General features: G+C 41.7%; 12 protein-coding genes across 32 annotated transcripts in view; 3 read left to right on the top strand and 9 right to left on the bottom strand.

Moving 5' to 3' along the window:
* The window catches only part of npas3 (neuronal PAS domain protein 3), a 220,275-nt gene extending 214,884 nt beyond the window's left edge, over positions 1-5,391 (top strand). For 4 of the 6 annotated variants that reach the window (XM_027013213.3, XM_027013212.3, XM_027013214.3 and 1 more), the window contains one exon: positions 779-5,391. In XM_027013213.3, coding sequence (XP_026869014.2) covers positions 779-2,214 — 1,436 coding nt within the window. In that variant the 3' untranslated portion in view covers positions 2,215-5,391. The remainder of the gene's footprint in view (positions 1-778) is intronic. The other 2 variants (XM_081721169.1, XM_081721167.1) reach the window with 1 other exon arrangement.
* A 3,915-nt stretch (positions 5,392-9,306) lies between these two features.
* On the bottom strand, positions 9,307-21,610 carry egln3 (egl-9 family hypoxia-inducible factor 3). Of its 3 annotated transcripts, none has more exons than XM_027013208.3 (5): positions 20,785-21,603; positions 12,174-12,293; positions 11,329-11,465; positions 11,152-11,225; positions 9,307-11,045 (listed from the first exon to the last, which is right to left on the bottom strand). In XM_027013208.3, the coding sequence occupies exons 1-5, from the start codon at positions 21,358-21,360 to the stop codon at positions 11,017-11,019; spliced, it is 936 nt and encodes a 311-aa protein (XP_026869009.2). In that variant the 5' UTR covers positions 21,361-21,603; the 3' UTR covers positions 9,307-11,016. The 3 variants fall into 3 exon arrangements, with proteins under 3 accessions (XP_026869009.2, XP_026869011.1, XP_026869010.2); XM_027013210.3 differs by lacking the exon at positions 20,785-21,603 and adding an exon at positions 19,377-20,698; XM_027013209.3 differs by lacking the exon at positions 12,174-12,293 and having other exon boundaries at positions 20,785-21,610.
* Positions 21,611-23,887: 2,277 nt separating this feature from the next.
* On the bottom strand, positions 23,888-26,481 carry sptssa (serine palmitoyltransferase, small subunit A). Its single transcript, XM_027013166.3, has 2 exons — positions 26,077-26,481; positions 23,888-24,559 (listed from the first exon to the last, which is right to left on the bottom strand). The coding sequence occupies exons 1-2, from the start codon at positions 26,177-26,179 to the stop codon at positions 24,459-24,461; spliced, it is 204 nt and encodes a 67-aa protein (XP_026868967.1). The 5' UTR covers positions 26,180-26,481; the 3' UTR covers positions 23,888-24,458.
* Positions 26,482-30,344: 3,863 nt separating this feature from the next.
* Positions 30,345-33,818, bottom strand: LOC113579348 (galectin-5-like). The gene is made up of 6 exons (XM_081721408.1): positions 33,625-33,818; positions 32,451-32,461; positions 31,604-31,939; positions 31,336-31,424; positions 30,978-31,146; positions 30,345-30,758 (listed from the first exon to the last, which is right to left on the bottom strand). The coding sequence occupies exons 2-6, from the start codon at positions 32,454-32,456 to the stop codon at positions 30,600-30,602; spliced, it is 759 nt and encodes a 252-aa protein (XP_081577534.1). The 5' UTR covers positions 32,457-32,461; positions 33,625-33,818; the 3' UTR covers positions 30,345-30,599.
* A 1,666-nt stretch (positions 33,819-35,484) lies between these two features.
* eapp (e2f-associated phosphoprotein) lies at positions 35,485-37,738 on the bottom strand. Its single transcript, XM_027013199.3, has 6 exons — positions 37,421-37,738; positions 36,798-36,982; positions 36,586-36,702; positions 36,364-36,478; positions 36,099-36,230; positions 35,485-35,961 (listed from the first exon to the last, which is right to left on the bottom strand). Exons 1-6 carry the CDS (start codon positions 37,489-37,491, stop codon positions 35,667-35,669), a joined length of 915 nt encoding a protein of 304 aa, XP_026869000.2. The 5' UTR covers positions 37,492-37,738; the 3' UTR covers positions 35,485-35,666.
* Positions 37,739-37,878: 140 nt separating this feature from the next.
* Positions 37,879-44,400, bottom strand: snx6 (sorting nexin 6). Of its 2 annotated transcripts, none has more exons than XM_027013194.3 (14): positions 44,310-44,400; positions 44,086-44,136; positions 43,168-43,293; positions 42,760-42,870; positions 41,783-41,904; positions 41,538-41,661; positions 41,320-41,415; positions 40,973-41,078; positions 40,095-40,170; positions 39,902-39,941; positions 39,514-39,600; positions 39,167-39,326; positions 38,893-38,978; positions 37,879-38,738 (listed from the first exon to the last, which is right to left on the bottom strand). In XM_027013194.3, exons 1-14 carry the CDS (start codon positions 44,313-44,315, stop codon positions 38,685-38,687), a joined length of 1,245 nt encoding a protein of 414 aa, XP_026868995.1. In that variant the 5' UTR covers positions 44,316-44,400; the 3' UTR covers positions 37,879-38,684. The 2 variants fall into 2 exon arrangements, with proteins under 2 accessions (XP_026868995.1, XP_026868996.1); XM_027013195.3 differs by having other exon boundaries at positions 43,168-43,272.
* A 5,276-nt stretch (positions 44,401-49,676) lies between these two features.
* cfl2 (cofilin 2 (muscle)) lies at positions 49,677-52,812 on the bottom strand. Of its 2 annotated transcripts, XM_081721406.1 has the most exons (5): positions 52,674-52,787; positions 51,888-52,033; positions 51,014-51,321; positions 50,784-50,860; positions 49,677-50,630 (listed from the first exon to the last, which is right to left on the bottom strand). In XM_081721406.1, exons 3-5 carry the CDS (start codon positions 51,271-51,273, stop codon positions 50,518-50,520), a joined length of 450 nt encoding a protein of 149 aa, XP_081577532.1. In that variant the 5' UTR covers positions 51,274-51,321; positions 51,888-52,033; positions 52,674-52,787; the 3' UTR covers positions 49,677-50,517. The 2 variants fall into 2 exon arrangements, with proteins under 2 accessions (XP_081577532.1, XP_026869006.1); XM_027013205.3 differs by lacking the exon at positions 51,888-52,033 and having other exon boundaries at positions 52,674-52,812.
* Positions 52,813-53,177: 365 nt separating this feature from the next.
* Positions 53,178-69,339, bottom strand: baz1a (bromodomain adjacent to zinc finger domain, 1A). Of its 9 annotated transcripts, none has more exons than XM_081721390.1 (28): positions 69,239-69,339; positions 68,753-68,903; positions 67,394-67,672; positions 65,518-65,676; positions 65,322-65,420; positions 65,074-65,161; positions 64,835-64,969; positions 63,909-63,996; positions 63,601-63,767; positions 63,363-63,458; positions 63,137-63,275; positions 62,821-62,967; positions 62,082-62,177; positions 61,656-61,880; positions 60,908-61,115; positions 60,487-60,600; positions 60,287-60,384; positions 59,207-59,746; positions 57,611-57,774; positions 57,206-57,348; positions 56,464-56,612; positions 56,246-56,326; positions 55,744-55,991; positions 55,466-55,662; positions 55,027-55,355; positions 54,638-54,813; positions 54,253-54,340; positions 53,178-54,126 (listed from the first exon to the last, which is right to left on the bottom strand). In XM_081721390.1, exons 2-28 carry the CDS (start codon positions 68,863-68,865, stop codon positions 53,954-53,956), a joined length of 4,539 nt encoding a protein of 1,512 aa, XP_081577516.1. In that variant the 5' UTR covers positions 68,866-68,903; positions 69,239-69,339; the 3' UTR covers positions 53,178-53,953. The 9 variants fall into 9 exon arrangements, with proteins under 9 accessions (XP_081577516.1, XP_081577515.1, XP_081577517.1 ...); XM_081721389.1 differs by having other exon boundaries at positions 69,124-69,311; XM_081721391.1 differs by having other exon boundaries at positions 54,638-54,810; positions 68,753-69,310.
* Positions 69,340-69,959: 620 nt separating this feature from the next.
* zgc:109986 (uncharacterized) lies at positions 69,960-72,227 on the bottom strand. 2 transcript variants are annotated; one of them, XM_035532614.2, is made up of 8 exons: positions 72,064-72,227; positions 71,650-71,771; positions 71,428-71,566; positions 71,208-71,329; positions 70,904-71,014; positions 70,679-70,785; positions 70,414-70,513; positions 69,960-70,211 (listed from the first exon to the last, which is right to left on the bottom strand). In XM_035532614.2, the coding sequence occupies exons 1-8, from the start codon at positions 72,158-72,160 to the stop codon at positions 70,095-70,097; spliced, it is 915 nt and encodes a 304-aa protein (XP_035388507.1). In that variant the 5' UTR covers positions 72,161-72,227; the 3' UTR covers positions 69,960-70,094. The 2 variants fall into 2 exon arrangements, with proteins under 2 accessions (XP_035388507.1, XP_081577528.1); XM_081721402.1 differs by having other exon boundaries at positions 69,960-70,207.
* A 381-nt stretch (positions 72,228-72,608) lies between these two features.
* Positions 72,609-78,169, top strand: srp54 (signal recognition particle 54). Of its 2 annotated transcripts, none has more exons than XM_081721400.1 (17): positions 72,609-72,826; positions 73,290-73,393; positions 73,505-73,606; positions 73,718-73,809; positions 73,916-74,000; positions 74,329-74,433; positions 74,642-74,708; positions 74,785-74,842; positions 74,948-75,098; positions 75,202-75,350; positions 75,437-75,537; positions 75,625-75,711; positions 75,941-76,014; positions 76,165-76,273; positions 76,420-76,590; positions 76,732-76,827; positions 77,030-78,169. In XM_081721400.1, exons 3-17 carry the CDS (start codon positions 73,529-73,531, stop codon positions 77,119-77,121), a joined length of 1,515 nt encoding a protein of 504 aa, XP_081577526.1. In that variant the 5' UTR covers positions 72,609-72,826; positions 73,290-73,393; positions 73,505-73,528; the 3' UTR covers positions 77,122-78,169. The 2 variants fall into 2 exon arrangements, with proteins under 2 accessions (XP_081577526.1, XP_026868991.1); XM_027013190.3 differs by having other exon boundaries at positions 73,285-73,393.
* A 252-nt stretch (positions 78,170-78,421) lies between these two features.
* sec23a (Sec23 homolog A, coat complex II component) lies at positions 78,422-93,212 on the top strand. 2 transcript variants are annotated; one of them, XM_027013184.3, is made up of 20 exons: positions 78,422-78,573; positions 79,477-79,712; positions 79,919-79,976; positions 80,103-80,189; positions 80,375-80,611; positions 81,073-81,158; positions 82,084-82,228; positions 82,423-82,581; positions 83,602-83,717; positions 83,884-84,007; positions 84,099-84,179; positions 84,317-84,406; positions 88,100-88,206; positions 88,696-88,849; positions 89,010-89,087; positions 89,216-89,377; positions 91,411-91,497; positions 91,730-91,885; positions 92,195-92,260; positions 92,416-93,212. In XM_027013184.3, exons 2-20 carry the CDS (start codon positions 79,492-79,494, stop codon positions 92,503-92,505), a joined length of 2,304 nt encoding a protein of 767 aa, XP_026868985.1. In that variant the 5' UTR covers positions 78,422-78,573; positions 79,477-79,491; the 3' UTR covers positions 92,506-93,212. The 2 variants fall into 2 exon arrangements, with proteins under 2 accessions (XP_026868985.1, XP_026868983.1); XM_027013182.3 differs by having other exon boundaries at positions 78,433-78,569.
* LOC113579347 (adenosine receptor A3) lies at positions 85,275-87,451 on the bottom strand. The gene is made up of 3 exons (XM_081721409.1): positions 86,523-87,451; positions 85,817-85,970; positions 85,275-85,603 (listed from the first exon to the last, which is right to left on the bottom strand). Exons 1-3 carry the CDS (start codon positions 87,262-87,264, stop codon positions 85,408-85,410), a joined length of 1,092 nt encoding a protein of 363 aa, XP_081577535.1. The 5' UTR covers positions 87,265-87,451; the 3' UTR covers positions 85,275-85,407.
* Positions 93,213-108,723: the final 15,511 nt, after the last annotated feature.

Below are 108,723 nucleotides of genomic sequence, written 5' to 3'. Positions count from 1 at the left end.
CCAGCCCTCAGCACAAAGAGTGCAGACAGTGTCAGCCACAGCTGGACTGCACTGGGCCTCTTGCTCCCTTTCTCTCTATCACATTCTTCTCTCTCTCTCTGGCTAGCTCACGCATCCTGTCAGCGTCTAACAATGTCTTCCTCTTATTACTAATGTAACTAAAACACTGATGAGGGTGTGCACCAGATCCATGAGGGGAAAAAAAAGAAACAGATGAAAACAGAAGATAAAAGCTATTACTTTGGGGGATAATTAATCCTCTTGTAACAGTAATGGAGGTGACATGTTTTCAATAAGTCAGTGTGGGATAACAATCTAGTCATTTGTAAACTTCTGTGTACTGCTGTGGTTATGCATGGACCAAGGAACCTGACCTAAATTAGAGTAGAGCAATTTGCACAACTCCCTTGTCTATAGCGGTGTTAGACGATTAGTCACCGAGTGATGACTGCAACTTCTGCTAAAAGTACTGCACCACAGAGCTGACAGCCTGTGTTTCCCAAACCATCTGCAAATATAACATCTGTGATGAAGATTCCTCCCTCATCAACAGATCTATAACCATCTGCATCTGTGCCGTATCATTTAAAAAAAAATTACCCTATTGATATCCACAGTGAAAATTTTCTGCAAATTTTTAAATGTTTGCCAAAAAGTTTTCATATGTAAATATTTTGTGTTCATCCCTATTTATGTATGTTTGCCATAACACAAGCCAAAGCCAAATGACTTTAGGCCACCTTAATCCTGCTCATCAGCTCTCCCACTTCTCTTCCAGAAGACAATGACAACTCCAAGTCGGACGGGAAGGGGAATCAGTCCTCAGAGAACAGCGAGGACCCAGAGTCGGACAGCAAGAAGCCCGCGGGCCGGCCGTCGGAGCAGGAGATGAGGAGGCAGGAGGAGGGAGACAGCTCCAGCAACGCGGAGAGCCAGGACAGCGACGACAGCCTGGAGCCCTCGGACTGCGAGCCCGAGCTCAAGCAGGAGCGTCTGGCCCAGCTGGGTGGCCTGCACGTCAAAGTGGAGCGCTACGGTGACGGCGAGGTGGCCGAGCTGCGGGCTTCGCCCGCGTCTTCCTCCGAGGAGGAAGAGGAGGACGAGGAGGAGGAGGAGGAAGAGGAGGAAAACGACAGCGGCATGAGGGACTGTAACAGCGGAGGGGAGCTGAGCGGCCCGGCGGCCAGCAAGCACCAGAAGAGGAAGAAAAGGAGGAAAAAACAGAAGTGGGAGGTGGGACATCAGCGGCTGCGGCTGTCTCCCTCGGCAACGGCAACCACCCCGAGCCCCGGCAGTCTGGAGCCCCCGCTGAGCGAGCAGCCTCCCCTGTTGCCCCCCCCCTCGCCCACCACCGCCTCCGTGCTCAAGATCAAAACGGAGATGGCCGAACCCATCAACTTCGACAACGACAGCAGCATCTGGAACTACCCACCCAACCGGGAGATCTCCCGCAATGAGTCACCCTATAGCATGACGAAGCCTCCAGCCTCCCACGATGCCTTCCCCTCCCCCCAGGTAGCCATCCCGGACTCTGTCCTGACTCCGCCCGGCACAGAGAGCGGGGCCAATGGCAGGAAGCCCAACTTCACAAATAGCAGCAGCAGCAGTAGCAGCAACAGCGCCCCCACCTCAGCCTCTGGCCCCGCCTCTGCCGGCCTGGCCCCGCACTCCAATTCGTCTGCATCCGACCCCCTCTCCCCACCTCTTTCGGCCTCGCCGCGGGACAAGCAGCAGGCCACGCCCACCTCACAGGGGCCCCTCCTCTACAGTAGCGATCTGGAGGCCCTCCAGCGGCTGCAGGCGGGGAACATGGTACTCCCGCTGGTGCACCGGGTCACGGGCACGCTCGCGGCCACCAGCACGGCCGCCCCGCGCGTCTACACCACTGGCACCATCCGATATGCCCCTGCAGATGTCACCCTGGCCATGCAGGGCAACCTACTGCCCAACGCCCATGCCGCCGTCAATTTTGTGGACGTCAACGGGCCTGGGTTCGGCATCGACCCCAAGACGCCCATGGAGATGCTGTACCATCACGTGCACCGGCTCAACATGTCCGGCCCGTTTGGGGGTGCGGTCAGCGGGGCGGGGCTCACTCAGATGCCCACCTCCAACGTCTTCACCACGGCAGAGGGACTCTTCTCCACGCTTCCATTCCCAGTCTATAGCAATGGCATCCACACGACACAGGCTCTGGAGCGCAAGGAGGATTGAAACAAACCACCAAGACCATATTACTGTGTTCGACTTCAACTGTGTTCAAATGAATCTGTAGAGGCATAAGACTGTGTTTCAAGTTGGGGGGATAAAATGGAATGTTCTAGCACTTTGAATTCCAAGCAATTGAGCTTGTGTAACTGAAATGAATGGTTTCTCTTCCTGTATCGTTCTATCTCTCTTTTCTCTTGCGTCCTCTCCTTCCTCGTTCTCTTTATTCTTTCTCTGGTTGTCAGTGACATTTTCTCTGAACAAACTAAACAGGCTCAGAGAGTTTTCTTTGGCCACAGAGAAGTCACAGTGCCGTGGTGTGTGGTTTCTCTGTGGTAAAGCAAGGTGTACTTTTTTGACTTAAAGGCAATTCAAAAAGGAGATTGACATGAAAAGAAACTGTTCTCATTTTTATCTTGATGTGATCAAGTTTGACGCTGACAAAAGGATGTTACCCTGTTTGACTTAAATGAAAGGGGTTTAGGGTTCTTTCTTAATGAGGGAATAGTATTTTAGAAATAAGGCTTTTTCTTCGTTTTTTTATAGCTCAGATTTAACTTACAAATCATGCATTTAAAAAATAAGCAATTTAGCCGGGTATTGACCTGTGAACAGAATGTCACTACGCACTCCCAGGACTTTGGAACATGTCAGTGTGAGATTCCTCCAGCTCCATCTTTTTCCAAATCCATGGTGCTATCATCAACTAACCCTCACTCAGCTGGCTGATGTAGGTACTGTTCCAGAGCTCAGCACGAATGACAACTTGAGAGATTTTCTACTGAAAAGTCCAACCTCTAACAGACAACTTTATTTTTCTCTGGGTTCATCCACTGCAGAAAGTGGAAGAGGCCCTTATGACGGCTTAATCCGATTGGGCCAGAGAGTAGCGAAGGCTCTTGGGGTGGCACGATCTGATTGGGCCAGAGATTGGCGAAGGCTCTTATGGTGGCTTGATCTGATTGGGCCAGGAAAGGCATCTGGAGCAAGCTGATTCTGTTTCTACCTTTTAAGTGAATCACTTTTTTTCTCTCAGTGTAACTGAGGCTAATTTTTGCATCATAAACTTGAAGATGAATGTGAAACTCTAACAGACTCTGGTCAGAGGTTTTTTCCCCTACTCCCTCTTTTCATTGGAAGCCTGGTAACTTTTATCATCAATACCACAAAATCAGTTTACCTATATCCTTCATGGACTCTGAAAACCACATATCAAGGAGATTGTAATAAGGACATGCATTTTCAATCAAAAATGTGTTTTGAAAAATCACATTCCTAATTTTTTTTCCCCCCCACTGTTGCCAAAAAAAAAAAAATTACTGTCACAGTTTGATGTTAAAAACACTGTGAATTATCATTTGAAAAAGAAAAAAAAAAGAATGAAAGAAAAGTAATAAAACAGAAGAAAACGTTCGTCTTTTGGCAGCCATTCATCACGTCATCTATTACCAAGCGTGATAACCGTAAACGTGTACAATGTGTAAGTGTCATTGGCTGTCACTCTCCATAGCGATTTCAGTGTGTGTTACTATATGCAGTATATACCAAGCTGATGTAGCTGTTTCGTCCTTTGTCCTCTCTGTGCTAGTTTGGGCTTGGGCAGGGAGACCCTAGTTCCCCCTCCTAGTCCCCTACAGTCTTAGTGAACCAGTGGAGGTTAGTGGGTTTTTGTGTGGTGGCCTTCCAGTGTAGTGTCACCTTTATGCTGCTTCCTTTCTGTCTGTGTTACTTTTCTGTTCCTGCTGTTGCTTTGCTGTCGTGTAGTCTACAGACCTCTCTCTTTTTCTCAGAGATAAAAGACTCTTAACTAGCTCAAAGGTTTAAGGAGCCATTTTTTTGCCACTGAGGAATTCTGGGATTGCTGTTTCCAGCTCAAAACAGATGAGGATTAAAACTGCAGTAGCATTTAGACCTAAAGTCTGAACTGGAACCTCAAAAGCCCAAGTTGTGAAACATTCCCAGAGTCCCTTGAGCTTCTCACGTGCATTGGGTGTATTTCATTGGTTTCCACCAACCTGTTGACTTCAAGGACCCTGCAACTCACAGGTAATAAACTAAAATGATCATGGCAGTATTTCAGGACAATAAACGATTTTAAAGATTTCTAAAGAGATGACAAAAATTTCGCACTATAAAATCTATTTTTATAGGTGTTTTGGAAATGCATGTTTACTAAGTTAATTGTTTGGTTTTACTCCGTTTCGTTCGGTCCAGGAGCTTTGTTAGAGTTCAGTGTTTTTTAGTCTGTCCTGCAATGAGGAAGGGAAGCCTGGTGTCTTTTTACAGAATCGGGCGACTCCCGAAAATCAGGAAACTCCTGTCTGTGGTTTCTGTGATGTGATGTAACTTAAACCCAGGTCATGATGTTGGTGTTTTTAAACGAGCTTGTTGTTGTTGAAGTTGCAGGAGAGCTTGGTGTCACTGTCGGAGGTTAGTGGGACTTCGGTGTTTTCCACGCTGGTGAAATGGGGGGGGGGGGGGGGGGCAGCTCAGAAACAGACACTGTGAACCAGGAAATACACCCATATGTTACAAGCAGACCAGCCGGGCGAGCTGTCTCAATGTTTCTGTGTTGTGTCAAAATGAGTGCTGGTGATTTAATCTTAAACTAATCTCAGCTGCTGTCAGATAAATAGTGTTTAAAATTACAATATGAAAAATCACTTCATTACCTGTGAAAACTGTGTCTGTGTTTTTAACTATTTCTTGTACAATTATACAGATTCTTTTATGAGGAACTTGGTGCCAAGTAGCTAAATACGGGAGAAAGAGGTTCTCTTAGTATCAGTGTTAACAGTGTTATAAATTCTAAATACAAACAAATTAAAATATTAAAAAGAGAAAACTATGGTACATTTTTATTTTGTTTTTCTTTCGTTTGTTTTAAGTTGTTTTTATTTTTTATTTTTTCCAAAAAAAAAAAAAAAACGTTACTAACTGAAGCTAACTGAGTGCCTGGCTTATTTTTTGAAAAACATCTTTTTTCTTTTTTTTTTCATTTACCATGAATAATGCTGCAATTCAGAAATGTACATACTTCATTTTACAACAGGGTTATTTTATACTTTTGTAGGTTTTCATCAGTTTAAGCAAACGTCATACATGGTTGTCTTTCTGTAACACGGTTCTTTACCATCTTACAGGTGTCATTTTCATAATAAACTTCTCTTGGATTCGTTACAATCTGGCATCATTTCTTTTCCTTTCCGTTCATCTCCAGTAAACACCACACATCACTGATTTTCCTCCTTTATTTGTATCCTCGTTTATTTCTGTTGTTATTTATTCTGGACTTTTTTTTTTTTTTCCTTCTTATGAGACAAGCAGTTGACGTGTGCGCTGTTTGCGTCACTCGTCGTTGGTTTCACGACTCTCGGGGGGGTCACGCCGCAGTCGCGCCACATGCAACCACTGTCCCCCCCGCAGTAGGCTGCCCCTTCGCTCACTGGGTCCGGGACTGTCCATTCTGCCCCCCACCCTTGCTGGGTGTGGGACAGTCATGCTATTCGTATGCCTGCGCCGAGCGGAGCAGTGGGCAGGGGTCCAGTACATGTCCTTTCTGTTGAACAGGAGCTGACGGGTATATTCGATGCTCTCTCGTACCTCCCAGTCTCTTCTCTGGGTTTTCAGTTAGCGGGTAAAGCAAGCTGCACCCTCTGTGTCATCTGCTATACTGATCTCACTGTAACTCCAACAGAGACACTGAATAAATGGGGAAAAAAAACGAACGTCTTCTTAAAAGTGTTTTATTTTCGCGTGCGTTTCAGTGGTGTGCTGGAGGAGCGTGTGCGGAGGTGAAAACAGGCACAGTTCTTCTGGTGCCACTGGGCTTCAGGTGGAACTAGGACGGCTCTGCTGCTGCTGTTCAGAACGCGGCGCAGTGGCCTTCAAAGCCGCACAGCTCCCTCGCTCTTACTCACCCTCTTTCTCCATCATCTCTCTCCACCTGTGTCTCTCTGTGGGTCTCTCTGCCCCGCCCCCAACTGCAGGCACTGAGGGGAGGTCACAGCCAAAGCCCAGCAAAAAACTCCAGCCAACTTTAAATATTTTACGCAATTTTAAATGAAGGCCATGAATGATAGATCACAGGAGAGAGGCAGAGAAGAAGGCTAGACCTGAAACCTCCCTAATGACCACGAGCTGTCCATCTCCCCATACTGTCCTTATTGGGAATCGTACTGTGAATTCATATAGTATCTCATTAGGTGTGTGCACATCTGCAGGTACACAGCACCTGGAGAATACATGAGAGAGAGTTCACTCTTACTAACTCATGGCACGTAGAATCTTTACATAGTTTAGTTTTACACAAATAGTGATTCTGTTTAAATACGTGTTTGTTGAATATACATGATAACAGACAGCTGATACTTATGATTAGGCCTTTTTAATATAAGAATAAAAAATTAAGGGTTTAAGCAAAATATGTAAAAAAAAAAAAAAAAAAAAAAAAAAAAAAAAGCCTATTTTCATTTAAAAAAAATCATGTCAAATTATAGTAGATCGCTGACATTTTTTAAAAATGCTATATATATATATATATATATATATATATATATATATATATATATATATATATATATATATATATATATATATATAAAAATTACAGTACCATTCAAAAAAATGAAAAAAAAAATTATAATATTTAGACTGTAGGAACTTATTGCTTGAATATTTCTTATCATCTTTTATTGCCCCGTGTTATATTATTTCACTGCAGTCCCTTTACTGCATTCTATTCTTTAAAATAGGAATGTTAGATGTGTTAGATCAACAGGGCAGATTAAGCACTAAACACATTACAGTTTGAATCCATTCAGGAATATCAGAGTTATTAAAAGAGTACATAATCCCTGAAGCAGAAACAGATAACGAATTTATTTTTTAAAGTACTTAAGTTCCGGTGACTAGACATAGGGAACGCTTTGAACTAAGAAACTTGTGCCGCTGAGATGATGCGTTTCCATTTCGCGAGATAATAAATCTGTGTCATTTAATGTGTGGCAAGAGTGACATCTAGTGGTCTTGTGAGAAATCGCTCTACTGTGAATTTTGTATGGCTTAGTAAAAACATTACAACGTTACAAGGTAAAAGGACTGGTACTCATCTATAGTAGTAAGCATCTTGATCTCACAGCTCATACCTCAATTGCCTTGCGGTATTCTAAACAGAACAACTTTAGGACAAGAACTGGTTCAGTCGTGTCTGGATCAACGTGCCCCATGCATGTTCTATGCAGGTCATACCTACTGTTTTACATGACTATGTTTTACAATTTTTGGCAGAATGATTGTGACTATGTACACTGGCATTTCAGCAGCAAAAGGCTAGTTACGATCAACAAACAAATGACCACTAGAGGGGGTGCTTAAGCAATAAATAGATCCTAGCAGACCTCTGGCATGGTTCATAAGAGTAATACGTGTAAACATGCTGGTAGCGCGCATATAATTAAATAAATAGCTTCTCGAAGTTTCCTATAATTGTCAGCCATCTCCGGTGATTACCAGTAATTCTTGTTTACCCTACGCACGTCCACCTCTCTCTTTTTGTTCCTGGTAACTGCTCAAGGTTAATCACTGGATCCCCAAGCATGCAAATAGCCACCGTTTCTGAACCCAGTGAACACACGTGGTAGACGGTACTGTTGGGTTCGCTACAGTGGAGGTGAATGCTGCGTCTAAAGCAGGAGCAGTCCTGCGTAACCGTTTCCCACAACCCCCCTCAGATCAACACCGTTCTAGAGGAGTACAAGAGAGGAAAAAGAGGTCTGACACTGTGCTTCCAGTCCAGTTTAGCCCAGTGCAGTCCACCATCAGGTCCCCCTACTGATTGGCGGTGCACAAAACCTGTGTCCAAGGTCAACACAGAGAGCTTTGGTTTAACATGGGGCACAACCAAGGTGAAAATGGCAGACGGACATGCACAATATGCGGTAATGACTAGATTCCTGCCACTGGTCAAGGGATGGTCAGTGCAAAGATGAACAGGACAGGTGTGGAACAGTCAGACAACAGGGGCAGTTGTGAGGGAGAGACAAACAAGGAGTAGTTCTACAACCAGTGCAGGGCAAGGTGACAACTTTGGCCTTTGACAAGATGTGTTTAACTAACTAAAAAGTTAAACACATCTCCAGTAATGACGGAGGTTAGAGGCACTTTTGGACAGTACAGGTGCTGAACTTGCAAACACAAACAGGAAGTAAACAGAACAAATACACATTCATTTGAGTGCGCTCAGGAAAGACATTTACGGCATTTACCATCTCCTTCACCATTCACCAAAGTTGACGAGCAAACAGGCCCCCGTAACCCTTCTTAGACAAGCAGCCGATCTCTGACCTCAGTCACATATTTACATGACAATCGATCGAGCTTGCACAAGGCCCAATGGGGAAAGCATCGGTTTACTGGGTGCACACAGCTTGTAAGCAGCACATAACAAGCAGTTTCAGGTTGGGGGGAGGAAGCTTGCACTCTCTACTGTGCACGCACACTGCAGTCTTTACAGAGTAGTGTTTACACCCCGCTGAGAAGCGCGAGATACTGAGCATACTGGGTATGCAGACGAACAAACTGCCATCATCACAGAAAAGAACATTGGTCTTTTGACACACGGGCGATTACAAAATGCACTATGGAATGGTTTGTTTCCCCAATATCACTCGGTACACTGATCAGATAGTGTGGAAGGGCTTCCACCCAGGGCCCGGGTCTCGTCTCTCTTAGCCAGTTCCACTGCGGAGGTCATGACAAGGTTCATTCTAGTTCTGACTGGGGTTTTGATGAACCCAACACACAAAAAAATAAATCACTTTTATCATCATATGGTGTGAGCAGACTCTGTGCATTTCAGAAGCAGATTCCTTACTTGAAATACATAAAGAGAAAAGCATAGAAAGGATGCAGATACACAACATGGAGAAATGGTATAATAAATCTCATGATGAACACGTAGGTCCGCATACATAAGGCGGCTTTAGAAGAAGTAGGACCTAGCAAACGTCTAACGCATCTCTGCAAAGAAAAAGGGATATGGAAGAGTGCCCAGGAAGCCGAAGACACCAGCTGCAGAGGAAGCACACAAACAGCCAATTAACATGTGGGATTCTTTATTTGCCATTTACAAGAGGGCATTAGAGTTCTTATCCACCAATTTTGTCTAGATAGTAACAGGTTTAACCTGGTAAATGTCATCATTCCTAGTGTGCACATAATCTTATCAGGCTTCCCATTATTTTTCAAATATAATGAACACATTACATTTACCAGTGGACTACAGTATTATAGAAAACCAAAAATTTCTTGCCCTAATGATAATCAAACGTGGCGAAGCCATGAACGAAGGCATTCTTACGTCATCTATGAGCAGCGTTGCTGACCAGCATGCAAGTGGACACATGGACCAATATGTTTCCCTTTACTTTAAACAAAAACAAAACGCGAAGGGGCACACAGTCTCTAATAATAAGGACACATTAAGTAGTTATTAACTTTAAATTAGAAGATTGAATGACAATCAGCACATCTAGATTATATACAATCTAGTCGCATGTGAAGCTGTTACACATCTATTGAGGAAAAAAGCTACTTGGTATCCTAACCTACAGTACACCAATATCTGGAATGCAGATGTGGCTAATCCTTGGGGCGAAGCCACACTCTGATTTTAAAACCATTTTGATTATATTCATATACATTCTTATCTAGAGGCTTTGTTTGTCAAGTGCATTGTACAAATCCTCAATTAATGAGCCAATTTGTGAAGAGTGTGCTGATGGCACTGGTTACACAACCGCTGAGTCAACCAAACTGCTGGAGTTCAGCGAGAGTTTTCAGTTCACTAAATACTAATCCCATCCTAAAGATTCAAGTGACATCTACATCATGGTGGTCTCTCATTATCTGATAGATATCCACCATTTAGTTGTTGCAAAATCACAGTGTGTCTTTCTAAATTTAATTTCTTCAATTCAGGACAATTCCAGAGAGATCATTTCAGGAACAAGAAAGAGGTTTTGAAATGATCAAAATCACACTTCATGATTACCCTCTGAAACCAAGACAAGCTACTAGATGACAGTAACAGGCTTCTACCAATATATAGTTGAGTGATCATGTGAACTGAGCATGTCCACAACACACTTATACAATGATAAACAAAAAGCACAAAACTATTAAAACCCATTACACAAGTACATCAAGGCAAGCCCATTAAAATGAACCTGTTGTAGAACATAGAATGTTATAGACTGAAAAGTATTACAGTTTGGTTTTGTTTTTTTTCTTATAACTTTGTGCCAAGGGCTTCACAGGTCACATAAATCATTAGGTGATAGTGCTACTAGGGTTTGAACCAGTTTATTAAAAAGTCACTTTAAAGTACAGATATGAAAGCAGCTACTCTCACATAATTAAACAGAAGCTCCGGAAGCAAACATTTCTCAAAGAAATAAAAATAAAATGACAACAGTACAATGACACTTAATGGTCATATGTTTTTTCATATCATACCCCCTACCCCAGGAATCTATTCAACCATCCTCATCATCACAAACACCACATAAATTCAATTGTGCTGAAATGCTTGTGTATAAACGTAGCCATTCTCCTGCATACACAGAGCAGCAAGGCAAAGAATATACACCGAGCTATAGTTTCCAACACCACGGACGCTTGTTTGTACAGGGAGAGGGGGTACCTTTAGTGCAGCATCACAAAGAGCCAAAACAACGCGAAATGCGTGTGCACGCACACGCAGGCGCAGGCCACTCAGTGAACGCAGTTGCGTCTGAAACTCTTCAGCTAAGACGTGGTGCTGTCTTGTGAAGAAGCTGGGAAAAAAAAAAAAAAAAAAAAAACATAATAAAATGACCCTTAAATGACCTTTGTAATAACAAAGAAGAGACTTGATGTACCACTGGCAAAAGCTAAACAAACCCGTCAAGTCTCTGAATCTTCTTTTTGCTTCAGCTCTCTCCTCTGAGTCGAAGTACCACACAGTGATCGCATACCTACAACACCACAACAGAGTTTCGGTTTGTTTTCCAGCTTATAAACACTCCTCACCTTGCAACAGACCCGCATACTTTTGTGCACGTGCACGCACACACACACCTGGTAGAAAAAGACGGCTGTACTTCATGAGGATTCCTCCGGTCGGACCAGAAGAGCAGCAGTCGATCAAACAGGGGCTCGATATCAGCTACATATGACTTTCCTTCAGGAAATATGCGCAGAACTCCACCATGCTCCTGGAAATCAAAAATGGCATCATCATCATCCACAGCAGGCCTGCTGTGTGCAGTAATGTACAAAAAAGACCACACGGTAGGGCTATGATGATGACCACATTACCCCAGTCCCACGGTTACGTGATGGCAACTCGTACACATTTATTCTCTCTCTCACACACTGTGTTCAGAGTCACCCAAACTAAATTAAACTTAATTTGTGTGGCTTCAGGCATATTGTTTGGTGTGTGCAAAATCAAGTTTTGCTTTTTGTAACTTTTCTCTCTCCCCGAACATCTTCGATCCGCAGTAGGCCCGTTATTATTCATCATCATTATTATAGTAAGCGGCCCAATAGCTGTGCAACTAGCACTTACTGTACCAACTATTTAATACATGTTTCCTTTTAATGTTGCACTTTGCTATTTTCAGTCTCAACTCCTAGGCAAAACTACAAAAATTACTTAAAGTTAATGTTGTGATTTTGATGCACTATGAAAAAAAACAAATATCAGGCCATAGCCTAGTTATTAACATTATTATGGCTGTAAATGTGCCTAAAGCATTTATAGTTCAATAATAGAATAAAGTTCATTTAATTTACAAGTTGCATACAATTTTGGTCTTTTTGGTCAGACCACGGTGAAAATGTTGCTTTCTCGCCGTGGTAAGAAAAAATCCATACCGTCACAGCCCTACCACATAGGCCAGAAATAGGTCCTGAAATACCTTAGCGTTCCAGTGTTTGTTGAGGTAATAAATGCAGGTGACACACCGCCCATCTCCATTGGGGTTATCTACGTGTTTAACATAACCTGCCCCATTGCCTGGATAGCATGCTACCATTGCCTGCAACAAAACAACACATTTGTTAGGTGTGCACCAGAGGCACTCAGTTGCAGCCCATTTAAATGTTGATCATCCAGATAAACAGGCTGCCAGTGGGTGTAATGCACATTGTTTTAGCTTAAGATACATTGGCTTCCGGCTTAACCACCAACTGTGGCAAAGCTATGGGAATAAAGTCCCTAAAAATTTTATTTCTCACCAATGGATTGGATTGCTTTAAATAGTATCAATTCATAATTTGAGGTTATGGTGTAAATGTGTTTTTAATACCAATCCCTGTGTAATAAATTGCCAAAATAAATTAGACAATTCACCAGGATGCTAAAACAGCCTATCTACAATAGACACCCAGGCTTGGCAACTGACTTGTTGGTTCTTTGTAGAGGTTGGGGTGGTTGTCGCTATAACTCTTGTAAGTGTAAATCACCAGATCTCGTTTTTGTTTCGTTTTTTTAAACAACACTTTTGGCTTTATTGCACCACATGTGCAGCAGTGTGAACCCTCCACATTGCTGCTGGTGTGAACAATCTTGGCGGTCAAGCTTCAAAAGGACTACATGTGTATTCCTTTCCAGCCTCTGTCCAACCGAGTCACATTAGCCCATGCAATTTGATACACCTACAGACATTCTTTATCAAAATAAAGTCTCCGTAGTACCAAAGCATTCTAGTGTTGAAAAAGCATTGACATTTTGATGAGTTGCACAAAACCAAGTAGGTGCTTTGCGTTTTTCTTCTTTTTGTCCATCCCTCTGGCCACAGCACGGAAAACGTCAGGGAAAAGGAACACGGAAGGAGTGGAGAAAGCAGTAGAAGGAAAAGGGAACATGTAGGTAGTGGAAGGAGATCAGCGGGAGACCTCCACATGTGCTGGGCTTCCTCTGTTTATGTCACTGGTTGGAAACTTCCATCAATCAATATGGACCCCAGCGCAAAGTTCTAAAGGCCTGGCAGACCGATCTAGACACATGCTGGACCCCACAAACTTGTCCGTTGCAAGGCATTCTGTATACAGCATAACACCACACCTCTCTGCCACAAAGGAGCGAGGGGGGGGGTGTGTGTAAAATAGTCCTTCTCCACACAATCCCGGCCCCACCTCACCCTCTGACCCCGCAGGCAGGCTTGCACGCGATAATATACCCTGCTGGTTATACCATACATATCCCATTATAAAACCCGGAAAACAAATATGCTCTGCAGAGTACAATAGAGAATACTGCGCTTCACCCATTCCTAACTATATTGCAAATGGGGTGTGTGTAATGGGATTTTGCATTTATAAAATAAAAAAAAAATAAAAAAGGACCTGTAGTAGTTACTTAGTTACTGGGACTTAAAGATTACACTCTTGGGGGAGAGAAAAAAAAAAAAAAAAAAAGACACTTTGAAATTCTCGCCAGTGAATTTTTTCATAAACTGATTATAGTTTAGATTGAAAATGCAAAGAAAGCGACATATCACATATTCAATGTTTAAAGTTGAGGCCCTATTTAGCAAAGAACTTTTGTATTTTAATCAGTTAAATAGCTTAGAATAATATCATAAAACTTAAGTAAACAGTTCAGTTTATTATATTTAAGTTTTTCAATTTACATTTTAGTTAAAATATCCAAGCTATCCAAATATTACGACCAGCCGCATACATAAAAATAAAAAGAAATTTGTCTGATATTTGAGTGGGGAACGAGACAAGGTTGTTGTTAGTCTCCTCTTTTCACACTGTATATTGAGCCTCCAGCTCAGGGGATACAACAATAGTTACTGATAAAAAGGTATGTATATAAAAGCTGAAGCGCACTGCATTATATGCAGATGACATTTTCTTATTTTTGAGCAATATGCTTGTGTATAAAAGGTAGCCATATTTGGGAATTATACTAATCTACCTAAAGATTTTTCTACATTTTGGATATTCATTCTGGACCACTTATCATGGCAGGAAAAGTTGATCTTCAAAGACGGGCCTAATCCCTTTTTTCCATGTTGGTTCTAGAGCTGAGTCTATAAAGATGAATGTATTGCCACAGTATAGTATAGAACAATACTCCCATTCAGGACAAATAGGAAATGATGACTTGGCTTAAAATCCTAGAGAATCCATGGATTAAAACCAAGTTCAAGATATGGAATCAAGCTATAAAAGAATAGAATTTAAGTAACATGTTAAGAATAATTAGATGGAGTGTTCATGATTCAGAGTGTATACACAATAAACTGGTTTAAATTGAGATGGTAAGAGGAATAACAGCTTTCTGAACCTCATGGAAACTGCAGGATTTTCAATCCCTGAGGAATGTTGAACCTTGAGAATCAGGTCTTATTCAACACAAAGATGTATAAGGGTTTAATGGAAACTAAGCACAACAATATATTAAAAACAAATGGGAAGAAGTAGGTAATTGTATTATTCCATATGAGATGTGATTTAAGATCCATGAGTTACAATGGAAGTGTATTAATGCACAGTCTTGGAGAAGTTGATTAGAAATGTAACGTGTGCTTCTTTTATTACTCCAAACACACCAGTAAGGGGAAAACCACAGACTATGTGGGGGGGAGAGGCCGGTTGATCACTGGCACGTATTCTAGCAATGTCCTGTATTAAGATTCCATGGAGCCTAGGGAAGTATAAATTAATTTTACAGTGAATTAAAGACATTGTCCTTGGGGATGCTAAATTTTGACCCATGTTCAGACAAATATTTAAAGTGCATTATATTAACGGAAGGAAATATAACAAGGCAGTGCTTAACTCCTTATCCTTTGATGAACCTGATAATGGAAGTAAATGTAATACATTTATATATTATAGAGATTATAGATATACACGCTTGGTGTATTGATGGCTATTTATGTCATACACATCACTTATCACTGTTTTGTAGAAAACAACTATATACAATGTCTGGAAAGGAAAAAAGGGAATAAATAATTTAGAAATGGAGATTCTACAATATATTTATAATATATTTTGTAATACATGTCATTTCTTGACTTCAAATATCTGCCTTTGCAAAAATAATTACAAACATTATTATTTATTTATTATTATTATTAGTAGTAGTAGTAGTATTAATAATAATAATAATAATAATAATAATAATAAAACAGTGACAACTGGCCTGATTTTTCATAGCTTTCAAATTTACCATTGTAATGTAGAAAATAGTACTAATAATTCTAACAAACTAGTTCCACTTGTAATAGACACTGTCTAAGCCAAGACGTTATAGAACTGAAATAGGTAATTCAACACTTAAGATTTTTATAGGCTATATAGATTGACATTCAGGAACACCAATTTTAAGCGATTGACTTTTGCGCTTTTTATCTTGTAACTTCCTGTTTACATGACTAGCTATTATAAAACAAAATAGGTCTGCCTGAGAGAACTGGGAATGAATTCTGCAGTCCCTTTACCATTGCCAAATGTCTAGACGACATTTTATGGGTTGGGTGGACATAATATTTCCATAAGTTAAGTCTGGCCCTTCTGCAGAGTCATCCAGTCAGTGTTGGGAGAGGTAAGAAAGCAGCCTAATGTCACGGGTGGAGGTTTTGCTGTAATTGCGTCGCCAATGCCAAACATACATGATTCACGTCGAGACGAAACCGCTCGTAGAATGTGTTACACTTTGTGAGTTTGTGGAATTATTTATATTTGGGTAATTCATTAATTGCGAACTCAGTTACTTAACCGAGTCTGAGGAACGTGTGGTAGTCAACACAGAGGGTAAAGCAGTAAATACAACTGCTCACAATTACTCTGACAAAAATTCAGCCACTATTCATATAGCTGGAGCATTAGTTAACTGGAAGAGGGTTAGTTAGCTGCAGCTACCTAGGTTCATGTTTACTGTGTTGGTTCGGTAACTAAAATCATAGTAGTTACTCTTGACGTGACTTGCTCTCATGCTCGAACTCAGCTGCTGATGAGAAACCGTAAGTATAAAGGCAAAATAAATAAGACAGTCTCGTCATTGAATCTATGGTTAAATTCGGTTATTTATAAATTTTAACAATTCTAAACATACCCTCAAACTTCTGATAATGTCTTGAACATAAAAATGAAATGTTTCAAAATCTAACCCTTTTCCCCCACTTAATCATTGTCCCGACAGACCCCACTCAATTCAGTGGTGCTCATGTTTACATTTCCACGGCAGTTTTTATCATGGTCCCTTTCTCGCAATAAGGGCACATACGTAGGTTTGCCGTCATAGCGCACTGTAAACATGTATGGAGGAGTCTGGAAAGGGGAAATGTGTGTGAAGAGAGAGAGAGAGAGAGAGAGGGAGGGAGGGAGAGAGAGAGGGGGTTGGCTTTCTGCCAACACCATGAAGGTTTAATGGTAGTGCTACGTGTTGAGCGTGAGGCTGCAGCTATACTACACCCAGTACACAGTAAAGCCCTCCCCAACCCTCCCCCCCTTCTCTTCGTCCTCCCTCAGGGGTCAGATAGCAAGTACACGCAGCCCACTTTCATGCACAGCATTCCAGCTAAATTAAAGGCTAGGCTACTCGTGTATAACAAAATATGGAATCTTTCATTTGAGCTTGCATTTGGACTATTGTATTAGTTGCTCCAATAATAACACATGTTCTTTATCTGAAACGTTACATCATTCAGAAGTCTGGATTTTTTTTTTGTTTGTTTGTTTTATTGCAAGGCTACTTTGCTGAGGGACTCCTGGATTTTATATATATATATATAAAAATAATGTATGTATAAAAGTTATAGGCTATGTGCATTCTTTGATTCCAATGTAGAAATCTTTCCCTAAAATTAAATTTTTCCCTTTACTTAACTATACACCCACATTTACAAGGTGCTTGCATGAGAATTATTATCCAGAATGTGCTGATCCCATCATGTCAGCCATCAACCACATTCACAGTTTCACGTCCACAGTCAGTTTTGCAACTTGCTGTCCTCCATTTATTAGCCTACCAGTTGTCTAAGTGGATTTCAGATCTGTAATCAGCATAAACAACTTTTATGTGAAAGTACTGTAGCTACGTGATGTTTTCTTGAGCCTAACACAGAAGTCAGGATAGTTTTCAATATTTTCACTACCTCTGCCCCAGACTAACCTGATAAGTGCTTTTGTGAAGGACATTACACTGGTGGTAGAAATGGCTTTTGGTCAAAGCCAGTGCAAGATTTCACAAGGGGGAAGAGGGTACAGGTGACTCTGCAGCTGACTAATGTGAAAGACTCACTTCCTCACATCCTGTTGCCTGGCTGGGCTTCCTGTGAAGTGGAAACTGTGGAGAGAGTCACGTACTACTCTTTATGCACTCTCTCATGGCCAGATCCGACAGCCTATCTGACATTCATCAACTACCGCACCACACCATGACAAATAGCTACTGTAACTGTACTAAGCATCCGAGATGAAGGACAGTGACTCAACCATTTGGCAAGAGACACGTCATACACATTAGCTGCAAATTATAAGTCCAGTCAAAAAACTTTAACGCTTACCAATATCTGCAAAAATCAGATATTTCACATTTGTGTAATCACGTTAAGGATGACAATGAGAAATGTGTTAAATCTATAGTATTTTAGCATTGCTTTTAATTTATTTGCCCAATTTAAAGAAACCAGTCTAGTGACATACTGATCAACTTTTTTTTTTTTCTTTTCTTTTTTTTTTTTATAGCAGGGGTGGGTAGTAACTCACCAATTGCATGTAGGGTTACTTTACTAGTGTTTTCATTAATTTGCCTAGTTGTCATGGACTATTTTCAAATTATTTTTAGTCGATCATTTACATTAGTTGATTTCTTTCTTTGCGTTAATTATGTTTTTTGGTGTATTACTTTGCTGTGGCTCATACTCCTCGCTTTAAAAAACAAACAAAAAAAATAACAGCAGCAGCTAGTAAATGTCAGCTTCTATGCTGTTAAACATTGCAGTTCTGTACTGTGATAATAGATTTATATTAATTTATACAGGCATATTAGCCTCCATGCAAAACAAGAGTGCAAATCTTGTTGAATTCACAGTTTATAAAATTCCTGTGCCCTACTCAATTCTATACACTACATGCTCACAGAAATCTGCAAAATACGGAGACTGAATAGATGAAGGTCAATATGAAGAAAACGTTTTTAAAACCATTTCCTGTCATGTGGGCATACATGTAGCCATGTGTACTGTTGGATCAGTGGCATACCTGCAGCCTCCTTCCCATCTCTGCTGAACAGTTTTAGGCAAGCCTTTGTTCAGGAGGTCTGAATGAAGTTAGAATAATCAGACTTGTGTATTGCATATCTCTTATACACCACGACGTTATCATGTTTCTAATCTACTGACATCCAGTTACTTTTCTTCCTGCCTTTCAATTTACACCCATCTAGAATTTTGAAGAAAAAAAAAAATCACAATCAAGAAATTAGAGTATCTTGGGAAATAAGAGACAAAAGAGAGTTGTGCTTGCTTAAACAATAATGAGGACATCAGAAGAAAGCAAGAGAAGAAACAACCTTGTTTGGATCAGTGTAGTTATGTGCGCATGTAACTAAAATCTAAACTAAACTAAAATTGTGTGTTTTAATAGTTATGCTCACCTGAAATGAAGGGATAAGAATCCAAAATGTGACATTCCAATATAATAAAAATGAAAAGACCAAAAAATGTTATATCCTACACTTTGTTATTATTAGCACAATGATTTTCACTTTGCTGTGAAATACTTAGTACAGTTACAATTTTAATTAAATATAAGCAACCTAGGTGAACAAAGGTATTTTTCTAGTTCAGAACCATAATACTTATGTATATATTCCGAAGTCACAGAAATCATGCAAGTTTGTAACATGCAGTAAATAATACTACATTTTGTGTTATGCTCCATGGCGTGTTGGTGTTTATGAGACCCAGACAACTATGGAGCATAACACACAATGAATATATCTAACGTTTGGCAGGTACATTTGGGGTCGAATTTGTCGTCTAGTTTTGTTCCAGTCTACAGCACAGTGCAGTAACAGGGTTTATTAGTAGTAATCCTAGCAATAATAATTTGTCCAAATACATTTTTATAGACAACGGTTTCAACGAGACGCTTACCTTTGACCGGTCGCGGATAACGTTTTTGCCAAGGCGTCCAACGCATAGAGATATAAGCTTGTCAATTAGTTTTAACAAGAAGTTGATCGCTTCTGTGTCCTTCTCGGTTCCACTAACCCACGTTATCTTATCACCCCTTATATGTCTTTTGGAAACTCCCGAACCTCGACCGGCAAGTTGCCCATCTTTCAAAACACCTGAACAGTGCATTTGTTTCACCTGAGCCAAGACCATGTGGCCAACTATTTCGCCCAGAAAATTATCCGTGTAGAAGAAACCTTGATCTAACAGAGCCGGCACAATGTGCTCCAGTGCCAACTGCTCTAACTTCAAGTCTTCCAGATGCTCAAGAAAAGGCATTTTGCTACCAAGGCGTCCAAAGACAACTGCTTAGCGACGCTCGCAGTCGCGTAGTCTGTTTCAGTCTCAAAGAGCTGGAAAATCCATCGAAGTCAGCAACGAAGAGAGAACATAAAATAACTGTTGTAACCGACGTTCGTCTTATTTATTTGGCTTTAATCCAGCTCCAGACCACGGTTCACGAAACAGGATTTTAAAAAAACACCTGCCTGATCATGTGGGACGTGCAGATTGTGTAGTAGCGCTCAGGGGGCGGGATTGACCCAGCAAACCCATTCACTTTGTTTGACTGTGTCGGGAGAGGGGCTTATTGACACGTGTTTAGCGAAAATGTATTCATATGTTCACACAAAGACAAAAATATTAACGTGCACTGACAAACACCAAATTTGTACACAGGCTACCAGATTCACCAAAGAAGCAAAACGTGATCATTATATTCGCGAATTGTATTATTAATGCCTATTCAGCCTAAGATATGAGTATTTGCATTTGATTTCAATCTAGTATTACCGGTAGTTTTTCGATTTTTGGTGACATTTGGGATTTTAGGACATACACATTTATTGGGGTCTGTTAGGCGTCTGAACCGCCATTGAGGAGCGCGATGGCCGCATGTACGCTAGCTCGAGCAGCACGTCCGTTCCAACACGCGCATGGCGCGCGAGCAGAAGCCCAGCAGTCGCGTAAAGCGGAAATGTGGAGATTCTGCAGTCGTTTCATGTCGCGAATGGAAGCGCATATCCGAATGTAAAACACCAGCGCTATAACAGTTAATGAATAGGACAGTTTACCGTACACTGAAACATTATAGCACCCGTCATCGTATTGTACACTTTAACACGCAACGTCAGATGATGTAGAACAAAAAATAAATGGTGTAAATGTTTCATCAAGTGCCATGGTATGGGGTCATACTTGGGTAACTTATCGCTAACACGTTAAGCCTAAAATGTATTAATGCAAGGATAATTGACATAAAGCTTAACATAAGCGCTTAGTTAACTACGGTCTATTATTTTACCGTTACAAATAATGGAATACTGACCTTGTGTCTCCCTCTAATTTTGTAGCTCCCAAGTTTGCCGTCCGCGAACGTGATAAGTTTGTCCATTCTCGACAACAGAAAGCCTATGTTGTGACAACCGGTTTCAGTCCCGTCTACCCAGGCGATTTTATCTCCTCGAATAGCCTTACTTTTGTCCAGTTTTTGGCAGGCTAGCTGTCCATCTTGCATTTTCCCACCTTCGTGAACGCATCTTACTTCTTGCAGGATGCGGTCTCCGACCTTGTTTCCCAGAAAGTTGTCTATGATACACAAGCCGTATGAATTCATACATGGGACTATATACTGTAAGACTAATTTGTGTGTGTTAAGTCGTTTGTGTTCTTTTGATTTGGGTCGGTTACTGCGTGGCTTCCTGAGCTGGCACGGCAGACCGCTGTTCTCCCCGTCCTGTGGGTCTGCGCTTTCGCTGTTTCGGCCACTCATTACTGAGTACCTGTGCTGCACTTTCCCCGTCCCCTCGCCACCTGTCGAAACGATAAGCATCCCTTGAGTATCATTTCTAGCATTGTCTTCGGGGAAAAAAACTTCCGAGAGACTTTCCTGATGTTCTGCCATTTGCCTATACGGTAAGCGACCGCGCACTTATCATTCTCAGTTCATGTGTGCGCCTTGTGCGTTACGTGAACAACACAAATTTATCACGCGCAAACATAGACCGCGCTCAAGTCGCACAACCTACTTATGTCAGTTTATAAATCCACTGAGTCATAAATAAAATTCATGGGAAGTAACTTGAAAAGTACTCAATAGCCTAACTGTTAGATAAGAGATCATTCAAAAGGTGCGCAGTCGTGTGAAACGTGCGCTTTACACGAACTTTTCAAAATATTTGCATACACGAAACCAGGCGTCAGTCCATTAAAGGAGGCATTATGCTTGCTGGGCTTTAAAGTTATTTTTGACTCCACTTTGTGGTAGTGTGTTTGTTTACACCTAAGTTGGTGCATTTGTTTGTGTTTAAAATATTTGATGCAGGGAAAGCGTTTTTGGATGCTCTTGTTTTTTCTTAATAGAGAAGGAATAGTTAATGCATCCCAACTTTAGCTTAATATAAACCAATATGAATTCAGGAATAAATATCTTTTCATAAATATATAATTAAATCTTTTTTAATTGGTGCTTAGGATGAATTACTTGAACCTAAATGAATGGTGGAATATTGCTTTTATTATGTACATTGGAACTTAAGTTTTTCTAAGCCTAATATCAACACCATTCTAAGGACAATCATGCACCCTGAAGTAAGGTATAGTTTCCTCAGGATTACTGTTTGTTTGGCACAATCTCCTCGGCAAGTGCTTTTTTTCCCGAATCTTTTACATTTATCATCATGCTGTTTTTTTCCCCATTACTAATGGTAATCATTACACTCGTTTGATATGTACGGTGTGTAAGCGTAGTAGTTCCTATGTTCAGCTGTTACTAATTTTACAGGAACTGGGTCATTTCCTTGAAGGATTTCCACTATGGGTATATGTACTTATAGCAGATTGTGTGGGTGAATTCAAAAGTACTTCTCAGAAACAGATTGTTTGATAATGAAATATCAGGATTTTTAGGGTGATTAAGATGAATACATTGGTAATCAAATATCAACAGTCACATTTTAAGTTCTGTTCCACGAAGTACATGTACATGTAATATGAAACTAGTAGCCATTATGACCTTTAAGTAGTTGTGTTTAGCCATAGCTGGTAAGACATCTTCATATTGATTTGCTATATATAGTGCCAGAAGACAGCCCACAGAAAGTGATCTGATCATGTTTACCAACACCTTCGGGCAGCAGCTTAAACCCACAGAATCTTATTATAATCACAAAGTTGCCAGGACATTCTATTATTATGGCCAGGTTGGCAGGACATCCAATTTGCACTGTATATGAGGTGTGAACTCTAGGCACTCCTTGAGCATGTACGTGAGAACGTCCTCATCCTGTAGTTTAAACAGTAACCAGCTGCTATTTCCATTCCATGCCCCTACCAACAAGATGAACTGGGCAGAATATCATTGGATGATATATAAGAACCCACCCACAATACATTGTGCAAACAGCAGGCCTGCACATGTACAGATTTCTACATGTTAATTGGATTTTTCAGGCACATTAGACATTAAAACAGTTGTTATTTTCCCCAAGACTTACATAATTGCCTAAAAGAAAGCAAAAATTCCAAACCACCAAGTTTCTTTGCTGCTGCTAATCTTTTCAGCTACAAATGAGTAACATGCTAAAATACTAAACTAAAATACCACTAGTTCAAAAGCTTATCACATGCCTTATAATTATGAAGAAAATTAAATGTCTACATGCTTGGAAAATGAACCTCAAAACTGCACTTTGTATGAATTTACCTTTTAAGATCACCTATGTAACTGTCCCACTATGTGTAAGGGACAGAGTACTGTCATACTCTGCATATGACGTCCACAATAACATCCTAAAAAACTGGAAATTGTAGATTGTATATATGCATAGTATACATCCCCTCTTCATTCATCATAACATATGTATTTATTCATTAAACTGCATTCCATTTCCTTGCGTCTCTCCTCAGCCACGGGCAGAGCAGTTACAGAAAGCATTTCACTGTCAGTTATACCATGTATGACTATGTACGTGACGAATAAACTTTGAACCATCCCATTGGTCCCACCCACACCAACTCCCTCCACCCACCAATCAGCCCCCACCTGCCCCCAACACTGTCTGTTCCCTTGCATGTGGCATTATTTAGTGGAAGCTACAAGCAAGGCTAGAACAGTGCACTAAAAAGTAACAATTTAACAATAAGGTATATGCATTTAACTTTCAATACATATGATCATCTAAGCTTCGACGAATGGCAGACCATCAATTTAAGTCGTACCCAGACACAAGCCAATTTTTTTTAAAGAAAGTTGCTTTTTTTGTGTGTGTATAAAAGATGAGATTTAGAGATCAAGAGCACATTTCCAAAATGACTCCTATTGCATGCTGGATAAAGCATTCAGTGAAAACAGTAAAATAAAAAATGTCACATTTCCTATGACAAATCTTGTGCAATGCAATCTATAAGAGAAAAGAAAGGTGGCTACATGATACAGAGAAGAAAATATTTAATGAAGTAGTTTTTAAATACACAGAATTACCACCTGAGAGACGCAATTAGCTTTAAAATAAATCAGATTTACTGCACACGCAGCTTCCTGCATTGGGTTATGTAGGAGGTGACTAAGAAAAAAGGTTTCTGTACAATGCTTCACTGTGACAGTCATTTTACCATCAGCTGAAATAAATCTTTACAAAACATTGTAAATATGTATACAATGAAACATACACATTTATTATCACAAAATATTTACCATCTCAAATTTGCCATTAACAGAAACAGAAGCATTATAAAACATTATACATTATACAAAAAGACGCATTATTTAATAGCAGGGCAGTATGTGCTGAGAGACTGCATACTTATATGCTCTGCGTAGCCACAGACATTAGGACAACGATGGAGTTATCTATCGGATTCCTCGGCCTGTTTCTCATCAAACTGTACATGTTTCCACAGATTAAAGGCGAAGGTTAAACAGTCTTGCGTGAGAATGTCTCTTTCCATCCACCAGAGGGAAGCCATGGGCATCCTGAAAAGCATCAGCACCGCAGTCTGTCATTAGAGCATTTCAAAGTAGTGTAAGATGGCCATGATATGCTGGGGCATGAACACATAGCCAGTGTAGACAGCCATTGCTGCTACAGAGACCAGGAGAGAATCTGAGATGATGTTAAAGAAACCTCCAGAGAAAGCACTACTGAACATGAGCTAAATTACACTTGCTGTCAGAAATGCAAAACAAAACAAAAAGAACAAAAAGAAAGCCACACTGCTTTTGAAGAAGCAAAGCAAATAGTCAAGTGATCAACTGGCTGGCCAGTACTCCCCTGGATCAGTGGTGACAGGCGTTTGCATTCTGGTCTATGACATGAAAAAAGGTGCTAATGCTAAGTTTCCCCTCACCTCTCTCATACAAGGAGAATCACAAATCCTATTTTTCAGACAAATGCTACTTGAATTTCCTTTGTATTTAACTTTGTATAAAAACTCATTCTGTATCCTTAAGTTCAATAAAAGCTATCTGCCTCAAAATCCTCTCACTGGAAATGTTTCCGTCTTCCACAACATTGATCCTTTGCACCCAGATCAAAGAAAAACTGCTAGTCCCGACATGTGCATCATTGTTTGCCATGAGCCCAGTCACAACTTTGAGCATCTGAGAAACACATATCTGTCACTGCAACCTGCATTTGTGGCCTAAGCAAATGGCCTAAGCAAACATGGCACTTTAGTATTTACTGTATTACTATGATTTGGAGTAAACTTGTTTTAGTAACATTAAAAATATCAACCATAGATGAAGTGCATACTTCTTTTAGATAAATATGTGTAAACACCACCTTACCAAAATCCTTTACAGATAAAATTTTCTAAATATCTACAAACACGACTTGAATTTGAATCACTTAATTTTAAATTCAACTGTTTTTGAATTATATTTTCTATTTTATAAGAAAATGAATAATATAAGAAAAGGATTAATCTTTTAACATGCACAAGTATGTTAAACACTTGTTGGTGTTTATAGGACACTTTGATTTACTTTAATTTTCTGTTAAGGTGTAACTAACTACGCTGGTCTTAGGGGGATTTAAGTAAAAATAAGGGCCCATTACTGTGCGTCAGTTCTCAACAAACCTACTCTGAACACCACTTCCGCCTACTTCCGTGCTGGCGCAATGACGTAAGACAGTTCAGAAATGTTGTGATCGACACATGGAATAAAAAATGTAAAAGGCCATGACGTAAAATTTAAGCAACGTTCACGGCGTCATTCAGCCTCATCGCAGCGTATTGAACTAACGCGTGGCCCAGTTTCACAAGTCACTCCAAACAGCGTTATAAGTTCCCCAGCCAACTACACCACCTTCTAACGAATCACCCCACACAGGCCGTTCAACTGAACTCTGCCAGGTTAGCTAACATTACCTAGCGCTGTGAGGCAGGAAATTATGTAATGTTTTGGTGAATCAAAGATCTAAAGCAATCTAAGTTAATTAATAAAATCAGGTTGCTGGAATAAGGTAAATAATTTTACCCATTTGTACGGTGATCCAGTACGATAGCTAGCTATATAGATACATAGCTAACGTTGCTTACCTAGCTGGTAAAAGCAACGTTGGCAACGATTTTGAATCATGAACAATACGAATAGAGCCATTTCTAAAAAGGATACTGAAGACGGTCCGCTCCCAAGGCTCCAGCATGTATAGCGCAGTGACAAGAAGGTACTGGTAATAAAACCAAGATATTTGTTTCCAAGCGTCTCCAAACGCCATGTTATCAATCTGCTTCTCTCGGTTCCTCCGTAATCCTTCCGGTTTTCTCACAAACTACGGCTTGTTAGGCATCACAATGACGCCACGAAGAAGGGGAAAAAGCTGTTTCTTGGTAGTTTGATTCTTTTGTTACATCGAAAGACTAACCTTAATTTTACCTTAGTTTTACGTTCTAATCCTATTTGTAAGTACTTTGCTCAAGATTCTCTTATGCGTAGTCTGGTCAAACGTTAGTTTGACCGCCCTCCTAATTATTTAGCTCAGGTACCACTGCTATAAGGTGGAGAAGGGTATTATTTTAGGCTGGACAATCTCCAAAGGAAGGGGCACAGCTACAAATGGGCAGCCCATAATGCCACATGGGAGGGCTTAACTCAGAGTGCTTTGCTTTTGGTTGTTTAGAAGTCCCATACAGTGACTTTCTTTTAATGCTGGTTTTGGTATTCCTGTTTTACAGAATATTTTACAAAAATGTGCTACGGAAATATAGAAAAGTATACAAAAATATTGAAGTACATAAGTTTTTATAGCTACTCTTTATAGCTTTTGATTTTTGGTTGGATTGATTAATCTCCTTTTCAAGGCAATTGGCCTTTTTATGTGAAAATTTGTGATCATAAAACTTAGCCATCAAGGTTATATGGCCAACCTGTTTGGAGTTAAATCCCTTCCATTTGCATAGGTGTATATAATCAAGCACATAGGCATGCAGCCTCCATAGACAAAAACTCACAGTAGAGTGGGTCATACTAAAGATCTTAGTGACTTTAAATGTGGCAATGTCATAGGATGTAACTTTTAATGAGTGAGCTCATGAAATTTTTGCCCCAATAGATCTGCACCATCAACTGTAAATGAACTGCTTGAAATGAACGCATCAATGAGCAACAATACCTCAGTCACAAAGTAGTAGACCATCTGAACACACTGAATGGGGACTTAAAATTACCTATGCTCTGTTATAATGCAATCTGGGTTTTCCAAAATCACAATTCACTATCTGGAAATCTTATGGAGGAATCTGGGTTTGGCGGATGCCAGGGGAACGCTACATACCAAAATACATACTGCAAGTCTGGTAGATGAGAGATGAGAAAGAATGGTTTGGGTTTTTTTTCCATGGTTTAAGCTAGACTTCTTAGTTTCAGTGAAGGGAAACGATAATGCTACAGCATACAAAGACATTTTAGCCAATTATATGCTTCCAGATTTGTGGTAACAGTTTAGGCAAGGCCATTTCATGTTCCAGCATGATTGTGCTGATTTCATGTTCCAGCATGATTGTGCATGATTGTTTACAAAGCAAGGTCCATAAAGGCTTTGATGGATTTGGTGTGGAAGAAGTCCAGTGACCTGCACAGAGTCCTGACCTCAACTCCAAAATTTCTAATTTATGTTATATCTTATGTGAGACCTATTGATACATGTCCAAATGTGCACAGTTATTCACTTATGCAAAATGATAACATAGTACCAAACATCTGAAATATGCAGTATGTCTTATGAATTGAGCATACAAATAATTATATACTTGGCAATGCTAAAGGAACCCATTTGGTGCTTTTATTCTAACAATATTAGAATTCTACACACAACAATTCTCGAAATATTAAGCAATATAAGAAAGGTCTTACAACTCTTCAGTCTCAACCACTGATTTATTATGAGACGCAGACACCTTGGCCCAAGCCTGGATAGTACCAGTGCGGCAATTACCCGTCACCCGTCATCCAGAAGGGAGGACACGCCCACTCCTGCTAGAGATCGCACTACATACCTGCTTGGTTCCCAGTCCTCTGCCTATTAATCACCGTCACCTGTCCCTTGTTCGCTCCCTCTATTTAAACTCACACGTCCCGATCGAAGGTGCGGCACATCAGTGAAAGGCCGTACTGCTCGCGGCCACGGTCCAGCTTGCTACGCAAAGTAGTGGACAGAGTATTGTCTCATCGTTGTTGTGGTCTTTGTCTAATTTAAATAATGGAGAATAAAGAGCGCTTTGGCTCGACCTTGCCAACCGCCTCCTCTGTGCCGCCACCGCCACATTACCGAATGATGAGGGAATTTCTGGACACAACATTTCTGGAGTGAAAATTGTTGATGTTATAACTTTTTCTTCTCTAAATTTTTATATTATTGATCAGTGTGCCAAGGCCCAGGTTAGTCCAGGTTAGTCCAGGTTAGCCCAAGGTTTAGTAAACCTGGATTCCTGCTGACAAGTGAGGAAACAGAAACCAGTAACTCAGGTATGTTAGCAAGTTGTACATTGTATATAATCATATTCATATATTCCCTTTTGATTCATTATTTATCTGGACATATTTATTCATTCATTCACATTTATCTATTTTTTCCCCCCTGGACAAATTCTATTGTATATCTTGGTCTGTACTTTCTTCTTTCCTTTATAAATACATTTTAGGACGTATTCCAGTGTAAACTCACATCACCCTGATCTGTATATTTTTATGTATCTCTTGGCTGCAGGCAGAGCAGTCATCAAAGGCATTTCACTGCCAGTTCTGCTGTGAAATATGTGTTTGTATGTGACAAATGTTGATTTGATTTGATTTTGAAGTTCCTCTAATATGGTTGCGATCTAGGTACGGAGCGCAAGTTACGGCGTGCAAGTCTAGATCTTAACTACTGGTAGTTATTGGAAAGAGTAGGAAGCACTGAGATGGGTGCAGGGCTACGGTTGACAAAAAAAAAAAAGTGAATTCATTATTAAGAGAGTATTAAACAAACAGCTGTCACAGTTTAGAAGTGGTAAGAGGGACAAATTCTAAGGTGTGAGTGGGAACGTACATACCTTCTAAATAATTATCTTATAATTATGTTGTGGGCAAATTTGAGAAGTATGGAAATCACAGAGTAGATTAACAAAAGGAGGCTATTCATGCCCAAATAGCAACTTCATGAGAGCAAATTATGGGAACGCTATAGTACAAGCAGATGTACGGCTAGACAAATGTGGGTTCCCAGAGAAGGGGAGTTTTAGTATGAGGCAGATAGATCAACTGAAAGAAAGAATTGGAGAAAGAAAGAGTAATAGGGGAAAAATAGGAAGGGAAATGGAAAGTTTATTCCAGACGGGAAAGCCCAAAGAATTCATGTATAAGAAGCAGCAAAGAGAGATGCAGGACAGAGGGACAGATGGACAGATGCGGTCAGGCAGGGACAGAAAATGAATGTTAAATAACTGTTCAGTGGGCCCTGATTTGTCCGCTACACCGAGACGATGATGCCAGGCCAGCAAAGATGGAGGTGAAACAACCCGATTCACAGTATTTCTGCAGTCAACGTCATCAATCAACATCATGCCCGACCTTCCACCCAGAGCTACCGACTGCACAAGGCCCACCACGATACGACGGAGATGCGGTGCAGGCCTCACCACCTCAGATGAGAAGGGGGAAAGCTGTCTAGACAAAGCCTATGCAATGCATGCAGAGAAGAGAAGAAGAAGGTCGTGAAGGGAGAACGACGTGCACAAAGCGTCACTGACAATGTCTTAGAACTAAAGTCGGTCAAGAAGAAGAGGACAGGGATGTGGAAGAGGTAGAGGGTGCAGAAAAGAAGGAGGAGATGGAAATCTGCGAGTACAGTACGAGCCAGATCCCTAATCCTGATCTTGTTCTTTATGTGGATGCCTCTGCATCACACAACAGAGAAACAGGCAGGAACCAAATGTGCTATGCAGTGATTTCTGATCATGAAGGTCTTGTGGTGGAACCATTTCCGTCGCATTTGTTTGAACAATACAGAGAGCAGGTACACCTTTCATGCGTCGTGCATGATTTTAGTATAATTTAGAAACATTATGATTTTTTTACCTCATCTGGGTCACGTCACCCATCACCTGCTGGTTTCTCAGTTGTTGGATGCTACTTTGCTCCCCTGATTCCACACCACCACCCATGAATTTTCTGTACAGGCATTAGTTTATTACCTGTCTACAGTCTACAACTGATGCAGTCCTTGCTTCAAGATTTCATAAGTACATTACCTTGGTGTGTGGGGGGGTGTTTATATGTGGTATTCATACACTTAAAGTTTATATCCATGCTGCCAAATAGCAAAGGTAGTGGCCCCAGTTGAATGATGGTCCCTGCTAATAGTTTGTGTTGTGATTGATCATTTAAAACAAGTGCAACTTCATGCATTTAATTGGTTCCATCATACAATCTAATAAAATGAAAACCCGTGTTTGCCTTTATGAAGCAGTCAATCTGTGAATGCTTTCTGTTACAATTGGAACATATTACCTTTATAAAACCATGAAAAGGAGTGGCACTTCTAGATCAACAGAGCAAATAAAGATAGTGTTTGCCCCATTTGGGCAGTAATGAAGGGAACATAAAATACAAAGCCTATCATAAGATATTTGGATAATATGGTTTCATATTTTGAAGAAGCCTCAGGGGAGTGTCTCTACAGTGACAGATGTAAGTGTGACATCCTCGCGAACACAAAGCTGAGTGATCTGGTTGAGCTCACGAACTCGGTATTTGTACTCAAGCAGGTGAGCCTTGTTCACAGCTACTTTGAATGAATCCGTAGTGCACAAGATCTTCACCTACAAAAGATAAGCAAGAATTGGTTCTGGATCACCATTACCCTCGTGTTTGAATCCGCCATCGATTCCAATTTACTTAAGATGGCTTTAGGAAAGTATCCTTTGACATCCTTTAACCCCCATTAATAAAGAAGCATTAGAATGACAGCACAAAGTATGCAAAAAATATGAAACGCACTGAACCAAAACAAGTGAAACGTGTCTAAATGCTGCCCTTACCTCAAACGGCTGTCCTTTGACAAAGGGGAAAGAGGGACATTGTTTTTCCTCTGTGCCCCACATTTGCTTAATCATGCTGTTTGTCACTATCACCTGCTTGTGATTTTCATTGAAGCGGGGGTTAAAATGAAAGGCTATACAGTCTTTTCCCTGCAGGTTGATTGCAAACCTAATGGTAGAAAAATAGAGGATGCTAGTTGATAGTTTAAAAATGGTCACAAATCTTTTGCCACCCAAAGTACACAAGGTCCTGTGCTCAAAAGCTCTCCACTAATGAACAGTGTACTGAGCTACAAAACTACTCACTGATCAGATCAACAAAACAACAGCTTGTTACATTGTGTGTAATTTTTCTTACCGTTGAGCTTGAGGCTTGACTGTCCCCTGAATAGTAATGAGCATCTTGTTATAGACTCCACCAGGCAGCTGTTGACTGTAGGGGACAGTCTAGTAGAAAGGCATACATTTAGAAAGGCATACATTTCGAAAGTATGGGCTTTTCTGTATAACAGTATGTTACAGTCCTACTATACCAGGGACAGAGGACATAACAGTGACATACTGGAGAAAAGTTTTTAAAAATAAGTTTAAAAAAAAACTAACAATAAGATGAAACTTAATCTTACCAATGGTGGGATATTTTGAGGGCCAGTTGGTGGGACTGGCCCTCCCCATCCTGGTGCAGAAGGCTGGTTGGGTTGTCCAGGCCAGACTGGCTGTCCAGGCCAGGCTGGCTGGCCTGGCATGCCAGGCTGTTGTCCAGGCCAAGCTGGCTGGCCTGGCATGCCAGGCTGTTGTCCAGGCCAGGGTGGCTGGCCTGGCATGCCAGGCTGTTGTCCAGGCCAGGGTGGCTGGCCTGGCATGCCAGGCTGTTGTCCAGGCCAGGGTGGCTGCCCAGACCATGCTAGACCTCCAGCTTGCTGGCTGCTCGGTGCTGTGTCACTGTCAAGGGCATCTGCGAGCTGAGAAATGGGAAAAATAAAAACTAAAACACACATTTCAAAACAATAGAAATATTTCAGTAGGGTACAGATGTTTACAGAAAGTGTCCCACCCCACAACTCAAGTCTTTCTGATTGCCTCCCACTCATATCACAGACAAAGCACCTAGATGTGAATGGCAGAAGGTGCCAGCACCCCAGTTATGACCATGTGATCTTTCTGATGCTCTTTCTGATGTACATATAGACACTAAACCTTGATTGGTTGAGCTACTCGGGTGCCAAGTAGAATGGCTGAGAGCAGGCTAGCAAGAGCCCTTTGCAAAGAGTGCCTTGGCATGGAATTTCAAGTCCAAGGCTCTTCTACTATAAAAGCACTTGAATGGGTAGTGAAATGAGGTGTGGAGCTATGCGGTATAGGCAGTAATTAGGAGAACTGGTTGAGCCAGTTATGTTTGTACAGGGTTTACATCTGTGGTCTTTCTCCAAAGATTCCATTACCACATACGGAAGAGAGGAAAGGTGCACTTACATCCATGATATCTGAAAAATAGACATTAAAAAGTCACTGTTAAAATCCTTCTGTGTGTTACTGGTGATTTTTACAAGTGAGTGATTTTGGCATATCTGGTAAATGTATTTAAATAGGTCTGACAGTCTGTCATTACAGTTAGGGGTGACATCTTCAGAAATGTACTGTACTCTACCCTGCTTATCTAGGCTGATTAATACAAAGACAGTTCAAAAACAGCACTCTAAGAATTATATGTTAATGATGATTCACACATGAAAATCTATGTGCACCACACCCACTGTCCCCAGGGCTACGAACAACAAAACTGGAACAGAAACTTATTTCTTAAAAATACAGAGGAAAAAATATAGTAGCAAAATGTAAAACAAGTGTAAAGTAATAAGAAATATCCACACAGTTAATGTTTATTTAGTTTAAAGTTTTAACAATCAATCTGTTCTGAATGTATTTTCAAAAATCCTTTTAGTTCCTAGTTACAAGTGGAGGCATCACCAGTGCAAACTTGACAATGGAATTCGCCCCTCCCAGTGTGTGTTACATGTAGGTGTCATCTTCTTCTAATCTTGTATTAACTGAAATAATACTATCTGCATTAAACACTATTTGGCTCTGCTCATTTCAGCATTGATAGTGTACCATATTCAGACATGATTATGTGGCTCTTGACTACAATCTTCAACAAACTCTAAGTAGGTAGAGTTGCTCAGAACAGGCTTCTAAAATGATAAATAAATAAATAAACTACTGGAATTATTCACTGGTCTCGTTACTCCACAAAACTAAACAAACAGTAGGCTACTGCAGTAGGCTATATATAGTTGTGTAAACCTGGTAACCATCTCAGAGTACTTGTCAGAATTCTGTACGTTCATAAGCAAGTTCTATTCAACCAGTAAATGAAAAGACTGATGATTAGAACCAACTTGACTAGTTTTACACTGACACGTTTTATGCAGAATTGCTATCTTCATTCGTTACATTACCTGACTTCGTGTGACTAATGCGATACCGATTCAAATACATTCACTTGTGGAGCAGGAAAAAAGTTCGACATTATTCGATGTTAATTACTGCAGAATTCCTCAGCAGCGTTGCATCCCATTTATACCGCTCTCATAATAACAGGAATTGCCACTGGAAAGAGGAACGCTAGGCACTCAGTTGTACTTACCTGTTTCTTGATGCGTCCTATTACTTTGAAGTAGTTCATGTTCCCGTCTTCTTTCACAGACGTCGGAAGAGACTACACCCACTAACCAAGACCTCGAGAACCCAGCCCACAGTAAATATTGAGGGCTGTACTGCAAGGCAAGTTCCACATAAACAGAGTTGCTTGAAGAAACTGGAGAGGCAACAAGAAGAGAACATCAGGGAACGATGCAAAAGCAGGCGGTGGGCATTGACAGTAACGCTCTCCTTATACTTCCTGACTTGTTCTTCTCTACAGTAGTGTAGTTTTGCATTTTGATAGTGTCCTTGTCACTACTGGTAGCATGAGGCCGGACCTGCAACCCTTTCAGGTTGCACAGCTAGTCCAGTTCCTTCTAGAGGGCACATTCATACATGCTGTCGCCAGAATTTTTACTGTGTCTCCCAGCAGTCTCAAGAGCATTGAGGAAATACCAGTATAAAGGTCATTACATAAGGAGTGCTGGACAGGGCCATAGGAGGGCATCAACCCAGCAGCAGGACCTGGATCTGCTCTTTTATGCAAGGAGGAACAGGAGGAGCACTGCCACAGCCCTACAATATGACCTCCAGCATCCTACTGCTGTGCATGTTTCTAACCAAACTGTCAGAAACGGACTAAATGAGCGTGGCATGAAGCCTCAACATCACCTACTGGGATCTGTGCTCACAGCCCAGCACTGCATGCCAGCTCAATTAGCATTCGCCAGAGAACACCAGAATTGGCAGGTCTGCCCTTGACACGCCAGAGAGAAATGCCTAGCTTCATGTGGCCAAAGTGTGTAGGCAGTTCCTGGATGACGAAGCCATTGACCGGCCTTCACGTTCCCCAGACCTGATTCCAATTGAGAACCACTGGGATGTTAAGTATCACTGCGTCCTACACCACAAAGTAGCACCACAGACTGTCCAGGAGCTCACTGATGCCCTAATCCAGGTCTGGGAGTTTATCCCATGGGACAGTATCCACCTTCTCATCAGGAATATGCCCTGATGTTGTCAAGAATGCATACTGGTACATGGGGGGCATGCACGCCCTTGAGCTGTTGTGACGAAATTCACATAAATTGGATCAGCCTGTGATTGCATTTTATCTACTTTGATTTCGAATCCTTCCCTCAGTAGGCTGAAAACTTTGGTTTCCACTGATCGATGTAATGTCATTTTGTTATCAACAAACTACATAGTGTATATCAATAAAGATTTAAAACTTAAATTTTCATTCATCAGGATGTGATTTAAGTGTTCCATTTTTTTTTTTTTGGAGCAGTGTACTTCAGTAGTTATGTAACATGTAGTCTAAAGGCAAGTTAATATCCATCATCATTGCCAAGAGGTAGTACATTCACTGCTAGAGCCATCATTTGGTGTCCTGTCATAGAAGCACACTATATAAGTGGATATACTATTTCCACAAACACCAACTTATACCAGCAAGCATTTTGAGTTTAGCAATTAATTTAACTATAGCTGGAACCGTGGCCATGGTTAGAAGATTCAGCTGTCATATATGGACATAAAGCAACTTTTCTGCTGTAAGGGAGTGCAGAGACAAGGTATGGTTTGTATGGGCCAGGTTACAGAAGTGACTGTTTAGTAGCTTGCCAGATAGGCAATGAGACAGAAAACATAAGCATGAGAAGATAGTAGTATTTTTCTTTATAGAACATGGCCATCCTGGATGTTATTAGCAACTATGTAAATCACTCTGGAGAGTTTGAGTTTAAAAAACAGCAGTCAAAAAGGTTATTCAAGAAATTTTCTGTTTTCCATTTTTAATGTAAAGGTGTAATCCTATTTTTCCATTCAAGATTAGATATCAAATGTCTGTTCTGCATATCAGTAAAAATAAAAAGGACACATTTATTAAAACATGAAACGTTTATACACATTTTTACATTTTGTGTACATGAGTAAAAATGTAAGAAACAAAGTAAATCCTTTTCCAGCACACCTCCCTACACCCCTCTCTCATGTCTTATTATCAAGCTCTATACATTGATTTCAGCCTCAACAGCTATGTGCTTAGCTATAGCTTGCTAGGATGTTGAAGAAATGGTAGACCTCATCTTTATCAAACACAGCCACTTCAGTAGAACACTCTGTGCATTTGACTGGGTGATATATCTCTTCCTCATCCATTCCAGCCAACCTGGAGTCAGTCGTGCCGGCCTCTGTGGACGTGTCTGTGGAGTCGTGACGACCTTTCTTACCACGCCGGTTCTTCTTTTTACCTGCTTTATACTTCAGCACTTCATCCTTACTGACTGTACAGTTCATCACAAACATGGCTCGGTACTGCGTCCTATACTTCTCATGTCTGTGTGTGCAAAAAAGAACTCTTTAAGTAAAGTCTACACTCAGGGTAAGAAGACAGAAAAGTCAACACACAAACAGAAACAGAATACGACAAAGCAAAGTGAAGGTATCGGCAGGCTGATGTGATCATGACCTCACCTTTGGCAGTCCAGACAAAGTGTGGTCATGCAAGCAGGACAGTTTAGAACAGCATCACTGCTTGGGAGAGGCTTGGATTTTTTTCTGTTCTGCACAGATGATGTTGGTCTTCTCTGGCACCTGTACCTATACCTAACCAAAGTTATATGCCAAAAGAGAAAGAGAGAGAGATTTGCACTGTTATCGGTTCAGTTCTGGATTGCCTATCTGATTAGCTGTGGCTTGCTGGGATGTTGAGGAAATTGTAGACAAGTACAAGACTCACTCTTTTCTCTTGGCATCTACCCAAGCCTGATCTCGATCATCTTCATCTGGGTCATATAATAACTCATCATTTGTAGGTATAATGCGCTGCTTTCTTCTCTGATTCTTGGAGATACCTGAAAACAGAAAAGAACCACCACAAACCAATAATCAATACCAGCATGTGTACGTAAACAGCTAATATGTAGACCTGTTGCATTTGTTATATTCCTGGATGCATTACCAGCTGAGCTGTCTTCATCTGAATCTGAGTCAAAGTATATACTGTCATATTGCTGAGAATTTTGTGTTCTTTCTGTGTTCTGCGTTGAAGTGTCTGCGCCAATCCCAGAGGTTTCACCTACAACCAAAAGTGACGCTCTCCAATTACAGTATATACAGACGAACACAAATACGATCAAGTTCCCACACAGGTATGTCTGTTGTAATGGTAACCTTGAGTTGATGGAATGGACCAGCCACACTCCATAGATTTAAGAGTGCTACTCAGTTCTGCCTCCATCTCTTTCTCAAACTCATCCCCGCTCGATGACTCGCTTTCCCCTGTCAAGTATTCTCGGATGAGCTTCTTCTTCTGTTCTGGTGTTCCATTGAGAAGAACGTCGAGCTCATCTTCGGAACTAAAGGCCAGCGTACCACAATTAAAGCAATTAATTAAATTAATAGACAAGCCAGCGCAAGTTCGACTACAGCTATGGGCTAAAGAGAGTATATATTGAAACAAGGCATGAATTTGATTAAGAAACGATTATCGTTATTAATCTAACGCTAACCTTCCAACCTCAGACTAGTTTAACTATCCTAGTTAGCTAGCGAACAAACAAAAGCTGGCTAGGGGACAGAATTGGTTTTACAAGTTCGTTTTACAAAAGTATTTAGATTTCATTTCGGGCTGCTGGTCTATATTTAATTGTTTGAATAGTGTGTAGACCACAACATCTGCAAAACAACTTAAATTCACATCAAATGTACAGCGGTTCTGTTTTAACCAGATCAGAAACATCTAACTACCTAGCACGTTGATATGTTTGGCTCAGGTTTTTTCAGCTAGACGTTACCTGCTGTTTGCTCTTTCTTCATCACTTGGTTCTTCAATCTCATAGGAATCATAATCTTCTTTTCGGTTCATTGCGTCTTTAGTCCAGAGGGGGGGGAAAAATAATATATATATATTATTGCAACCTCAACCTTTTCCTTCACACCGAATACCAAAATAATACAAGAAAAGCAAGAAAATGAAATACTTCCGGGTGAGATGTTCCCTTCAAATGCCAAAATAAAAGTTGGTTGATGATTCGGCAGAGTATTTACAGGTACAGCTTCACCCACTCCAACTCTAAATATTACACTGCTATTTCCTTGTTCATATGCCTCATTCACATGGGCAGTTGCAGTATCAAAAATGTTTTTACAGAACTAGTTGTGCATTTCAGAAAACTATTTAGAAACTGAAGGAACTTTTAACCTTTGATTTCTTCATGCTGAACATTTTTAACTCACATGAAAAACTCTAACATATGGTAAACAGTATTATTTATTTGCGTTATGTCCATTGTCATTTTATCATCATGATTACTGTTTATGTCAGCATTCCTCCATCTGAATAAATGGACACTTTGGTCACATACTTAAGTCACATATTGAAAACACACACTCATATGCAGTGCACTTAAGAAGCCTGGAGAAAACCAAAAAAGTATTCATTTATGATTTACAATATCAGATTAGTCTATATATTAAGGCAAACAATGATGCATTACTTGTCAGGAATGAAAAACTGATGTAACTAATGTAATAAATTTCCTAAAGAGTAATACAAAACCTATTAGTTTGATTAAGATAATATAGCAATACAATGAAAACTAATACAACTTGTACAAGGCTTTGAGTGACCATACACTTCAATCATGGAAACAAACAAACAATCAGCTCAATTTCAACAAGACTTCTGAGCAGCATCCATACAAAAGGATCACCCAAAGCATCACAATAAGCCAAAATAAACACACAAAAAAAGAAGACAATTAGAAAGAAATCACAAGAGATGTAAGTGTGTCGATGGAGCAACTCCCATGAAAAAGGACAATTAACAATCAAAAGTTACACGATGTGATTAAATGAAGTTGCAGGTTGTTGTGCTGTGTGCACTTGTGAAATCTTCCAGTGAGCCACATCACTTTCAGGGGGTACTGGAGGAAAAGTGGTGTCTCTGCTAGTGATACATACAGATGTTTGTTGACAAACAGACCCCGTACTCCATACTCCAGATAAAGACGATACCCAAGCAGGAAAAGCCCTAGACAGTGAACCTGGAGTTTGGCTCTAAGTGTCCCCTTTTAGAACCGCCAGACAGCTTTGCAACAGTTGTAAATTACCCTTAAAAGAGATGAATAAACAGTGAAAACCATGGCAATTCATTCTGAGACTTTCCCCCTTCTCACATGAAAGACATTAAATATGGTTAACTACACGAACCATTAAAACATCTCTAATGTTTTTACATCACACACATGAACAAGTGAACAAGTACCTTAGCATGTTTGAGCTCAAGCTCAGCTAGTTCCACCAAGTTCTTTCTGAATGCTGCTACTCTTCTTGTTTTGAAATCTATCAGTTCTGTGCCGGTAAAAAGGGGGGGGATAAAACGTCTACACATGCAGTAGTATCATCATAAGTAAAGCACACACTGCTACTCTTCTACAACCTCTGGAAAGCACAACAGAAATGTTTTGTTGACTCAAATCATTTTGAAATCAAATGAAAATGTACAATGGAAGAGAAAACAGCAAAACTGGAAGAAGTACCTTGTTTCGCTGATTCTGAGATTTTTTCAAACTTCTGACAGCACACCTGCTGTGTGGTTTCTGCTTGAAGGACATCTTTGTTTTTAGCTCTGGCTTTGTCCAGAGCTTTGTTGGCATTTTCGTAATCAACTAACGCCCTTCCTCGTCTGTACAGGAGGTCCTGAAGGGCAGATAACACATTTCCCTGAACTCAGTTGGTGAGCTGCAACTCAAAACTAACACCTTTGACCACTAATATTACTGTACACACTGCAGTGGAGGAGCAGATTTGAAGTAAGCACTCCCATAAATAAGGTATATACGGCCCACGGGTGTGATGAGCAGAGAGCACAAGGCTGGCAGCACACCTTGGCAGCTTGTGACTCTCTGAGGTAATACTTCAACAAGTCAGCAAGCTTTAGGTCCTCATCAGCAGCAACTCGGGCCTCAATTTTCTACACAGGAAACACACAGATGGTATGAGCTGGACACTCAGGAAGAGACGGGCCACCTTGTGATCCCTGACGTCCCATGCTGCTCTATAACAGCCATGTGTTAGGGTAAAACTACTTAGCATGACTGTGCTACAACTCACTTCAGAGAAAGCTCCAAGACTCCCATTAAAAAAACTACCTTCTAATCTCCTAAAATATCAGAAGGCTTAATTTAATCAAATACAATTCCCATGGAGAAAGTGTCACTGTAAAATATCAATTCTGAAAAGATGATTTTATAAATATTGAAAAAGTTACATACCCGTGTTTTTTCGAAAAGTTCTGAGACCTTCAAGAAAAATCTTTTTAAAAAAATGAGATGCAAAAAGAAAAAGATTTAAAATTTACTATAACAAGAGGCTTACTGAAATCAAACCCACACATGTTTTCAAGAGACAGACATATAGAGCATAGGATCAAAAAAAAAAGAAAAAGAAAAAAAGAAAGAGCCATACTTGCACACGTCTGTTGAGTCCTGGGTCCCTAAAGTATAGAGCGTTGAAGCAATTCTGTTGATGTCGTCTGCAGCACCTGAAAAAGAGCTTCTGTTACACCACCAGACAAAGCCCACAGCTATGGCTGTAGTGCCAAATCCAATGTCAGTGTACTGTTCTTTTACACAATGACTGTCTTCCACTCCCCCAGTTGTATAAAACTCAACACTCGGTTTTCAGTTCTCCACATCGTTATGTGCTGTATAACTTCAGATCCATATAGCAAAAAGGAGAAATCATTTACAAATGAAACTGCACTGAGAAAATTATACACAGTACAGTACATATGTATGCAGTACCCATAATGAACAGCATGTCAACAGGTAGATGATTCCATGAGGAGAACCAATTCAATCAGGATATGATTCACTCTCCTGACATTGTGTCCCAGGCAGTATATGAGATATAAAACCTGTTTGATCTTCACAGATAAACGGGGAAAACCACACTTTCTTAATAAGAAAAATGATGCAACTGTAGTAGACATAGAATATACAGTTCATAACGGAACTGAATCAGACACACCATCTGTGGAGAATTTACTTTGAGTTGGCCCTCAGTTCAATCAGTCAGTGAAGGACAACATGTTGCCAGGAGACAAAGAGAGATCATTCCGAGTGTGTATTCACAAAACTAGAAACGCAGACGTCCTGTGACACAATTGAAACTTCATCATCTCTGGATTTGTTTTGCAATTCACAATGTTTGCACCATGTTATTTTAAACACATGACTGTTGTTCTGTTGCGATTACAGCTGTAGAAGTGAAACAGTGACACCTTACAAACAGGTGTGGAAACAGGTGTGGAAACAGGTGTGGAAAGGGAATGTGCAACTTACTCTTGTGAGATCTGATCATTCGGTCGGATTTGATAGAGGCATCTTTAACACGGTTATGGTACTCCAAAAGGAATGTCTTCTCATGTTCAAAGAAGTCATCTACATCCTTTATTCAAACCGGAGAGTATAAGGGGAAAATATTTGAGCACCAAAAATTTCATTTGATTATGTTTCACAAATGTACAACATTTTGTGTCAAGATATTCAGTGCATCACCCATTACATCTGTTCGAGTATTTAAAACAATTGCCAAGACAATATTCAAAGAAAAAACATTTTACATTTCCCCACCACACCCCATCATGCTTCCTAGATCATGTGACCTAGGTAGAACAGTGCAGGCTCACTTTCACTCCGGCCACAATGACTCCGTCTGCAGACTTCACCACGTTCTTGAAGAAATCCTCCAGTTTCTCTTTCTTGTTTTTGCCTCGTACACTCAGCTGTCATTGTCAGGAACCAGCAAAAAAGGTGCAAAGAAAATAACCAAATTCAGAGTTTCCATACAAATTATTTTCTTTTTTCCCTCATGGAATGAGATTTGCACTAAAAAAGGCAGACTCACATCCTGGTTGTACTCCAAGAACACATGAAAGTTTAAGTCTTTCCTCAGAACGGGATGTGCTGCAACGCGGCAGAGAAACACTTCGTGCATCGCCACAGTCTTCTTGAAGATGGCCAAGTATTCACTACGACACAAACACGCGTTACCTGTAGTGATGCAGAAACAAACGCAGGGCAAAGCGACTCCACTAAACATGGCAAACTGTGCTCGGCACGATGCCACACCTCTAAGTGAAAGTGACTCACGCCTCGAGCTCCTGTTTCATCTTGGTGAACTCTTCCTTGGTCATGGAGCCTTCACCTTCACCCAGCTTCTGCAGCTTCTCCCGCGACGCGTCAAAGTCCGGCCTTGGGGGGGCAGGCGGGATCTGAGAATAAAGCAGTCACCCTCATCAGGTGCCACACCATCATGTCCCACTTGCCAAAGCCTAAAACCAACAGGGCGGGTGCTGAGGGAGCACTTGCACTAATGATGTTAAATGTTTGCTGCTTTGGTCTGGACATGCACAAAGCACACAGCTGCATTTAATGTAAAGGAACGTAAATAATTAATTTGGGTTGTGATGGAACTGTATGCCTTTGTTGCCAGTAACTCTGGGTCCAAAGTATATTCCAAATGAAAGGGCAATACATCACACAGCAACAGAACAAGCCATGCTATAGAGCATGAACCCGTTCTGTGTAAAAGAATAAACCAAATTCCTGGTGCCACCACAAACACATTATGTTGTATTAGAAGCAGACGTTGATCTACATTTGTTAGCTATAAGTAATGCTAAATCATCGTTTTGTTGGCTGTTTCTATATGTAATCACCAGGTAAAATGTCCATTTTTCCAAATTTTATTCTTTATCCAACATAGCTGGTATCTTTCCATAATAAATCCTAAGCCTCTACAGAAATTATAACAACTGTGTAGCTATGAGTAATATATAATGGCCTTCCAAAAAGAGTCTTCAGAGTGATAAATCCCCATTCTTTACAGTGGTCACTGTACTGCAATTTCAAAAACTGTCAGTGTCATTATGAAATTTCCCAGCATGCACTGGACCTTAATATTAGGGAAATTCAGCTGTGTGGTTGGGAACTGAGTTGATGCATTAGCTTGTGTTTTTCCCCTTATGAATAATGAACAAAAGGTTTTAAAGGAGAAATAGGATGTTCAACCCGTCAGCTCTGAGGTCATATACATCTTAGACAAATGTGAAGACTGACAAACGTACGATAAATCCAGCATAGTCTTCATTTTCCACAAAGGAGTCATGGAGCCAGATGAACTCTTCATGTTGTCTCACCACAGAGAACTCATTCTGCTTGAAGTTAGGTAGAGTACTCTGGAGAAGCATCAAAGACATACATATATAAAATATACATATATACCCCCCCACACACACACATACATATGCACACACACACACACACACACACACATACATACATACATACATACATACATACATACATACATACATACATACATACATACATACACACACACACAATACTTTCAGCCAAATGTTCAAATGTAATTTAAAGGGAAGTAAGAGCAGGTTAATCAGACAATCTCAAGCCAATTTTCCAGTGTTCTTACAGACTAGAATAATATCTCTACAGAGCTCTACAGAGCTTACCTTTGTATGGACGGTGAACTTCACTTTGTCTCTCTCACTCAGAGCATCTGAAATGTCCACTTGTAGTGTAGCATCAGTCTGAAGATCCACATTAACGGCTCTGGGCTGTGAACCATTTGAATCAGACTTCACAAGAAGTCAAATTTTTTTCATTGTGAATCATGAGGACTATTTAAAATGAATCATGCTTATATAACTTAGCACATAGCTGTAGATTTGATTTCATGCAATTCTGTTTAATTCACACTTATTAAACATGTAAGCAGTCTTTGTTACACTCATGTAGGTTACATTGTTGTTCCAGCACATATGTTCTGCAACATTTCAATAATTTGGTCTATATAAATATCCAAAGAACAAAGGGAAAACTAAAGCAAGCTAGATTTTGTAATACCAAATTCGAAAATCAAACCACGAAAATCAATCAAGGTAAGAGAATTCAGTAACATTATTGTGCCAGTGGTCACTGCCATTGTTTGACAGGTTGGAGGGCTGACTGGCTCATTTCCCCCCCCCCCAACTTTCTTTTCTGGCATAAGATTCCACACAGTCTTGTGTACAGCCACAAGAGCACAAAGACCCAGAGATCTACAGCACAGCAGGACGGCCTCCTTCTAAAGAGCCGCGGCCGGGTAAACCTACTGTCAGCTGGTCACATTCGCTAATCATTATGCATACTTGTGTTTCCTACAGAATCTGGAAAGCTAACGTCTATCCAGTAGGGAGTCAACGGACTATCAGGACCTTACTAACAGCTTTTAACACTCAAGCGACATTGAACGTGACTGTCACGGCTAATGCAGCTGTGGACCTCACACCGCGGCTGACTGGAGTAATCTGTACAAAATACACATTAGGAACTGATTCGCTATGGCGAATGGGGTAGTCAGAAGGAGGGAAAACGAAAAAAAAACTTACTCCTCTGTCCTCCTCCGAGAGAAAATCGGGACCATCGTCCAGCCCTTCTTGCTGTAAAGAGAAAGTACATAAGGCACACAGCGCATTGTTTAGACATTAAATCTGCAGATTGGCTCTGATGAAATCGACACGGCAACCCTGCGCAATTGTTGATTTTTTTTGTTTGTTTGTTTGTTAAAGAGAAGAAGCCCTTAGCAGGTTAGAGCAAATCTAGAAAAACCCACCATCATGGCTGCCGCGGGTGGAGTGCGAAGCTAGCGGTGTCGTGTGACGCGAGGCGGCTTCGGCAGGGCGGAGCCTCGGTCAGCGCGCACGACGGCTCAGCCACGGAGCCGTGCACTTAAAAAGGGCAAAGCAACACGTAAACAGACGAGCCAGTTATGCAGAGAAAGTGCCAAATGCTTGCATGAGAGACGCTGTGCTGGGAAGGAATCCGTACTTTGGGAAATTTGGTGCTTTAAAATGCTTGTAAAGATATTTAGAGCACACTGAGAATAAGACTCTTTATTTTCATTATATGTGAGTATAACCACGTTTAATTCACAGCCTTCCCGACGCAGCAAAATATACATATACACATTTACAGCAGAAATGTGACGGCAGAATGGGCAGAAAGTAACTAGATTACAGTCTTTCACTGTCGATTACTACAATATAAATTAATTTGATATAAATGGCAGGGTGGTCAGTGATTCGAGATTTGTGAATAACCGTGTGAATAACAACTTACATAAACAGCCGTTTGAGAGTGGATTGACTATATTTACAGGGGGCAGTATGAGCAGCAGAATAGATAAATAGATGTGAATAGATAAACAACAATGGCTTTAAAGTGGCAGTGCAGTTACACAAAAGGTGTTATAGACAGACAGTCTTGTAACAGTTACATATCCCTGCATAAGTAAATAGATTGCCTATTGAATGTGCAAAAGGAGCAGAGTAACGTTAAAAGGGGATGTGGTGTGGTGTTGTAGTCAATGATGTTACTGAAGCCACAGCTTTTGGAAAGTAGCTGTGCCTCAGCCTGTTGCTCCGTGTGCGGATAGCCACGTTCCACTTTCCAGATGGCAGCATACTGAAGAGGCAGAGACCAGGGTGTGTTGTATTCATGCTGATGCAGCCAGCCTTCTTTTGTCGGCTGCCATAGACACTGTCCAGGTTAGGAAGGTCAGTCCAAATGATCAGTTCTGACACCCTGACCAGGCAATACAGCTCTTTCCTCTCTGTGGCTGTGCAGGTGGAGTACCACACAATCACGCCTTGGTACAGGAGACTCTCGTGGGGCTGTGGTAGAAGTTAACCAGGAGCTTTTGTGGAGGTTGCACCATTTTTAGCTTCCTTAAGAAGTACAGCCATTGTTGTGCCGTCTTTATCAGCCACGTGGTGTCTGTTTATGTGGATACAGAAAACCTTCACACTCTCCACATTCTGCTGCTTCCCCAGATATGTGGAGTGGGAGATGGTCTGGTTTTCTTCTTCTCCTATGTCCCAGATGATCTCCTTTATCTTGGAGGTGTTAAATACTAAGTCATTGACTTTACACCAGTCACCCAGACCTTCCACCTCATTTCCGTAGGCACTCACATCACCCTCTGAAATAAGCCCCACTATTGTGGTATTATTTGCAAATTTTATGTGGTTGTTTGAGGAGTGAATGGGGGTGCAGACATGTTTAAACAGGGTGCAGAGCATGGGGCCCAGTACACAACCCTGTGGGCTCGCAGTGTTCAGGATGAGAGTGGAGGAGGTGTGATTCCTAATCCTGAACTTCTGTGGTTTTGTCAGACAGGAAGTGCATGACGCAGGAGCCAATGGGGCTGCTTGGACCTTAAGATCCTCAGTTTGCTGATCAGTTTGTGAGGGATAATGGTGTTAAAAGCAGAGCCAAAATGCTGTATTGCTTTGGGAGTAGCGCGTAAGAACGAGTTGAAACAGCCTTGTCAAAGGCCAAGACAACCAAAAACACTTCTACTGGCACATGAAAAAGCGAAGTGACGCAAATATTAGGAGTTTGAGTGTGTTGAGAAGTCTGTTACCTGCTGTTACATCTTAACTCACAAATACTTGGCAGGTTCTGTGCTATTTATAGAAAAGAAAGCTTATACATTATATGAATTGAAGTGTGTTCCCTTATGACAGTTTTACTGTATTATGATGAGAATTCTATTACATATTGATCCGTTATGCTTGCATGAAACATTTGGTAGGCATGCTAAAAGAATGAATGTTTGAATAAATGAATCTAACAGTTCAAGTTGATGGTGTTGTTCTCATACTGATTTATGTATTAGGAAATGTCAAGTCTTATGAATATCTAAAACGTTTCTTCACAAATTATTTTTGCTGGCTTAATTCATACTTAGTTCATAGCCTCTCATACAATTTAATGTTTACTCACTATTGCTGAGTACAGTGAAACAATTGCAGCATGACCATTCTCTATCTGTATTTGATTTTTCTCATCATATCGTACTGTCTGGATGTTTCTTTGAAGAGTACATTTATCCACTATTTCTCTTCAACAGTTTCTATGTACTGTGTCCCGTACTACTGTAGAGTAAATTTAAGGTAAAACTCGTGAGAAACATTCACAATTTCTCAATAAGGGCTAGAACTAGGTGATCTCTATTAATACTACGATAGCAGGGAGAATATTAAGCCAAACGTTGCGAACTATTGTGAACTTTTTTTAAACTTTCGTCCATGAGCCCTTTACTAAGGATCAAGCGTATTTGCATCATGAAGCATTTTCGGTCTTGAACACCAGGTGGCGTATTAAGCGTTACATTTTCGACTGCCAGGCTTTTGTTAACGCAACGGTGTTTTGCCAATAATAAAGCAACACCCATGTTGGCTAATATCATTTGCCGGATTATTTTCATAACACTGATATTCGGATTTCATCAGCACAATTCGTTGTTTTCCCATTAGGGCTGCAAGATCACAACAAGAAGAAAATTACAGCCTACGCAACCCGTAATACGCACTGCAGTTCAGAAATCAAAAACAAAATAATAACCCGATTTAATGTTTCTTTCTGAGTAGACAAAAGCAACGATCGTGTCTTGAACGCTTAAATCTAACGGCAAATATCCCTGAACCTCCTCACCCGCACCTCCATATACTTGTTGCTACATTAAGTATATCTTCGCCAGTTGATACACTCAACTCCCTCCTGTTTTGCAGTCCATGTATTCGCGTGCTTTTACAGCAAGGATTCTCATCGGTCAGTAGTCTGCTGATGGAGTCGATTCGGTGTTCATATTTTGCCCATTATGTCCAGCTTCAATGTCAGTGACAAAATACTGATCAGTAAGAATCCTCGTCATACAAAAACGACATTGTCTACCATAGCTCTTGCCAGCTGACATTCTCTATACAACATACTGAGTAACTTTGTACTGAGGATTCAGTCTTGTGACCCTGCACCATGCAATAACATCTATATTCTCAGAATGGGTCGTATTTCCTCTGAAAATAAACATTATCACGTTACTTATGCCCTGAATGAGGAATTAAAACAGTGACATGCAGTAGTGGACATCAGCAGCTGGAGCAGTGCCTCATGGTATGCTTAACTAAGCACCAGAAACTGGTAAGAGCTACTGGAAAAGAGAGCGGAACCCAGCTCAGTGACTTTGTGCTTTACACAAACTCCAGTAACTTGGAAACTGTGTTTTGAGCAGCATGGAGTGTTGCACCATCTCTCATCATCTCAGATACCAGCATCACTGCAGCAAAACAAAGATTGTTTCTTACTGCCCCTCTTAGTCAGTCTGTTTAAATGAGATAGAATTTCAGGAATTGGTTGGCAGTGTTGGCACATAAACTCTCATATGACCAGCATACATACTTCACAGTGGCAATCTCCTAGTACTCCCCATACTACATACCCTTCCAAAGTACAGAACCTCATGGAGAGGAACAAGAGGTCACTAGTTTATTTTCAGCTCCCTTGTCCAGACCCAGAGATTCAGACTAACATAAAAGGGCTTTTGTTCCAGGCAATAGTATGCACAAAGCCTCTGACAAACCAACTTGACGTTTCAAATGTTTATATGCACTGGCAACCATGCCCCTGCACTCTCACAGTAGTCTGGAGGCAACAGAGGTATAGAGCAGTATAGAAGTAGCTTTTCAGATCTTTATTTAAAATAATCTTGTTACCCTAATATTATTGAATTTCAAATATTTAATGCTGAATTTTTCTTGTCAATTTTGCTGTGCAGATTGTCTCTAATAATAGGGGATGGATAACAGTGCAGCTGTTATTTCTGCATGAAATATAAACAAACTACAGAAGACCACCTTGGTCTGACATAGAATGGCCATTATGTTCATTTAAATTTTCTTCAAATTAAAGGAAATACTAGCTGAAAGCTTATAAACAAAGTGCTGATAAGTTTTGTGATACATTTTTACAAAGATGTTGGTCAAAGCTGTAGTTCACCTCTGCCCTGCAGTATGTACCTGCCTGTGCCTAAAGTCTGGGACGTGAGGTCAGTTTCAATTCCACAACTAGAACGTTCCTAAAGACACCAGTAGAGACTAGTGGTCAGAAGTCTTATAAACTGTACAGACTGAACTTCATATTTCCCTCTTCACAGGATTGCATTTTTAAAATGTTTTTGAGAAATGCAACCTTCATGATATACATTTTAAAAATGATACTAGATGTAGAAAGTCTGTGTAAGTAACCGTGGAGGTCTGGGTATGAAGACGTTCCCTTTAAATGTGCCGCTTCGGTTGCTTCCCACATTCCCTGGTGTGAAAAGTGCTCTTTGTAACGGCCGCCCCAGACACTTGGCTAGGCTTCCCTTTCGCAGCTCTTTGGAGACATGTTCAGTTTTGCCATCTGTGGACAACGATGACAGGACACAAAAGCATGTTGTCCATAAATAGCACTGAGCAGCAGAGGACTACTCACTGCTGGTGGATCAAATTCTCCAGTGGGAGCAGGAGCCCCTGGCCCCGAGCCTGACTCCTTTGCAAGAAACACCACCCCCCCCCCCCCACTTGCACAGAAACTCCTGCTCTATGCAAAATGCTGCACATGGTCCAGCAAAGCTTTCGAAATGTCAGGAAAGATACTGAGATTCTGACACAGATCAGAGCAGCTTCTCTGTGTGGCAACATGAAGCAGGTCAAGTAGGAAACAAAAAGTGATAAAAACAAAAAACAAGATGAACATACTTTGTTCATATCTAACCAAAACTATTACAGAAGTAGTGGGAGCTTTGTAGTGACCACTTGACATAAGCCTATGTACTTATATATGGCACAGGCTAAATGTATTATATATTTTTTTGATCATTTGTGTTCCACTTGCTGATGCTGAACTACCAAAATAGCTGAAGAAAAATACACAAAAGTACTAAACATAAATGAAACAAAAAAAAAAGCACAGAACGTATATCTTCAAAGTTTAAAAGACAGTTGTCTCATACCAGAGCACAGCTGAGCAGGTAAATGTTAAGATTATGTTGGAGCAAAGACTGGGTAACCCTGAAGAAGAAAGGGCATGAACAAGCCTGAATGTGCCCCAATGAAAAGCAGTACCATGAAACGTTGCCAAATGAGACAAGGCCATGTTGTATGCCACAAGGTTTTATTGCAAAGTGGCAACTTGGATCGATCTCAAAAAATGATGTTCCATTTAAGGCTACAAATGCAGATATTGCCATCTTTACACATACTTGCATTCTTTTTAGTGTTAAAAAAGAAAACAATAACCAAGCAGCACCCCCTTCTGCTTATTCAGTCCTGTACTGTACATCCAAATAGAAGCAAACCTCCAACAGAACAGTTAATATTGATCTGTCGTTGTCCATATGCATTACAGGAATGAAAACTGTGGAACTTCAATCCAGTGACAAACACAGGAATTCCATAGTCCCCTTGCCAGTTTTGTCTCAAATTGTAGTGTACAAACAAAAGTGCTTTTAAATCTGCATAGTATTAAATATGTGTTTGCCATGTTTAAGAAGCCAGATTAGGTAGAACAGTTCAAATAAATATTTCAAAACTCTGAGTGCAAAGTGCTTGCTATTGGTTAATGCATCCCTTTGAAGCATTACCAGAAAGCATTCTCACATCTGTTAAGGTAGAATACATCACCTTGGCAATAAATCATATAACGAGAAACTTTGAACATCTTATGCTTGCGCAGGGAGTACTGATAAATTATAATATTGATGCTTTTTGTTGTTTTTTGGCAAACCACTCTAGGAGAGAACTTTCCTTGGGACATACAAAAATTACCAGGAAAAAAAAATGTCAGCTGGCAATAAACTTGTAGATTCTTTGTTGATGTTAGCAACATTTCCTTCATATGAAAAAAGTAAAGACAACCTAAAACTATTCCTTCGAGGTCAAAAGATACAGCTGCTAAGAGAGAAAGCGTGTGGAATCCAGATGGCATGTCTTTACAGTTTACAATGGTCGCCCTTCCAGAGATACAACCACATTACCCCCCAGCTTCTCTGCTAGGGTCGAGCGGTCCTGGATGTCATCTAAGCCATTGACCTGCCATTCATGTTTGATACCTAAAAAGAGCCATATTAAAAGTATTAGCCTACCAAAAACCATATGAATTATAATAAAATGTATTTACCCAAACATTTTATAGGATAATACGGTAAACATACAAAAAGGTTTTTTATTTTTGAGATAACAATAAAGTATAGGGGAGGACTTACCTGTAAACTTCTTTTTAATGGCATCTTTAGAGCTAGCATATATCATCTTGCTTTTTAATGGTGCTCCTTCAGGAGCCCTGTATAGATACCACAAACATCATAAACATGCAACCTCCATATATGACAGGAAACCCACTATCATCACATATGACAAAGACATTGACATTAAGACATCAAATTGGTATAGTTTAAATCTTTAAAAAAAAAAAAAAAAAAAAGTGGCCACATACCAAAATATAAATACCAAGTCTTCCTTTTTTGATTCTTTCGTTTCATACGTGGCATCGTACAAGCCATATCTGCAGTCGTCCAGAGGTAGGAGCTTTACAAAGCAGGCATAGGGGTCATCAACTGTCTCTCCAATATCGCCAACTAGGATTTGCTTGCCCTCCTCTACAATAATCTTCTTCTTGTCTTCACTGAGGCAGAAAAGCACAGCTTTTTTGCGCTTTTTTACCTCATCTGAGGTTGAGGACTTTCGCACTTTCATGTCATTGAAGACTTTGATGACTTCATCATTAACAGTGACTCCTGAAGCCTGAAAGGGGTGTAAAATGGAGTCTCAGTGACTCAAAATATTTCATCTTAGATATGGCAAAGCTTAATATATATTAAAAAACTATTAAGATATATATTGTTTCCATTGAACAATGGATACTTACTTGGTATAAGTATCTATTCTTCATAATGTAAAAATAGCAACAATAAACAGAGACACGATGAATGACCTATATTGCAATAGTAAGCAGGTAAATCAGTCACACTCCAGTCTATTATGTCACTGGGACCAGAGCTGCACCATGGCCACTGCTACATACATATATCAGTTCCTCATCTAACTGGCTGACACTGCTCATGGTTAATATTCACGCTGTAAGAAGGATTGCTAACGGCAGTTTTAGTATCGAGTAGAGCCGAGTCATTCTGATTACACAGGACACTGCCTGGAAATCACTGATATGAGGTAGAGGGTACTCTTTGCAACATGCAATGATAATATTTACGAAAATGCTTTTTTCTGCTTGATAGGTCATTAGGGTCAGTATGCACATTCCGGTCAACCTGATAGTTTGGAAACGCACAGAAGTGTTTAATCATGACAACCTCTTTAACCAGTCGACGGTATGCTAGCTGGCTGGGTAGAACTCAGATGCCTGTCACACTCGTGAAAATCCGCATACCGTCCCGGGTGCGAGGCACAGCAGCTCGGAGAACTCGCAGAGCCCACTGTCTGTAGGGCCAGCTAAATCCTGTTCAGTCATGGAAACAAGCACCCTCCTTCAGTTAAAACGTTAACATAACTAGCTATCTAGATTATTGATTTAAACGCGTTAAGGGAATTTTCGGGAGGAATACCCCTGATCTGACAGTTAGTGTTAATTTGGTCAACACTATAGGCTAAACGCTCTGTCGCAACAGATCAGTCAGTGGCCATAGTAACTTACCTGCCTAGCTAATGCTAGCTTTAGCTACCAAATAAAAGAGCTGCTAGCAAGCGGGACAGCTTAAAAGTGATTACCGTTATAAACTAGCGGCTAAAATTAGGCTAAAATGGCCGCCTAGGACTCAAGGCCCTGTCCATGGCTATCCCAAACTGGAACTGATTTAATTAGCTATTGGCGAAACAAATAAGCTTGTACAAAAAAATAATTAATAAATAAATACCGCCACCGTCAATCCACGCAAATGTGTTGTTAGTTGGGTAGCTAGGTACTAATGGCACCGGCTCCCCATTAAGTGACATTCTAGTTGAGTGATTGGCCAAGAGTTGCCGACAAAAGTTAAATTACTCACTTTAGAATTGTTAAAATAACGTTCTGACTATTTATACAATAGTACACGGTGCGCAAACCAAAATGTCGTAATGTATAGTAAAGGCTGACGACTCACCATGCTGTCCGACGGCAGTTTGCGATTGAATGTTAATATTTTCTTGGTACTTCTGAGGGAATGTGAACAGCCGACCGCACGAGAGCGAGAGCGGGAGGGGGAGGGGGAGGGGGAGGGGGTAAGGCGCGTGGCAACCGCCGCACAGTCGCAGTGACGGGCAATGCAGTACTACTGCGCGAGGGAGCGTGCACCACCACCGCGCACAAATGCTGCAAGTGTGCTCCAAGTGTGTAATACATGTCAACGCTGAAGTAATCAGAACTTGCACTTACAAAACACAATGCAATTCAATTAATATACAGAACCTGTGTAAATACGATCGCCAAAGTGTAAAATTAACATTGCTTAACGAACATAACATTCTTAATTGCTATGAAATCAAGATTTGTTGAATTAGTCCTAGTAGTAAAACGGGAAGGCTGCAGGACATCTCTCCAACACCATCAGTAACACTGTGTCTATATGTATATATATATATATAAATATATTTAAACCACAACCAAGTATTAACAAAGGCAATTTATTTATTTATGAAAATGTACACAATAGTTGGAGAAGAGTTTAAAGTGGTGCAAGGGAAACAGCTGGGAAACCATGTTTCTACTGTTTGGAGGGGGGAAAAAACACTGATACTTTACAAAAAGGGAACAGTTTACAAATACAGACTATAAAAACAATCAAACCTTCATAAATAAAGCAAGTTGTCAAGTTCCAAATTATATCCGAAACTAAAATAAATAACCAATTAGTCACATGGAAAAGGAGTGGATTTTGGTTCCTATGTAGTGTTTAACCAAGCTACAGGGACCAGAAAAAAAATGTATTTTACTATTCACAACACAACAGATATGCCATTTGTTCCTTTGAATTCCAAGACTTAATTTATCATCAATGTATCACAGAATTATATGAAAAATCTATACAAACAGTAGTCTAGAAATGCAGTCAAGATACAAAATAAAAATGCACCATTTAGAGAGAATTTTAATAAAAACAAATCCTTTTTTTGTCCTGAGTCAATGTTAATGGAAAGAACTTTTCAAAAAACTCAGTGCAAATATATTTATTTCACAGCACAGGTTTGCCCTGTATCAAACAAAAACCAAAACCAACCAAAAAAAACAAAACAAAACAAAACAAAACAAAAAAACCTAGTTTTGGAAACAGTTCATTTGCATCTTATATGGATGATCAATAAATGGTGCCCTTTAGTAATCTAAAGGCCTCTGGGAAACAGGAGTGCTGGTTTTCATCCTGAGTCATTTCAGTGGGGTGCTGGTTCACATCCTAGGTCGTTTCTGTGGAGGGGTCATGCGGTCAGCCAGGCCAAGCTTCTGCAGCTCCGAGTGGAAGAAGCCCTGAAGCCGGAGGCCTGCCTTGGCCTCATTGGTGCTGCGAGGGTTGTACTCTAGACAGTTGGAAAACATCAGCTCCACATCCTCTATATACTCCGCTGGAAGAGTACAGAATGGCAGACATGAGAACTGACGGACTTCCCACTTGCGCTGGGGGCAGAGGTGAGCAAGTGGCATCCTTTAGCGTGGGAGTATAATCTTAGATATGTAATCAGATAACTTACATGCAGTTTGGTATTCACAGTTGTTGACCTTTTCCCGGATTGTACTCAAAGCAATGGGCTTTTTGATGATGCCATAGTAATCAGGTACCTGTGGATACAAAAACAAAGCCAGTGTGTCAAGTCTGAAACCTAAAAAGTAAAGTAAATCAAGAGAAAAAATACAAATAGTGCAAGGGAAAAAACAAAACAAAAAACAAAAAAAAAACAAGATATTAATTTGCATGATTGTTTCTGAGACATGGATAACCTGATATCCAGATTAGCAGTATCATTTAACTTTTTTCCTGACAAGTGACATTTTCAGGAACTCACTTTCAAGTTTAATACTGGGAGTAAATAAGTTTGACATTTTAAGTGGAGTAAAGCCTTCTTGTGTGCACTACACCTGAGTCCTGGACACCAGTTTCATAAAAGGCCAGCTGTCTTCATGCCTGACCAGGTCCACAGTGAGCTGTTCACAGGCTGAGAGCTCATGGACGCCGAGATTTCTCCCTGAGCTGCGGCGGCTGGAGGAGGAGCTGCCTGGGGCCAAGACCACCTTGACTTTAGGGGAGCCCTCTACTGGTGAGAGTACACACACACACACACACACACACACACACACAAAAACCAAAAACAAAACAAACACTTCAATGCTGCAAATTTTACCACGCATTCAATATACTTACATAAGCTTAAATATCACAGAATGTGTCCTGGAAACAACCAGTGTAAACATACACCACACAACAATACACAATTCCTTCTTTTTCCTCATATGTTAGCAGAAAATACCAAGGGGTCTTTTCCTGGAGCTGGTCTGGGCTGAAGTGGGGCTGGTGCTGCATTTAGCGGCGCTACCGCTGTTGCTGCTCAGAAGCTCCAGACTGAGGCGGGCACTAGAGCGGCTGCCAGGCCGTGGAGGAGGCTTGCCGTTGGACACTGGAGTGGCCTTCTTCCCTGAGCATCGGGAGCCTCCTCTACCTGCAGAGAGGCTCGGTTTGGGGACACTCTGCTGGCTGCGAGGTGTGGAATGATTCGATTCAGCTTGCTTGGATTTGCCACTCGACCTAGCACCTTTGGTGCCCTGAAGGGGAACTTTCACAGCAGCCTTCTTCATGACACTGCAAAAAGATTGGAAAACACCAAGGAATATTTGCAAGGGTGTCTGATTTCCTTTGTACTGGAGCGAGTGTATGAATTAATCTAAATACATCAAAGCTCAGCAACCAACCTTTCCTTCTCGTCCACTTCTGACGACTCTTCTTCGGACTCCTCCTCTTCCTCCTCAGACTCCTCCTCCTCTTCAGACTCCTCCTCCTGCTCCATATCCTCTTCAGAGTCGACAGAAGACCGCTGGCGGGAGTTCATGCGGCGAGAGCGTTGTTTGGGACGGCACTCTGGACAGTACCAGTCCTCAGTGGGAACAGCCTAGACAGCAAAGCACACAGCCATCAGTCTCTTAACTTCTCCGGAGGGGGGTTGGGGAAGTGCTGAATGGAGGTAGCGTGCCTTCAGCTTAGGCCGCACGCAGTAGATGTGGTGGCCCCGGTCACAGCCGTCACACAGCAGCATGTTCTCGCCGTCGCCCTTCTTGCGGCACACCTTGCAGCGGGCGTTCAGGATAGACTTGGCCCAGACCACGCTGCGCTCCAGGGTGGACAGGTGCAGGAAGAGCTGTGAGAGGCTGGAGCAGGACAGTAGGGACTCCCTCCAGCGCTCCAGCACTGTCCTCACCTGCCGCCCACACTCACTGCCATCTGCAAAGGAGAGGATGCAGACCCAGCCAGCCAGCCCACACACACACACACACACACACACACACACACACACACACGAGAGGGTTAGCATTTTACACACCATCACCCAGGAATATGAGAACTCTGTTAGGATTCTGCTTTTTAGTAGAGCCAAGCTTAATCTGTGAATGGTGAAACAGCTCTTTTGCACAATAATCTATACATCTTGGAGACTCCTTAGGGGTCATTTCAGGTTCACAATATTAGTAACACACCATCCTTCTCACTGGACTGGTCTTCATCTTTTTTCTTTTCTTTTCTCTTTGTTTTTGGGTCTTTTTTGCCATCCTCATCACCTGGTATAAGACAGTTAATATTACAATATTTCCACATGTAACAGCAAACAGCACTAGGCATTCCTGACAATGTAATTACGCAAAAACAGGTACTTATGCCATTCCATCCCAGAGAACCAAGTTAAGGCGGGTCTTACCGAGCGGAGCTTTGAGGAACTTGCGCTCGATGCCCTGCTCTATCTGAGAGAGCGCATGTGCGAGGTAGTGCACGGTGGTGTTGACTGGCTGTGGCGTGCTGGCACTCGTGGACGCCACACTCTGGCTCTCGCTCTTCAGCTCCTGCAGCCTTGGGCAACAAAAACGGACACAGCGAGTTCCATGGTCAGAGGAGGCGTGCTGAACACAGCAAACGCCAACAGACCGCATGCCGTGTGGTACACACAGTGGTACAGACAGTGCCGTACTTCAGACACGGCAAGACAAGGGTAATAACATTAATATTACTGAGGAAAAGACTGTAGAAGGTTTACTGTTGCTACAGATATGCTCAGTCTGCATTTTTCACGCACCTTGAACATGCGCTTTCTAATGGTGACCTGACACTACTTTGGCTTTTTTCTGCTGCGGGCTGAACAGTTCTAAGCAGAGTGTAACCATTTCCTTGTGGATGAAATGCTTACAAAGCATTCTCAGCCTTGTTGCCTCAGCATGCCACAAGGTTTCAGACTGCTTTTTTTGTTGTTGTTTTTTTTAGTGCATTTAAGTTTCCAAAGTGCTACGGCACATTTAGTGCTACATTTAAGAGTCCAGGGGACGTTCTAGAGGTCTACGTCACATTTACCATTATGAGTGTTGTTTACTGTTGCATTTAAATGTTCCAGTGCGTTACAGCACATTTGTTGCTACACTGAAGATTCCAGAGCGCTACAGCACAGTTACCTGTCCTTCACTCTGATGTGGCTCTCGTCTATTTCCATGGCCTCTTCCTCACTGTTGAGGTCTCCGTTCTGCTTGGCCTCAGGACTCAGAAGGTCATAGGTGCTGTGCTCCAGCGCCGCCCGCCAGGTGCTCCTCTCCATCACCTACTCATTAGTGCAGAGAGCAGAACTGAGTATCTCTCATTCGCTCCTTTTCTCATGTCACACTCCAAACCAGCAGGAACAAACTCTCAAACGGCAAACTGTAGACCACTCAGACACTGAGCAATGGGCCAATCCACTTAGGATTTATATATGGAGCAATTCATCCTCTCAAACCACACCACGCTAACTCAAAAGGTCTTTGTTCATAATGAGAGTGGGCAGCGAGAGGAACTGGCTACCTCCAGGCAGCAGGCCAGCGTACCTTCACCACGCCAAGAGTTCCCTGATAGATGCGGTCCTCGATGTCCAGCAGCAGGTCCCTGAGCCGGGTCTCCATGTGCTTCTCGGCAGGTACTGTGGTGTCTGGAGCAGTGGGGCCATTCTTGGACTTCAGAGTGCTGCCTTTGGTCTCTGACAGTGCTTTAACTGAAAACAATTACATCGCCAATACTGAATGAGAGGGCATTCATATGAGTATTCACATGTAATTTATTTTATATCTTGCATCCTATACTGAGATGACCTCATTAATCACCACAAAACTAGAACGGGTAGCCACTGTTGTTTATTTTTGTCCAGGCTTCAACAACAATTGCCTGAATGCCCGGCGCAAGTAAAATATGACGTCGGGAGTGCAGCACGAAATATCACTTGCCCGGTTGGGCCAGTTCATGTTAGGGTGGAGGTCGCAAACTGTTAACGATGTAACTGATGACAAACTGAATATTTAATCCCTTGTCATGCAAAAAATAGTATCACCCATTCATGCATCCAGTCAAAACAAACCAATGGCTTTATCTGTTGATAAACAACCTCAGAGTGGTGTGTGCAGGAAAATGGTGAAGCACAAATTCGAAACAAAGCGAGTCCACAGCTTCATTTGCTCATGGGTCGATTTTGACCCCTCTATGCCTGATATGTACTGCAATGTTTGTAGGGAACAACAAGGCAGATAAAGTCGACACATCTGTCAATGCGTACGGCAGTGTGAAAAAAAACTAAAACGCTAGTGCGCCTGGGCCACTGGACATGTGCAAACAACAAATAAATAATGAAGCTCATTCCAAGTTAATTAAAACATCATATCGCAGGGTTAAAAGAGAAAGGTGTTTAATATGAAAAAAAGAAAATAAGTGAAAGTATATTGTGAGAATGGACACTTATTTCAAGAATAAATAAACTTTAAACAAATTTGTTCATGTTTGCTTATTTATATGTGAATAATGTTTTAAAGTAAAAAAAAAAAAAAAGATTTGTTTGGGATAGTAGAAATGTGGTTTGGGACAATGAATTTTCTGGTCACTTGGAAAAAATGTAATGTTGAAAAGTTAAATGTCGTTGCCTTTCACTGGAAGGGGTGGAACTGGATAAATTTCTGATCAATCAACACAGACAAACAGATTGTGGCCAGCCAGGCTGGAGCCCTGGTGACGTGCTACCTACTCCACCTAGTGGTAATGAATGGCAGCGTTTCTTTGTGATTCCAGAAGATGAGAAGACCAAAATATCTTGTTTCCTAATCAGCTCTGATTTTGCCTCTATATTCAACACCACAGAACACAACAGACCAAAATAGCCAATGTTCCTGCATCAGATGCATATCTGTGCATGTCTGAACACAAATCTTTTCAAATCCATTTATTCCTGTCTGATAATGGGGAAAGGGAAGCTATCCTTCATGCCCTGTCCTGTGAAACACTGTGTGACGGTGTTTGGAGAAACACTGCTACTATAACCCTCAGTTTATTACACCACCTGACTGTTTTTATCTCAGCATGGGTGAGCAACTGTGTCCCCTTCATTTGTCCTGAAGTACTGATGTGTGATTTTGTGCAGTGGCTTCTTGATTCAAGCTCACCCGAGTGGTTGTAGCGTTCGGCCACACAGCTGCTGAGCAGCAGTGAGATTCTCTGCTTGTCCTGCTGCAGGGCTTCTTTGAGTGCACTCTCGCGGCGGCCTCGCGCGTTCAACGCCTCGATCAACTGTTCCAGCTCCGCCGGCGTGCTGTACAACGCCCAGTGGTTGGGCCTGTTCACCGGGGGCGAGGTGTTCGGGTGCAGGCTAGGCTCCCCCGCCAGCTCGTCGCTCTTCACTGGACTCTGGAGCAAGGCGAGCTCCTCCTGCTTGGGCTCGGCAGCAGGCCGCGGCTCCAACATGTCCTCGGTGAGGCCGAAGAAGTCCTCCTCCACGAAAAGGGCCCCAGCAGAGGGAAAGATCCAGTAGCGGCGGTAGAAGCGATCGCGGCCCAGCGGCAGGATGTAGGTGCAGGCTGCCGCCTTGTGGATGCGCTCCTGGAGCTCCTTCTCCTTCAGCTGCTGGTGCTGGAGCTCCTCCAAACTCAGACCCTCCTTCACCTCCTCCTCACCCGCTGCTTTCTCTTTGGGACTGCTGCTTTTAGCTGCAGAGTGAAACATCCGAGCCATGTGTCTTCAACCGGAACCTTAATGCTCTGATTACAGTTTATGTTTCATTGACAGAATGAATACTGCTACTGTTTTTCGCACAAAGTTAACCCAAACAGCTAAGGCGTACTAATCCACACAATCTACTGTTATTCAGGAAGTGGAAAAACAGACAGTAGAACTACAGGTAGGCGAAGTATTTTGCAGCTATCTGAGGAAATTATTTATAGATTTCAGTCTAGCCCCAGTTGTGTACAAAACTATTCTAGAAAATCAGTGCATTCAAATGTGACCAGAATTAGACACAAAACCCATACGTTTTGGTAGCCTTGACAGAATGAGGAAATGGGATAAAACAAAGGTGACCTTTGAGGAGAGGGGAAAAACAAACAAAAAAAAAGCTCCCACAAAAACACCACCCTCCACCTCCCCATACAGGCATTAAGGAATACTTGATGGGCATCATCAGTACTGTGGTGGTGGTATGCAGAAAAAGGGTTAATATTCCACACTGACTCTTCTTAAAGGAACAGTACCTATCTTAGATTTGCCATGCTGCGCATGCTCCCCTTCGTCCTCTGCCTGCTGATCAGCATGACTCTCCTGACTTTCCGTACTCGTGTCCATTTCCTCTCTGCAAAGGACGAACATTGCAATGCTCAGGTGTTGAGTGTGAAGTTCTTGATTGAGCTGCTCTGTTCTGTGGTGGAGGGAGATCACTCCACTCTGGTCTTACCCTGCTACATCTATGCCATTCCTACTCAGTCCTTCCTCCTCTCTGAGTTTTTCATGTTTCTCTTTGAGTTTCAGTTCCTGTTCTCTCAGCTTCTCTTCCTTTCTTTTACGAACCCTGACAGTACGAGAAAAATGAGTAATGAGAAAAATATCACACATTCACACATGCCCCTTTTCAATGTGATTACTACCCAAGGCAGGTTTTCCATGTTTCCATGAAGTGTGAATGTACATACATGTCTGAGAAATGTATGGGGGTGGGTTGGGTTTGAGGAATATCCAATGGCAGTTTCCGCTCATCACTGTAGTGATGTTCAGCTGTGTCGGTGTAGATCTGTGATAGTGTGTTGGCAATTTCCTCCTGCAATCTCTGTAGTGCTGTTTATCAGTGAGTGTGTACGCACACATGCATGTGTATGCACCTGTTAGCAGCCTCCTCTCGCTCCCTGCGGTGCCGTTCAGCTTTGATTTCCCGGAGCTCCATTCTGGCCGCTCTCTGCTCGTCTGCACTGTCTTCAATGAAGTCTCGCGTAGAGACCAGTGTGAGAAGCTTCCCACAAAGAGCATGCAGGATCTTTAGTTTCTCCCCTACCATCACAGACACATCCGTTACCAGCCAGTCACGGCAAACTGGCCATCCAGATTACAGACACATCCGTTACCAGCCAGTCACAGCAAACTGGCCATCCAGATTACAGACAAATCCGTTACCAACCAGTCACTACAAACTGGCCATCTAGATTACAAACAAGCACATCAATTACCAACCAGTCACTGCAAACTGGTGATCAAGATTACAAACACCTTGAGTGAGTGCAGCCAGAGAAGGGATTTGAGGCTCCAAGTGACAGGTGACACTGCAACCTCACAAACACTGCTGGTAGAGCTCCAACAGCTATGGACTGATTCTCTGCTGCATTAGTAATACAGCTCAACCCGCAACCATGACCTGTTGAAAGCTGCCACTAATGGCCTGCATTCTCCTGCTTCTGCCCGTTTCTATGTAAGCAACATCCTTAGCGGCACATTTTCTGCTGAGCAAGGCTGGAAAGGTTTTACCAACACAGGCTGCCATTACTGCCCTCTCAGAGAAGTAGGGCACCAATATACTGCAGGCCATCCAAACTATCCTGCCACAGTTTCTTATTATACCCTCACAGAAGAACCTACCAGGCTGGAGATCATAGACCGCAGTGCAGGAGAGCTTCTTGAGCAAGCTGGGCTGTGAGAGGCGGAGCTCCACGCAGGGGTCGTCTGTCGAGCCGAAGCCGCCCTGCTTCTGATAGCGGAACTTGGCGTTGGCGGAGCTGCATTCGGCCCCCGAGGCCAGGATGTGCAGCCGCAGGATCTCGGACAGAGTGCAGCTGTCCAGATCCAGCTGCTTCAGACTGCAGCCTGGAGAGGGGAATGGGAGAGAGGCACGCCACACATGTCAAAACCCAGCCTTGTAAACTTTCACTTTAAAAGAGAGATTCTGTCCATAAATAAAAAGGGAAATCTTTTGAATCTGTATGGAGGCCTAAGCTGAAAACCAAACAAGCGCTCAGACACACAGATGCAGAGAGGCAGCATGCACACACACAGACACAGCCTCACCCTGATGGAGCTGGGGCCAAGCAGCAGCCAGGGAGGCCACTGCAGTGATGGCTGACTGTGTAGGGTCCACATCCTCATCCAGAGCCTCGCTCAGATCTAACATACACAGACAATCATAATGAAGAAGAAGAAGAAGAAGAAGAAGAAGAAGAAGAAGAAGAAGAAGGAGGAGGAGGAGGAGGAGTCATGCCCTCTGCAGATGTAAAGTGGAATGACTGGAACTGCCCCGACTTAGTGTTCAAAGGCAAAGTCAACACAGACATTCCTTCCCACTCACGTGCTACAATTTATATAAAACAACAGTGCAAGCAGACAATACAACGTACAGTAATAACAGAGCCCAGTAGAGTATATGTTAAACTGTGGGAAACAGGGTGGGTGGATTACTAACGCACATTATTCAGGGATAGAACTATAGCCAAATACATGTGTTGCATGAGCCCAATAAGGGTGGCCTCTTCACAGGCCTGTGGAGCCTTTCAGACAGCATCTCAAAGTCAGTGCTAGTTTCACCAGTCTATAAATGTGTTATGACACTGGCACAGTGCAACAAATCACCTGGGCCTACTGTGTTTTGAAAGGCCAGCATATCAGTCAGGTAGACCCCCCCCCCCCCACCCCATTTATTAATATTCCAGGGCTCTTATTACATTCAAGCATTCAACAATCATCAAGTTTAAAGGAAGCAGAGAATCCCAAAGCTTTCAATGTCTAGCAGTGCCAGGTGGTGAACTCTGACCTTTGGTGTCGGCTTCAGCCACCTGCTCCCGGGCCACCTCTTCTTGTTCCTCGGCCTGTGCCTGGAAAATGGCGGACAGGAAGAAGAAGAGCAGCTCGCAGAGTGGCCCCTCTGGGTCACAGCCCACCAGCGCCTCCTCCAGGACTTCTGTTAACGTAAACAAACAACAAGCCTTCCCATCACTACTGCAGGGAAAGGTCTGCAGCCTGCACACACTAGTCAGTGTCAGCGCTTTTATAGTTGCAATGTTTCAGCTCCAGCTGAGCTCTTCAGCCAACGGCTCTGCACACACAGATAGTGGTAATAGGTCCCTCACCTAATGTGATGCCATCAGGAAATTCATCCTTCAGGTCAAAGAGTTCTCCGAATGCCTTCAGGAACTCTAGCACCATCAGGGCATCTCCAAACAGCTCTGGAGGCAAACGGGTCTTCACTGGCAGTGGTTGCGGTAGCTCCTACACAAACACACCCCCAGTTTCTTCCCTTGCAGACACAAGGATAGTAATATGTGGTAATCTGTGAAGGAGAGAGCACACTCCTACCTTCAGGTCATCACACTCCATGTCCTCGCGAGGTTTACTCCACAACTTCAGCCGTTCAGCATATTTTTTCTTCTCCTCCTTCAGCTTTTCTCGCTCCTGAATATAAACATAATATAAACCCTAAATGCTTACCGATCACAGAATAACACTTAAGAACATTAATGAGTATGATTACTATATTAATTTATTTCCCGATCACTGAATCATCCATGTCTTTTTTTAAAGCTGTTCAACTCACTCTTTCCTTCTCCACCTTCATCCGTTCTTTCTCTTCTTTCCGTTTCTGTTTCTCTTCTTCCACCTGTCTCTTAAGCTCTTCTTTCCGTCTTTCTCTGTCCTCTCGTTCCTTTTTCTTGGCTTCCAGTAAATCTTCTCTCTCTCTCTTTAATTTTGCCTTTTCATGCACTGAATGAAGGTGAAAATATTCATGACTCATCTCTATAGACCACAGTGCACCAAAGTTCTGATAACCCAATATGCAACTTTAATGATAGATCATTTAAATTTTAAGCGAGTAATGATGAGAATGTATTATTTAAGGCTTACACATAGCCATCATTTCTTCTTTTTGTTGCAACAGTCTTAACTTCTCTTCAGAAGCTCGCATTACGCTTGGTCCCTCGCTGTAATTCACCTGAACAAAAATAAATGTGACTTCCATTTAGCACACAAAGAAACCCAGGCTTCCGTTAACTTGCCTCCGTCAACCAAATTTCTAAAAACACAAACAATCAGCAGCAGTGTTTGCTTCATATTTTTATACTGAAGTTGAAACTGCACTCCACATTACAGACCTCTTGTGGTTGATAACTGACATAACTGCTCTAAAGAGGAACCAAACCAGTTTGGCATGATCTTTCCAGACACATCCTCAACCTTGCCAGCTTCTCTCTGCAAGCTATCCAGGCTCTAAACCAAGTGAGCAATTAAGACTACCTCCCTCACACACACACACACACACACACACACACACACACACACACACACACACACACACACACACACACACACACACACACACACACACACACACACACACACACACACACGACTTTCCTTGAGCACCAACTACTGATATTTATCTTCCCCTGCTCTAAAGCTCAGCAGTACGTTACATATTCACTTTACACGTTTTGGACTCTGCACTTTACTCTCAACTATGCTCATCCCCACACTGCACACTACTGAAAATTCTATGCATTTCTATTGTTTATATTAAGTATATACTGTAATTATAAAAATAGAGTGGAATGTAGATATATCTACCCTTTTATACTTTAGATATTCCATCCTTAATTTTTTATTAGCGTTTCATGGGAGCAGGCAGTTGCCGAAGCATTTCACTGCTAGTTGTACCGGGCTTGACTATGCATGTGACAACCTCTGATTTGACATCCTTATGCTGAGACCATAGCCTCCTCAGACACATCCTTGTGCTGATACTTGTAGGACTGAATTGCAGGTCCACCCACCTCCCTTGGAGACTTGGCGTTCGGGTGACGACCTCTGGCTTTTCCAGTATGGCTGAAGTCAAAAACCGGGGGTTCATCCGGGAAGAAGTTAGAGAAACTTTGCTCTGACATCTTATGTTTTGCAACTGTTGCTGGCTAAAAGTAAAAAAAAACAAAAAACTACTGAACACACTGTTCATAAGAGTAAGGATGTGATCAAATCAAATTAAACCACACAGCATAGGACTATAAAGGCATACTTTAATTCTGATGGTCCCATTCATTGGTTCACAATGTTGTTTAAGGAGCAGCTTCAGCCTTTCTCGAGTAAATACATTCTTCTTACGACTACAGTGAAGAGCCAATGAGAGAGAGCTGCATTAGTGGCAGTTAGTAGCATTAAAAGATAATAATTCAATAGCAAAACTAACTTTGGGCTACACAGACACAATTTTTCCTAAGTTTAAAAAAAGTAGTCTTTAACCAAATTAGAATCATGTATACTCACGTAATCTGAGAAGCTTTCAAGAGTATGGGTTCACAACCCTCTGGGTACACAGGTCGAACCTTATACTTAAACAAGGATGGGCTAATGGCCTTCCGTTTCCTGTTTCAGCAAACAAGGACAAGAAGCCCAGCTCAGTAACAAGCGCACAACCAACTTACACAGACCTTCCAGAGAGACAGAACTCCCGTGCACTCACCCACTGGGTGTCATTTTGGGGGATTTGGGGGAAGTGATAATGCATTCGTCATCGCTGTCACTGATGACGATTGAGTCGCCCTCCATGTGGTGTTTGACATACCCATTCACTGTCCCATTAGTATGGGGAGGAATAACCTCCAAGATTTGGCAGTGTTGCCTGTGGAACAGGACAAACATAAAAAAATATGCATCAAACATATGAAGAACTCAAAAAGGTTTTAGTACATGTTTCTAGCAAATTGCCATTTTGATTGCTTATATCTTGTGACATGTTTTGATTAAGTGAATAACAGCTAAATAAACAAAGCAATAAGACATAACCAATACATATTGTTTTCACTGAGGACAAATAAACTTTACCTCTTTTTAACATTTCAGTACAACTGCACTCCCAATAATTATGTGTGGAAATTGATTAACCCACGGCCTGCACCAGCAAATCCAAAATAACAGAACTCAAAAGTCTTGCTGGTCTATGCTGTTAAGTGCAGATGCATGTAAGCAATGGCCTAGCCTATCAGCAAGCAAAGCCACAGAGCTCCAGCTACAGACATGTCACTGTGTCCCAAACTGCCTCTCAAAAAGCAGAGGTAGCCTATCAGAATGCCTCTTTTAGCTCCGCCCACACACTTCTATTATCTCCAAATGGCAGCTTATGATGGCTGTCTGGGATCTGCTCTCACAGAACAAGTGAGCTCTCCAATACTGACACAGATCTCTGATACTCATCAGTTCAGAAATAATTCTCTGATGTTAACTAACTCTTCAGGCCAAGAGTAGGCTTACTGTTCCGTGTGTGCGATTAGAACAGGAGTGGGGAGTTTTGGCAATTCTACCATACTTGTTTTTTCCCCCCAAGGCCTGACAACAGAAACTGTTTAAAGGATTCACAGATTCATAACTACAAAAGAGAGGGTTTCTATTTTTGCAGAACAAAGCAATAGGGCCAACACACTCCCTCATATGAACTCACTTCTGGGAATGTTTAGAACTACTCTAAAATCAAATTTTCCAGTGCAAGGAATTCTGCCCTGTTTTTTTCCCTTTCTTGAGTTGTTCATCTCAACATGAACAAAATGTTTCCCCACCTTCTAATGTACATTTTATCAGTTTAATTAAAAGTGCATGTTCAGTCAGAAGTGACAATCTAACAATCTTATGATGACTATTCACCATTTGGTACTTAATTTCTTCCTTTTTTTAACTGTAAAATGTGGAAACTATTATTACTCAGTATATTAGTAATTCAGTGCCCAAAACACCCCATTGCAATTGGCACATTAAACTTTATCATAAAAGTCATATAAAAATTTAGTTTAAAGAAAAATCTATCAGTGTTGTAAATATTAAATAAAATAATCTGACAATTGATTTCTAGCAATGCTATGAACACTGCACCAACTTGATACAAAAAACAAACAAACAGTTGAGCTACACAGTCAAAAACTGTCTGAGAAAATGTCAGTTTAACAACCTCTGGAAGCAAAACACTAATTTCTTGTTTATTCCTACACAACGTTCTTGTAAGCAATACAGATATGGAACCAGACTTAGTGATAAGAAGTGAAGGCCAACAAAAGATTGTGACATCTTTTCTACAGTAGCTAGCTGCACTGGTGTTTTTTTCCCTAATTGTGTCATTACAAACCATGTGAACAGTAACACCACTAGCAATGAACCACAATGAAGCATCTTAGAAGACAAAAAAAAAGAAAAAGCTGAAAACACACAAAACCACACACACTTTAAAAGAAAATTGGCTATGTGCTAGATCTTTTGGGACAAGGAAAACAAACAGCTGTCAATGTATGAGTTTATATATACATTATATTAATAAACCAGTACAGTGAGCAAATGAAAAACAGGTACATTACCTTGCACCAGCGCGACCTACAATAATCACCCTCTCCCCGGGAAAGAAGCGCTCTTTGACGAAGGAGTACACATCATCACATATCTCATGCAGCCTCGTGCGGTGTGTAAGAGCAGCCAGGTGCAGGAGTGGCAGCACCAGGGATGTTGGGAAGCTCTGGAGGTTGAGCTTGGCTTTCTTCTCGCTCTCCAATGCCTCCTGGTAGGTGAGACCAGGCTTACCTGTGACAGCACAACTCCACACCAAACTGTTACAGAGGATTGTCCTCTCAAAGAATTCCCTGTTGGAAACAGTACATCACCAAGAATTAGCTATTAACTCTGGCAAGGTTGACATAGAGCATGGGTGTGAACAGGTGAATTAGTGTACTACACAGAACTTAAATGATTATGACATTTAAAAAGTAGGTCTGAAATTCAGACAGTGTCAATTCATGGAGGACTATATTTTGAGGTCACCACACTGTGAGAAAGTCGTGGACATTGCTTGTATTTGCAATTGGCAAAAAAAAAGATCAGTCTGTGATCAAAACATTTATCTTAACATACGAAAGTCACAAAAAACACCTCTTACATTCAAACTAGCCGATCATGAGTGGCAATGACGTCCACATAAACATACTAGATAGCTATGTTGTTTTCTCGTTTTGCAGTAATTGCATTTGTTAACATGTACTGGTCTCGTTTAGTTCCGTCACTTTAACAAGCGTAGGAACCGTCCTGCCGTTAAAAGGGCTGCATCCCATAGCTGGCTCATGGCCTCCCAACAATACCTGCTACCACGTTTCTAGCTTACTTAGCTAAACACCCCGTGAGTGGCGAGAAGTTGTCGAGCCTCGCTAATTACACACACCGCATCCCTGCCAACCGAGACAGGCGCTCCTAAACTTCGTCGACTCCCCAAGGAAGCTCGCCATACGCAGGTTTTCACTTTTAAAGCTCAAGCGTCCACTTTATGCCAAAACAAGAAAACTTACAACCCGTAGTAGCTCTGAGAGCTATAAAGCTAGCGAGCAGCACTCCACCCGCTGTGTCAAGGGCCTGTGGAGGATGAGTAACTAGGACTAGCGAGCTATGCTAACTTACACCTGCCCGTTCATTATTAGCGACGGATTTAATCCTTACCCAAAATAAACCAAGTGAATTCTAGGTTATGGCAGAGGCGACAAACAGGGTAGCTGTAAAATCAATAAGAATGACTAGTTGACCGGTCGACTAGATGAAACAAACTTTCCAGGTCGCCTTCGACTGTCACTCTTGTCCCACTTCATAACAGTTTGATGCGCTTAGCCTGCTAGCTAGATGCTAGTTAACTTAGCTCGTACGCCGAGAAGTTACACTGAGGCAGAAGCATCACTCACTCGTAGGTCCTGAAGATTTCGTGTGTTACTTTACAAAGGAAAACTTCTTCGTCTGGCTTTAGATCAGCGGGAGGTTTCTGCCTCGCGAACGGCTTTTTGTGAAGAAGCGGCATCTTTCTTTATCTCGGCGTCTTTGCTGTTGGTGGAGTGCCTTACATATTTTTTTTTAAAAAAAGGAGGGAAATAGAAAGTGAGAAATCTTTAATCCTGAGTTGACGGGGTTTAAACAAAAACTCCTTTATGTCGTCAAACGAACTATCCAACGATTATGACGTGGGAACTATTTAAAAGAACAGCGATAAACTACGACGATGTTGAAGAGGAAACCCAGCCTTTGTTAATGACACGGCTCCCAGTCACACTCAGCCTACATGGAAATGTGCTTCTCAATGACTTCGGCTGTAGCCAACCTCAAATGTAAAAAAAAAAAAAAAAAAAATCTGTAGGAGAAAGTAATATCCAAAAATACTAAAGAAAAAAATATACCTTTACCAACTGTGTAACGCGGAAAACAATCCGCACCGGAAACAAATAAGAAAACTGGATTTGCCCTAGTTACTTCTTCGAGCAGGCTGAGCGTGTTGACGACAAGTTTTGATCCGCTCTAGTTCAGTTACGGACAAGGAAGAAGTGGGTGGAGCTTAACAGAATTCTGTTATCCGATTGGTTATTTCTGACGCCATTCGCATGACCACGCCCAATGTTTAGGAAGGGAAATGGGAATAAGGGATTTCATAACAAAGCTGCACCTACTGTGTAATTACTTTTTTCAGTGTTACATTAAATATTTATTCATGTTTAAATAAACGAGGAAAGAAATTACGCCTTGATCGCATACAACAAAAACAGATTCCATTTAAAACTGTTTGCATTTGTACTGGAGTTGAGAAGTCTTCAGACTTTGAGAAGTAAGATGTTGTTATTTGAACCCAGAGTTAAGGAATTAACAGGTCTGGATTTTAAAATAATAAGCATTATGTCTACAAACGAAACCATAATGATCAAGCAGTGAAAATTTAAAGATCTTAAGATCTTTGCTCCACTCAGAATGTGGAGCTGAAAAACAAAAATATCTGTTCAGGGTCAATATTAAATTGTTTTAAATATTTACAGGAGAGACTTGTTTCACTTTTAAACACCCACTACATAAATTGCCTGTTGGTTATTTTAAACAAATGTTTCTCCATATTGTCAAATGCTCAAAAGATATAGAACTCATATTTATTTGTTGATAGCTCTTATTCAAACATGAAAATGTAGTAACAACATTATAAGTCACAGTCTGTTTCCAAGAAATCATACTCTTCCTAGGAGTCCTCACTGAATGTTTTCTTTGTTTAGATCATAGTACCATGTAGAGATGTATTTGTTTGATAGAATCTGGGTCTGCATCACCTTGCAGATATGCACTATAATTAAGTGACACTTCCTGCAACCAGTAGCCAATGGTTGATGCTGCCTGAAAAACAAAGGAAATTATTCAAGAGAAAACATGTCTACATATTTTACACTTTGTGTAAGTCAATCAGTTCTTAGCATAATTGCATCCCCATTAAAACTTTGTAGTTCAAACATTAAAATCAGTGACATTTCCTACAGTTGGGGTAATGATGCTAATATGGGGATGTGTTATTACAGACTTAAACATTCATGCTACTCACACTGGTTTCTTGCAGTGACATGAGAGATTCCTGAATGCTGGGAACAGTTACCAACAGTGCACCTTTCTTCCTAAAATTTTGGCTGATAAACTGCCAGGCTCTAAAAAAAAATCATAAAATGTAGCCTGATTTTTAATTGATAATTAATTAATTATAGTGGATATTTGAGTATATAATGTAAATTTTGAATATGCTCAAATTTAAACTAGAGACATTTTCAAGAATAATGCTGCATTTAAGGCCTAATTATTTTATCGTGTCTTACCTTACTTGGTCTTTGGGCTCAATAAAGTACTCAAAGACATTGTTCATTATCAACACATCTGAGTTTTGCACTAAGGCTGCCTGTGAGCAAATATTGGCATGGATCACCTGTAAAAGGCATGGATCAAAAAAAAAAAAAAAAAAAAAAAAAAAAAAAAAAAAAAAAAAGATCAAGGCATGTCAATGGTAGCACTGATGATCACATGACCAGTGAACGGTCTTATACCTGAACTCTGTCACTAAAGCCATACTTCTCCACAGTCATTGTCTGAAGCTTGACAAACTCTTCATTTATTTCAACCCCAACAAGTTGTGCTGCTGCACTGTAGAGGAAGCCCTGTTGCATAAAAAGATCATCAATACAGGTTGCATGGTTCATGGACAGTGAAACAATCATAATGACTCAATACATAATAATGTTCATATAGTCTGTTTGTTGTCTACTCTAACATCATGTAATCTATATAGAAACCAAAATGAACATTCTGACATTTACAATAATTAATTCCTTGAACATGCCAGTACATTACCCCATAGAGCACTGTTCCTAACCGGGAACCCACATCCACTACCAACTTTCCTGTCAGGTCTGGGAGAACGTGATAAAATAGGAACTGGAGTTCCGGGATAGAGAAGGAATGCGAGATGAACTCTGCAGGACATGTTAGACTGAGCCTGAAAAACTGCTACAACATTCAATAAATTGAAAAAGCACATAATGACTTTGAGTTTATAAGTGTTTGTATTTACCCAGAGGAGCTGTTCTATGCGATCCACAACTGACACAGTAGTTGCGACTCATCTTACCCTCCTCACAGAGGGAATCTACTGTGTCCTCATCATACAAAAATGCATCCACATGCACAGTAGGGTTAGGGTTCTTCTGGGTCTGCGATTATAAAATTTAATTCATAATCTCCAGTATGAAGATGAAACAACCATTACTCAAACTAAGGGAAGGAAAACACAGACCTTCTGAATGGCCAAGGTCTCTGAAGGAAACACAGCATCCACTGGAAGACAAGATCTGAGGTCCTCTGCAATACTGTGGAGTATAGCTCTTTGATTGTCAACTAAGAAGTCATCAATATCACCTGTAAGAATAAATAACAGCTACAACCAAAATCTGAAACACAACAAGACTGAGGGTGAATATTTAAGCTAATGTGCTTCCTACTATAAAGAATGAAGGCTACACTGTGGGAACGAAAGCGATAAGAGCCACTGACATAATATTTAATCAGGAGTCATTTAGACAATTTAGCTAGTTAACTAGCTACAATACAAGCAACTATCTAGCTCTCCTATCTAGGACAGCTAACCTAACGCTAGCTAGCTAACCTACTAAGTACTCTTGAATAAAACATTAAGGCGTTGATGAATTACCAGAATGTTTCAGCCAGTCTATCAACTTAGCCAGGTCTCGTGATTCAGTTCTGCGCAATATCTGCAGCATTTCATTTTTAGCGTCGTCAAAGTGCATTTTATATTATCTCACATATGTATATTTTTTTGCCTGAAGTTATTGAAACAGTTGCAGGGACGCATGTGTAGTTCGTAGTTCTTTAAAGGGAGGAGTCGAATTTGCTCTTAAGTTTTTAAGGTGTAAGGTGTTTTTTTTTTTAATTTATATTTGTTTGGACATTTTTTGTCATATACATGAAATAACAATTTCGTCCGATTGTTAAAAGGAGCTGCGTTTGTTAGCGTACTGATGTATAATTGATGTGGCAGACCACGGTGTATATTAAACCTGTAATAATGTCTCCTACGTTAGCGCCACCTTAACAACGCGTGCGCATGTGTCGTGGTTCTGACGCTAAAGATTTCCCAAATAAAAACGCAGGCAACGCGAGTGAAAGTGAAATAAACTCATCACATTATTCGCGTTGTATTATGAGTCGGTGAGAAAGAAATATTAGAAAATAGGCTAAACGTTTGCTTGAACTGGTGCGTCAGGTGACTCTAAAATGCCATTTAAGATGATATTGGCCAATGTTCAGTACCGGACTGAACGATGAGGAACAACTGGTCCCAGATCAGTATTAATGTCAAATTCGGCGATATAACCGGAAGTACAATGGTTTTATGGGAGTTTTCTGTGTTCGATGACGTTTTGTTTCTTAGTACCGAAACAGCTGGGTCGAAGGTAAGAAAATTCAAGTGAAATAAATTCCAGAAAACGTTCATTTTTCTATTCGTTAGCAGAGTTGCGTAGTAGCGTATATGTAAGTACAAGAATAGTATTAGTTCGGATCAGCTTCTTTATTCCAACGAGCAAATAGGTAATCCTAGCTAGCTAGCTAGCTAGCTAGCTAGTTTACCCTGAATGGTCATAGGTTAGCTAGGTTAGCTAGCTAAATGTGTGTATAGGTAGTTAACTCTGGTCATCTAGATCCAGTACCGCTGCCCTGCAACGCTTAATGTAAGTTACACTTTAATAATGTACGCTGTCTAGATATCTAGATAAATCGTTTTGTTAACTCGGGGATTTGCAGGTTTTCTTTTTAAACTCCTATCTAGTGGGTCCCAATCAGCCTTAGCTAGCGTGCTGTCTAGTTAAAAGAGCATGTAATGTGTTAATTATTAAATTATTCTTTGTGTTAGGTCAGTTGGCATCATCGTGAATTATTCGCCGTCTTAACTGGGACATTTACACCTAGCCGTTTTCGGGGGGAACCCCCACCTTACTGAAGAGGTCGCATTTACCGAATACGTATGGAAACAGTTCCTTTACTTATATTGTAATCACGTTGTTGTTGTTGTTGTTGTTGTGGTGTATTTAAACCGCTGTGCAGGATATAAATACACTTTCTTCATGTCACAGGTCGCCACCTCTTAAAACGCAAAAATGGTGTTAGCCGACCTGGGGAGGAAAATAACCTCGGCCCTGCGATCTCTCAGCAATGCCACAATTATCAACGAGGAGGTAACGAGCATGATTCATCTTTGTCTGCCACTGTAATTCACAATCTCAGTGCGGCTCCTAGTCTAGGATAATTCAGCAATGTCATTATGAAGGAAACTTGCTCTTCCATAGGTTTTAAATGCTATGCTAAAGGAGGTTTGTGCCGCCTTGCTTGAAGCAGATGTCAACATCAAATTGGTAAAGCAACTCCGAGAGAATGTCAAGTAAGTGTGACTGGGGTCTTCTTTCTGGGGACTGGTTTCAGTGGTAATGGTGGCTGAGTTCTTAATCAATTAAGCTATTTAATCAGCACTATTTAACTGTTCTTAGGGCAGCTATTGATCTGGAGGAGATGGCTTCTGGGCTAAATAAGAGGAGAATGATCCAACACGCTGTTTTCAAGGAGCTTGTCAAGGTTTGTGCTCTTGAGAATAGGGAAGCTAATGTTTTCTGCAATTTATGTCTCACAGTCTAGTATGTTGCCCTATAAGATGTAAACCTTTAAGATGGTCACACTCTCAATTTTACTCCCTTTCTTCAGAGGAAAAACTAAAAGGGCACTTCTTCTTTACTCTTAGCTGTGTTTATGAAATGGTTCAAATTACATGCAATGTGTATATCTGCATTGTTGTTGGCTGTATTTGTTTTTTTTTCAACGTCTATGGGCCTTTGATAGTTTTTATTTTAAGACAACCATATGGAGTAAATGGTCAAAGTTGTCAAACTGAATTTTGTGTTCTTAGCTGGTGGACCCTGGTGTAAAAGCATGGACACCCACAAAAGGAAAAAATAATGTCATCATGTTTGTGGGCCTTCAGGGCAGTGGGAAAACCACAACATGTTCTAAGGTGAGCCAATTCCTTCAGCAACTCATTCCAGTGATTTTTTTTTTATTTTTATTTTTTTATTTATATTGATGATACATTTCAGCAAATTTACTTCCTTTATTTTTAGCACACAGTTTATAGTGTAGCTTTTATGCAAGTAAGAATGAAAAATGACATCATCTAAGTCTGTATGTGAACAACAAACAAACATTTTCTCTGATTTTCTCAGTTGGCATACTACTACCAAAGAAAAGGATGGAAAACATGTTTGATATGTGCTGACACGTTCAGAGCAGGTATGGTTTGTTTCCTTTGCAAGTTTCTGTACAGCAGAACTGCAGTGAAACTAAAAAATACTTTTTCTTTTATTAGGTGCCTTTGATCAACTGAAGCAAAATGCCACAAAAGCCAGAATTCCCTTTTATGGAAGGTAATGCTGTTTTTAGGATTCCATGTTTAGGCATGATGGGGTTTTCCAAGGTAAAATGGTGTCAGTGTCAGCATTATAATGATTTTTAATTGTGTGACCCAATAGTTACACAGAGATGGATCCAGTCATCATTGCTTCTGAGGGTGTTGAAAAATTCAAGTCAGAAAACTTTGAAATAATTATAGTTGACACTAGTGGTCGGCATAAACAAGAAGACTCCCTGTTTGAAGAAATGCTTCAGGTTTCAAATGCTGTGGTAAGTGCATGATGCAGTTGACTTGTTTTCCCAAAGTCTTGTTACATTTTGCAGGTTGGAAGTAATACTGTGTGTTTAATTTGTGCTTTTACTGTTCCCACAGCAACCTGACAACATTGTGTACGTAATGGATGCCTCCATTGGCCAGGCTTGTGAAGCTCAGGCTAAGGCCTTCAAGGATAAGGTAGATGTGGCTTCTGTCATTGTTACCAAGCTTGACGGCCATGCCAAAGGTGGCGGTGCTCTCAGTGCGTAAGTGCATCACTGATCTTTTTGATTAAAATTTGAAATGACCCATTTTAGTATACAAATCCCAATGTATGCTTTAAAATTCCCAGAGTTGCTGCCACAAAGAGCCCTATCATTTTCATCGGCACAGGGGAGCACATTGATGACTTTGAACCTTTTAAAACCCAGCCATTCATAAGCAAACTGCTAGGTATGTATGTTTGTATTTTAATCCTGTTTCTAATAATGTGTGATATTCTTAGATTGTTTTATTATTATTTGGCCCTTGAAATTACAGGTATGGGAGACATCGAGGGATTGATTGACAAGGTGAATGAACTCAAGCTTGATGATAATGAGGAGCTGATTGATAAGCTGAAACATGGTAATTATGGTTATTTTCATCAGTATGTTTTGGGCATGAGATTTCTAGTAAGTGTTGTGTGTGTGTGTGTGTGTGTGTGTGTGTGTGTGTGTTTTCCCCTCCTCTTCTCTTCAATAGCTAACCTTTTGTTTACACTTATGGAGGGTCCTTTAAAAAAAATCCAATTTGGATTCCACATGCTTGTTGAAGTGTGAATAAATGATCACCATTTTGTCTTCTTGTCTATCAGGCCAGTTCACACTCAGAGACATGTATGAACAGTTTCAGAACATCATGAAAATGGGACCTTTTGGGCAAATCATGGTACGATTAACCTATCCTTTATCCATTTTATATAAAACATTATTGCTTTATAAAGTTGTTTTAAAATATGACTGCTTAATGTTATGCTCTTTCATGTCACTTGTCTGGGCTTGAACATGTTCCTGTTGGGGCTGTTTATGTTGACACTAGGGTATGATCCCAGGCTTTGGAACAGACTTCATGAGCAAAGGCAATGAGCAGGAGTCCATGGCCAGGCTAAAGAAACTCATGACAATAATGGACAGTATGAATGACCAAGGTATGATGAGACAGACACATGCACATATAATGCTCTAAATGGGTTGAAAAGGTTATAAAGTGATTGTTGAACCAGACATCTATCTTGTTTTTAAGCATTTGGGCATCTTTGCATTGTTAATGTGTTTCATTGTTTATACAATGCAGAACTGGACAGCAAAGATGGTGCTAAGCTCTTCAGTAAGCAGCCTAACCGTGTTCAGAGGGTGGCACGGGGCTCTGGCGTAGCCACCAGGGACGTGCAGGAGCTGCTCGCCCAGTACACAAAGTTTGCTCAGATGGTCAAGAAAATGGGTGGAATAAAAGGCTTGTTCAAAGGTGGGCTTTTGAGCTATTATGTTGATTTCTCATGATCACTCATGTGATTTTGAAGGGGACATGCCTTGCTCAGTTAAGTCTGACAGCCATGGACATTTAAATGTATTGTATGCTGATGGATGGCACTGATTTGGTTTGCAGGAGGGGACATGTCCAAAAATGTCAACCCGTCACAGATGGCAAAGTTGAACCAGCAGATGGCGAAGATGATGGACCCAAGAGTGCTTCACCACATGGGTATGCACCACCTCCATACTGAGCATAAATAACAGTACTGATCTGTAGTAATAATGCTGTTTTTTGGGGGGTTTTTTGGTTTTTTTTGGAAAGAAGTCAGCTTTAACATTTCAAAAAAAAATTAAATTATATACTTTATAAATGTTATTTGAATTATGTTGAATTATGGTTGGGTGATTTAGTCTGATTTTTCTTCTCACAGGTGGCATGGCTGGACTACAGTCCATGATGCGGCAGTTTCAGCAAGGAGCCACTGGCAACATGAAGGGAATGATGGGATTCAACAACATGTGACCCTCCAAGCCTTAAACATGAAAAACTGTTTGATGGCTTTAAAGAACGAAAATACCTGAGCAGAGGAAGATTGTGTTCTGCCTCAAAATAATACAGTAATTGATTAAACCATGTAAAATATTCAGAGGCTTATGTATTTATAAAGCCTAGTTTGTTTTTTTTCTGTAGAAGACATTGGCTAATCAGACTGTTTAACTGGAACGTTTGATCAGTGGGAAATGTCATTTTAAAATGTTAGGCTACATTTAAAGCCAACAGTTTTTGTTGTGTAAATCAGGATTTTTTTTTTCCCCAGTTATTGTGCTTGAAAGCAAGCTGTCAGCACGCAGCAGTTTGCTAAATGGAAGCATTTGTATGTTAATGTGGTCTAAATTTTAATTGGCAAAATTTAGTTCCCTGTCATTTTTAGGCTTTGAGAAGGTGAAATGTGTGTAGGAGGTTGTTCTAATTTTAACAGCTTGGTTGTCTAATCAAGCATTGGTTTGTCCTGTACAGGCATGGAGAGAAAGTCAAATCAAGCTGAAGAACTCAAAACTTAATTTCAACCAGGGTGTTTTGGCCCACAGACCTTCATTGGGACATCATGAGCTCCAATGAAGGCCAGTGTGCCGAAATGCATTGGTGGAGATAAAATTTTGATTTCTCCTGTTAACAAGTGTTGCTGGTTTGACTAATTTCAATTTTTCTGCAAGCACTTTGTTGAACAAGCACCTTGTGGGACAGTGAAGGTGCATCAGACCAACTACTAATACTACATGTCATCCTTTTGCAAAACATTGCCAGCCATTGGCAAGTTGCTTTCACCAAATACTAATCCAATGTGAGGAATACAGACAGGCCCGCTGATCTTTTACCTCGGTTGTGATGATGCTTACAGTTAGGAAAGCTACATGGTCATGGTTTGTCCGTTTCCTTTTTTTTCCCCTCAGTTTGCCATAGAAAAAAAAGCTTTGGCTTTGTAGCTGAGACAAAAAGACAGTAGTGGCAGATTAGTATGTGGCAATATTTTTGTCATAATATTATAATAAATTTATATAGCAAGATTTTACCACCTGTTGTTCATTTGTCCAGTTCGTTTGATATCGAGATGTTAATGAGCAAAACAGAGCGCATGAAATTGCTCATAAATAACTGAACAATTTCAGGCTCCAGTAATAATAGCTATATAACATGCAGAAGATTTAGATCACATTTCTCCGTCTTCTGGGTCATTGTGATGGACTATGGCAGTGGTGTCCCTAATCATCTAAAGATGTTTACGTAGTCGGATAAGCACATTAAAGCAATCTGCGGGGGCGTGGTCAGGGGCTGTGTACTCTTTCGACACTGCGTCCTGACGTGGCAGTGCCGCTACGGCCATGTTGAGCGCTACGTCAGCGATCTAATGGGTTCCCTGAGCTTGTGAACAGACCTAGAAAACCCCGTTGAGAAAATCGAAGAGGCTTTAGGTGGGTATGTCAGTTTGGCTTTTAATTATTAGTGTTTTGGCACGACATAAATGCTTGATTAAATGTAACGTCCGTGACGCACCAGGCTGTTTGTCTCAGGGAAATATACTCAGTGGGCGTTTGCCGGCTAGCTAGCTAGTTAGACGCAATCAAAACGAATTCTGCCTTTGCTAGCCGAGTTGGCTTGTTGGCGAAAAAGATGCACAAAACCTGCGGTTAGTGCAAGTCAGCTAACCGGCCATGGGAGTGGTGCTGATGTTAGTAATATGACGTTCTCTCCACAAACTAATTTAAATATCTTACTTCCTACCTAACCTACTTGTTTAGGTAGCCAAGTGAGCCAGCTATACCCCACTTATATTGAGGCAAGTAGTAGCTAGCTAGCAAGTTATTAAACCTTTAATGTAGTGGTAGCGTAGCCACCAAAGAAAAAGACCAATATGAAAATACAAACTTGGACTTTGATGGCCATTGTTTGTCCAGGGTTTTAGGTGGCTAACAAGCTAGTTGGCTATCTGTCTATTTAGGTTCGAGACAAACACTTAATGAGTTGACTGTGTGCTTTTAAAGGTATGGCTAAGGTACTTATGTTATGCTTTTACATAATTAAATCTGTAATGGATCATGCATCATCGAGGAAGGAAATCTCGCTATGCAGCATGTAACTTCATGTTGAGCTTTTTCCTGGCGTCTCTCCAGCTAGCTGCTCTGTGTGCGTGGCATAAGCAATAAATCCAATACATGACTGCTAGCTGTTGATATTTATTACATGTATTTAACAGAAATGGCTTATCTGGTAGCCTTGCACAAATATATTAACTAGATTTAGCTAGCCAGTTGTGTGTAATTGGTGCACAGGGATTCCCAAGATTTCTGAGTTTTCTTTGTACTCTTTCTCACCTCCCAGTTGTTGAAGGGTGCCATGACAACCTTCCCAGAGTTCATTCAGCAGAATGAGGACCGTGATGGGGTGCGCTTCAGCTGGAACGTCTGGCCCTCCAGTCGACTGGAAGCCACGCGTATGGTGGTGCCAGTCGCTTCTCTCTTCACCCCGCTGAAAGAGCGCCCAGATCTTCCCCCAATCCAGTATGAACCAGTGCTGTGCAGCAGAGCCACGTGCCGTGCCGTACTGAATCCTCTATGGTGAGTCGCTTGTCCCAGGGAAATCCTCCTTTATCTGTTCTGTTATATGTTCTCTGTTCTCTCACTTTGTTTTCCATAAATGCTGTGCAGGATGGGTTGGTTTATCAGCAGTGTTATTGTCGTTCAGAGTACAGCTGTGATCACAGCATGTTTGTCTGTAAAATGAACAAGGTGTCTCTTTGTCTTTTTTTTTCTCCCTTAATCAGCCAAGTGGATTACAGAGCCAAACTGTGGGCTTGTAACTTCTGTTATCAGAGAAACCAGGTAAGGACTGTCATAACGAGCACTAATGAAGTTAAACAGCTTTTACAAACCTTTGTGTTTTGTTTTTTTTTGGTTTGTTTTTTTAATACCCCAGTATAATGTATTTTACATTTCAATTTTGACTAGTTCCCATCTACTTATGCTGGAATATCAGAGGTGAATCAACCAGCTGAACTGCTCCCACAGTTTTCCACTATCGAATATGTAGTCCAGGTAAAGCTGTGAAATTGCAAAATCACTAAATATATCTAAAACTAAAAAAACATCAAACATTTATTTAAGAGTACAAGTGTAATGGCTAGTTGGTTTGCACTAAGTTTAGGTTAAAAAAAAAATGTATTTGTAAATAAAATAAAAAAATTGCATTAAAATTGGGTGTACATCTTTTGTGTCCACAGCGAGGTCATCAGATGCCCCTGAACTTCCTGTATGTGGTGGACACGTGTATGGAGGATGAGGACCTGCAGGCTCTGAAAGAGTCTCTGCAGATGTCTTTGAGTCTGCTGCCCCCCACTGCCCTGGTGGGCCTCATCACCTTTGGTCGCATGGTCCAGGTCCATGAGCTGGGCTGTGAGGGCATCTCCAAGAGCTACGTCTTCAGAGGAACCAAAGACCTCAGTGCCAAGCAGCTACAGGTGAGGGCCTTTATCTTGGACAAGGACAGAGTTTGATTGTGTCCAATGGCCTAAATGAAAATGGCACCTCATTTGTTTACTGATAAGGTTTTAATTTCTCAACTGTTTGCTCTTTCTTGTTTATGAACCTTTTACTGGTAAAATGCTATTGGAGTGCACTTTAATTAAATGAATTTTAATGTGGTCTAATGGCAAAGAAGCTGATGTGATTCAAAAAGGTATACGCTAAATACAAGCTAATAGAAGTATCCAGTTTGGAAATGTATATGAACTGGACCAACCGTGCGATTGCTTTTTGGACTTGGGCAGGATTAGGACAAGGCAGAACACAGCAGATTAGCAGTGAATTTGTCAACTTGTGTATTTACTCCTCACTGACATGGCATACGGACGGCCCTGCTGAAATGTCCACGTTGTTGGCTAGAGCAGTCCTAAATGCTTTGAATCCCTGTGGTGTGCAGGAGATGCTTGGGTTGACCAAACCCACTGCAGCCCAGGCAGGTCGGGGCCAGCAGCAGCAGCAGCAGCCTGCTCTGCCCTCAAACAGGTACGTTTTCTTGTTTGTGTTTGTTTCTCATTATCTATTGGATTTTGCTGACAGTCACTGAGGTCTTCATTCAGTTCTCTGGTCATTTGAGGCCAAAGCTTTGTAAGATTTGGCCAGTATTAGATTGTGTCCATCACTATTGTTGAACTTGCAAGCACTGTTTTTCGTGATGCACAGTTTGTGTTTGGTTTATGCTGTCATGATTGTTAGCACTGATCTCTTCGATACATTAAATAGTTTTGCAGTTTTTGTGAGATGCAAAAACTGCACCTGCAACCATGCAGTTTGCTGCATGCTGTTTTGGTAAAGTCACATACCAAAGTGCTGCCTTACACCTCTTACAGCTGCAGCAGGCTGATCATTGGCATTTAGCCTAGTTCGACGCAAATGCATAGCAACTTTTTGTAACTGGTGGTTATTCTTCACTTGTTTCCATGACTGGGTCCACCACTGGGTTATTCAGAGTGGCTTATTGAAAGTCTAGACAGTAGGTGACACTGTTGTGCCGGCATACAATTGTTCTATGCATCATAATGGCAGCATGTTATGCAGAGTAAGTGATGGGGTTAAGGTTTATATCTCAGTAGTAATGGTTGCAATTATGTAAGACATACATGTACACCAATTATTTAACACTGTTCAAAACTGTGTGTGTGTGAGTTGAAGAGAGCAGATATCTGCATTGTCTCTTAAAATTGATGTTTCTTCCACCGTGGACATTTTTGTGTGTTGGGTCGACAGATTTGAAGTTTTCTGAAAGCCCAGGCATTGGAGAACAAACAGTTCTGCATTTGGTGCAGGCTAAAGCTAATCACTAGTTCATCTGCGCTTGTTCCCAAATATTTAGCCGTGTGTTTCCGTAGAATGTTTCTTTGCTTACAGCTTGGTGAAATCTAAATGAAAATATATTGTTACATTTTCCCAGATTCCTACAACCCGTGCAGAAGATTGATATGAACCTGACTGATCTCTTGGGAGAGCTGCAGAGGGACCCCTGGCCCGTCACCCAGGGCAAACGTTCGCTCCGATCACTAGGCGTCGCTATGTCCATAGCTGTCGGATTGCTGGAGGTACAAAGGGCTGCTGGCTTTATATGGCCTCCACAGTACCTAACCCTACATTAGATACTACAAAAACAGTAGTGATGTGTGGATTACTTTTTTACCTGTACTTTATATAGCCTTTACAGTGTTTATGGTGGTGGTTTCACACCTGCATTTGTTTTTTGATCATTCATACAAGCGTACCTCCTCTCTCTTGATAGTGCACCTTCCCTAACACGGGGGCGCGGATCATGACCTTCATCGGTGGTCCAGCCACCCAGGGCCCTGGCATGGTGGTGGGGGACGAGCTGAAGACACCTATCCGTTCTTGGCACGACATAGAGAAAGACAACGCAAAGTTCATGAAGAAAGCCACTAAAGTAGGTGAACTGCTGACTGGTGTGTGTTTTTCTGTATGTCACTTGCAGTATAAAAGCACTGAATGTAAATGGATTAACAGCAGCATTTAGGATTATAAATGAGCTTCAGGTCCCTTGGTATAATTTTACTATTAAAATGATCAACTTGGTTAAGGTTAAACATATTATATCTAGCCTGTAGACAAGGCAATTTGCAAACTTAAATCTAAATGTATTACAGTGGGTTTTGAAAAATGCAAATTTGGGTACTTGAAACTAGTTTGTTGAACTGGAATACTTGTTAACTCCACAACCTTCTAATGTTATATTTAGGTTTGGTTTAAACCTAAATAGAATTTGTTTTTTATATGCTTTGCCAAGACTGGAAAAGCTTTGACTCTCAAATGCATGGCAGTGCCATGTTTCTTAGTGTTATAGGCTGTCTAATTTGGTGGACAATTCTTCAAAAGTGAATTGTAATGGCTTGATCCATTTAAAGTGGCTCACTCTTGAGTATACTCTGGGTCAATAGTTATTTCCCTCAGAGCTTTCTAGAGCTTTAGAGTTTTTAAAATGCTCAAAGTACCAGTTAAGGATGATTTTTAAGAAATCAGTTGATGTCTATATGTACCTTGGCTTTAGTGGTATGTTGGCCAGTGTTTATTTAGATTTTTAAAATTTTTTATTATTATTGGGTGATTTAATTTGGTTCATTGATTTTTATTAATTTTTTTGGGGGGGGGGGGTGTATTTCAGTGGTGGTCTTTTGATAACTCTCTGATAGTTATAAAAGTTCAGATTTGAAAAGTAAAACCCCCACCACATTTTGTACCACTAATAATTTCACCTGCTGCCTTGAGAGAATGACCAAGTCAGGCCAATTAGACAAAAGTGTTGGAAGGCTTTTCTACTGTCTGAACCTGAGCTGTCCACTTCTGACCTACAAGAGGATTAACAGCTTGAGAGCAAGTATTTCATCTACAAGACAATGTGAAGTGTTGATGCCTGTGAGCTTAAAGAAATGCCATTGTTGCTTTTTAGCATTACGAGGCTTTGGCCGGCCGAGCTGCAGCCAACGGGCACATCATTGACATCTACGCCTGTGCGCTGGACCAGACAGGACTAGCAGAAATGAAGTGCTGCACCAACCACACAGGGTGAGGAACTCGGTGTATACATCTGCATTGCCGGTGTTAACATCATGTCAGGCTCCAGCAGGAGCTGGTCTTGTTGACTTGGACTGCAAGTATCACCTCTGCAGTGGTGGTGGTGATCTGAATGTAAAAAAAAAACCACCTCTCTGTTCTGGCTGGGCACTGCAAGGGGTTACATGGTGATGGCAGACTCCTTCAACACGTCCCTGTTCAAACAGACCTTCCAGAGGGTTTTCACGAAGGATGTGCAGGGTGCTTTCAAGATGGCTTTTGCTGGAACTCTAGAGATTAAGGTGGCGCTTTACACTTTAATTTCAGCCACTCTATGCTTTACCCAGGTAAACGAGACCGTACAAATAAGACCTTTTGTTGTTGATGTTTCAGACGTCAAGAGAGATTAAGATATCTGGAGCCATTGGCCCGTGTGTCTCCCTAAATGCCAAGGGACCTTCTGTATCAGAAAATGTGAGTTACACTTCAGTCATGCATTTGACATGCCGGTTGTTTTAAATGTGATCTTGCTCCCTCCCAGATGTCTGATACTAGATCTTTGCTGAAACATGCATAATCATCATATACTCCCCTGTGGCCACTTATTTCAGGAAATAGGAACAGGTGGTACCTGTCAGTGGAAGATCTGTGGCCTGGACCCCAACACCACGCTGGCTGTTTACTTTGAGGTGGTTAATCAGGTATGAATGTGTGGGCAACACTTCTGACTCAGAGATGCCTCACTAGACCATGGGCTTCCGTCATTGCGTTTGATGTGATGTGTCATAACCGGCCTCACTGGAAATTGAGGAGCTGCTGACAGCTTCTTGCCATGATTGCTTGCCATTTCGGAATGCCTAAGTAAAGCTTTAAACGGAATGCTGAGGGGGACAAATCAAAGGCAGTGCTGGCATATTTCAGATGTTGGGTATGATATTAACCAGCAAATTCACTAGAGGGCACTTTTCCTTTGTGAAATAGGCATTTGATTAAAGCTGCAACGTGAAGTGGTAGCAATCGCTATTTTATTTTTGGGATATTCTATATCTAGTCTCAGGTTGCATGTATCTTTTTCATTTATACCCTTCATAATTTGAAAGTGGCATGTATACACACACACACATGGTTTCTTTCTTTGTAATCTTTGCCCAGTTCATTCTGGTTGGGTCATCAGTAATGCTGTAATGATTTAGTTTTATTCTTGGTAACATTTGGTACGTACCTAGGTTTGCTCATGAAAGTTAAAGTGTCAGAAATGCTTCATTCTACAAAAAAATCCGTTCAGTAATGGCTTTGAAAATGTTTGTCAGCAAGGCACCAATTAGTGTGACGTATAAAACTCCGAAAATGTATTTGACTAACTTTAAAAAAAAAAAAAAGTGTGGAAAGAAAAGTTTGCCATGCAGTGTTCTTTTACAACACATTGATGTATTTGTGAAGGAAACGACTGCAACATGTTCCTGGAAATGCTCAGTATGGGATCCACTCCAGAAAGGCTTCTTGTATGTGTTCATCACAACATCTGAAATCCATTTCCATCCGGAGTGAGCCAAAGGAGGCACGTTTACTCTCGTCAGTCCCCCAAGGCCCGGCTGCTTCCTGCTGTTGCCATGGGCGGCTGTTGCGTGCATCTCTGTGGCATGTCTCCCCATGCTCTTCATATCATTCCTGCACCGGGCAGAGGTGAGAGGGGCCTCGTGTTTCAGCTCCTCTGCGGCTCTTGCAGGGCCTCTGTGTGCGTGTGGGGTGCTGGCGCAGCACCGGCCTCTGAGGAGGGGCGGCCAGGAGTCCCGCCGGCCGCCTGCGCCGCCGCGTGCTTGGGGAGGGAGCTCTGGCGCACGCGCTCAAACGTCTGGCGGAGTTTGCTCGCGCTCCTGCGTAGAGCAGCTCTGTACCTCCTGCCAGAATCAAACAAGGTCATGATTAAACACCTACCCGCCCACGCGTATACACACTCGCTCAGCCTGTTCTCTCGTCCCTCGACTGCTTAGCAACAGCAGGGTTTCCTCTGCACTGTCGTCTGCTTAGCTATGGCATCTCTCTTTCTCTCTGTCCTTGTATACCGCCCTCTCTCTGGTTGTGTTTGACTGCAAACGGTCGCGGTTGCTTACGTCTGGGTCATGGAGATGATCCACGGGTTGAGTGCGGCGGTGAACAGTACCAGCCAGGTGGCCAGGGCACAGGCAGACGGAGGACTCTCTCTCCCAGTCAAGGTCTCATAGAAGCAGATGGTGATGTATGGAAGCCAACAGATCAGCAGACACACTGTAGAGAGAGACACATGCATGCACAGTCATCTGATTTGCTAATGATTAAAGGCAGGACATATTTGATTAGATGTGGGAGGATATTATGTTACTCTCACAAATGCTGCCTGACTTGGTATTATTAGTTACCATGTGAGATATCCCTGCCTTTGTTAGCTTTCCCCTGTGGTCTCTGGAAGATGTATTCACAGGTAGCTGGCTTATAAATTTGTTTTCAAGCTTCCAGAATAGAAGAAGAATGGACCAATCCATTTTTGGAGAACGTATTTAACTTTCCCATTTAATTATTTCTAGGGTCTTATCAGCTTTGACAGGCAACAGCGAGTTAGGGGGAACATTACATTTGCTATTGAATTGCTAATGTCATTTTTCAAAGCAACACGCACACCCCCATTTGTCAGGACTGAATGTGGATGTTCTTGTAGGCAAGAGATAATGTCACTGAGGTAATCAACATGAAGCAGCAATGCAAAGCACTTTGGTAATGATCAAACCGCTCCAATAAAGCAGCCTTGCCCTGTAATCTGGCCTCGCTTTCCACCCGGCTTACCTATGGTCGTCACCATGACGATGGAGCTCCTGAAGTAGTTACTGGCAGGCACATAAAAACAGTGATTCTCGTTGCAAACAAAAGTTCCACGCCGTACCTGGTTCCTGGCCACGTACACTATATATCCGTACATGGCGCACATTGCCAGGATGGGCACGATGATTCCCACCACCATGAAGAGCATGTTGAAGGCAGTGGTGGCAGGCTTGAAGCTGGGTGCACACAGGAACCTGCTGCCACTGTAGGTGTAGCTGCCGAAGCCCAGCAGAGGCAGCGCTGCGTTGAGGAGGGCGTAGAGCCACACCGCAGCCAGGATCACCCTGGTCCTGGGGGCCGTGAAGGCGCTGGCATAGCTGAGAGCGAAACAGATCTCGGCAAACTTGTCGATGGTGGCCCAGGCGAGCGAGTGCACGGAGGCGAGCTGCAGCAGCAGGAATAGGAAGGCGCTGCCCTGGCACAGGGCACTGGCACTGGCATAGCCCACCGGCTGGAACAGGCTGTTGTGGGCCGCGAAGGGGATGGTGGAGAGGCCGAGGGCCAGGTCGCACAGGCTGAAGCTCACTGTCAACAGCCACGTCTCCGTCTGCAGGCCGCGGTTGAGCAGCAGCACCGAGAGCAGCAGGACGTTGCCGCACACGGAGCAGACGCTGGACGCGATCATCAGCGCGGCATAAGCCACCGCCGTGCCCTGCATCCTGTGCTCCCTCTTCCCGGGCTTGCGGCCACCACTGAGCGCAGGCATTCAAAGCAGCCGGTCTGCTGTGCTCGCAGCCGGGGTGCACGGGCTCAGACGCAGCCGGCCTGTGGAAGGGAGCGTGTGCCAGGGCTCCAAAGAGCTGCAGGCTGTTCTTCAGGTGCGCACCTCCTGCGGTGCCTTCCAAGTGCCTGCTTCAATACAGACACTCGCCTTTACTCCATGCTAATCTCTCCTGGGAGCAGCAGCTTGAGGCTCCTCCCCCTACCTGCCTTCCCAAACACAAACAAAGCCAGACTGAGGAACAAAACTATGTGATCAGCAGTCACTTTTAGTGGAGTAAATAAAGTGCCTAACCTTTTATAGAGGACAGATGCTGTACCCACAGCCTGTGGATAACACCTGTAACTGGGCAGGTCTGTAAACAAGAACCTGGAGATTTAATATCCTCTCTTGTAGTTGCTGCAGGCTGCTGAGTTAATGAGCCATTCTGAACTGCAGTGCTGTTGGGGTAATTGGCAAGTAGCATGACTCCTAAAGCACCTTAAGCCTTAATCGTTAATTATGACTTCACTAAGCCTAAGCCTCCTTTCCAATTATATTCTGTTTTTTTCCCTTCTTGTACCCTGCAATGTGCCTCCTTTCTTTTTAAGGGTGGATTTGCAAAACCTTGCTGACAGACAATGAAACAGCTACTTCAGCACCACATCAACGGAGTTCACACACTATAATCGAAAGCTGCCGTTGCCATCAGTGTTTCCAGCAGCATCCCAACTAGCAGTTCTGAGCCATGTGGAATGCAGTGCGCCAAGCCCTGCAGCTCTATTGATATTCTAAAAAGCTGGCGGGACTGTTAAGATGACTGTGTGTGTTTCTTCGGCAGCACAATGCTCCGATCCCACAGGGCGGTCGAGGGGCGGTGCAGTACGTGACCCAGTATCAGCACTCCAGTGGACAGAGGCGCATCAGGGTCACCACCGTCGCCCGGAAGTCAGTTCTTCCTGCATTCGTAAATTCCGCAAACCAGCCTTGGTCTTTCTGCCTCGCCATCTAAAACGCATGCTCCAGTTAATTTTAAGCTACTTGCAAGCATGAGTAGAATTAACTTTGAAACAACATAATTTACCTTTGAGAGCATTCCAGAAAAATGTTGTGTAAAACTGTGTTTTAGATGAATGGAGAGAATGTATGGAGATCTCTGTTGTTGACGTGTGGCATTTGTTTGAGTCTGGAAAGCTTTGCATAACCAAACTTTTGGCTTCTATTTAAAAGATGCTCCCTAAGCAGTGGTTTCTGCTACCATCATTTACATTATCCCCCTGTTGTTGTTTACATGTTCAGCGTGCAGACAGAGGTATATACGGATCGATAGACTTTGACTGATGGGGTGTGTATGTGTGTGCAGGTGCATGTTCATCTGTGTATGTGTGTGTGAAGATCGGTGAGTTTTGACGTGCTGGTTCTCCTCCTCTTCCTCAGCTGGGCGGATGCTCAGACGCAGATCCAGAACATTGCTGCGTCCTTCGACCAGGAGGCTGCTGCCATTCTCATGGCCCGCCTGGCGGTGCACAGAGCTGAATCTGAGGAGGGGCCCGATGTCCTGCGCTGGCTCGACAGACAGCTTATCCGCCTGGTGAGGACAGACTGCCCTCTCTCATTGCCACTGGCACAGTCAGCGAAGCATTCGGAGATGTTCTTCTCATAACCTCACATCACTGCTCATCCTTAAGCCCTGGTTTCCCACAGCTATTTCAAGATCTGTCACAGAATATATTGTATTTTTTGTTTTTCAGTGCCAGAAATTTGGAGATTATCACAAAGACGACCCCAACTCGTTCCGCTTCTCTGAGACTTTCTCCCTGTATCCACAGGTTAGAACACATACCATCACACTGAGTGCCTGTCAAATGCTGCAAATATCTGACCAGCACATCACTGCTAAGGCTGCATACGGCTGACTTTTGTGGTTGGTTGTTTTTTTTTTTTTGTTTATTGATAGTTCATGTTTCATCTGAGGAGATCACCATTCCTCCAAGTGTTCAACAACAGTCCAGATGAGAGCTCCTACTACAGACACCATTTTATGAGACAGGACCTGACTCAGTCCCTCATCATGATTCAGCCCATCCTGTATGCCTACTCCTTCAACGGGCCACCAGAGGTAAACCTGCCCTCGCTCCACACCGTTCATGGAGCTATCTGTATACCTGCCCTCGCTCCACACCGTTCATGGAGCTATCTGTATACCTGCCCTCGCCCCACACCGTTCATGGAGCTATCTGTACACCCGCCCTCGCTCCACACCGTTCATGGAGCTATCTGTATACCTGCCCTCGCCCCACACCGTTCATGGAGCTATCTGTATACCTGCCCTCGCCCCACACCGTTCATGGAGCTATCTGTACACCTGCCCTCGCCCCACACCGTTCATGGAGCTATCTGTATACCTGCCCTCGCCCCACACCGTTCATGGAGCTATCTGTACACCTGCCCTCGCCCCACACCGTTCATGGAGCTATCTGTATACCTGCCCTCGCCCCACACCGTTCATGGAGCTATCTGTACACCTGCCCTCAACCCACACTGTATGTAGCTATTTATACAACTTGCATTTTAAGATCATGCCTTTATGTTGTTGTAATATTTAAAGTTGTTTACAGAAATTGTGCATGTGCATGTGTACATGCGCCCCTTCCAGCAGTGAAAAGCTCTAAGATATTGTGTTTATTTGACCACTATATTTGAGGTGTGATTTTTATTGGTTTTTTTTATTATTATTTATTTATTTATTTTTAAATTTCCTTAGCACACTGCAGTAATTGCCTACCTTATGAGTCTTTATGTGAGTTGGACACACTGATGCCTATATTGGCCTGTAGCTGGTGAGTTAGTATCTGCATGTAGCTGAGAACTGCAGTGCAACAGTCACATGTGCCCCACTGAAGGGCCTAATAAAGCAGTTTTTAAATAGATTTTGTATGGCAGCCCTGCATATAGTAAAGGTTATTCATTATCTCTGTTGTGATACTGCAGTCTGTTCCAAAAGTCATGTGGTGTGTTCTGATGTAAAACGTGAAATGCAGTGTCATGGTGATAATAGATCTTAAATCCCCTGCCCTATGTCCCATGACAGATTATTGACCTATGTGTCTCTTAACAAATGATAGTGAGCTGTACTTGTATTTAATTAGCTGAGAGTGTGTGTGCGTGCGTGTGTGCACGAGCGCGCGGTCATAATTGCAATCCCCATGTCCTATTCTTGCTGAAGGGTGTAATCTTCCCAGTTGAGGCTGGCAGCAGGACCTCTAAATAATGGCTGCTTGAGGTCTCCCGTGTGACACGTGAAAGCAGTGGGTATGATGCAGACGGGTGTCCTATGGCTGGCATCTTCCCAGCTGTGCTGCACATTGTGCTTTTGCCACAGGGGAAGAAGCAGGTGGCAGGAAGACAGTGATGTAGTCATGCCGCCCAGGCTGAATACAGTGCAGGAAGAGTGGGCCACTACACACTACCCGGGCAGAACACAGGGCAGGAAGAGTGGGCCACTACACACTACCCGGGCAGAACACAGGGCAGGAAGAGTGGGCCACTACACACTACCCGGGCAGAACACAGGGCAGGAAGAGTGGGCCACTACACACTACCCGGGCAGAACACAGGGCAGGAAGAGTGGGCCACTACACACTACCCGGGCAGAACACAGGGCAGGAAGAGTGGGCCACTACACACTACCCGGGCAGAACACAGGGCAGGAAGAGTGGGCCACTACACACTACCCGGGCAGAACACAGGGCAGGAAGAGTGGGCCACTACACACTGCCGCTTGGTCGCGGGGATGGGTGGGAGGTGACGCTGAAGCCTAGCAAACACACATTCAGAAATGGTTACAGGATGGCGACTGGTTTAATGGCCCATGTTTATAGGACATGTGAGGAGACGTGGGAGCCCTGCCTGCACATTTACCTGTGCATTAGCACTGGTACGGGTCTACGCCATCATGACTTTTGATGTGAGGAGGATTGGAACTGCAGGCGTTTGAGCCTAAAGTACTTTTAATGGAGGGTTTTGTCTGTCAGCTCTGGCTCTCTCTTGAGGCCACCGTATGAAAGTGTGAAAAAGTCAGTCACAGCCACAGCACGTTGGCGTGCGGAAGGGAACTACCGAGTCACAGCACTGCTCTCCTCCCCCGCACAGCCCGTCCTGCTGGACAGCAGCAGTATCCTGCCTGACCGCATCCTGCTGATGGACACATTCTTCCAAATCCTCATCTACCACGGAGAGGTGAGCGGAACTCCCCACGCCTGGCCTGGAGCTGCACTCCAGTACAGGTGGAATGGAGTCTGCACCCCTGCACAGACAAATGGGAGGAATCCTTTCACAAGCAAACACTCAAGTGTTTGTTGATGTTTCTTAATGTGGTGTTACCATATTTCATTTTGCATACCAAAAACTGCTGAGAAGTTTCCTTACACTCATGCTTATGTGGAGTCTCAGATTGCTGTCTTTGCTGTAGACGGTGGCCCAGTGGCGGAAGGCTGGCTACCAGGACATGCCTGAGTATGAGAACTTCCGGCACCTGCTGCAGGCTCCGGTGGATGACGCACAGGAGATACTGCACACACGCTTCCCCATGCCACGCTACATCGACACTGAGCACGGCGGCAGCCAGGTAAACCCACGCTCACCCCCTCTCCTCAGCCAGGTAAACCTGCTCTCGGCCATGAGAGAAGCAGATGGACTAAACCGAACTGAGAGCAGATTGGAGTAACTGCTTCTCTGGGAGTTGACGAACAGGCTGTAAATCATTAAATAGAGATTCTCTTTAATCAGGCCAGAGGTTAACGGCTCATGCAGTGGACTGAGCTGTTCTGCATCTGTTCACTGTACTCTCTGTTGAAATACCACCTCATCCTGAGGTCTGCTGATTGGTTGATGGTTTTTTTTGTCTTCCCCTCCCCCCACCCACTCTCCACACTAGGCTCGCTTCCTGCTGTCCAAAGTCAACCCCTCTCAGACCCACAACAACATGTATGCCTGGGGCCAGGTGAGTGTATCGGGCACAGTTTCATTCATTGTACCTGTGCCTACATAGGTGTGTTGCCTAAAAACACATTTAATCACTAGACCTTTTGGTGGTCTTGTATCTAGGTCTTGTCTTCTCATGCTTCTTGTATTCTAAATGTCTGTGTTTGTGTGCAGGAGTCTGGCGCGCCCATTCTAACAGATGATGTGAGTCTGCAGGTGTTTATGGATCATCTGAAAAAGCTAGCTGTGTCTAGTGCTGCCTAGGTGCTTCTTTAGGCCCCTCCACCCCTCCACCCAGTATCCTTCGCCCCTCCTACATCAGCCAAGTAATGTTGGGCAACCCTCAGAGAACCACAGCAGGACTGGCTTCTGGCCTGTCCACTTTTATACGACATTTCTGCTGCACCCAGGTCCGTTGTACAAGACCGTTTCTGTGCTGAGACTAATGTAAGAATGTCTCTGCCCAGACACTGAATCAGTCCTCATGAGTGAACTCAGTTGATTAAATATAACAGGTGCGTCTCCTTTTCATAACACTAAGCGTGAATTTTGTCGCAGGTATTCAGTAAGACACTAATGGCAGTAGAGATATGTTTGATATATTTATGCTGGCAAGTTTCATTTGACATCAGTAATAAGATCCATATTAAACAATGAGGGGGTGTTCAGTATTAAAGCTTCCCTCCAACTGAGCTAGATTGTTTTGCTAAATATAGTAATGCTTTCGGGAGCTTCATGGCTGCCTCATGCCCCCATCTCAAGATCCCTCTAATTCTGTGAAATAGTCTTCCATTCTGGTCCATACCATGGTCTCCATGTGATGCAGGAATGAAAAGTTCTGGCTGTGAACATGCAGGCCTGCGGAATATTAAATCTGCCTTAGTCGCTGATGTTCTGCTAGTTGTGTCTCATTTCTAACAGTATTATAGAATAATGTACCCCATATTTCTAATAAAACTGATCCATCACCACATCTACTCTTGTGTATTTATTTAATCAAACAGAATATGCCCCACTAGCCAGTATAGAGGTTACAGCAACATGGTTTTTGTCTAATTATCTCACTATCCATATGCACACACATTTCCGCAGATGTTTCACATTTTCACTTTTCTTTCACTCACCTACTGATTTTAAAAAGTTCTTAAGTGGTTTTCCTTTTTTTTGGTTTTTTTTTTGGCAAATGAACAACTTGGCATTAGAAATAATCTTATCAGTATGCTGCCAGGTTACCCATCTGTAGATTTGACTTTGAGTAAGGAAGTAAACACATGGTATGAACAGGACAGCACCGTGCTTCCTGTAGTAGGATTCACAGTGATCCAGTGGTGACACGACCCTCTGTTTTTCCACTTGTAGTGGGAGAACCCCCGGAACGCCAAGTCCTTTGTGAGGTGTAGTTCAGGACTTGGGAGAGTTTTTCCACACAAGTTGGCTACAGTGTTCTGATATGGTTTGAAGCTGTGGGCCCAAAAGTCTCATTCATGCCTCATTTTTCCATGGCCTGATGAGTTCCTTTTTCTAGAAGACTTTTATTAAAGATGATGAAGCAGCAGCACAGAAGTACCTCCTTGAACTACATCAAATCTTATTCAGCATGACGGACATTTTCAAGGGAGTTGGTTCCAGAAATAGTCACAGTGACATCAATAGCCCCACATATTGAAGCCCTTTACTATATAAATGTAACGTCATGGTCCACCTTTTAAACATGACTATATGTGAGCAGTAAATTACTGATGTATCTATTAATCTAAAGCAAAAAATATATATTTACAAACATGCCAGATTTATAAACCTAGTGTAGAATAATCAGATTTTGTACATTTATTTATAAGTCATGTTTTGATACCAAATGAGTGTTTGTGCTTCATGGCAGCACAGTGCCCACATTGTTCTTCTAGTGTCCATTATTTCAAATCCACGCCTCCCTAAATGCCACAGTGTGCTTGCTATGGAGCTGGATGCTTTTGCTTCCCAGCTGTGTTTACAGTAGAGCAGACACATCATGGCTCATGCCTCTGAACGGAAGCTGCCTTGACAGAAGATGTTGATTTCCACTAAAAATTAGTCCAAGATGAAATTTTTGGACTGATATTTTTTTGCCACGTGGACCGAAACAATTTATAACCGCTACCTTATGATTGATGCGTTAAGATTTTATTGGACCCTGGCCACCTACACGAATATCCGAATGTTTGCCTAGATGCAGATTAGCTCATTTATTCCTCCTCGCCCTCCGCTTGGCAAATCTTTTAAAGTTGGTCCTCCCCCAGCAGTATGTCGTTCTATCTGCTTGAGCAGAGCAGTGGCAGAAAGATCAGTCACTGCAGCAGTGTGTTGCCGTGGAGACAGCAGCGTCAAGTGCACATAAGAGTGTTGATGTCGTGAAGAAGCATATGTTGCGAGTATTGTTACGGGCGTTGAGATGAACTCCTCAGATAAAAGTAAGCAAGCCGCACCTAAAGTAAAATACCCTATCACTGCGCTGACAGGAGTAAAGGCTTTACTAAGATGACTGTCATAACCTGAATATGGAAGATGGAGCAGATCATTCCAAGTAGCTGCAGTACTGCAATGTGCTAGCATGACATCACATCTAGACAGACTGTGACTACAGTGCAGAAAATAGACATCTGCTCACAGGGAGAAATGGAGGGAGCGCTTCCTGGCTCCAAAGGTCCAATGCCTGACTTCCATCAGTCCTACACGTTCTTGGACTGATGTTACTGTTGAATGTTTCACTGTAATGACTGTCGCAGGCATGGTGTAGAAATACCATGTTGAAAGGGTCTGATTTCTGCGAGCTCGACTAAAATGAATGGTGAATTTGTGAAAAACGCTGAAGTTGAAATAACCTCTGAAATTGGGTAGCAGTCCTTTACTGAGCTATAGAGTTTAAACATTCATCCCCCTTTTGTCAGTCATTTAAAGAGTTTTCTTTAAAAGGGCTTGTAGATTTTCCTTGAATGCGAACATTCTCTGCTCAGAAAAAAACCTTCCCACCTGTGCTAAGTTGCACAGTTCATACATTCTTTGGATAATTCTGAAAACAGATGTTATATTTACATCATTGTGATATCTGTATGTCTGTGTGATACAGGTCTTAATATTTATTCTCAGATTTTAAGAGTGTGTAATGATATTTCTTGATGCCATGCTGCATATTGAGGTACCAACTGTCCACCACCAGCAGAGGGAATCTACCTCTTACTTGGAATTGTGGAATATAGTACATTCTCCACTATTTCTACCAAATACACATATAAGAACAGGAGACATGGAGAGGAGCACTTGTTCTACCTGAGCTCTATCTAAATTTATCTTGATCTCCTTGGAATGATATTGTCCAATGAATGGTTTTGCCCAATTAATTAACCAGTACTAGTCATTTTGATCCAATCCTGGAAGAGTTCTGAGAATTATTTCTGGCATGAATGTACTGGATTCTTTTTTCAACCCAAACTATAAAAAACAACTAAATGAATCCTGCTAGAGGACTGAAACAGCAAATAGCATGAATGAATGCCCGCTCTGTCCCGTGTTCCCTGTAAACAAGACAGAGATTACATTTTTATTATATATATAATCAGATCCTTGAGAGAAGCTACTGTAAATAAAGACGTATTTTTGCCTTTTTTGGAGATTTTGCTGTCACTTGTGTGTAAGAGGAAGGTAACCTGAAATGACTGCAGAGTTTTTCATCTGTCTAAACTCTGGCACTTGTGATGCATCAGTAAAGGAGAAGCCCACAGTGAGCCCAATGTATAAGAAGAAAAGTCAGATGAAATGTGGTTTTTATAGTGTTACTGGAGCTAGCAAAAGGACGGAGAAAGGTAGGCTCATGTCACCGAGGCAGCGGTGGGAGTGTATTAAAATGTAATGTTAGCTACTTGTCAGTCTTTGATTTTAAAGAGAAACCATTTTAACTCTTCAGCACAAATTTATAAATAGTTTTCTATCTTGAGTTGGGTCGATAGAGGCTGAAGAGTGCCAGGTTAACCTCAGAAAGGTTATCTTGGTATTCTTGAATGATCTAAATCAATTCAATTTACCACGAATGAGATCAGAATTAAATTGTGTTCCACATTTAGCAGCATCACTACACAGGAGGTCTTCAAGGGTCTTTTTGATGATGATGGCAAATTATTCAGGATATGTTGGTGGTCCTCTTGAACATTATGACTGCAGTATGTAATCATAACATTCTAACATAACTAACTATTAATAAATGTTTGGGTAGGCCCATTAGTTGAGACCATTTGCATAAATCTGAATAGGCTCACTATAGCTTTAATTGGTATTTAGTAACTCTGGCATTCCAGAGGGAAATATTGCTTTAAATTGTGTAGCCTTCTGCAATATGACTACACTGAAACAATTTCCATAAACTGGGGCAGTGATAAACTGCAGTTAAGGTTCCCATGGCAACTCTGCATCTTAGGTTATTTTTTCACACTGTAATGCAGCTCTGGCATAATAACAATACAAAAGTCTTTGATATCATTCAGGTTCATGGTTCTTTTGTGAGTTTTGTGCATGAATCATGCTGGAGGACACAAAACAGCTGGTGTATGAAAATGTACCTCCACACAAGCACCTTGATAAAAAATGAATGAGTTTTGTGTTGCCTGAATTAATGCACTGTGTCTAGTTAAGGCTCAAGAATACCTGCATGATGGTTTATCAAAAAAACACCTGCTCCAGTAATATGAGTCTTAGGATCAGAATACCTGCATGTTTATGTTGAGGGTTTGGGATTGGAAGGCCCTCATCGTCATACAAAGGGTATAGTGCTCTTCCGGTTCTTCTTGACGGTCAAGGCTTTCTGATGAAAAAGCACTGATTATTCGTTCTGCATCAGAGAGTATTGTGGAATTATGGATGGTACAGTCGGCAACGCTGACATACAGTAGCTCTTACTTCAGTGCTCACCTCCTATGTGAAGCCCATGGAGCAGCTCCCAGAGAAGGGCAGAAACTCTCATGCCTCAGAAAGCAGTTGCTCTAGCAGTGTAACCTTGGTTTGTGCCCAGAGAAATGTGTGACATTTGCTCTTTAGAAATTAAATGATTTCTGTTAAAATCACTCCATATATAAATAAAATAAACAACAAAAACTAAAGTGACTAAAAAACACCTTGACTGTTTTTCTTTTTGAATTTATAATATCTAATGTCTGAAGCGCAGAAACTCTAAGTTTACTGATATGTTACTTGGATTTTGAATATGACGAGGTAAATATTCAGACTATGAAAGCCCATAATCTTATATTTGGAAGCAGTTATTGTCACTTAAACGTCCAGCTAACCCATAGGATAGGGTAGGATAGACATGAGGGTCTGGCTTTAAATGATGTCAGATGTTACCCGTGCTTGAAACTATTAGAAGTTTACACCCTTACTGGTGTATTTTGGGACTTAAGTTCTTGCGGGCCCACCCTTACAACCACTGGTACATTCACTCATTGGCAAAAACGGTGGGGAAACTCATCCCACATGGTTTCGGCAGTGTGCCGTGCCACACTGCCAAAATACTGGATCAAGGGTTGACTTTCAATGGATTGCAGCGACGTAGCTGCTCTGCCACTCATGAGACCCTGGCCCAGAATCAGGTCGTTTACAGGGCATTTAGCACCAAGTTCTCCACGAAAATGAGGTGCGGTGATCGGAGAGAGTGCAGGCCCCTTGTAGCTGCATCCCTTACCTGTTCACATGTGGCTTTGCTCACCGGCCAGAATAAACATAAAGACAGCACTCCAGACATTATAAGGTGTAAAGCAGATTTTAGGGCTTCAGAGAGTAACTAATAGAAGGACTACTGGATTCTTGATATTAGATATATCTTATTTCATCTCTCTCAGAACAGCAAGAGGATGTGCCTATGGCCTCCACCCTAAAGTATGAAACCACAGGTTACATGCTCTGTGAGAGACGTTTCCTGCCCTTACACACCCCTGCCAAAGATAAACCTATTATAAGTACTGTAACAGTTTTGGGGGCAATGTGATATTAAATTCACAACATCAACAATAACAACAATAATAAAAATAATATGGTTTTTTTTTTATATGCATATTACAAGGTTTCCAGGGAACACTGTACAAATACATACAATATTATATAAATACACAAAAGGAAGATAAAAATATAATAAGCAAAAACAAGTAGGTATTGATGTATCTGCTATATTTACAGAGTGCAGTCAGACTATGACAAGAAAGCTGCAAAAGATGTGCTGAACTATTTTTGAATGAGGAGAGGGAAAAGCAATCAGAGATGTAGAGAAAGAGTGTTGCAGGGGTTTGGGATAGCATCACTAAAAGCTCCAACAGTGCAGCATCTGGAGAGAGGAACAAAGCATGAAGGAGAATACATATGAAGAAGGGTAGATGGGTACAGAAGGGCTAGAACATGAAGGGGAAGAAAGAAAAACAAAAACAAACTTTATCTGGAAGCGAACAGGAAGCCATAACAAATGTCTGTGTGTGGGAGTTATATGTTCCCACAAACTGGTATTCATCAAATGAGAAAGTGAAATCTAAAATGACATGAAAATTCCTAACCTGGGCTACAGAGGATTTCATTCTGGGATAATCAGTGTGGGGCGGATGATTTTCTTCAAGGTGATAGGGGATGCGATTATTATGATTTCAGATTTAGCAATTTGTAATTTCAGCGAATTATTATCTACATCTTTATATTAGTCAGGCAGCTAAGATAGCCACCTGTTTGACGGTTTGGTGTGTACATTTCTGTATAATCAGTGTAGCAATGGAACTGGAGGCCATTCTGTCTAATACCAAATTCTGTCTATTACCAAAGGGCAAATATATCTAATAAAAGCCAAGCCAAGAATTGTACCCTGCGGAACACTATGGAAGAGGTGAGATGGGTCAGACCTATACTTACCAAGAGAGGAAATCTTCTGTCTGTAGTACAAGGTCTAAACCACATGGGTACAGTGCCAATGATCCCAGTCAGTTTCTATAATCTGTACAGCACTATATGATGACTCAAGGCAGTCCTATAGCACAGCATGTCAGGAGCAGCAGTAACCAGAGCTGTTTCAGTACTAAACCCAGACTGACTCTATTCACACAAGTTATTGGAAGCTAGATGATCTTTCAGCTGGGTGGCTACTGCACACTCAAGTAACATGCCAAGAAAGAGAAGAAACTGTTGGGTAATATTTAAAATCCACAGAGTTACGTCCTTGCATCTTCGGATCTAGAGTGATTTTTGAACGAACAGAGCCAGTACTAAAAAAAAAACAAAACAAACCCCCCCCCCCACTGATTACCCTTGTTAGAATAGAACAGAAAATGAGGACACAAAATGATGAGAGCCGTGGTGAAGGGACCGAGGGTACACGTAGTATGTCTAATAGCAGTGGTGTAAAAGTCAGACAGGGTTTCCTTATAACATATGAAATGGTCTTGATAAGTGCGTGTGTGTACTGTCAAATATTTTTTCCTTGTAAGGAGCTGGTTCTCACTCTAGCTGGTTCTCTCCAGGTGTCATATGCTGCAGCTCAGGGTTGTACCAAGGGATAGGATGAGAGAATACAGCAGCTCATGATCTGGGAGGAGCATGCCGGTTTAAGGCAGCTGAGACAATATCGTCATAGTCAGTGACCAGGGCCTTAGGGGATGACACTAGACCCAGAGAGACGGAAAACCGATCAAGCTTGTTCATTAAAATAGGGCAGCTGGTATCTCAGCTGGTATCTCAGCTGGTATCCAAGAATACTGCAACACTGTGAACGATGGCGTTGTGCGTAATGGAAAATGGACAGGTCAAAAAAGGGCAACTATAGGATCCTAAATTAAAGAGATCAATGTAACACAGAGAGAGAAGGGTACAAAACGAAGTGCAGATAACATGAAGAAAGTGCCCTTTGGTGTGCGTTAGACAGTTCACCTGCTGAGTGAGGTCAAAACAGTGAAGCAGATAAAGAAAATGATGAAGTACAATTACCTGTGTGAATGCAAATCATTCCAACAATGTTACTTGATGAATGGGGTCAGTTTTTACACTATAGTTGAATTCTAAAGAACCCACTACCTCTACTATTGTGAGGTTCATCAACAAATTCATATCCTGCTGGGATAGCTGCAGTAGGTATAAAATATTGGCAAAAACACTGTTGCCTTGTTTCAAAAGTCTAAAACCAAAGCTCTGGTTCAATATAATGTGAGAGATAAACAATGGCTTATTATTGAGAGAACAAACGTCAAGAATATAAGGTATAGCTTTGAATTAGACATACAAGCAATAAGTTGTATGCTTGATATGTGCAATGTAGAGCCTTTTAGTCCCTGCAAGGAAAATCTATATAATGACTGACAAAAACCTAAAAAGAACAGAGAGAAACCAGGAAGTACAGCTGTGGTGGTTCCTTATTACTCCCTTTGGAAGGCAATGCAGGAAAATGGACCCATAATAAATGCAGTCACAGTCTGCTAGAGCTGAGTACTGTCAGCCTTCTTCGACATCAGCAGCCTCCTAGCAGGGAGAAAATCACAACATAACAACTGAACAGTTAACAACCATCTCCTGATCTCCATTAGGGTCCCACTGACCAGCCTCTCCTACCAGTCTCCTGGCCGGAGCCGCCTAGTGTATAACTTGCTTAGAGTTTATTTATGTGCATGAATACTAAACATTTAAAGCAACCCATTTCACGCAAGATTAAGCTGTACAATAACAACACCAACTGCCTGGATCAGGCCGTCCTTTGAACTTAACTACTGGTCAGTGAGGGCACTAAAGAAGCTGCTGAGAGACCAGCTCTGACTCTAGATGTGTTATGAGAGTCAGTGGCATGAATAACACCTAATACCAAAGCCCTTACCATTCAATTACTTTTTTTTCAAAGTATAATCAGAATGTGCTCCCTTTTTTATTAGAGCAATGAATCATTGTTATACAGAGAATAAATCTCAGAAATGCAACTCTCATTCTTATAGTATTGCTCACCATTCATGAGACCCAATATCCTCCGTACAGATTATTAACCTATATCTGTCCTTTGCTTTTTCCTCCTTGAGTGTGTGTATGTGCAAATGATTAATTGAATTGTGCTAGAAGCTCTCAGCCGAAACGTGGTTTCATCCTGCTTATCTGTGTGTCTATCTGGGGCTGTGAGTGCTGGGTCTAGGTGAGCCGGTAAATCTCTTGGCCAAGAGCAGGGCTCTGGGGGGAGGGCTAGCCGCAGGAGAGGCACTCGGTGACTTTATACCAGCTTCACAAAAGATAAGACACTGCCAGTAATTTGCCGATGTGTCTGCTTCCATCCTCCTGACACCACACACACACTCACAAAGGGAAAGAAAGAAGTGTGTGGGGACTGCTTATCACTGTGAATCCTGCACTTCAGCCACAGAGTTGTCACTTGCCAAGAGGCAAGATTAATCAGAAACTGCTTTCCTTTTCTAAACCATTTTTAAATGAATGTAGAATAGCTCACACTCAAAAGCCAAATGCAGGCAATGTACATATTTATTGTGTGTAGTGTGGTAATTCCACATTGGAAAACATTTAGTATGTTTATCTTTTATGTCATTTTAATATTTACACATCTTTCCACAGTACAGATCATGTCATTTCATATGGCTTGCTCATATTATGCTATTTTTGCCTATTATATTTCTGTGCAAAAAAGGAAAAATCAGCAAAACACATAAACCTATTTATATATACTCCACAAATGTTTACCAAAGACAACTGTTAATGAAGTCATGTTTTTGGAGAAAGCATACTTTCCTCAGTAAAAGGAAAACATTAATTGTAATTCAAGTTTAAAATGAAAAGACTGTGCAGATTATTCATATATTTGCTTCAAAGCTTCAAATAATAAAACCCAAGAACTAAAGATAACACATTTACGGCAACCACCAAAGAAGACTTCTTTTTGCTCTAAAGGAAATGGGTGCACAAATCAGCCTGCACGTACGTCCAGTGACCTTCCGCTAGTACTACAGGCCCTGCAATTACTTTGCTTTCTCTGCTGATTGGTTCATTTGAGCACTCCCTACACAAGTCCCTGAAGAGTTTTTGTGTTGCAATATAATCACGCATGCTGTTATTTATCTCCAGCTGGATCGACCGCTGTAATGGGCTCCTAACTGGACTTTCCAAAATAGACCATTCAACACCTACGGCTTATTCAGAATGCTGGGACAACAAGAATAGGGATAGCCATTAGACACCGCCAGAAGAGGAAGTCCCTTGCCCCCTCCTGTAGCTCCGCCTCCCTGGACCAACTTTGCCTTCTCTAGACAGCACTAACAGAACTCTGCATGCAGCTCTCACATCAGCTTTGAATCACACCTGATCTCATAGACGCTTAAAAATCAGACCTTGAAAATAATTATCGTTGCTGTTCAGTCCAGTTCCCCACTTCCTGAAAATTGCCATATATGCACCTTTGTTTTGTCACTGCATGCAGGACTGCTGCGTGGTGTTCCCAGAGGTGATGCCGAAGAATTCATCGTTTTACACCCACAATGAGGGGGAGCATATGGCAACAGAACAGCTTCAGCTGAGACAGGAATCAGGGCTTTGGTGGCCTGGAATGACCAAGGATAAGCAGCACTTCTGGGAGGCCTGTTCAGTGTGTGCTCAAATGAAACAATCAGCAGCAAAAATAACCCCCCCAAAAAGTCTGTGCAGCTAGCAAAAAGCCCCTCTGGTTTTAATGTGTGAGGCAAATGTTTGGCCTGCGACCTTCAGCGCACCATTAAATCTTTTTTTTTTTAAAAAGGAGTCAACAAGGTCGATCATCTAACTTCTTCTGCCCTGAGAGCTTTGGAACATTGTGCAACTGGATTCAGACCTCACAAGCTCATGATAGGACACCACATGTAGCTACCAGATCACCTATTGGGTAAGATTTTGCCCCTCGTGTGATGGAGTGGACACAGCAGGAGTGGTTTCAAAAACAGCAGGCTTTCCTGAGCAAAATGCAGGCTTCCCTGAGAGGGGTAAAGTGGTTAGTCGGGGAGCAGGTGGTGGTGCAGTTCAGTGATCCATGAGGACTGTGGGCAGAAGCTTGGATATGACCATTCCATTTTATAGACAAATGTGGCACCTCTTTGTGTAACGTTTGTGTAAGGTGAGAGGCAAAGACAGGAAATTGCAGGCCATAAGAGTTAAAAATAGTTTAATATCGATCTAATGAAAATGTGTGGTTATACTTCTGTGTCTCTCCTGCCCTCTGCCCCTGCCTAAAAGACTGTGTGTTTTACACTGGGAACTGTGCCAAGGAAGCTGGATGATAAACCATCTTCCAGAGTGGAGCCCTGTGACTGTCAATGACAATAATGGCTGATTGACACTCACTGACTTGAATGATCATCATGGTTGTATATTGGGCACAAAGGCAGGAGGGTAATGGATGAAAAAACACCACGAGTGTGCAGAAGGGCTGCCCAACTCTTGCCATTCCCACCCTACTTAAAAAATGCGTTCAGTGATGCGTTCCCTGCTTCTGCCTCTGCTGTATTAGAACATGAGCCAAATACATTTGTGCCTGACACCAGCGCAGGCCAGTCACCGATGCGTCTGAATTTGCACAAGAGCAAAGGCTTTGAAAACAGTCAGCACCCAGTAAATGAGTCTAAGTGAGAATGAGTCTGGAAAAACAGTCAGGGGTCTCAGACACATGCTCGTATCCAGAGCAACTTGCATATTTTTATTGGTATGACAGTGAGTATGTGAAATGAATCCATGACCTCGCTCTATCAGGTGAGCTACAGGAGCTACACAAGTATTAGTCATGATTGGTTTGACCAATGTTAAAAAAAAAAAAACAACCCCACAAAAAAACCCAGGTTTCTTCTCTCCCTTCTCTTTTATGCTTGCTGTCTTTCCTAGGGGGGATGCAAATGTCCCAGTTAACTCCCTACTGGCTATGATGCTTTCTGCTCAAGGCTCTGGAAGAGTTGTTGGCTGTCTTCAAACACAGAATCTGGCTAACCCATTCTTACTAAATACACATACACACTTGTTTTCTCTGTGCTTGTTACTGACAGTGCATTTAAAGGCACCTAGACTGGGGCCCTGCTGTTGGCTTAGTGACTGTGAGCTTGTCATGACAGTACATCTGGACCACTGTTTCCTGCTCTGGCAAGATCAAAGAAATTTGTGACTACATAACTCTAGCTTTCAAATATTCACACGCCAAACTGCAACAAACATTCTGTAATGAGCATGCAAAGTTTAATCACACTTCTGCACTTAAGAATCAAACATAAAACTTCAGAACACCTTTTCTCACAACGCTTTCTTTCCACATGGTATCCCGAGCGTAGGCTGTTAATGATGTTCCACTGCTTTCCCTCCTTCTAACAGTGGTCAGTCTTCTTAATCACCAGACTTGGAGCCCTAACTGCTGCTGTCTGTGGATGCCATAGGATCATTATTAAAGCTAGTGTCAATATAGGATCATTATTAAAGCTAGTGTCAGTACGGGATCATTATTAAAGCTAGTGTCAGTCAGTACAGGATCATTATTAAAGCTAGTGTCAGTACGGGATCATTATTAAAGCTAGTGTCAGTCAGTACAGGATCATTATTAAAGCTAGTGTCAGTACAGGATCATTATTAAGGTGTCAGTACAGGTTGTCTTGTGCCTAAAGGTGAGTACTAGCATTTTTTACATTTTTAAAACCATCTTAGTCTTAAAAGGAATGCATTTCAGACATTATATTTGCATTTTTTCTTACCTGAAAATTACTTTCCATGTCAAAACCTTAATGTGAGTCACTGTAATTGGAGTTGTAAAACAACCTTGATAAGAACGTATGTAAACACTGGGACCAGGCTACAGCTTTTAATAATTTGCTTCAGTGCTTCCATTTCCCATGCCAGCAAAGCTAAAAGCCTCTACCCCCTCCAATTCCGTTTACAGACCTTACCCTTCACACTGTTCTCCAACATGACATCCATCTGACAGAAGTCCTGAGGTCATAGTTTGCTTGCATGACTCATATAGTGTCTCATCTGTGTGTGGTACCTTGATACCTCTAGAGATAGTATAGAGTACATTACAGTGGCATTTGATCTCTTAAAAATACTTACCAGCTGGGCCTGAACCACTCTCATGGTTTAAATACACAAATATTAGAATTTTAAAACAGTAAATTCAAATCAATCCTTCATCCACAGGGCTGATTTAAGGTCAGACAAGGGTTGTCCAGAAAGGAAGACCCTGTGAAGTCCAGTCTGACTATGCTTCATCTACTGGGGGCCTGTCCACTCTGACCATGTCTGACTGTACTCAGTCCAGTCTGACTGTACTGCAGCTACTGGGCACCAGCTGTGAACTGGAAGTTGGAACTAGCTAATGCTTAATGGGTTTTTATTTTACTGAAGGAAGCTATGATGGAGACGTGGTACTGCATCACTGTATGCATTCATATGGAGCACTCTGAGGAAAGAAGACTTGCAAATTGGGATTCTCTTTAGGTTTCTTTTTACTAACCAAATACATATCACATGTACTTCATGGACATTCTGTTATTTAGTACTGTAGAATACTGTGACAAGCTTACATCAGTCACCCTGCACACCTTCCATGTGTTAGTATAAATTATAAAATATGCCTTTAATATGTTAAGCTGTCGAGGTGAAGATGTCTGTTTGCATTAATCAAAAAAGAACTTGAAACCACTTTAAGTCATTGCACCCCTATGATGAGAGCAAGATAAGGTTTAGGATTCTGTCCATGAATGAACAGCCACACAGAAGCTCTTTTATCCCTGGGTAAGGTGTGGTGAACCCTCTTATGGTAAGAGACTCGTAATTATGCTGTTTAACACAGACTTCAGCACGATCCACTGTGGTGTAGGAGAACACAGACAACATATAAAATTGAGGCTCTGCACAAGCTGAAGTACAAACAGGCCATAGATTAAATTTAACCACCCAGGGGACTAAAAAACATAGACATTTTAGAATAAATAAAAAACAAATAACAGTGAAACAATTGGATTATATTTGGTAGTCTTGATAAAACAAAATATAGCAATCATTCTGAAGGGCACACACACACACACACGCGCGCACGCTCATGCATGCATCATCAGTCTAAGCCTATCGATCCATATCTGCATGTTGAACACATACACCCAACCTGTAGCACATACGCCCAAATGTAATGTAGGTTAATATCCTACATTACATTTTACTGTACCATATCCTCAAACTTTGTTTAAATAGTCAACTGATGAAAAAGGTTTGCAATTCCTTAGAGTTAGTAATTAGTGTTAAGTGTATTATTGGCAATAACACCAGCCCAACACTTTCATTAGTGGGTTATCAATCCTGCACAGGAGTTAGGAGGCATTTTGGGCATTTGATGTATTACCTTAAACAATTTGGTTTATGAATAATTTTGTGATTTATTGCATAAATGAGATGGTTCAAATCAGGACATTCTAAAATGTGCAGTTTCTTCTATTTTGTGATTGACTCCTATGTTTTGGATTGTTGTTGTCAGCAAAGCAGTCCCACCCCATCATACTCCCTCCGTCATGCTTCATAGCTCTGGCTAAGTTCTGATGTTTTGATGTATGCAGTGTTTTATATGCAGTTTCTCCATAAATTATGCTAAGTATATTTATCTAGAAGGTCGAAATTGGTCTCATCTGTCTATAGAACTTTGTTCAAGTAATAATTGTGAATGACTTATAAACTCAGATGCTTTAAGATCCTCAGCTGACACCCCAGGGATCTTTCTGAAGTTCATACAGCATCAGTGTACTCCAATCTTTTTAAGACATCCACTCCTGCAGGCAGAGTAGAGTAGCCGTGCTGACTTTCATTCATTTGCAAACTTTCCTTCCACCTGACAGAGGCCCATGTTTTTAGAAATCCTTTTGTAACTTGTTAGTTTTATTAGTACCAACAACTCTTCACTTAATGTTCAAACATTTGTTGTAAGGAGCAGGTAATCAAAAGTAGGACAGCCAAACTGTACTGATTGTAACACATGACTCCAAGTATTCTTTTAAAGAAGTAATTTTCCTAGAGCTCCACATAGATCACACATATTTCAGTGTTCTTAATGAAAATCATATCCTCAAAAAAATGATAGGGCAATAAAATGGTCTGTATATTGCTTGTTTAAACTATTTTTATTTATTATTGTGTCTTAGAACATTTTATGAGCTATTCATGCAGAAATTCCATAACATTCACAAGCCTTATCCCAGAAAACAGCACAAGGGGATAGTTCTACCATATAAACCACTAGTTATGTATGTATCTATGGCACAGTGGATGAATGATATCAACAAGAGACAGAAACTGATGCTCATGTAGTGTCTGGTAGAAGACCACACTGACAGTTTAGAAGTAAGGAGAATATAGGAGGCAAGGACCCAGCAGCTGCTGTACAGACATCAAAGAAGCAGTCAACGCTGTCAGTGATGTGGTTATACTCCAGGTCAGTGGGACACCATCTCTGCCTTGGACAGTGAATAAATCTGACCTTCATCACTCAGTCCAAAAGCCCGTGTCTTATCAAAGAAGCTGGTGAATAACGGGCGATTGATCCAGCAGAATGTTTCAATGCCCAGACTGGACACAGAAAGCATGATAAAACTAGAGAAAGAAACACCTGACTGCTCCTCTGGGGAAGTAACCAATCCCCACCAAGGAAGTACATACAACCAATCTGGAGTGAGCAAAGGTCTCTTTATTTTGTAATCATGATAAGGAAGCCAAACCTCTGTAGCTCGTCTCTGTGGCGCTTCTCCAGTGTACACATATCACAATCACAAAGTACACAAATCACTACTTGCAATTGCTCACTTCACTCACAAGCAGGGAGCTCAGAATATACACACAAAGTATCTGTTGCTTGTTCTTGAGATTTCCAATCCTGGCTGTTGACTGCTGGATATCAGTTGAGCTAAAAGACTACCCTAAAAGAGTCCATCAGTTCTAGTGTTCACAACAGACACTCTTTTATGTCTCACACTCTTTAATCTTTAAAACAACTATCTTGGAAAATACAATCTAGCATCCATGAGCAATAGTAGTTTTATATAATCTTCTCTTGGTGAGAATTCTGATATACAGTCATTCAGTGATTTATGAGTTTTTCTTGAGATTATTATATGTTTATTCTCTATATGAATCTGTTAATACTGTACATTTATTAATACTTGAAAATTTGCCACAGTCACAATGTGGACCCTAAGCCTTTACACCTTGACCTCAGATACAGTGTGCTCAGAGTCTGTATCACTTCACTCACCTCAAAGATACAGTGTGCTTGACCTCAGCAGAGACAAAGCAGCTAACAATGCACCTGGAGAATTCTCTCAGGGCCAAGATCAAGTTCACAGATAGAACTTTGAACTGGTATGCCTGGCTGCTGTAAACACATTATAACAAGTGTGGCTTAAACCTGTAAACACGAACCTCTCGTCTGAGGCAGCAGCACAAAGGACCTCGGCATGCATAAAGTAA

The sequence above is a fragment of the Electrophorus electricus genome, chromosome 10 (genome assembly GCF_041902795.1).
Source record: "Electrophorus electricus isolate QZ-2024a chromosome 10, ASM4190279v1, whole genome shotgun sequence".
NCBI classification, from domain to species: domain Eukaryota; kingdom Metazoa; phylum Chordata; class Actinopteri; order Gymnotiformes; family Gymnotidae; genus Electrophorus; species Electrophorus electricus.
The sequence above is the reverse complement of the archived record's forward strand: the minus strand, read 5'-3'. Positions and strand labels throughout refer to the sequence as shown.

Bases quoted from the DNA above. Each gene is read 5' to 3' on its own strand.
- egln3 (XM_027013208.3), bottom strand. From the start codon at position 21,360: ATGGCAGAACATCAGGAAAGTCTCTCGGAAGTTTTTTTCCCCGAAGAC. The intron at 12,294-20,784 runs GTCAGTATTCCA...GTTTTGTTGCAG, and splicing joins AAATTAGAGGGAGACACAAG to GCAATGGTAGCATGCTATCC. The intron at 11,226-11,328 runs GTGTGTGTGTGC...GTGGTGTTGTAG, and splicing joins CAGCCGTCTTTTTCTACCAG to GTATGCGATCACTGTGTGGT.
- sptssa (XM_027013166.3), bottom strand. From the start codon at position 26,179: ATGGCGTTTGGAGACGCTTGGAAACAAATATCTTGGTTTTATTACCAG. The intron at 24,560-26,076 runs GTATCCTTTTTA...ACATCATCTCAG, and splicing joins TTGGGAGCGGACCGTCTTCA to ATTCTCTCCTGGTCTCTGTA.
- LOC113579348 (XM_081721408.1), bottom strand. The intron at 31,147-31,335 runs GTAAGAAAAATT...TTCTACCATTAG, and splicing joins GTCAAGCCTCAAGCTCAACG to GTTTGCAATCAACCTGCAGG. The intron at 30,759-30,977 runs GTAAGGGCAGCA...TATCTTTTGTAG, and splicing joins TCAAAGGACAGCCGTTTGAG to GTGAAGATCTTGTGCACTAC.
- eapp (XM_027013199.3), bottom strand. From the start codon at position 37,491: ATGAACCGAAAAGAAGATTATGATTCCTATGAGATTGAAGAACCAAGT. The intron at 36,703-36,797 runs GTTACCATTACA...TTTTGGTTGTAG, and splicing joins GTCCATTCCATCAACTCAAG to GTGAAACCTCTGGGATTGGC. The intron at 36,231-36,363 runs GTGAGTCTTGTA...AACTTTGGTTAG, and splicing joins GTAGATGCCAAGAGAAAAGA to GTATAGGTACAGGTGCCAGA.
- snx6 (XM_027013194.3), bottom strand. The intron at 43,294-44,085 runs GTAAGTTTTTTT...CTTCTTGTGAAG, and splicing joins TCTCGGAGGAGGACAGAGGA to TCTGATTCAAATGGTTCACA. The intron at 41,416-41,537 runs GTGAGTCTGCCT...TGACAATGACAG, and splicing joins TCTTGGAGTACAACCAGGAT to CTGAGTGTACGAGGCAAAAA.
- cfl2 (XM_027013205.3), bottom strand. The intron at 50,861-51,013 runs GTATGTGGCCAC...GTATCTATACAG, and splicing joins GACTTGGTATTTATATTTTG to GGCTCCTGAAGGAGCACCAT. The intron at 50,631-50,783 runs GTAAGTCCTCCC...GGCTCTTTTTAG, and splicing joins CATTAAAAAGAAGTTTACAG to GTATCAAACATGAATGGCAG.
- baz1a (XM_081721390.1), bottom strand. From the start codon at position 68,865: ATGCCGCTTCTTCACAAAAAGCCGTTCGCGAGGCAGAAACCTCCCGCT. The intron at 57,349-57,610 runs GTACGCTGGCCT...ACTAATGAGTAG, and splicing joins GAACTCTTGGCGTGGTGAAG to GTGATGGAGAGGAGCACCTG. The intron at 54,341-54,637 runs GTGTAGTGCACA...TTGTATCCACAG, and splicing joins AACTGGTGTCCAGGACTCAG to GTACCTGATTACTATGGCAT.
- zgc:109986 (XM_081721402.1), bottom strand. From the start codon at position 72,160: ATGCACTTTGACGACGCTAAAAATGAAATGCTGCAGATATTGCGCAGA. The intron at 70,786-70,903 runs GTATAAGACCGT...TGCCTTTTACAG, and splicing joins GCTTTAGTGACAGAGTTCAG to GTGATCCATGCCAATATTTG. The intron at 70,208-70,413 runs GTGAGTAGCATG...TTTTTCAGGCAG, and splicing joins TGTCACTGCAAGAAACCAGT to CATCAACCATTGGCTACTGG.
- srp54 (XM_081721400.1), top strand. From the start codon at position 73,529: ATGGTGTTAGCCGACCTGGGGAGGAAAATAACCTCGGCCCTGCGATCT. The intron at 75,538-75,624 runs GTATGTATGTTT...TTGAAATTACAG, and splicing joins ATTCATAAGCAAACTGCTAG to GTATGGGAGACATCGAGGGA. The intron at 76,274-76,419 runs GTATGATGAGAC...TATACAATGCAG, and splicing joins GGACAGTATGAATGACCAAG to AACTGGACAGCAAAGATGGT.
- sec23a (XM_027013184.3), top strand. From the start codon at position 79,492: ATGACAACCTTCCCAGAGTTCATTCAGCAGAATGAGGACCGTGATGGG. The intron at 88,207-88,695 runs GTCAGTTCTTCC...CCTCTTCCTCAG, and splicing joins GTCACCACCGTCGCCCGGAA to CTGGGCGGATGCTCAGACGC. The intron at 89,378-91,410 runs GTAAACCTGCCC...TCCCCCGCACAG, and splicing joins CCTTCAACGGGCCACCAGAG to CCCGTCCTGCTGGACAGCAG.
- LOC113579347 (XM_081721409.1), bottom strand. From the start codon at position 87,264: ATGCCTGCGCTCAGTGGTGGCCGCAAGCCCGGGAAGAGGGAGCACAGG. The intron at 85,971-86,522 runs GTAAGCCGGGTG...CTCTCTCTACAG, and splicing joins CGTCATGGTGACGACCATAG to TGTGTCTGCTGATCTGTTGG. The intron at 85,604-85,816 runs GTAAGCAACCGC...TGATTCTGGCAG, and splicing joins ATCATCTCCATGACCCAGAC to GAGGTACAGAGCTGCTCTAC.